This window comes from Anomaloglossus baeobatrachus, chromosome 3 (assembly GCF_048569485.1).
Source record: "Anomaloglossus baeobatrachus isolate aAnoBae1 chromosome 3, aAnoBae1.hap1, whole genome shotgun sequence".
In the NCBI taxonomy this organism is placed as follows: Eukaryota; Metazoa; Chordata; class Amphibia; order Anura; family Aromobatidae; genus Anomaloglossus; species Anomaloglossus baeobatrachus.
Genome location: NC_134355.1, coordinates 190,588,905 through 190,733,083, shown reverse-complemented (window position 1 = coordinate 190,733,083; position 144,179 = coordinate 190,588,905). Strand labels below are relative to the sequence as shown.

The 144,179-nt window shown below is 45.3% G+C and overlaps 1 protein-coding gene across 2 annotated transcripts; it reads right to left on the bottom strand.

Annotated features, from left to right (window-relative positions):
* Positions 1-68,375: 68,375 nt before the first annotated feature.
* Positions 68,376-113,510, bottom strand: TMEM242 (transmembrane protein 242). 2 transcript variants are annotated; one of them, XM_075338190.1, is made up of 5 exons: positions 113,320-113,510; positions 105,934-106,034; positions 105,730-105,852; positions 87,822-87,959; positions 68,376-68,813 (listed from the first exon to the last, which is right to left on the bottom strand). In XM_075338190.1, exons 1-5 carry the CDS (start codon positions 113,405-113,407, stop codon positions 68,703-68,705), a joined length of 561 nt encoding a protein of 186 aa, XP_075194305.1. In that variant the 5' UTR covers positions 113,408-113,510; the 3' UTR covers positions 68,376-68,702. The 2 variants fall into 2 exon arrangements, with proteins under 2 accessions (XP_075194305.1, XP_075194306.1); XM_075338191.1 differs by lacking the exon at positions 105,730-105,852 and having other exon boundaries at positions 113,320-113,502.
* Positions 113,511-144,179: the final 30,669 nt, after the last annotated feature.

Here is a 144,179-nt window from a genome sequence, read left to right as displayed (position 1 = left end):
GCACCAAGCTTTGCCGTGTCCAGATGAGTCAGAGGATTGTTATCGGTGTACACAGTGAACTTTGCAGCTGCCAGGTAACGTTTGAATCTTTCAGTCACCGCCCACACCAATGCCAGTAACTCCGGCTTAAAGGAGCTGGCAATCACTCTTTCCTTGCCATTCTGCACTTGGAACAGTACATCTCTCAATCCCACATTACTGGCATTTGTGTACAGCACAAAGGGAAGGTGATAGTCGGGATACGCCAGAATCTCATCTCCTGTCAGGACCAACTTCATCTGTCTGAAGGAACTTTCTTCTCCTTCACCCCATGTGAATGGAGGACCAGAAGTTTTGCCCTTCTTGGTCTGGCCTACCAGGAGTTCTTGCAAGGGTGCAGTCATCTTCATGTAGCCCTTCACGAACCTCCGGTAGTATCCTACCAGGCCCAGGAACTGACATACCTCCTTGATGGTAGTTGGCCTAGGCCAGTTCTTGATAGCTGTTATCGTTTCCCGGTTGGGGGCCACTCCCTCGGCGCTGACCACATGCCCTAGATCAGGGTTCCCCAACTCCAGTCCTCAAGGGCCGCCAACAGTGCATGTTTTCAGGATATCCTTAGCATTGCATGGGTGTTGGAATCATCAACTGTGCAGGTGATAAATTATCACATGTGCAATACTAAGGAAATCCTGAAAACATGCGCTGTTGGCGGCCCTTGAGGACTGGAATTGGGGACCCATGCCCTAGATACTGGACCTTGGGATTCAGCAGATGACACTTGGATGGCTTCAGCTTCATCCCATACTTCGATAAGGCTTTGAATACCTTTGCTAGGTGTTCTAGATGTTCTTCGTAGGTTTTTGAGTATACGATCACATCATCCAGGTATAGCAGTACGGTCTCGAAGTTGCGGTAGCCCAGGCAGCATTCGATTAGCCTCTTGAAAGTTCCTGGTGCGTTGCACAGTCCAAACGGCATACTGTTGAATTCACACAGACCCATGGGGGTGGCAAAGGCAGTTTTCTTCCGATCCTCTTCGGCAACTGAGACCTGCCAGTAGCCACAGGGAAGATCTAGGATAGAGAAGAAGTTTGCGGCCTTCAATGCAGCCAGTGACTCTTCAATTCGGGGTAATGGGTAGGCGTCCTTGTGAGAGATCTTGTGATCTGCCTATAGTCCATGCACATCCTCATGGTCCCGTCTTTCTTCTTAACCAGAACCAGTGGAGCTGCCCAGGGGCTGCAACTATCTCAGATGACCCCTGCCTCCTTCATGTTCCTCAACATCTCTTTGGCACATTTATAGTGTATGGGTGGTATAGGCCTATATCTCTTCTTAATGGGTGGATGATTACCGGTGGTTATGTGATGTTGTACTCCTTTCACCCTCCCAAAATCTAATGGATGTTTGCTGAAGACCTTGTACTACCCGATAGACCCCATGTTTCTGGTGTGGAGATGTGGAATCAGTACTTACATGCAATTCTTGACACCAACCCTCTAATTGATCTTGGGAACTGTCACATCCTGCCTGCCCTGGTAAGGGGTTAGGGATTCCACTGCCTGGATAGACCCTTCAGTGACAGTGAATAGTTTGGCAATGGTGGCATACTTGGGCAATTTGGTCTCCTCCTCTCCGTAATTTAACACTTGCACGGGCACTCTTCCCTTGCGGACATCAACTACCCCTCTGGCTGTCAAAACTGTGGGCCAGTGCTCAGAATGTAGGGGTTCTACAACTGCCTGGCAGTCCTGTCCGTTAAGGCCTATGGCCGCCCGGCACCATATCATCATTTCACTTTGCAGGGGTACCACAATAGGACAAGCATCTATTACCCGTACACTGCCAATTTCTCCACCAGACAAGTTTACCTGTTGTCTCTGCAGGAGGGCTCGGATTTCCCATTGCAGGACCCTCTGTTGCCCAGTACCTGCAGTTTCAGCAATCTGTTGAAGTAAAAACAACACTTTTACCAAGCGGTTTTCAATGCCATTTGTCCCCAGAATCATTTTAGGGTTCTTATCACTAGCATCATTCTCTAACACAATCAGTCCTTAGTTCTCTAACTCGACCCGCCACACCTTTATGGTTACCTCTTTAAACCCAATCTAAGTCACTGGTAAACCGTTGCAGCATAGATGGTAAGGCCTGTATGCGGCCAGGTGAGTTCAGCATCTGACCAGAACCTTTTATACAGTACATACGGGATGGTTGTAACCTGTTAGCCAGTGTCCAACAAAGCAGATGTAGGGATTCCAACCAGAGTGATGGATATTATGGGTCACCCTCCTACATACTGGTCACGCCAATCAGCTGGGCCTTTTGTTTTATTCCTGGGGATTGGCTCCTGGCCCCAGGGTTTGCCAGTTTAAAGGACACCTTCTGACAAGATGGCCGGCTTTCTGGCACCTACGAGTTGTAGCGGTCTGTCCATACGAGTTGTAGCGGTCGCTGCTCTTCCCTCTAAGTGATGGGGTCCTTCCTCCTCGCATCCAGGGAACATCCTCAGGGCAATCAGCTAGCTGGATCTTCTCCACCGGCTTGATCTCTGGCTGGAGTTGCATCACCTTTAGGATCCTGGCCACGTCTTTGCTCAGCTGCTGCACCTGGAAACACAGATCGCTTGGAGCCCCAGGGGGCGCCACCTGAGCTCTAGTCTCTTCCACAGTTAAAGAAGGAGGTGCTGGCTTGCCAGGACTGGTAGGTAGTGTCAGTAGCCTCAGGGGGTTGCAAGGCTTTGACGGCCCGATCTTTAAGGACAACAAAGTTCACGTTTGGGTGTTCCAGGGCCCACTACCGCAGCTGATTGCGGTCCTCCACTGATTGTAAACCCTGCAGGAACTGCTCAATTTTGTTCCCCTCCTGGTCATTGATTGTGTCTACAAGCTTGAAGGTCCGTAGCGCTGCCTGCAACCTCAAGATGTAATCTCTGATACTATTCTGGGACCGCGGCTTACAGTTATAAAACCCCATTCTGAGCTATGCCTCGGTACTGGTTTCAAAGGTAACGTTGAGTTTTTCAAATATGGTGTTCACTGAGGCCCGATCTTAATCTGACCAGGTCTCCACTTCCAGCTCCGCTGCACTCATTAACTGTCCCAGTACCACAGACGCTCTTTGTCTGCCGGTCATCGCGTACATGTCCAACACAGTGCAAATTTTCATTTTAAATTAGAGCAAGGCGTCTGGTTTGCCATCATACTAGGGCAGCCAGGCTGCACCTGGGACATACAGTAAGGTGATCGCCATTATTGGAACGCTACGGCTGCTGCTGCTTGTGCCACCTGGGCAGGTCCCACTGCGTTCCCATCACCCTGCACTGCCAGGGGAAGCCCCACTACACTCCCATCGTCCAGTGCCTGCATCTTTCCGTTCCCCCTTGGTTATTTTCACTAGAACTGAGGCACTTCGGGAGCTTCCGGGTCAGGTTACTGCCTGCTTCCGTCCACGCTTGCAGGACTAGTGGACGGGATTCCAGTTTGCGTGCTATTGCCACAGTAATAGCGCAACCCAGCTCTATGCACGTCTTCCCACTTCCCTCTCTACTACTTGACTCAAACTGCTTGTCCCCTCCCACCAGGCTGTCTAGTCCCCTGGACTGGCTCCACCCTCTAGGTGGCCATTCCCTTTATCTGACTACCCAATTACCCTTTGTGTGGACTGGGAACTGGGATTTTGGTATGTGCAGGTGAAACGCCCGCGCCGGGGCTTGCAGGGCTCGCACGGTCACCAGGCTGGTGGTATTCTGGGTCAGACTGTGAGTGGCCTGACTCGGCTTCCGTGACCCCGGTGGGTTTCAATAAAAGGAAAGTCCCAAAGTCAGTCAGGTGTTACAAGGTGGAGATGGAAGGAGGGTGACGGGGTTCCTGGGTAGCACACCATCAGTCACAGCGGCCACTGCGGTCTCAGCGGTCTCAGCCTCCTCTGCCACCGCTCTCCCCCAGGAAATGGTACGGGACGGGGACGGGGATGCAAGCAGCGCCACTCGTGGTATGCGGCCAGGTGTTCAGCCGCCGCTGCACAGTCTCTCTCCGGGGCAGATGTTATAAGCAGCCAGATGGAATCGCGACCCACGGGTGGAGCGGGGGAGCCCCGGGAGGTTAATGAGACCCAGGGCAACAGTCCTCAGGGACACCGGGGACACAGGGCGGCGGCATTACTCACACCAGTCACGGAGTGCGGTTCCAGTTTTTCTTTATTTAAAGTCCATTCCACATCGCACCCGGGTGCTGGTCCTCGCCACTTGTAACCTCTGTTCAGTCCCTGGCAGGTAGGAGGAAGGGTCCGGTAGAGTGATCTGGGGTCCCTCTCTTTCGGTGCGTTAATGCCGTCCCCGTGGCATGAAGCATCTTGGGAACTCGCCGCCTTTCTGTCTCTCTCTTGCCCGGTAGCGTAACACCAACCGCCACGGGTACAACACTCTCCAAAGATCCCCAGTGGCATCTCCTCAGCAGGGAGCTGTTCTGTGGAGATCTGAACTCTCCTGCAGCCTCTGACGTTCTGCCAAACTTTCTGTGTGTTCTGCACTAAACTCACTCCTATTCAGGCCCCCCTCCCCTTGGGTTGTCATGGAAACCTGCCTGTGTGCAGCCACCTGCTCATTAAGGAGTCATGAGGCTAAAAACTACATGCTGCAAAAGCTATTAACTCCTTCCTGACAGTGTGATGTGAGTGTGTGTGTGGAATTCACTCCTCCTGCCTTGGAAAAAATGGGGTAACATTTAATACCCTGTAACAACCGAGTTGCAGGGGCGTTACAGAGGTGTTACTGGCACTGGTGTTCCAGGTCCCTGGGGGTAGGCCCTGCATCCTGGTGAGGATGCAATACCTAGTACTGCCCTGAGTGGCTCAGGGGCGCTACACATGTGACAATCATATTGACACTGAAGCTAAATAGGTTTTTATCTCAGTAGCATCCACTGTTGTCAAAAAAATGCAATGACCTTTATATCTGCGTTGTTATAGAGTTTTGAATTACTTCATTAAAGTCAATGGGTGAAAAAAACGCTGCAAAAACGCTGACAAAATTGACATGCTGCAGATTATTTTCTGCAGTTCTGCACCAAATCTGCAAGTCACAAATAGGTAACATGTGCATGACACATCAGGATTTTCACTGATTTTGCTGGCATCAGGTTCCCTTCAAGATTTGTGACAAATCTGCCATAAAAAAGATATTACAAAATGTGATAAAAATTGAACGTGCGCACACAGCCTTATAACTAACAGCTGCTCACTTTCAAACAATATTAGTATCAGGTCTTCAAGACACTGTTCTGCCATATGAGTACTGCAACAAACCAAATACTGCTAATGTGCCGCATTTCTCAAACTTCCTTTGGGCAATCCCGGGGGAATATGAAAAAAGAGTGAGTATTGCAGAATATTAGCAGACACTGATAGTCTACAGTGTTTATGTAGCATAATATTACATACCTCCCAACCGTCCCGGATACAGCGGGACTATCACGCTTTGCATTGTTTGTATTGTTTCTCCCGTTGCCACAGGCGGGACGGCCGTCTCCCGGGCTCCGCCCACCCACTCTCTCCCCGCCTCCCTGCTTTTCCCTCCTACCATCCTAACACGTGACGTGGCATAACAGAGAGGAGTGCGCTGCCCGAAACTACTCTGTGCTGCTGCTAAGGTATGTAAACATAATCTCCCCAGCGCTGATTCCCCTCCCCCCCCCCCCCCCCGGCCGCCGCCTCTCTGTGCGGTCGGCCGGCCGCCTCTCTCTGCGGGCGGACAGCCGCCTGTCTCTGCGGGCGGACGGCCGCCTCTCTGTGCGGGCGGCCCGCCGCCTCTCTGTGCGTCGGCCGGCCGCCTCTCTGTGCGGTCAGCCGGCCACCTCTCTCTGCGGGCGCCCCCCGCCGCCTGTCTGTGCGGGCGCCCCCCACCACCTGTCTGTGCGGGCGCCCCCCGCCGCCTGTCTGTGCGGGCGCCCCCCGCCACCTGTCTGTGCGGGCGCCCCCGCCGTCTGTCTGTGCGGGCACCCCCTACCGCCTGTCTGTGCGAGCGCCCCCGCCGCCTGTCTGTGCGGGCGCCCCACGCCGCCTGTCTGTGCGGGCGCACGGCCGCCTGTCTGTGAAGGCGGGCGGCCGGCCTCCTGTCTGTGAAGGCGACCGGCCGCCTCACTGTGCGGGCGACCAGCCGCCTCACTGTGGCTGCCTGCGTCTCCGTGCTGGAGGCCCGCCGGCTGCCTGCGTCTCCGTGCTTGGGGCCTGCCGGCTGCCTGCCGGCTGCCTGCCTCTCCGTGCTGGAGGCCCGCCGGCTGCCTGCGTGTCCATGCTGGAGGCCCGCCGGCTGCCTGCGTGTCCATGCTGGAAGCCCGCCGGCTGCCTGCGTGTCCATGCTGGAGGCCCGCCGGCTGCCTGCGTGTCCATGCTGGAGGCCCGCCGGCTGCCTGCGTGTCCATGCTGGAGGCCCGCCGGCTGCCTGCGTGTCCATGCTGGAGGCCCGCCGGCTGCCTGCGTGTCCATGCTGGAGGCCCGCCGGCTGCCTGCGTGTCCATGCTGGAGGCCCGCCGGCTGCCTGAGTGTCCATGCTGGAGGCCCGCCGGCTGCCTGCGTGTCCATGCTGGAGGCCCGTCGGCTGCCTGCGTGTCCATGCTGGAGGCCCGCCGGCTGCCTGCGTGTCCATGCTGGAGGCCCGCCGGCTGCCTGCGTGTTTATGCTGGAGGCCCGCCGGCTGCCTGCGTGTCCATGCTGAATGGGTGTGGATGGGGAGTAGATATGGGCGTGACTGTGAAATGGGTGTGGTTAGGGGGCGTGGCCTAAAAATTTGCCCGCAAACTTTGTCCCTCCCTTCTTTAAAAGTTGGGAGGTATGTAATAATGTCAAGAGACTCAGCACTCACATCGCTGTAATGTCATTTCAGGAGGAGTTTAGTAGCTGTTATTTTTATTTTATACTATGGTTATAGTATTTAAGAGATAGTTAGGGATGAGGGAATGTATTCGCCACTATTCAGTAGCTGGCAGATAATGGGGTATTTGAGGTATTCGGTATCCAACAACTTATATGGTATTCGCTGCGATACTTTTATTTTCATTTCTGACTGCCTGGCGCCTTTTTCCAGCCAATGAACACATCTGACGTTGCTTACCCTCACAGTAACGCCAGCCATCTTTATTATGGTGTTACTGTGATTGGCTTGGGCGCACAGAGTCATAGGGGCTATATTAGGCCCCTTTCACACGTCAGTGATTCTGGTACGTTTGTGCTTTTTTTTAAACGTACCAGAATCACTGACATACGCAGACCCATTATAATGAATGGGTCTGCTCACACGTCAGTGATTTGTCACTGCACGTGTCTCCGTGCAGCGTACCCGCGTGTGCGTGATTGCTGCACGGAGACATGTCCATTTTTTTCTGGCATCACTGATGTTCCACGGACCACGCAGTGGTGTGGTCCGTGAAACACGTGCCAGAAAAAAACGTGCTTTTAAAATAATAAACATTTTAACTCACCCGGCGTCCAGCGATGCCCTCTGCAGCCCGTTCTCCCTGCTCCTTCTGAGCCGGCTGATTACTGTCGCGCATATTCATTATGCGCGACACAGCCGACCCGGAAGCAGCTCCTGCAGGGGTCACCGCCGGCCGGATGCTGCGTCGCGGGAGGATTCAGCACCACGGACAGCGGGAGCGGGCGCAGGTGAGTGAATCTCTAAGTGCAATCACAAGCCACGGAGAACGGAGCCCGGATTGCACTTAGACAACCTACGTGTGCCGTGATTTTCGGCACACGCAGGGACATGTGCGTGTTTTACACGCCAGTGAAAAACGTCTGTGTTTTTCACTGACGTGTGAAACGGGCCTAAGGCTGTCGCCATTTTGTGAACCTGCATTACTTCCTTAGCTGCCGGTGTAGCTAGACTGTACTGGTGGGAGACAGCATTGATGCAGCTTATAAAGAAAACTAACAATAGTCCTTGTAAGGGCTGAACACAGTGTCCACCAGCTGCTAGCAGCTGTGTAAATCATAGAACCAAGTTATAGGGACAGTGCAGTGCGTTCTATGAGATAGCGTTCCTGTTGCACAATCCAAAATAGTCCTTGTAAGGGCTGAAGATAGAGTCCACTAGCTGCTACCAGCTGTGTAAATCGTAGAACCAGGTATAGGGACAGTGTTAGTGCATTGCTTAGTTAGGTGAGAGCTGTTCCTGTTTTAAATTGGCAAAAAAAAAAAATCCTCTCTTAGGCCTAAAACACACTTCCGCATAAAAAACGTCCATGTGACATGGTCTGTTTTTCGGGTCCGTGTTCCGTTTTTTTGTGAAGGGAATAGCGCGATCAGCTGTATTCAGCATTGGCCGCGAGTAACCTCAGTGACAGCTCAGCTGATCGCGCTATTCCCTTCATTAGCTGCGTGGAGCTGACAGGAGCGGCGGTGTCTTCTGCAGCTCTGGTCACCTTCATGCAGCACAGCTGGATGCGACGCTCGACCATCCTGGATTACCTTGGATATGGAGGGCTTTTTCGGGCTTATAAAATTGGTGAACAAGGCAATTTGTTAGTGTTTTTTTTTCCAATAAAGGATTGTTCGGGTGTGTGTGTTCATTTACTGTAATTTACAGATTAATCATGGAAGGTATCTCGGGGGGACATGATTAATCTAGGACTTATTGGCAGCTATGGGCTGCCAAAAACTCCTTATTACCCCGAATGCCAATGCACCAGGGCAAATCGGGAAGAGCCGGGTACATTCCCAGAACTGTCGCATATAATGTATGCGGCAATTCTGGGCGGCTGCTGACTGATATTGTTAGGCTGGGGGGCTCCCCATAACGTGGGGCTCCCCATCCTGAGAATACCAGCCTTCAGCCGTATGGCTTTATCTGGCTGGTATTAAAATTGGGGGGGACCGCACGCCGTTTTTTTAAATTATTTATTTATTTATTTTACTGCACAGTATAGACACGCCCACCGGCTCCTGTGATTGGGTGCCGTGAGACACCTGTCACTCAGCGTGTGGCGCGTGTCTGACTGCAACCAATCACAGGCGTCTGTGGGTGGGGAAAGCAGGGAATACGAGATTGATTAATGAGCGGCCGGCATATTCAAAGTAATTGTTGCCGCGTATTCTCTGCACAGCTGTTCCTCGCCGCGCTGGTGATCGGGGAGCAGTATGAGCCGGGGGAAGAAAAAAACCGAGCACCAATGTAAGTATGACTGAGAACAGCAGAAAAAAAGGTAAGTATACTGAATTTAATTTAAAAAAAAATAAAAATAAGATCGCTAGTGTAAAAACGCACACGCACGAAACGTGCTGAACACGGACATACTCCGTGTGCGGTCCGTGCAGGCACGGACCCATAGACTTTAGCGCGTCCGTGCCTGCGTGCTGCCGGCCAAAAACGGACATGTCGTCCGTGCAGAAAAGCGCACACACGTACTTATCACACGGACACACGTTCCGTGTGATTTTACGTGTGTGTGCCATCTACCATTGAATAACATGGGTCTCCGTGTGTACGTGTCTCCGGTACGTGCAAATACGTACCTCACACGTACAAAAAAAACGGATGTGTGTTGCGGGTCTAAGTTGTGCATACGGTCTGTTACTGCAGTGTGTGATATAGGGAGAGCTTATTTACAGGCAAGGAGAGATTTAAAGCTGTCCTGACATCTGCTACTAATAATCAAAAATCTCAGCACTGCTAAATCCCTTGTGTCTGTTATACTTGGAATAGCTATTACAACTTGCAAAAAAGGTTCCAAAAATTGTCAAAACAACGGGTTCAGGTGTACTGTAGTGCCTGTCAGCCACCATCTCAATTCATACCAGCTCAGTTGCGTCCTTGTGTTGGCTTCATAGTGTACATAAACTCCATAGTACCCTACTGCTAAAAAAAAAAATAGTGTAAGTTTAAAAAAAAAAATAAAATTGCTATCACAGCCTGCAGTTCTGCCTGAAGCTAAATACCATAATATATAGCACCTGGTGGTGGCTTCATATCCTACACAACTTAAATAGTGGCCTTCTGCAACTAATACACAGTCTTAAGGGCACTTTACATGCAGCCACATCGCTATTGATATCGCTAGCGAGCGTACCCGCCCAGTCGGTTGTGCGTCACGGACAAATTGCTACCCGTGGTGCACAACATCGCTTACACCCGTCACACATACTTACCTGCCTAGCGACGTCGCTGTGGCCGGTGAACTGCCTCCTTTCTAAGGGGTCGGTTTGTGCGGGGTCACAGCGGCGTCACTAGTAGAAGCGGAGGGGCGGAAATGAGCGGGACGAACATCCCGCCCACCTCCTTCCTTCCTCATTGCCGGCAGCCACAGGTAAGGTGATGTTCCTCGTTCCTGCGGTGTCACACGTAGCAATGTGTGCTGCCGCAGGAATGATGAACAACCTGCGTCCCGCAACAGCAACGATAATCTGGAAAGGAACGACGCGTCAACGATCAACTATTAGATAAGTAATTTTGATCGCTAACGGTCGTTCGTGCTTTTCACACGCAATGATGTCGCTAACGAGGCCGGATATGCGTCACGAATTCCGTGACCCCAACGACATGTCGTTAGCGACGTAGTTGCGTATAAAGCGCCCTTACGTGTTACCCAATTTTTATTAATACTGTGTCATTGTCACTATTTCTGCCTGAAGGCCAGTACCTTCTTATCAGACTTTCCAGACTCAAAACTCTGCCACTTCCCCTGGGCTGCCTGCTTCCCAAACTGGTGTGCAAGAAGGTGGCGGTGATGCCTCCTTCTCCCAACCTGATGTTGGCCATACTAAATCATCAACGACCACATCTGCTTCGGTGACCCAGCGTTCTGTTCAGTTGTCCATATCACAGACCTTAGAATAGAAGCGAAAACACCCTGTTACATACCCAAGGGCAGAAACCATAACTGCACACATTGCAAGATTGATAGCCCTTGAGGTGTTTCCGTATTGGCTTGTGGTAACAGGGGCTTTCCGCGACCTTTTGGCGGTGTTAGAACATCGGTACTCTGTGCCTAGCCGCCACTATTTTTCTCGTTGTGCTGTTCCCGCGCTTCACAGTCTGTAAACATCAAACGGGCTCTCACCAATGCCATAACAGGGAAGGTCCACTTAACCACAGACACATGGACAAGCGGAAGTGGACAGGGATGCTACATCTCACTGACAGCACACTGGGTGAACCTGGTGGCGGCTGGTACAGAGTCTGAGCCGGCAACATCCCATATAGTTCCCACACCCAGAATAGCGGGGCCCACTTCAATCACAGTTTCAGTAGCCGCTTACACAGCAACAACTCCCTCCTCCTCCTACTCTTCATCTGGCTCCTGTGCATCCTCCTCAACATCCGCCGGTGTCCAACCGTTGACATCATTCCCCAGCTGGGATCTCTGCAGTACTGCCTCGGCTAAGCGGCAACACGCTCTACTGAAGTTCATCTGTATCATGACAAATCGCACACGGCACCTGAGCTTTTGAAAGCAATAACTGAGCAGACAGATGAGTGGCTTGAGCCGTTGGACCTCTGTCCAGGGATGGTAGTGTGCGATAATGGTCGTAATCTGGTGGTAGCTTTAAAGCTTGGAAAGCTTGTACACGTTCCTTGTATGGCCCACGTTGTAAATTTAGTAGTTCAGCACTTTCTGAAGAAATACCCTGGGATACCAGACCTACTTACCAAGGTACGACGTATTAGCGCCCATTTCCGCAAGTCCTCTCCCTGTTTTGCTGGCCTGGAAGTGCTGTAGCAGTGCTTACACTTGCCTCATCACAGACTAATATGTGACCTCCCTACGAGATGGAATTTAACCAATCATATGTTGGCCAGGATCCATGAGCAGCAGAGGGTAGTATCCCAATTCCAGCTGGAACATACCCGTCAGACGCAGCTGCCGAGTGGGTGTGGATAGCAGACATTTGTCAGGTCTTGGAGAATTTTGATTACTGTACCAACATTGTGAGCAGTGAGGATGCTCTTATCAGCATTACCATTCCACTGATTTGTTTATTGAAACGCTCTCTGGATGGTTTGACTGACCAAAGTGTTCATGCACCCGAGTTGTCTGTGGATCCAGACTTCACAATGGTTGCTAGTAATCCACACAACCTCGGCCAACAAGCTCAGGCCACCTTTGCTCAGCATCATGAAGATGAGGATGAGGAAGATGATGAAGAACAGGAATGCTTTGAAGTTGGTAACCAAGGGATTGACAACCCAAGCTTCAGGGCTGTCCAGCATGGATGGCCTGAGGAGGAGCAGGAGGAGGAGAGAGAGAAACTGAGGAGGAGGAGAGGAGGTTTAGGGAGACAGAATGTATGCTTAGCAGTGACACACAAAGGTTTCCAGTTCGAAGTCTGGGACACATGGCACAGTTCATGTCACACTGCCTTTCTCATGACTGTCGGCTAGTTCACATTTTGGCAGACAACAAATACTGGTTATGTACTTTCCTTGACCCACGCTACAAAGACAAATTCGCTTCGCTACTTGTCGAGGCAAATAAGGATTTTACTACGGAAACATTCAAGAGGGCTGTAGTGGAGCAGTTGATGAAACGATTACCGTGTTATCTCACGCAACAGGATTACAAGAGGGCTACGCATAGTAGGAGCAACACAGGCGGGGGACTAATGTGCCAAAACTGGTCCATTTTCCACAAACCGTCAACTGCGAATCAGATAACGGTTGGGGGAACTATGACAAGGAGGGAACAGTTACGTAAGATGGTGAGGGACTATGTAGGTGACCGTATCAGTGTGCTTTCAGAGTCTACTGTTCCCTTTAACTATTGAGTTTCCAAGCTCAACACTTGGCCAAACCTCGCCTTATATGCTTTGGAAGTGCTAGCTTGCCCTGCTGCAAGTGTTTTGTCTGAACGTGTTTTCAGCTCAGTGGGGTCAATAATAACAGATAGTCGAACACGACTATCCACGGAAAGTGCAGGCAGTTTGATGATTATCAAAATGAACCTATCAAACCTGTCAACCTATTGAACCTATCAAAATTACTGAATTTATTAAACTCCTTGGCATGTTATGCCCTATTGCTTATCCTACCAATTTTTTTTAAAAAAGCTGTTGGCAGTACCTTGTGATGCTGTGCTACATGGTGTTTGAACCGTTCTCCCCTGGGGAAACTGATTTTTCTTAAATCCTTGGTGTTAGCTAGTGGAATAAAGCCTGAGTTCCAGAGTGAAACAACTGCTACTTCCACGGTGCTGCATGCTTCACAGACTGCGGTCTAGGAAGCAGGCGATGATGCCTCCTGCTCCCAACCTGCTTTTGGTCAGATGCAATCATCATCATCAACGACATTAGCTTCGATGTCCCAGCGTGGCATTCATTTGTCCATAAAACATACATTTCTGAATCCTTTGAATAGAATTTGAATATAGGGCCACTGGATCCGGTGGTGTTGGTGGAGGAAGAGGAAGAGGAGGAGGGCAAGGCCAACATCCAAATGACCACATTGGCAATAGCACTGTAAAGTGCTACGAAGTACGTATTCCAACTTTCACACAAATGGTATAGGGGACACAGAAAATTACAAATGACTGCCATCCCTCCCCAATGTATGTTACAGGGCCCACCTGAGAGCCCTAAGAAGTCTGAGATTTGAGAACAGCCAGTGGCCCTTCCTATATTTGAGTAGCGTGCCACGGTAGCCGGTGGTGCTGGTGGAGGAGGGCAAGGTCAACATCCCAACAGGCACATTGTAGCTGACCTTTTAAAGTGCTGTCAAATATGTCCCAAAAAAGGAAGTGTGAGACAGATACCAATATAATGTATACGTTACAGCCCTTTCTAATCGAAAAAGAAGGAAAAATGTAAAAACGAAACGTGTGAACATATGATAAAGTGTTTTTTTTTGGAGGTCGGGGCTTGATATGACGATATGACTAGAAACTGTTTCTTAGCAATTTCTCCTCTTTTACTTTGGTTTGAGAGCTGTTCTGCGACTACGTAAATGCCGCGTGCTGCTGTGACCACGTTATTCAAAGACACCAGAAATGCAGTGAGGCACCTTCTACAGGCTGTGCCTATACTGTTTCAGCCTTTTCCCATCCATTTCAGCCTTTTCCTCACTCACCACAGGTCACAGACAGGTCCGACGTAAAATTATTCTGGTTTCCCATAGACTTACATTGGTGGACGAATATTCGCGAATACTTGAATAGCGGCGAGGTATTCGCCGGATATTTGTCGAATCGAATAATAGGTAACTATTAGGGATGATCGAATACCCTAAGTAGTGGACAACCCATTTCATTAATTAAAACAGCAAAAATAAGAATGTAAATAATAATGACAATTACAAAATTCACATACAATGGAGTCCTGCATTCAAAAGTGTGGTTTTCACCAACAACATAATGTGAGACTTCTCTTAGGGTGCAGCACTCCATTTTTGCTCATAAAGAAGGTACACAATAGACCCTTCCTATACAACATCTATATGTGTAATTATCATTACTAACACATAAAATACCCTGCTGCTCCAGTAGACAACACTGGTACCGGAAGTGAACACATCTATTTATGCGCCATTCATGCATATGTCATCACTGAGACCAGTGGTTGGCTGAGACCACCGGAGGAGCGATGCTGGAGCAACAAGACATTTACATAATAACTGATGTTTTGTGCAAATTTTAAATATCCCAGAAAACCCCTTTAATTTTAATAATATATGAAGACAAGAATAATGGGAATTGACGAATAATATTCTAGGACAGAAATATATAAGCTTCAAAAAGTGAGTTTTAGTATTTAGGCTGAAGGAAATTTAGTAACATTTAATAAGATATTCATCAATGATTCAAATGCTTAAATGCAAAATGTGGCAATTAGACAAGGAAAATGAATTAATTCTCACACATGGTGTAACATCTAATCTGATATATAAAGTCTTAATGAAAAAATTGTATTATTTTAAATATATTTCAAACAAACTTTTTTCCTTACTCAATTAACATGTGAGTATCTCAAACAGCAGCTGCCACATCATCGCTGCCAATATTGGAATACAATCCCCGTGAAGCAAGGTTTGTACGTAAATGATACACCCTCTATCTCAATCAATTTAATTTGAGTAAGAAACTTATAAAATCCAATATTAACTATATTTACTATATTTATCAATCTAATATATAAAGCTGAGTGTATGTATGTATGTATGTATGTATGTGTGTGTGTCCGCTAAAGGAATCCGCACCGTCGCATTTACAATCACGAAATTTTGCACAGACACCTCATGTGACTCAGGGAACGTCATAGACTATGTTTTGACAAGAAAATGTAACCCCGCGCTTTACAGTTATGCTCCAAAAAACATGTCTCCATTAAAGTGAATGGAGCTGCGAGCTACAGGCTATTAATAGGAGCTATGATTGGTTGCTATAGGAACAAAGGACATTCATAATATAAGAAGCTTATGTGGGAGGTAATATGATGTTGGTGGAGAGACAGACACAGGCAGACACAGACTGAGGACACTATGGGGAGATAAGGTATGCACACGAGTGACTATGTAAGGGGAATACATGAAATAGCAGAAACTGCTGTGTGAATACAGACTTGAAAAATCCAATAGCTATATGTAAGACTGAGGACAGACAGACAGGCACAGACAGAGAAAGAGGCACACAGGGAAAGAGACAGAGACAAACAGAGACACACACAGAGACAGATAGAAAAAAAAAGCCAGACAGAGACAGAAAGAGACAGACAGAAATACACATGGGGAAAGAGACAGAGAGGCAGACAGGGAAAGAGACAGAGAGACAGACAAAGACAGACGAGGAAAGAGACAGACGAGGAAAGAGACAGACCTGGAAAGAGAAAGACCTGGAAAGAGACAGACAGCAAAAGAGATAGACAGCAAAAGAGACAGACAGAGAGACAGACAAAGACAGAAAGGAGAAAAAAATGGGGAAAGAGACAGACGTGGAAAGAGACAGATGGGGAAAGAGTCAGACGGGGAAAGAGTCAGACGGGGAAAGAGTCAGACCTGGAAAGAGACACACCTGGAAAGAGAAACACAGGGAAAGAGACAGACCTGGAAAGAGACAGACCTGGAAAGAGAGACACAGGGAAAGAGACAGACAGAGAGACAGACAAAGACAGACAGAGAAAGAATGGGAAAGAGTCAGACGGGGAAAGAGACAGACGGGGATAGAGAGAGATAGAGAGACAGACAGAGAGGGAGAAAGACAGACACATAGAGATAGATAAGAGACAGACACAGAGATAGAGACAGATAGACACAGAGACACAAAGATAGAAAGAGACAGAGAGACTGATACAGAGACAAACAGAGAGATAGACATAGACAGACACACAGAGACAGACAAGGAAAGAGACAGACAGACAGAGACTGAGAGAGAGACAGAGAAACAGTTACTATCCTGGGCAACGCTCGGTACTACAGCTAGTATAAAATATATTAAAGGGATTGTCCAGTCAAAGAAACAAATTCTACATTACTTCTATGAGACAGCAGACTCCCAAAATGTGATACTGTATAGTGTGTACAAAACACTGTCATGATTTCCTTTTATACCTTGTCCTGGACTCCAGGTGCCCAGGTCTTGGACTCGAACATGGACTTTTAAAAAAAGTATCTGTCAGAGTTTAGAGTTCGGGTACTATTTGTATATTGATAAAGTTTGTTCAAATGCTGCAAAGCAGCTAATCAACAAGATTTATTGCATATGGCAGTTGCCTGTATGCTGCTATGAACAATAAAGAAAAAAAAAAGGACATGAGCTCCCACCTATTTTTGATAACCAGCGCAGGTAAAGCAAAAAGCCAAGGGCTGCTACCCTCAGCTGTCAGCTTTAACTTGGCTGGTTATTAAAAATAGAAGGGATCCCATGCTGTTTTTAAAGTGATTTAAATAAATATTTTTTTTTTTTTTAAAACAATGTGGGGTCCCCCCTATTTTTGGTAACAAGCCAAGGTAAAGCAGACTGCTGAGGGCTGGAATTATCAGGCTGGGAAGTCCCATCATTATTTGGCCCTTACCACCCTAAAAATTGTAGCCCACAGCTGCCCTAGATTGGCACATCCATTAGACGAGCATGATTGGGGAATTGGTGAATGAAGGTGTGTGGGGGAGTGCTTATTCAAATAAACTTCTTTTTCTGTGTGTGTATTTTTAACTCTATACTTACCAGGTTAGTAGTGGGGGTGTCTGATAGACAACTCTCCATTACAAACCTCTAGGCTTGATGACAGATGTCAATTCACAGCTGACATCAACCCCAAAACTATTACCCCAATTACTGCTGCCCCATGTCAATCAGAAAGAGTTGGGAAAAGCACCTGAATTGGCACAACTAATGGGTGCACCTATTTAGAGGTGGGTGCGGGCTGCTATTTTTAAGCTTGGAAGGACTAAATAAGCTTGGACCCTCCCAGCCTGATAATAAGAGCTCCAAGCTGTCTGCTTTACCTTGACTGGTTATCAAAAATAGGGGGTTCCCACACCATTTTTTTAAAATTATTTATTTAAATAATTTAAAAAAATAGCCTGGGATCCCCTCTATATTTTCCAATTGCTCTGCACCAGGGCAATTGGAAGGGCCGAGTAAAGCACTAATGGATAAGACAATCCTGAGTGGCTGTTATTTTTAGACTGGGGTGGCCCAATATGCATGGGCCTCTCCAGCCTGAGAATACTAGCCCCCAGCTGTTGGGGCTTTATCATGGTTGGGTATCAAAATTAGGGGGGGACTGCACGCCATTTTTTAAAATGATTTATTTAAATATTTTGAAAAAAAAGTCACACGGGGTTCTTCCTATTTTAATACACAGCCAAGATAAGCGCATGGCTGGGACTGCAGCCTGTAGCCGCATGCTTTCTCTGTGTTAGGTTTCATAATACGGGGGAACTCTACACCAAATATTGTATAAGGCACCAATTTTTAGAACAAAAAATTCTAAGAAAAACCGATTTGGTCAAAGATAACAATTTTTATTAATGGTTTAAAAATGAATGAATGCCAACTGGCAGAATGACTAGGGATCTGGAGCAGTTTGCCAAAGAAGAATGGTCTAAAATTCCAGCAGAGCATTGTAAGAAACTCATTGATGGTTACCGGAAGCGGTTGTTTGCAGTTATTTTGGCTAAAGGTTGTGCAACTAAGTATTAGGCTAAGGGTGCCAATACTTTTGTCTGGCCCATTTTTGGAGTTTTGTGTGAAATGATCAATGATTTGATTTTTGTTTCATTCTCTTTTGTATTTTTTCATTGCAAGCAAAATAAATGAAGATAATAATACCAAAGAATTTTGTGATTGCAATAATTTTCAAGAAGAAACTGAGTATCATCTGACAGAATTGCAGGGGTGCCAATACTTTTGGCCAGCACTGTATAGTGTTGTAGAGATATGAAGCTGGCTATTAATGTTATTGGGGGCCGAAACTATGTATGTTGCTAATAATGCTTAAATAAGTATATATAACGATTGTAGCTGTAGTATATAGTATAAATATGCTGATGAATGTAACTATGAAAAGATAGTATAGTTATAGCATAGGGTCTCTCAGATACAGCATATTATTCACTAATTTCCAGAGTATGTAGGGGAGCCACCCAAATATAGACATGATAGATAAGAAGTATTACCTGTGCAGGAGAAGACCTGTATACATGTATGACGCCAGCCCCGACCCGCACGTTTCAGGGGTCTGCAACCAATCACAGATGCCAGAACAGCCGGTGGGTGGGGAAAGCAGTGCATATGAATGAGCAATAATGAGTGGCCCAGGAAGTGAAGGAGAGGCCATGGGAGCAGTGTATAGCGGCGCTGGATCCTCCGTAAGTATGAAGAGTTTGGTTCATTCTTATTTTCTTTATTTTTCCTTCATTTTTTTTTAATTTCCCCAGTGGTGGGTCTGGATCAATACCCAAAATCCCGAGCCCGGGTCCGGCTCCCAGGTCCCTTTGAAACTGCGCGGATTTAGACTTTTACTGCATTCTGAGAGCTATAGCTTTTTTATTTTTTCGTTAAAGGAGCTGTATGGTGGCATGTTTTTTGCTAGTCGAGATGATGTTTTCAGCGGTACCATATTTATTTATATATGACTTTTGATTGCGATTTATTCCACTTTTTTGGTCAGCTGTATGATGAAAAGACAGTTTTTGCTATGTTTTTGTATATACAGTATACAGTTAAAACCAGAAGTTTACATACACTACTTAAAAAGACACATATACATGTTTTTCTCACTATCTGACATGAAATCAGAATAAACCTTTCTTGTTTTAGGTAAATTAGGATTACTAAAATTATTTATATTTGCCAAATGCCAGAATAATGAGAGAATGTTTTAAGGCATTTTTATTACTTTCTGCAAAGTCAAAGGTTTACATACATATCCTTAGTATTTGGTACAAATTGCCCTTAAACTGGAAAACGTTTTAAATATCCGTATACAAGCTTCTCACAATGGTTGGTAGGAATTTGGACCCATTTCTCCTGAAAGAACTGGTGTAACTGAGCCATGTTTTTTAGGTCGCTTTGCGCGCACGCGCCTTTTCAGCTTTGACCATAAATTTTCAATAGGATCAGGGATCCTATTATATATATAGATCAGGGCTTTGTGATGGGCTCTCAACAACACTGACTTGTAAGCAGTTTGGCAGTATGGTTTGGGTCATAGTCCATTTGGAAGACCCATTTCCGCCAAAGCTTTAAGTTCATGGCTGATGTCTTGAGATGTTGCTTCAGTATTGCCACATAATCATCTTTCAAAATGATAGCTATTTTGTGAAGTGCACACCAGTCCCTCCTGCAGCAAAACAACCCCACAACATGATGCTGCCACCCACGTGTTTCACAGTTGGGATGGTGTTCTTAGGCTTCAAAGCTTCTCCCTTTTTCCTCCAAACATAATGATGGTTATTATGGCCAAACACTTAAATTTTAGTTTCAGCAGACTACAGGACATATCTCCAAGAATTAAGGTCTGTGTTCCTGTGTGGATTGGCAAACATTAATCTGGCTTTTTTTATGTTTCTTTTGGAGTAATGGCTTTTTCCTGGCAGAGTGGCCTTTCAGCCCATGTTGACACAGTACTCATTTCACTGTGGATAATGGCACAATCTTACCAGCTTCCATCAGCATCTTCACAAGGTCTGTTGCTTTTGTTCTTTGGTTGATATGCACATGTCTGACCAAAGCACATTCATCATGGTACACATAACCCGTCTCCTTCCTGAGCAGTATGATAGCTGTACATTCCCATCATGTGTGTACTTGCATATAATTGTTTGGACAGATGAATGAGGCACCTTCAGGTATCTGGAAATTGCACCCAAGGATGAACCAGACTTGTGCAAGTTCACAATTCTCTTCCTCAGATATTGGCTAACTTTTTTATCTTTCCCATGATGCTATACAAAGAAACAGTGTGCTTCAAGTGTGCATTAAAATACATCCACATTTGTGTCTCTAATTAACTCACATGTTGTAAATAAACCTATCAGAAGCTTCCAAAGACATTACATCATCATATGGGCTGTCCCATATTGTATAAAGACTTAGTACTCATAGTATATGTAAACGTTTGACTTTGCAGAGAGAGTAATAAAAAAATGCCTTAAAAACATTCTCTCTCTGGAATTTGGCAAATATAAATAACTAGCTGTAGTACCCGGGATAGAAACTGTTTCTCTGTCTGTCTCTTTATCTCTCTATCTGTCTTGGTCTGTTTCTTGTCCTGTCAATCTGTGTGTGTCTGTCTCTTTCCCTGTCTACTTCTGTCTGTCTCTCTGTCTGTCTCTATCCCTGTCTGTCTCTGTATCTCTGTCTGCTTCTGTCTATCTAGGTCTATTTGTCTGTCTGTCTCTCTCTGTCTGTCTATTTCCCTGTCTGTCTCTCTGTCTGTCTCTGTATCTTTGTCTGTCTGTCTCTCTCTGTTTATCTGTCTCTCTGTCCTGTCTATTTGTCTGTCTGTCTCTTTCTTGTCTGTCTATCTCTGTATCAGTCTCTGTCTCTATGTGTCTGTCTTTGTGTGTCTGTCTCTGTGTGTCTGTCTGTGTGTGTCTGCAGAAAACAAGAATGACAGCGTCCACTTGAGTGAAAAATCTTCCTTTATTTTTATTCCATCAGAGTGTAAAAACCAGTGCAACGTTTCGACATAGAATGTCTTTGTCGAAACGTTGCACTGGTTTTTGCACTCTGATGGAATAAAAAGAAGGAAGATTTTTCACTCAAGTGGACGCTGTCATTCTTGTTTTCTGCATGGTATGTGAAACCAAGTGATCCCTTGGTACTGGACGAGCATCCTAATACCGCCAGTTTGTGTGTTTACCCAGGCGGTCAGTGACTTTAGGTGCTGCAGTTGTTTGGTATTTTATGTCTGTGTGTGTCTGTCTGTCTTTGCCTGTCTGTCTCTGTCTCTTTCACTTTCTGTCTGTCTCTTTCCATGTCTGTCTCTTTACCTGTCTGCCTCTGTCTGCCTCTTTCCATGTCTGTCTGTCTTTGTCTGTCTCTTTCCATGTCAGTCTGTCTGTCTCTTTCCCTTCTGTCTCTTTCCCTGGCTGCCTGTCTGTCTGTCTCTTTCCTTTTCTGAATGTCTCTTTTCCTGTCTGCCTCTGTTTGTCTTTCCTTTTCTGTTGGCCTTTTTTCCCTGTCTTTTTGTCTCTGTTTCTTTTCCTGTCTCTTTCTCTGTCTGCCTGTGTCTGTTTGTCTCTTTCCCTGTCTGTCTCTGTCTGTGTTTCTTTCCTTGTCTGCCTCAGTCTGTCTCTTTCCCCGTGTGTCTGTCTGTCTCTTTCTAGGGGTCTTTTCTTTCCCTGTCTGCCCGTTTCCCTGTCTGCCTCTTTCTCTGTCTGTGTCTGTCTCTCAGTCTGTCTCTGTCTGTGTCTCCACCAATATCATATCACCTCACACATAAGCTTCTTATACTAACAATTTCCTTTGTTCCTATAGCAACCAATCACAGTTTCTATTAATAACCTGTAGCTCCCAGCTCCATTCCCTTTAATGGAGGCAGGTTTTGTGGAGAGTAACTGTAAAGTGTTGGTCTAAAGTCTATAGGGTGCTTTACATGCTGCGACATCGCTACCAATATATCGTCACGGTCACGTCGTTAGTGACGCACATCCGGCGCCGGTAGCGACATCGCAGCGAGCGACACCAAGGAGCGACGATCAATGATCGCAAAATCGTTCAAAAACGGTGATTGTTGACACGTCGCTCCTTTCCTTAATATCGCTGCTGCCACAGGCACGATGTTGTTCATCATTCCTGCAACATCACACATCGCTATGTGTGACACCGCAGGAACGACGAACATCTCCTTACCTGCGTCCACCGGCAATGCGGAAGGAAGGAGGTGGGCGGGATTTAACATCCCGATCATCTCCGCCCCTCCGCTTCTATTGGACGGCCGCTTAGTGACGTCGCGGTGACGTCGCTGTGACGCCAAACGCACCTCCCTCTTGAAGGAGGGATTGTTCGGTGGTAACAGCGACGACGCTGACAAGGTATGTGCGTGTGATGCTGCCGTAGTGATAATGTTCACTACGGCAGTGATCACCAAATGTCGCACATACGATGGGGGCGGGTGCTATTGCGCTCGACATCGCTAGCAATTGCTAGCGATGTCGCAGCGTTTAAAGTGCCCTTAAGATGTTCCCTGAGTCAAATAAGGTGTCTGTGCAAAATTTTGTGATTGTACATGCGACGGTGCGGATTCCTTTACCAGACATACATACATACACACATACATACATACACTCAGCTTTATATATTAGATTTTGGTAATTCTAATTGACCTAAAATGGGAAATAATTTTAATGGGACTTAAAGAGTTAAAGGGGTTTTCCACTACTTACCCCCCCTGCCTTATGTTCTTCTAAACATTACCTTTTGTAATATACAGTGATACCTCGGTTTTCGCTGATAATCCGTCTGTTTACAATCAATGAAAACTGAAACCGACTAAAACCGAAGCAATTATTTCTATAGGAATCAATGTAAATCCAATTAATTTGTTGTAGACACTCTAAAATACATACAAAAAACACATTTTATAGGAAAGATAGTGTTTAATTACTAAAAACAATAATAAATGAATTTAAAATGAATATAAAAGGAATATTAAATTAATTTAAAACACTAATGTAAAGAATTAATACATTTTATCTTACAATTCTTACATATATTTTGCAACTGACAAGCGGGGTGACACTCACATAATGCCACACATAGCCGGAGAATGCATGGATCACCCTTTGTTGCTGCAAAAATAACAGCATAGTCACAAGGGCATGACAAAAAAAAACAAAAAACGAAAACAGAGGCAAATTTTTGTGGACAAAATATCAACGAAAACTGAAACCAACGATAACCAAGATCAACAAAAACCGAGGTACCACTATACTTATATTCATAGAATCTATACATCCAATATATCGCAGCAGAGATCACATAGTACTGGATTATTATGCAAATTCTTCTTCCTCTCCTGTTATGTCTGATACTTCCTTTTCAGGTACAGAAATCAGACAAAAAGAATGAACGTTGTCACTGGGCTCCTGATGGTGGGTATGGACGTTTTAGAGTGAATCACAATTAGTGTGCCTCTGTCACGGGTGTGTCACGGGTGAGACACAGAAATGTGGTTTCTGGCAATAGAAGGTCACAGCGTTTGGCTGCGCAAAATGCTCATTGACTTTCTATTGTTCCTGCTGTTAGTATTCATTGTAATAGGTAGCTTTCCTGTTGGATTATCATCTCCTCCTCCTTTGAACCCAGCAGGAGCTCTCCTTCCACCCAGCTGCTGATCATCAGTATTTATTCTCTTGGTGCTTAAATACTCCCTTCTTCCCTGGACAGGTGCTGGTGATATTATTCAGTTCATGTTTTTTTCCCATCTGTCCTCCTTGTGTCTTCGGCTACTTTCACACATCAGTTTTTTTGGCATCAGGCAAAATCCGGTGTGTGCCTGATGCAACGGATCCGCTGTAGAATATGTGCAAAAACGGATGCGCCAGATCTTTTTTTTAACCCCTTCACGACCTTGGACGGATCTATCCGTCCAGGATCGTGTCCCCTTAAGCCCCGCCCCCTGCCGCGGGCAGGCGGCGTGGATCGGCACACATATCAGCTGTTTTCAACAGCTGACATGTGTGCCTCCTAGCCGCGGGTGGAATCGCTTCCACCCGCGGCCATTAACCCCTTAAATCTTGCTGCCAAAGTCTGGCAGCAAGATTTAAATGCGCGCGGCCATGTTTGTTACTTACCGCCGCCCCCACCGGAAGTCACGTGTGTTATCACGTGACTATCGGTGATTGCCATCGTAGCACAGGGTCATGTGATGATGCCTGCTGCTATGATGTTTCACTTTCGTTTTCCCTCGGCCGAGAGCAGAGGGAAAACCAAAGTGATTGAATCTGCTGTTTACAGCTGTATTGCTGTGATCAGCAGATAGCGATCAGCGATCGGATTGCTGATTGCTGTAGCCCCCTAGGGGAACTAGTAAAATAAAAAAAAAAAAGTAAAAAAAAAAGTTTTAGAAAATAAAAAAAAAACAAAAAACCTAAAAGTTCAAATCACCCCCCTTTCCCCCCATTGAAAATTAAAGGGTTAAAAAATAAATAAATATACACATATTTGGTATCGCCGCGTTCAGAAATGCCCGATCTATCAAAATATAAAATCAATTAATCTGATTGGTAAACGGCGTAGTGGCAAAAAAATTCCAAACGCCAAAATTACGCTTTTTGGTCGCCGCAAGTTTTACGCAAAATGCAATAACAGGCGATCAAAACGTAGCATCTGCGCAAAAATGGTACCATTATAAACGTCAGCTCGAGACGCAAAAAATAAGCTATCACTGAGCCATAGATCCCAAAAAATAAGAACGCTACGTGTTTCGGAAAATGGCGCAAAACGTGCGCCACTTTTATTGGACAAACTTGTGAATTTTTTTTAACCCCTTATATACAAGTAAACCTATACATGTTTGGTGTCTACAAACTCGCACCGACCTGAGGCATCACATAGATACCTCAGTTTTATCATATAGTGAACACGGTGAATAAAATATCCCAAAAACTATTGTACGATCCCACTTTTTTTGCAATTTTTCCGCACTTGGAATTTTTTTGCCGTTTTCCAGTACACTATATGGTAAAACTTATGATTTCATTTAAAAGTACAACTCGTCCCGCAAAAAACAAGCCCTCATATGGCAAGATTGACGGAATAATAAAAAAGTTACGGCTCTCGGAAGAAAAGGAGCAAAAAACAAAAACGCAAAAACGGAAAGTGCCCGGGGGCTGAAGGGGTTAACGGATCCGGTATACCTGATCCGTCAAAAAACGGAGCCAGCGCATCCGTTTTTGCATCCATTTCATCCGTTCTTTTTGCTGGATCCATTTTTTACAATAAATTGGAGCATGCTCAGTTTAAAAAAACGGATTCAGCGGCCGCATGCATTTTTTGCCGCATTACGTCAGATCCGACGTCCATAGGCTTCCATTGTAAGTTACAAGAGACGTTCCATCCGGCCGCCGAATTAGCCAATTACGACGGACACGGCAAAAGCCGGATGCAACGCAAGGCCATCAGGCAAAATCCGGCGCTAATACAAATCAATGGGGATAAAACGGATACGGCGCCAGATCCGTTTTATCCGTTTTTTTCTGGATTGTGCCTGATGGAAAAAAACTGATGTGTGAAAGTAGCCTTCCTTTAGCATTTAGTGAGGTTGACAAACAGCACCTCCCACCTGTTCCCTATATAGAGTCTAGCACTAGGGATACCTAAAGTCAGGTATCCAACTCAGTGCATAGGTGCGAAACCTTTCTAGGGTGGTTTTACAGTATATAGCCAAATTATGGCTATATACTGTAAAAACATTTATAAAAAAACAAAACATTTTTAATGTGCAAACATCAAGAAACTCTATAAAACCTAGAATGTAGTTCTGTATTTGTATTAAACGGCAAATTAAGGCTTTAAATATTCTTTGCACTTTTATCACATGGTAAAAAAATTAAAACAATTTTTAAACTGCTGTTTATTTGTTCATTATGACTACTAAAAATCAGTTTAAGATCCAGTTCATAGTTATCCTGTGCTCTACGATGATCACTTATGTTTCTGTCTAAATCCATGAAAAAGTGTGACAGAACCCTTGCTGCAATCATTTACTATGAAAAGGCAGATGGAGAAACTTTGGAATCCTTCTTGCCTTTTTGTCTGGTGGTGTCCAGTATTTTATTTGAAAGGTTGTACTTTATTTTATGGAATTTTATGCATGCCTAAAAAGAAAGGACACAGCAAGAATAGAGGTCACACGTAGAGATGAGCAAACTCGAGGTTCAGTGTTAGGTGTTCATACCAAACACAGACTTTACAAAAAAAAATAAATAGAGGTTGGGTTTGGAGTTCGGGTGCTTTATGTATGCTGACCACTTGTGCGAGCATCGGTATGCTAGCGTATACTCAGTGCTTAGCCCACTGTGAGCCATTTGCAGTGTTTGATCGGCTCACACTGGAGGTAACAACAGCATGATCGGATGTAGTGTGCACCAAACAAAAAATAAATTGAAAATCCCCGCTCTCCCTCTCCCAGAAGTGTTCTGCTTATAGCTAGCTGCATGTGGATGGAAACCCGAACTGCCCAGTGATGGGTTCAGGTCAAGTCGGGGTCCCAAACCAAACATTATCTAATGACCGGCTGCACCCGCCGCAACGAACTTCCACAGGTCTGCTCATCTCTAGTCACAAGAAGTCAAAAAAGACTGTATGGCTCATTATAGAGAATAGTTCTATCAATGGTTGTGTCTGAATCAGGATTTTCATGGATGCTAACAGAAACAAACACTTAAGTGCTCAACAGAAAGAATATATGGGAACTTAGCCTCAAAAGAGATAAAAAAAAAAAAGTATGTACTCACAAATGTTACCAATACAAACTTCAACTCATCCCAAAAAAACAATGCTCCATTCAGGCTTGTCATTGTTCAATGCAAAAATAGTGTTTCTAAGCAGCTGACAGCTCAAAAGCCCTAGAAAAATGACGTAGCTCACAAAATGATGAAAAAAAAAAACATGTTGCCCAGATGATGGTGTTTCTGATATTCGCTCTTCATTTTCCATGCTGTGTGTGCCTCAGCATCTCTGAGCACTTTAGTTATACAGGTTGAAATAAAGGCATAGGTCCATCAAGTTCAACTTTTCTTGATCAAATTTATTTTAACTATTGCTAGATTATTTAAAACCCACAATGATATTTATTGTGAGAAAAGCATCCAGCACTTATTCTAATTGCTGTTATTGTATTTGCGAGAAAAATGGTTCGAGTGGAGTGCGATAAAACATCGCATTCCACGCGGACCAATATTAGCATGTGTGTCAGCACCCATGAGAGATTTTCTCAGCCCTAATCGGACCGAGAAAACAATCGCAGCATGCTGCGACTGTAATGTGAGACTCTCTCGCACACATTCAAGTGAATGGGGCGAGAAAAAAAAAAAATTGCACTGCACTCGCGGTACACCGGTGTACCGCGAGAGCAGAGAGAGAATTGCAATAGCTGGCTACGGAGGAGAGAGGGAGATAAAGCCCTCCCTCTCCTCCTCAGTGCCGGCCCGCCCCCCGCAGCTGAGGTCCGCTCACACAGTCGGACCGCAGTTGCAGAGACACTCGCATGACACTCGGCTCCTGCTGTGCTGCCAGCATGAGCCGAATGTCATGCGAGGATCGCACTAGTGCCCCGTGTGGCCCCGGCCTTACTCTTGTGGTAGAGTATTCCACAGTCTGACGTCTCTAACTGAAGAGAACCCTTTCTTATTTAGATGACAGACTCATTCCTTCCAAGGACCTTACAAATGACCAGCGGACATTCATTTATATACAGTCAGGGCCAGAAATATTTGGACAGTGACACAAGTTTTGTTATTTTAGCTGTTTACAAAAACATGTTCAGAAATACAATTATATATATAATATGGTCTGAAAGTGCACACTCCCAGCTGCAATATGAGAGTTTTCACATCCAAATCAGAGAAAGGGTTTAGGAATCATAGCTCTGTAATGCATAGCCTCCTCTTTTTCAAGGGACCAAAAGTAATTGGACAAGGGACTCTAAGGGCTGCAATTAACTCTGAAGGCGTCTCCCTCGTTAACCTGTAATCAATGAAGTAGTTAAAAGGTCTGGGGTTGATTACAGGTGTGTGGTTTTGCATTTGGAAGCTGTTGCTGTGACCAGACAACATGCGGTCTAAGGAACTCTCAATTGAGGTGAAGCAGAACATCCTGAGGCTGAAAAAAAAGAAAAAATCCATCAGAGAGATAGCAGACATGCTTGGAATAGCAAAATCAACAGTCGGGTACATTCTGAGAAAAAAGGAATTGACTGGTGAGCTTGGGAACTCAAAAAGGCCTCGGCGTCCACGGATGACAACAGTGGTGGATGATCGCCGCATACTTTCTTTGGTGAAGAAGAACCCGTTCACAACATCAACTGAAGTCCAGAACACTCTCAGTGAAGTAGGTGTATCTGTCTCTAAGTCAACAGTAAAGAGAAGACTCCATGAAAGTAAATACAAAGGGTTCACATCTAGATGCAAACCATTCATCAATTCCAAAAATAGACAGGCCAGAGTTAAATTTGCTGAAAAACACCTCATGAAGCCAGCTCAGTTCTGGAAAAGTATTCTATGGACAGATGAGACAAAGATCAACCTGTACCAGAATGATGGGAAGAAAAAAGTTTGGAGAAGAAAGGGAACGGCACATGATCCAAGGCACACCACATCCTCTGTAAAACATGGTGGAGGCAACGTGATGGCATGGGCATGCATGGCTTTCAATGGCACTGGGTCACTTGTGTTTATTGATGACATAACAGCAGACAAGAGTAGCCGGATGAATTCTGAAGTGTACCGGGATATACTTTCAGCCCAGATTCAGCCAAATGCTGCAAAGTTGATCGAACGGCGCTTCATAGTACAGATGGACAATGACCCCAAGCATACAGCCAAAGCTACCCAGGAGTTCATGAGTGCAAAAAAGTGGAACATTCTGCAATGGCCAAGTCAATCACCAGATCTTAACCCAATTGAGCATGCATTTCACTTGCTCAAATCCAGACTTAAGACGGAAAGACCCACAAACAAGCAAGACCTGAAGGCTGCGGCTGTAAAGGCCTGGCAAAGCATTAAGAAGGAGGAAACCCAGCGTTTGGTGATGTCCATGGGTTCCAGACTTAAGGCAGTGATTGCCTCCAAAGGATTCGCAACAAAATATTGAAAATAAAAATATTTTGTTTGGGTTTGGTTTATTTGTCCAATTACTTTTGACCTCCTAAAATGTGGAGTGTTTGTAAAGAAATGTGTACAATTCCTACAATTTCTATCAGATATTTTTGTTCAAACCTTCAAATTAAACGTTACAATATGCACTTAAATTCTGTTGTAGAGGTTTCATTTCAAATCCAATGTGGTGGCATGCAGAGCCCAACTCGCGAAAATTGTGTCACTGTCCAAATATTTCTGGACCTAACTGTATGAAGGAAAAATAAGTTAAATACAAGCAGGGCTGGACAAGGTATTTTAGCGCTCTAGGCAAATAATGTAAATGGCACCTCCCCTTCCACTTCCAACAACCAAAGCAGACAAACCAATTGTAAAATGGGCTTACATTAGGACTATTTATTATTTCTTTATTTTAATATAATAAATTATTATATCACCCCAAGCTTTCACCAAGTTGACTCCTCTCAAACAAGTTCAGGTATCCTATCTGCCTTGGACTCCCATTTTACATCTTCCTCAAGTATAAATGACAATTCTGACAGCTCACAATAAATCTACCCACTCTTCCCCATTCGTGCTTATGGGAGTGTTAAAGACCAGCTAGAAACAGTGCTAGTTTATCTTTAGCAATCCTATTAGAATGAACGGCGCAACAGGATAAAGAACCGCAGTTCTTAGGATTGGTGGGGGGCCATGTGTAAGACCCTAAGTGATCTGAAAGTTCCAAGCTTCAAAATGTGACACTCTCATATATAAAGCTGAGTGTATGTATGTGTGTGTATGTATGTATATGTGTGTGTGTGTGCGTGTATATATGTGTGTGTATGTCCGCTAAAAGAATCTGCACTGTCACATTTACAATCACGAACGTTTGCACAGACACTTCATGTGACTGAGGGAACGTCATAGACTATGTTTTTGGGGAAATTTAACCCCGTGCTTTACAGTTATTCGCCAAAAATCCTGCTTACATTAAAGTAAATGGAGCTGGGAGCTACAGGTCATTAACTGGAGCTCTGATTGGTTGCTATAGGCAACAATGGATATTCTTAGAATACTAAGATTGTGTGAAGAATGTGAGGTAATATGATATCGGTAGAGACACAGAGACAGAGACACACAGGCACACACAGACAGACACACACAGAGTCAGAGACACACACAGACAGAAACACAGACAAAGACACAGACAGCGACACACACAGAGACAGACACACAGAGACAGAGATACACAAAGACAGAGACACATAGAGACACAGACAGAGAGAGACACAGAGAGACAGACAGAGAGAGACACAGAGAGAGAGACACACAGACAGAGACACACACAAACAGAGACACACACAGAGACACAGACAGACACACAGAAACAGAGATACACAGAGACACAGAGAGAGAGAGATAGAGGCAGGCAGACAGAGAAGGAGATATAGAGGGAGACAGACAGACAGAAACAGAAAGGGAGACAGACAGAGAGGGAGAGACAGAGAGACACTTAGTTACTATCCCGGGCAATGCTGGGTACTACAGGTAGTACCACTATAAAGAAGAGGGGGGCAGGAATAGCTGAAAAAAAGTAGCTAACATAGCAGTAGATTTGGACAATATTACAAACATGCCTCTGACAAGGTGCTGTGATTGCTTTGTACAGCCATTTTCTGCTGAAATCTTTGTTGTATCCTTTAAATAATAGAAGCATACAACAATAAATTATTAGCTCATAAGGTCCTGAGGTGTTGTAAGTCTATTCTGCAGTTCCAGTGCTGAAGGGGCAAGTCATTGTCATAGACGTGTGAGCTGACCATCTAGTACCGTAACAGTCATTCAGGGTCCTATTTCCATGGCTCACCTCAATCTGAGGGCTTTACATTTTCTGACACCGCTACCATCTCTCACAGGACCTCTAGGCGCTCCAAAAAGTAATATCAATTCCTTCATCTCTTATGTTTTGCCCCTTAACCAGTGTCACTGCAGAGAGCCAACACACTTTTTACGTCAAAATCCTACACTAGACCAAGGAAATCATAAGTGAGTGTCTCCACTCATAAATGACAAACACCTACAAGACACATGAATGTATAAGCCATTTGACTAAAAATATATTTTTATTCAAACAAATCATTTAAAAAACAAACAGATAAAACACGGGGTCACTAGCAGGTAGCCTCAGGTTGTCAGTAAAGGTTTAGTTGAATTAAATACAAAAATACAATAAGATGGTGTCTGTCAATATACTCCAAGTGGTAAGGTGCCTGAGAACAGGGGCTGAAAAGAATCCTCATAGGTAGAGGGATATATTTTAAATATAGACGAGATAATAATAGATGCTCAGAAATTACATATATATTGTATAGGCAAAAAGTTGTCCATATATAAACAAAAAAAAGGGGGGAAGTGAGCATACAAATATCCCTCAAGGGTGGGAATAAGAATTTCCTAAAGCAAAGTTTTAGCTACGGTAGATTTCCAGTGGCAAGAATGGAAAGAAACCAAAGCTATGAATGGAACAAGACAGATAAACTGCACCAAAAGGGGCTAGTGTAATAAAGGACCCATTCTAAAGCAAATACTAAATGTCAGTAGGCCACAAATCTCTGCAACAATGTAGAGGTGAAATATGCCAACAAGCAGGGCACCCAGCAGAGGATTCAAATGTAAACAAGAATCCCCATTAAGTCCACATATTGGTAAAGGTCACAAAAACGGGAAAAGATTAAATCCACAAAGATTATATCCACAGAAGACAGACCTCCCAAAACTAGATTGATTCAGAGGAGCCATGAAGAAAAGCTCGGGCACACAAGGGAATGAAAGGCATACAACCAAATTGAAAGACAACCTGAAGGTTATACACTCATATGTCTTGTAGGTTTTAAACTTTTTACGTCAGCAGTAGACTCCCTACAGACCCCTGCAAACAAAATGGGTGACAGAAGCCACTTTACAGCACACAAAGGAGGTAACTGACTAATGTATGTCTGTATGTATCCTAGGATATAGATTAAAGAGAACCTGTCACCAGATTTTTCCCTATAAGCTGCGGCCACCACCAGTATGCCCTTATATACAGCATTCTGGTATACTGTATATAAGTTCCCAGGCAAGTCTGTATAATGTAAAAAACAGCTTTTATTATACTCACCTTGTGGGCGGGTCCGATGAGCATCACTGGTCTTGGTCCAGCACCACCTATCTTCTTGCGATCACTGGCTTCCTTCCTGCTTCATGTGGAGGACATTTCCTGCGCACACGCACTTCTCTCTGCCCTGCTACAGGCAGAGCAAATTACTTTAATATGGTTCGGGGAAAGGTCAAACACCACCCGTGCATGCAAACTTCAATATTTTGATCTGCCCTCAGCAGGGCAAAGAGAAATATGCATGTGCAGGAGCGCAATGGAGAACGGCAATTGCAAGAAGAGAGGCGGCATCCAACCAAGACCAGCAATGCCCGTAGGACTGAACCACAGGTGAGTATAGTAAAAGTTTTTTATGCTATACAGATCAGCCTGAGTACTTATATACAGTATTTTAGAATGCTGTATATAAGAGCTGTTGGTGGTCGCAGCTAATAAGAAAAATCCTGGTGACAGGTTCCCTTTACAAAAAGCCACTGAGCCAAAGCACTCATTCTAAGAGACATGTTCTTGGTTAGTGAGCGTAGCAGACACCGAACAGATAAAATAATGACCAATATAGTGTGCACTATTTTTCCTCGAGGATCACAGCATGCATTAGTCTGGTTGAGTAAAAGGACCAGAGTAGGGTATGTCAATAACGGGCAGCTCCAGCACCCGTCCAACATGTAGATAAGAATATTGAGCCAGTCATGTCTGCAATTTGAGCACTTGACTAGACAAGTTTTAGTACAGACTAGGTTGTTCTCCTACTTTTTACAATTATAGACAAACTAGAAGGTGGCCCGATTCTACGCATCGGGTATTCTAGAATTTACGTATTGTGTAGTTAATGTATGATTTTTGTTTTTTATATATATATATATATATATATATATATATATATATATATATATATATATATATATATATATATATAGATGTTGTTGTGTGTAGTTGCCAAGTGTTTGTGTAGGGCACTGTACATGTTCTGGGTGTTGTCTGGGTGTGGCGGGGGGTGAGAGCGGTGTTGTTTGTGTGTTGCGTTGTGTGTTGCGTTGTTTGTGGAGCGCTGTGTGTCTGCAGTGTTGTCTGTGTGTGGTTCTGTGTGTGTTGCGCGCTTTGTGTGGGTGTGGGGTGTGTGTGTGTGTTTTGGGGGCAGGTATGTTTTGTGCAATGTGTGTGTGTTGCGCGGTATGTGCGTATATTTGTGTATGCTGCGGTGTTTGTGTGTTGGGTGTTGCGTGTGTGCGGCGTTGTCTGTGTGTGTGGGTGTCTGTGTAGGGCGGTGTTTGTGGTTCCCAGTGTGTGTGTGTGTGGTGTGATGTGCGGTCCGCGTGTGGCGGTGTGTGTGTGTTTTGGGGGAGGTGTGCACTCCCATCGTCCTCCATCCCCCATGCTGCGCACTCCCCATCGTGCTCCATCCCCCATGCTACGCACTCCCCATCGTGCTCCATCCCCCATGCTGCGCACTCCCCATCGTGCTCCATCCCCCATGCTGCGCACCCCCCATCATGCTCCATCCCCCATCGTGCTCCATCCCCCATGCTGCGCACCCCCCATCGTGCTCCATCCCCCATGCTGCGCACTCCCCATCGTGCTCCACAGTCACACATCAGACAGTATACACGCACACATCTGATCGCATACACTCACACCCCACTTCTCCCTGTGCCCTCCGGTGGGTGGTCCCAGCAGCCGTGCTGCACGCCGTGCTCCTCTGCCTTCTGCCGACACGCACACATCCGATCGCATACACGCACACATCCGATCGCATACACGCACACATCCGATCGCATACACGCACACATCCGATCACATACACGCACACACACACTGACGATATCACACATATGCACTCACACACTCACAACATCCGGAGATACGACATGCTTCCGGCCATGTGATCCTCCGGCAGATCCTGGAAGGTCACTGCACGCACAGTATCGCCGCCGAGAAGTAAGCGATATCACTGGATGTTGTGAGTGTGTGGATGCGATCTGATTTGTGTGTGAGGTGTGTGTGAGAGTGAGTGAGTGTGATCTGATGTGTGTGTGTTCTTATGTATGTGCGTGTGTGTGTGTTCCGCCGCTGCAGGACCTTGATGCGCTCACCTGCTCCCGGTCGGCGTCTGGTGAGTATGACTGTGGGGTCTTCTTTCTTCTGTCTTCTCTCTTCTGGGGGTTCCCGCTGCCTATAATGAAGTGTCTTGCAGTGTCTTTAACTCTTTCACCGCTGCATGACACTTCATTATTGACCGGACCGGTGTACGCTGGTAACCATGATACGAAGCGCTTCCTATAGTTACCCGATGTTTATCATGGTTACCAGCGTACACTGGCTCCGTCACGATCCCAGCATCGAAAGGTTATGTCTGGGCTGAGGGAGTCGGGGCTTCGTTTGAATTCGGTGGAAGGGGTGTGGCCGAGCGGTCGATGCGTGCGGAGGGTCGGGGCGAGCGGCCAATCCATGCGGGGGGCAAGGCCAGGCCGAGGCGAGCGGCCAAACCGTGGGGGTGGGCGGGGTCAGGCCGAGCCCGGCGGCCAATCCGAAAGTTGTCACTGTAACGACACAATTTTGGAGCAAGACAGACAGACAGACAGACAGAATAAGGCAATTATATATATAGATTTATGCATTCAACCACACACAGCTCTAAACATAAATGTACAGTATACACACATACAAAAAATATAATTGCAACACTCTTGGTTTTGTTCCCATTTTTCATGAGCTGAACTCAAAGATCTAAGACTTTTTCTATGTACATAAAAGGTCTTTTTCTATCAAATATTGTTCACAAATTTGATTGAATCTGTGTTATTGAGCCCTTATCCTTAGACCTGAGAGATAGATGGATTATCTCAGCAGTCAGGGACACCGACTCACTCTCTGCCATGGCTGGACTGTATCCTCCCCTGTACTCCCACAGTCATCCATGTGCTTCTCTGCCTCCTCCTTCTGGGAGCTGTGCTTGGGCCATGCGCGCGCATGCATGCCCTGTACTTAAAGAGCTGGTGTGCCATTTCCAGGCACTAGGGAGGTGCCTGCGCAATGCCTTTAGTTAGTTAGTCTTCAAGTCTCTTGGTTAGTCGTCAGGTCCCGTGCTTCTGTCCCATTATCTATTCCTGTGCCCACCTTCCCATACCTGTCTGCCTATATCGTGCCCACTGTACCTGTCTGCTCCAGTCGTCTTGTCTGCATCAGCTTTCCCGGCTGCATCTGCTAATATTAAAGACTGTACTCGCTTGCACCTGTGTCTGTCCCTACGTTCCCTGCCCTGGGGGTCAGCTGCCATAGTCACGGACAATGCCCTAGGAGTGGTACTTGGTGTTCACCTTCGTGGTCGCTTTGTTAAGCTCCTCCCACTTCAGGTTAAGCCTGGGTTCCCCACTATGGTTTGGTGGGTGCACTCCTACTACTACTCACCTCAACACCAGCAAACATTACAGTGAGGTGGGCATTTGGATTTGAGCAGATTTCACTTGATTTTATTTTGAGAGTCTGTGAGCCATGTTTATTTTCCAGAGTCTTTGTTCTACCAGTAACAAGGAAAACCCATATATTTCTATTGACAGATAATGGACCCAAGTGGGGACTTGTGGAATAAGTGGAAGTTTTTATTGATAGTATTTTGGGTTTCATAACATGTTTTAATCACTTTCAGCATATGGCTAGGATCATATATTGTGCCCTATGTAAGCAGTTAAGTGGGGGTTTTGGTGTAAATCCCACCCAAAATTTTGAAACCTCCATAGGAACTATTCACTATAATGAGGCACATGGAGTCACATTGCACTTTGTTTGGCATCTGTTCTAGTGGCTTCTGTCTCTTTAGGTGTACAGACAAACTGTGGTCGATTACAATTTTGTGTACTAAAAAGAAGCCTAAAATGACGGGACAACGCCAGAATAGACACCAGGTGAAGACCAAAATGATCCATCTCCCTCATTAGGCTAGTGTCACAGGACTGTAGATTAATAATAATATTTATTCACTTATATAGCACCGTTAATTCCACAGCACTTTACATATATTTGCAACACTGTTCCTATTGGGGTTCACAATCTAAGGTCCCTATCTGTATGTCTTTGGAGTGTGGGAGGAAACCCATGCGAACATGGGGAGAACATACAAACTCCTTGCAGATGGTGTCCTGGGAGGTTTTCTATGTTTACATTTACACACTACTAAAAAAAGTTTTAATCATCATTTTCTGAGAGTATAACTTTTTTTATCACTTTTTATTTAGGTTTTTCATATGCAGAATAAACAAAAACCAGCAATTAAATTTATATTTTATTTTTTACTCAGTTCACTTCACATTAAAAGTGATGAGACCAATTTATTCTTTGTCTTATGATTATAGCAATACTAGATGTACATTGGTTTTTCATACTTTGCTACTTTGCACAGTAAAAAATATATTTGACAGAAATGTATTTTTGAAGGCATCACCATATTTTGAGGTGCAACTTCTCTTTTCACTGAAAGAAGCATATTTAAACAATTTCACCTCTTCGGGGGCATTATCCACTTATTCCTTAGTGAAGTGAAAAAGCAGTGGTGAGGAATACGGCACCTTAATTACCGCTGTGAAAAGGTGTATTGGCGGTTCTTAAGAAGTTAAAAATAAGGACTTTTTTATTTTATTGTTGATATATAGCAATAGTAGGGTTTGTGTTTAGTGAAATGAGTAGTAGTTTAGCATGTCACTATGCAATTTACTATATATTATGCTGAAAAATGGTAAAATTCTTTGTGAGGTGAAATGGAGAAAAAGCACAATTAAGCTTTTGTTGCTTAAATTTAATTTTTACAGCATTCCTGTAAAATGACCTTGTAACTTTATTCTCCACATTGCTACTATTATGCTAATATTTTTTTTTTGTTTGTTTTACTGCTTTTAGAAAATGAAAAAAAAATCCAAACATTATGGGTCTCAGTATCTATCAATGTGTGAGTGAGGGTTTGACTTTTTGATTGCTCTTTCTGCCAGTTTTGGGGGGGAAGCAAGATGACAAAAAAAATTAAGTAATTAATGAAGTAATTCTCATTTAAATTTGAGTTCAATGAACTCTTAAAATAAAGTTATTTAAACCACAAAGCTTTATGAATGTAATTATACTGTGACGCCCCTGGCCTATCAGATCGTCACAGAGTATTGCACAATCTACCCTCCCGTGCAGTATTCCGCCTCCCTCTTGGTTATGGGTCCCTAACCAAATGGTGTTGCCTACAACAGCAAATCAAATCCTAGATACACACTGCACCACACCCACCAGACACACCAGTGGACGGCTTGAGTGGAATAGAGTTGCCCACCTGGGGGGTCAGGGAGGAGAGGTGAGGAGTGTAGTCAGTCAGTTAGTGTATAGCAGGAGTGAAGTAGTGAGTGGTGGTGAGAGAGTAGCCCTTGAGCTGTGAGGAGCTCTGAGGAGGTCGGGACCGGTGACTCCCATAAGGAAATTGTCTAGGTTGCAGACGGTGGTCTGGGCCTAGAGGAGTCAGACCCCCGATCGCAGGGGATCATGGCAAGGGGCTCGGATCTGTCGAGCAGGACAGCTGGCGGCCTTGCACCATCACCGGTCCGGGATCGAGGCACGACGGGGTACGTGGACCCTAGGTCGCGGAGTAGCTGCATGCAACCCGATAATTTACCCGTGGAGAATGGAGCCTTCAAGATTCGTTCCTAACCGCTCCAAAATTGGGGCACTAGCGCAACGAGGGGGATTGGACTTTCCACCCAAAACGGTCCAGAAAATCCAAAGCATGAGCCCTGAGAGCAAGCTCCCACACTTGGTCACAGTGGGGAGCGGGACCCGGCAAGTTTCACACTACCGGGACCACCAGGGAAGTAAACTTAGTACCAGGAGGCAGGTCACAGATCGCCAGGCAGCACCATTGGGGACGGGACCCAAACTAGCTCCCCTCAGCGGCGGCGTTGTCCCGAGATTTGGTTTACCTGGTTGTCGGTGTCTGCTTAATGGACTGAGTGAGTACAGGAGTGATCCCTGTATCCCACGGCCTTATCCTCTCACCGAGTCCCGGGGCATTCCCCCTACCCATGGAGGGTCACAACACCTGGCTGCTCCCCGTCATCATCCCGGTACACCCCAACGGCAGCTGCGGTATTCACCCCAGTTGTTACCGCGCACCACGGGTGGCGTCACAAACTCTATAATCCCTTGCAAATACCCCCTTCATTTGAGCAGCCGCACGACCCCCGGGTCCGGAGACCCTCGAGCCACTGAGAACCCGGATCCGAGCAGCTCGGCTGCTTCCACGGGGGTGGCACAATACCCATTATCTTCTTTTTAGATAAAAAAAAAAGCAAAGACCAGAAAATGTAAAAATTAAAATCACCCCCTTTTTCCAACTTGTTAATTATTTTTTTTTTTTTTTTTTTTTAAAGTCTTACATTGTTTAGGCTCCTCTCATCCCCTTAAGGTACGTAAACCTACAGATAATTTGATTGTTGTTACAACACACTGCAATACTTCTGTGAACTGTCCTTATAACCATCAGAGCTTCATTGGGGTACAAAGAGGGCAGACATGAGAGCTTTTAAAAGTCTATGGCTGCCATGATAACCCATTCACATCCTGTTGTGGGATGCCTTGCCATTTCAATGTCAATAACATCTAAAAGACACTTGTCTCCTTGTTATGAAATTCTTTCTAGAAAAAAGTCGGAATTTATAGAGATGAGTGGAGAATTGAGTTCTACACGAATTTCTTGAGGTTTCATGCAGATTCGAGCATTTTTAGATTCACTTTGCGGTTCACAAAAAAACCCCAAAACTTGCCCAGCAAATTCCTCTCACTGCTAAAGCATCAGAGAGCAGACAAACGCCATTTGTATTATCGTTTGGCCTCCCCATCATGCCTTGCAGGTATGACATCTAGTAGATTATCATACGTACCTTGTACAGAGGTGGTCAGTAAATAGGCCACCACAGATCAGCGGGTCCCAACGGAGCACAGTTTGTGCGGCAGAGTCATTTTCCATCTCCAGAGTCGCTAGGTAACACTCTCTGTTGCTTGTAAAGTTTATACTCGTATGATCAGCGGGGTCCTCTCTTTCCTGTACAGTGTAAGCGCTCATGGACAGTGGGAACTCTGTCTCTTGCCTGTAAAGTATAATCTGTTATGGCCAGCGGTGTCCTCTCTCACCTGTGCATTGTAAGCTCGTATGGTCATCGGGGTACTTTGAAATATCCATGCAGGGGAGAAATTATAATCAATCACTAGCTTTCCATTATCGAAATTCAAGCTAATTAATCTAAGGGGAATATTTGGCGAACTTGAATTTCAAAAGATTTGCTTATATCTACTAATTTATTCCTGAAATAAATCATATAATTTACATAGGGTGCAGTTATTTTATATTTAAGTGTTGTTACCCTTGGATTCGCATAACTCCCAAGAGAATGGAAAAAAAAAGTAATTATATATATATATATATATATATATATATATATACACATATATACACACACACACACACTCACTCTGAATCGACTCCCCTCATGGTTTTGCACGTATATACTCATACATGAATTATCATTTTAATATAATTAGGTCATGTACGTAGTTGCACCTTGTTAATTGCTGATTAAGGAAAGTATAGAGCGACTTGTCAAATCTTCACTATGTTACATAGTTATACAGTGGTAATGTTTTACACCCTACCTAAGTGTTCCATCCTGTATATCTTGAATGTTGGAATATGTGCAAACAGAAATCCAGTAACAAAAATAGAAAAAAATAAATAAATAAATTTTTTTCCAATAAACAGTTCAATGGTGCCCTCTGCTGGCTTATGGTAATATTGCAGTGTCTTATTTTATATCAGCGAAAATAATAGAGCATGATTGGTTCCCTAAAGGTGTGCCCTGGCACCTAAAATGATGTTCATTTAATATCTAGCTTTCCACCCTAACCACTTTTGTAATTAGTTTTATTTTACAATACCCTACACTTCTCGCTATCTAACTAATCCCTAAATGTGTTTTTTTTTTTTACTGCTCATCCTGTGACATTTCTTTTGAGAGGTTTCTCAAACGTAACGTCAGATTGCTGGAGCTGTGATGCAGTTACTTACTACAGCTTCTTCCATCGCCATCTGTCCTGGACCCAAGATGATAGACCCTGTGTGCAGAGTTGTATGACAGATGTATGAATGTGAAATTATATAAAAAAAATCCCTCAAACAATTTATGGGTATAAGGGTATGTGCGCACGTGTGCGCTCTGCACCGCACCTAAAAGGTGCGCTTCAGAGCGCAGCTGAAAAGCTCCGTTCTGAAGCGCATGGTGCCGGCAGAGAACGTGCGCTCTGCATGCTGCCTCTCCCTATAGACAGCATGCAAACCGCACGAAAGAAGTGACATGTCACTTCTTAGAACGCAGCGATTCGGGCAGCAGCCGAATCGCTGCGTTCTAATACGCCACGTGCGCACGGCCCCTGCACAATCTCCATAGACTGTGCAGGGGACGCAGGATGCATGAAGTTACGCTGCGGTGCAGAACGCAGCGTAACTGCATGCAATACGCACATACCCTAAGCAAGTTGATTCACAAAATCACTAACATGTTGCTTTAGCTTCATTTTTCGATTGCACAAGGGATAGCAGGAGAAAATGGGTTTCACAATTTGTAAAGCAATTTGCCACGGATGCAGCAATACTCTATATGTGGTAAAAAATAGTGTTGGGCCACGTGGCAGAAGTGACAGGAGAAGAAATGCTGTTAGGCTTTTGGGAAGCAAATTTGTCTAGAATAGTTTATGGGCGCCATGCAAAGCCCCTAAGGTGCCAGAACAATGGTAACCCCACAAAAGTGACACCATTTTGGAAATTACACCACTTCTAGGAAATTCATCTTGGAGTGCAAAATGCATGTGAAAATAAAAAAAATAAATTTGTTACAATAGTATGTAGATTTAGGTAAAAAAAATAATCATTTTTACCATGGCTAATAACTACAGTTGGTCGAACTCGCAAAAAACTGGGACCGGTGGGTACCTGCTAAATTTAAAAAAAAAAAAAATGGATCTGCTCCAGAATCCAGTTCCCATATTTTACAAGTTTATGGAGACCAGAATTTGGAAATTTATTATGTTGGTGGAAGGGTGGTAGGAGCGCGAGAGGTGTACTCACTGAGGCTGTGTCATGGTGGCAAACTCCTTCCGGGTCATGCTTTCCCTTCTGGAGCTGACAATTGAATACTCACTGCTTTGCCCGCCCACCGGTGCGTGTAATTGGTTGCAGTTAGATGCATCCCCAACTTGAGTAGCAGCGTGTCAGCTGACTGCAACCAATCACAGGCACCAGGACGGCTGGTGGGCGGGGAAAGCAGTGCAAGTGTCTGCAGGTCAGTATGGTGGTATAAAAATAAATCAGATAATTGGCGCGTGGTCCCCCATATTCTGATGCCAGCACAGATAATTCCCGCAGCTGCAGCCCCCAGCTGTCAGGCTTTATCTGTGCATCAAAATAAGTCCAGAGTCACATGTGCAAGGGACTCACATGACATCACCCGATACGGCCTGCTGCTCTCCAAACATGAGCGTGCAGGTACATAGAAACACCTGCGGCCGACCCAATCCTGTTAGAAGAGTTTGCGGCTGTGCTGGGTGATGTGATGCGAGATTCATGCGAGTCTGGCATGATATCACCCGGCACAGCCTACCGCTCTCCGGACATGAGCGTGCAGGTACATAGAACACAACAGCTGACCTCCTCCTGTTAGAAGAGTGTGCAGCTGTGCCAGGTGATGTGACACGAGACTCACGCGAGTCCCTTGCAAGTGTGACTCCGGCCTAAGAGAAACCGTGGAGTTTTTTTTTAATTTAAATAAATAATTAAAACAAAAACAAAAAAACCCCGACGTGCGGTCCCCCCAATTTTGATTCCCAGCCAAGATAAAGCCAGCTGGGGGTTGGTATTCTCAATCTTAGCCCGCAGCTGTCCGGTATTGCCGCATCCATTAGATGTGACAATCCTGGTGCTTTACTGACTCTTCCCATTACCTTGGTGCGGTGGCAATCAGGGTAATAGCAGGGGTTAATAACAGTGCACAGCTGCTACTAAACCCTACGTTAGTGATGGCAGGTGTCTATGAGATACCTGCATCAAAATCTGTAAATAAAACTAAATAAGTACAAACACAGAGAAAAAATCCTTTATTTGGAATAAAATACAAAAAAACACCGTCTTTCACCTCTTTCTTAACCCCAAACACTCCTCCAGTTCCGGCATAATCCACACGAGATCCCACGGCGATTCAGCTCTGCTACATCTCAGTTACAGTGAGCAGCCATAGAACAAGACCGCTGGCTGTGAGTGGAGAGTGACTGAGCCTCTATGAGCGATGACTGCAGGCAGACACTGTCACAGGCTGGGGTTGCGTCTGACTGCAACCAATCACAGACAACAAGATGGCAGTGGGTGGGGAAAGCATAGAAAGCTATGTGTATGTGATGAGCCTAATGTGCAGTACAGGAAGTGAATGTGCAACCCGGAAGCAGTTTGCCGCCATGACACTGAGTCTCCGTAAGTATGAAACGCTCGTTTCATTCTTTTTTTCTTTATTTTTCCTTTAATTTCCCAAGTGCCAAATCTGGGTTGTACACACAGAATCCTGGGCCTGGGCACTTTTGAAACCACGTGAATCCGGACTATCCGGTTTCAGAAGGGAAGGAGTGCCATTTGACTTTTCGGGTGCAGAGTCTATAGGTGCCATTTGCAGAGTCCCTAAGATGCCAGGATAGAGGAATTCCCCAAAAAGGGACTCCATTTTGCAAATTAAACTCAGGGAATTTGTCTTGTTTGTTGTAAATATTTTGCGCCCACTAGCGTTTTCCAGAATTTTATTATATCAGCATTTGTGACTTTGTTTGTACACACTGAATTTAATGAAGAAAAAAATAGTGGAAATATGTTAAATTGATTTTTTATATATATATATATATATATATATATATATATATATATATATGCATGAGAAGCTCAAACTTTGCCGTGCAGAAAATCCTAAATTTACACTCATATAACAAAACATATATTTACTGTAATGGTAAAATTGGTTGCCAGTTTTCCTGAAATTTTCTTTCATATTATGATCAATGCATATTGAACCTGAGACGCAGCAATTTTTATTTTTTTAGACTTTGTTTTCATTTTTTTTTCTTGCCTTTTAAGGTCAACTTTTTTTAGTTTTCCATTGATATAACTGGTTTGGGACTTGGCTTTTGTGACAGAATTTGAACATTAAATATCACCATTGATTTTCATGTTTAATGTGCTGAAAAACTAGACAAAAATTGCCTGTGAGGTGGAGTATCAAAAAAAAAAAGATTTTTTTTTTTAAATTTGTTTTGACCTTGTTAATTTTGCTGTAAAAATTATAGTATCTTCCTTTTACGTGAGTACAGTTATGGATGATAATACCAAATGTATCTATTATTTTTATTAAAAAAAAAGAACTGAAATAAAAGATGAAAACAAAAATTTGACTTTAGTGGAGATAATTTAAAAACAAACTGCTCATGGTTCTCAAAGGAACATGTCAGGTGAATACTTTCGCAAGGCACTGATAGGGTGGATACAACTTACAGATACCCTCATTACTAACCCAATAAGTTACTAAAAAACAAACCAAAATATATTATTTTAAAAAACTCTCCTTGACTCTTGCATTGGTTCAGAACAAGGCTACATAGGTTGTACTACAGAATTGGTGGACGTCGTTAGAACGCCATGGACTAAGTTGGAGCTGTGTTTTGTTTTTTTTTTAAATAATTAAATAGTGAAGAAGGGACAGACTCTTGTTTTAATTTGTTTACCTCTCTCTTTTTATGTCTTTCAGGTTCCCATTTGTGGACTACATGAGATTAAGTGGACTACTTTGGAGCGGAATGGCTTTTTTTTAATAAATTGGTTAATTAGGGTAAGATTTGGGTTTTGTTTTTTCTTTTAAAATAAAATGTGTATGTGTTTTTTTCTTTTAACCCCTTTGTGATGGAGCCAATTTAGAACCTTAAGCCCCAGGCCAAATTTTACAATTCTGAACAGTGTCATTTTATGAGGTTATAACTCTGAAACGCTTCAACAGATCCTGGTGATTCAGAGACTGTTTTTTAGTAACATATTGCACTTCGTGATAGTGGTAAATTTAGTATGATATCTATTGTGTTCATATGTGAAAAAATTGGAAATTTGGCAAACATTTTAAAAATGTTGCAATTTTTAAACTTTACATTTTTATGCTCTTAAACTAAAGTATGTCATAAAATAGCTAATAAGTAACATTTCCCACATATATGCTTTACACCAGCACAAATTTTCAAACTTTTTTTTTTTCTTATAGGAAGTTACAAGGGTTCAATTTCTCATTTTTCCAGCAAAATTTACAAAAAAAATTTTTTTAGGGAAAACATCACATTTCAAGTGACGTTGAAAAGACTAGGTTCACAAGAATGAATGGAAAGTGGCATAAAGAAATAATAGACTTACATTTTACCTAAAAATGTTGGTTTAACCTTAATTTATTCACTTTTAGAAGCGATAGTGAACCAGCAACCCCTGGGTCCACAGTGAGTAGAGACTGTTAAAGACAACCTGGTGTGGTCTCCATTATTGCCCCACTACATCTCCCAGGCACAGCCCTACCTGCGGAGGGCCTACCATCACAGCTGCCACTACCACCAGCCCTGGGAGTACCCACCTAGAGCAGTGGTGGTTCTCCATCCTTAACCACAACCCGCAGGTGGCGTCAAATGACAAAAACTCTTATCTCCCCTGTAAATACCCCCCATTAACAAAAGGGGCCCAGAGCACGGGACCGGGCAACGGCCACCAGAGAGACATTCCCATTTGTTACCGCCCAGGACCGAGTACCCCCTTCTCTGGGCGCTACAGTTCTCCTTTTTCTGGTGTCACGAACAGGATACGGACAAGGCCCGTTAACATGGGTGACATATGCCTTAAGAACTGTATTTAATGGACTGTTTGTGTAAAGACTGTTGCCATCTTGAATGCTGAAAAATTTGCTGCGCCATCACTGTAGCCAAAAGAGCGCTAAAAGCCAACCCTGCCCCTGGGAGTGGTAACATGTAAAATGACACTGGCTGCAAGAGGTCGGAAGGGGGCCAGCAGAATTCACCCTGGTATGCAGAAGCGACACCAGTCCTGCAACACTGAATCTGCAGACTAGTACGAGACAAGATGTCCTCCAGCCCGCGGAACCCTGCCCTGGCTTGAAGCGGAGTTGGATCTGCTGTGTCTCCGGTTGCGGCTGCAAATGATCCAGCAGATCGAGGACTGGCACATGAGGGGGATAGTGGCAGCGATGCAGACCCAAGCAGAACAGGCACTGCATGAGGAGTGGCACCAGGAGCCAGTAAGCGAGGCATCATCCTCAGCTCCAATAGCCCCCATGGTCGCAGAACCAGCAACACCCGTGCATGCTGACCCACAACATAACGTAACATCAGATCCTCCCACCGCGGCCAGCCCAGGCCGGGCTGCGGCACCTCCGTCCATGGCCAGACCAGACCAGGCCGGACCTAGTTAGGCTGCGAGATGCAGCCTTGGGAGACCCGACAACCACAAGAGAAGGTGCCGGTGACCAGCCTGACCTGGAGTACGCTAACGGTGATCCGGATGTGGGTTATCCGGGTTCCAGGAGCATCAGGTTCAAGAGGGAGTCCGGTATGGCTGCTGTGGCACAGAGGGTTGCTGTGAATGCGGAGGCCTGCCAAACCATCATCCGGCAGCTGAACCAGGAGCGACAGGCTCGGGCTGCCAAGAAAAGGCCAGTGATCGCCCTCGCCTTACAGGGGAAACAGGGCCTGCGCCGAGACACCTGGAGTGCCCGTGAGGTCCGGTACCAGGGCACCGCAACAGATTCGACCAGCACAAACAGTGGAGATTCATCAAGGAAGCCCAGGATGCATGCTGGCGTGTTTGTGTCCCGCATGGATGTGCTGGACCACCTGGCACAAGGACATCCGGATCTTGACCTGCACCTGGGTGCAGGTATAGTGTAGTGCCTGTCAGCCACCATCTCAATTCATACCAGCACAGTTGCGTCCTTGTGTTGGCTTCATAGCGTACATAAACTCTATAGTACCCTACTGCTAAAAAAAAATAGTGTAAGTTTAAAAAAAAAAAATTGCTGTCACAGCCTGTAGTTCTGCCTGAAGCCAAATACCATAATATATAGCACCTGGTGGTGGCTTAATATCTTACAGAACTTAGATAATGAGAAACCAAGGAAAAAAAAAATGGTGAAAACATACCCTGCTGTAACTAAATAAAAGCATAGTGCATATAAACATAGGGTACTTAGTAAACACTGTTTTTTGATCAAAAAAAGCATAAAGCTATCCCACCAACGCCAAGGTGTACCCAGTTGGGATAGTACCTACACTCTCTAATATTAAAACCTTACCATGGGTCTAAAATAGGCCTCAATATGGCTAAGGGCTGAGAGTGACCGGGTCCCAACAGGACACACAGTCAGGGGATGCACAGAATGAAATGCCCAGCTCACTGAGAAGGGGGCCACACCCTATTTGTACTGCATACAAAAAAACTACATAAAAACAAAAAAGTGAGCTGGAGTATGAGATGATACACATGGAGCTTGTGAGCTCATGTTCACACTGGCCATAAGACAAAGAGAAACCAAGGGGAAAAAAAATGGTGAAAACACCATTAGATAATGGCCTGCTGCAACTAACTCAGTGTCAGTGTTACAAAATTTTAATTAATACTCGGTGTCAGTGGCACTACTTCTGCCTCAAGGCCAGTACCTTCCTAGCAGCAACCTAGCATACTTTTGGGGGGTTTCATATATTACAGAACTTAGATAGTGGCTTGCTCTTATTAAAACACAGTCTCAATGTTACCAAATTTTAATTAATACTCAGTGTCAGTGGCACTCCTTCTGCCTGAAGCAAAATACTGCTATAGCACCAAGCTAGCATTCTGGTGGTGGTGTCTTCAGATCTTACAGAAGCTACATAGTGCCCTGTTCTTACTAAAACACAATCTGAATGCCAAAAAACAATACTAAAATAAAAGTGGTGTCAAACCCTGTTTTCTTTTGGAGCTGAAAGACATTCACAACATCTTTGTTGACTCCTCCAAGCGGTACTTTGTCCAATAAAGGTGCCTTGCAGTTTTTAGACTTTCAGAAACAGCTATCGTTGGAAACTATTAACACAAGTTTAACAATCCGGCATCAGTGTCGTTCCACTGCCTGTACAAAAGGTCACATTACAGTATTCACCTTCAAATAATCAAACAAAAAAAATGGGAAAAAGAGGCGGTAAGGGCCAAGGACGAGGTGGTAGTGACAGTGGTGGTCGCCCAAGCAGCGCAACTGAGCCAAAGATAAAGGTTCCTGCTTTATCTACCTCTGCCTTCCTATCCCAATTTTCTTGTCCCCGTGGGAACGCACTCTTGCGCCCTGAACAGTGCGAACAGGTAACAAGAAGGGATGATCGAATACCTCAAATATTCGGCTTCGCAAATATTTTCAGAATAGGTCGCCGCTATGTGAATATTCGATGTAAGTCTATGGGAAGTCCGAATAGTTCCGAATAGTTGTTACTCGGGTTTCCCATAGACTTACATTGCGCATCGAATATTCGGGAATAGTCGAATAGCGGCGATTTATTCGGCAAATATTCGCAAAGTCGAATATTTGAGGTATTCGATCATCACTAATAATGAGTTGGCTAGCAGAAAATGCCTCCAGTTACTTGTCGAGTAGCAAATCCCAAGGGTCCACACAGACAGACTTGAATAGCCCAGAGGCTGGCCTATCAAATCCTCAGCCTGGTCCTCCTTTCTCACCACATCAGTATTCTAAGGAAACATATGACAATAAAGCAGGTTACTCTGAGGAACTGTTTACGGGACCCTTTGACTTTTCTTGGCTCTCACTGCGCAACACCACCAACGCAGGTCAGGCCGTGGTGTGCAGTGATGCACAGATCTTTTAGCACCCAAGGCCAGAAGAAAACCATGTTGTTGACCATGACATGCTGGGCAATCAGGCGGAAGTGTTGGAGGATGATGAGACACAGTTGCCCTCAGGTCAGCCTGAAACCTGCATTACCGAAGATGTTGACCTTCAGGAATTTGAAGATGACCTGGTCGATGCTGAAGTGACTGATCCAACATGGACGGATGTCATGGATTGTGAGCAGCAGTGTAGAGGAGCACGTGCCTATAGTCTGCAAAAAGGCTGTAAGAGATAGGATTTCGACCACTGCCAGAGGTCAATCAACTGTGCATAGGGTCCGTGGTGCGATTGTGTGGGAGTTTTTTTTCGGTTGCTATTTGTCAAATCTCTCAGGCGGGCTTTGCACACTACGACATCGCAGGTGCGATGTCGGTGGGGTCATGTCGAAAGTGACGCACTTCCTGCGTCGCTCTCGACATCGTAGTGTGTAAATACTAGATGATACGATTAAGGAGCACAAAAGTGTCGTAATCGTATCATCGGTATAGCGTCGGCGAATTCCAGAATTACGCTGACGCGACGGTCCGATGTTGTTCCTCGCTCCTGCGGCAGCACACATTGCTGTGTATGAAGTAGCAGAACATTAAGGAGGCGGTTCGCCGGTCAGAGCGACGTCGCACGACAGGTGAGTGCATGTGAAGCTGCCGTAGCAATGTTATTCACTATGGCAACTATCACAATGATATCGCAGCTGCGACGGAGGCGGGGACTATCACGCTCGGCATCGCAGCATCGGCTTGCGATGTCGCAGTGTGCAAAGTACCCCTCAGGCCAAGCTTAGCAGAGGCAGAAATACTTCCAGCTTGGGCACCTCCATCATGAGAAACCATATATTAGCCAAGCACACTACTACGTGGTTGACAGCTCTAGGTGAAAAACACGATTTTCAGACTCAAAACTCTGCCACTTCCCCTGGGCTGCCTGCTTCCCAAACTGGTGTGCAAAAAGGTGGCGCTGATGCCTCCTCCCAACCTGATGTTGGCCAAACTCAATCATCAATGACCACATCCGGTTCGGTGTCCCAGCATTTCGTTTAGTTGTCCATACCACAGACCTTCGAAAAGAAGCGAAAATACCCCATTACGCACCCAAGGGCAGAAACCATAACTGCACACATTGCACGATTGATAGTCCTTGAGATGTTGCCGTATCGGCTTGTGGGAACAGAGGGTTTCTGCGACCTTTTGGCAGTGTTAGAACATCAAGCGGAAGTGGACAGGGACGCTACATCTCACTGACGGCACACTCGGTGAACCTGGTGGCGGCTGGTATAGAGTCTGAGCCGGCAACATCCCATATAATTTCCACACCCAGAATGGCGGGCCCCACTTCAATCATAGTTTCAGTAGCCTCCTACACAGCAATGACTCCCTCCTACTCTTCATCTGGCTCCTGTGCATCAACCTCAACATCCACCGGTGTCCAACCATCATCATTCCCCAGCTGGGATCTCTGCAGCACTGCCTCAGCTAAGCGGCAACACGCTCTACTGAAGCTCATCTGTAGCGGTGACAAATGAGCTTTTCAAAGCAATAACTGAGCAGACAGATGAATTGGCTTGTGCCGTTGGACCTCCGTCCAGGGATAGTAGTGTGCGATAATGGTCGTAATCTGGTGGCGGCTTTAATGCTTAGAAAGCTTGTACACGTTCCTTGTATGGCCCATGTTGTAAATTTAGTAGTTCAGCACTTTCTGAAGAAATACCCTGGGATACCAGACCTACTTACCAAGGTACGACGTATTAGCACTCATTTCCGCAAGTCATCTCCCTCTTTTGCTGGCTTGGCAGTGCTGCATCTGCGCTTACACTTACCTCGTCACAGACTAATATGTGACGTCCCTACGAGATGGAATTCAACCTATCATATGTTGGCCAGGATCCATGAGCAGCAGAGGGCAGTATTCCAATTCCAGCTGGAACATACCCATCAGACGCAGCTGCCAGACATAAGTACTGCCAAGTGGGTGTGGATTGCAGACATTTGTCAGGTCCTAGAGAATTTTGATTACTGTACCAACATTGTGAGCAGTGATGATGCTCTTATCAGCATTACCATTCCACTATTCCACTGATTTGTTTATTGAAATGGTCTCTGGATGGTCTGACTGACCAAAGTGTTCATGCACCCGAGTTGTCTGTGGATCCACACTTCAGAATGGTTGCTAGTAATCCACACAACCTCGGCCAACAGGCTCAGGCCACCTTTGGTCAGCATCATGAGGATGAGGAGGATGATAAAGAACAGGAATGCTTTGAAGTTGGTAACCAAGGGATTGACAACCCAAGCTTCAGGGCTGTCCAACATGGATGGCCTGAGGAGGAGCAGAAGGAGAGAGAGACTGAGGAGGAGAGGAGGTTTGGGAGACAGAATGTATTCTTAGCAGTGACACACAAAGGTTTCCAGTTCAGAGTCTGGGACACATGGCACAGTTCATGTCACACTGCCTTTCTCATGACTGTCGGCTAGTCCACATTTTGGCAGACAACAAAAACTGGTTATGTACCTTCCTTGACCTACGCTACAAAGACAAATTCGTTTCGCTACTTGTCGAGGCAAATAAGGATTGTATTACGGAAACATTCAAGAGGACTGTAGTGGAGCAGTTGATGAAACGATTACCCTCAGATCATGCTAGCGTCAGAGAGCAACAAAATTACAAGAGAGGGCTACGCATAGTAGGAGCAACACAGGCGGGGCACTAATGTGCCAAAACTGGTCCATTTTCCACAAACCGTCAACTGCGAATCAGATAACGGTTGGGGGAACTATGACAAGGAGGGAACACTTAAGTAAGATGGTGAGGGACTATGTAGGTGACCGTATCAGCGTGCTTTCAGAGTCTACTGTTCCCTTTAAGTATTGGGTTTCCAAGCTCAACACTTGGCCAGACCTCGCCTTATATGCTTTAGAAGTACTAGCTTGCCCTGCTGCAAGTGTATTGTGTTATGATCCGGAACCATGGAAGACCACCACAAATCATTGGCAAAAAGGTGACAAGAGCATTGGCAACTAATCTGGCCGCCATCCTCTTACTAACCAACACAACTAGAAGTAGCCGAGGGGTGAACTAACATCCTGTGTACCGCGAACTCAGCCGGAGAACTAACTATCCTAAAGGTAGGAAAGATGAATAACTCTCTGCCTCAGAAAATAGACAAGAATAGCAAGCCCCCCACATTCAAAGACTGCGGTGATATAGGAAAAACACAATACACAGGTAGATGACAGGATTAGCAAAAGGTGAGGCCCCCGCTGACTAAAATAGGAAAGGACAGGAAAGGGACTGATGGTTGCCAGAGAAAAACCCTGCAAAATACCAACTTCCTGATAGTACAAAAAGGCCCTCAGATCGCTCGATCTGAACTCCGTCCTATACCAGGTGCCCTTGTCATACCAATGAACAGAAAACAAGACTCATAACAAAGTCAACAAGCCACAAACACATGGACCCAAAGGAGCTATACTCCACACAGAACTGCAGGGAGTTCCTCAACAATCCACTAAGGGGGAAAATCCCTGCAAGCAAATAAACTGAAAATAACCACAGCAAAATGACAAACCCAGATAAACAAAAGAACCAGACAATAAATAAAGAGCAAGCACTTATCTGGGGAAGATGTGGTGTAAAGCAGGATTAAGCAGGCTAGAGATACAAAGAACAACTGACATCCGGCAACAGCCTGCAATCAGACCAGGACTTAAATAAGCAGAGAGTTAGCAAAGGAAACACCCACTGCACAACACACCTGGTCTCTGTCCAAACCTTTCCTGGCCACCAGAGGGAGTCTCCCAGCAGCCAAGACATAACTAACATTCACAACAGTATTGTCTGAGCGTGTTTTCAGCTCAGCGGGGTCAATAATAACAGATAGTCGCACACAAATATCCATGGAAAGTGCAGACAGTTTGACGATGATCAAAATGAACCATAGATGGATTGCCCCAGAGTATCTCAGGCCGCCTGTTAACAAAACCCAATAATAAGTGTAGCCCCAAAATTTGTATTTGTTAAGTTCAAATAAGTTCCATTGTTTCTCATTCAAGACTATTTTGTCTTCTATCATCTAATGACACTGCATGACTAATCTAACTTGTTATGCTGCTGCGATGTAATTGTTTGGCCCAATCACCCAGGGCAATATTTTTCAACCCTTTGTATATTATGCACTGGCACAACCACTGACGAGGCTACACTGTCTAGAACAATTGGTCAGGCAGTCTCTATTTGTGTTCTTTATTGATGCTGTGCTCCATGGTGTGCTACACATGGCCCCCTGCGGAATCAGAATTTTTTTTAGCTCCTTGGCATCTTATGCTCTGTTGCTTATCCTACCAATTTTTAAAAAAAAAAAAAAAAAGCTGTTGAGAGCTATTGGGAGTACCTTCTGATGCTGTGCTACATGGTGTTTGAACCATTTTACCCTGGGGAAACTGAATTTTTTAAAATCCTCAATGTTAGCTAGTGGAATAAAGCCTGAGTTCCAGAGTGAAACAACTGCCACTTCCACGGTGCTGCATGCTTCACAAACTGCGGTCTAGGAAGCAGGCGATGATGCCTCCTGCTCCCAACCTGCTTTTGGTCAGATGCAATCATCATCAACGACATCAGCTTCGATGTCCTAGTGTGGCATTCATTTGTCCATAAAACATACATTAATGAATAATTTGAATAGAATTTGAATAGAGGGACACTTTAGCCGGTGGTGTTGGTGGAGGAGGAGAAGGAGGAGGGCAAGACCAACACCCAAACGGCCACATTGGCAATAGCACTGGAAAGTGTTATGGAGTGCGTATTCCAACTTTCACACTAATGATATAGGGGACGCAGAAGATTACAAATGACTGCCATCCCTCTCCAATGTATGTTACAGGGCCCACCTGAGTGCCCTAAGAAGTCTGAGATTTGAGAACAGCCAGTGGCCACTAGATCCGATGGTGCTGGTGGAGGAGGAGGAGGGCAAGGTGAACATCCCAATGGGCACATTGTAGCTGACCTTTTAAAGTGCTGTCAAATATGTCCCAATAAAGGAGGTGCGAGACAGACACCAATATAATGTATAAGTTACAGCCCTTTCTAATTGAAAAAAAAAGGAAAAATGTAAAAAATTAAACGTGTAGGTCGGGGCTTGACTTGACGTTTTATTACAGTTATTAGGCACTAGAAACTGTTTCTTCTCAATTTCCCCTCTTTTACTTTGGTTTGAGAGCTGTTCTGGTGGCCACGTAAACGCTACGTGCTGCTCTGACCACGTTATTCAAAGACACCAGAAATGCAGTCAGGCACCTTCTACAGGCTGTGCCCATACTGTTTCAGCCTTTTCCTCAGTCACCACAGGTCACCGTTAGGTCCGACGTGAAATTATTCTGGTTTCCCATAGACTTACATTGGGGATCGAATATTTGCGAATACTCGAATAGCGGCAAGTTGTAGCGTATTCAATCATCCCTAATTGTTACCCAAATTTTTATGAGCATAGGGATACCACACATGTGGTCAGAAACCTTTGTTTGGACAAATGGGAGGTCTCGGAAGGAGCAATATTTGAATTTTGTAAAGCAAATTTGGCTGAAATACTGTAAATTGCGAGCACCATGTCGCATTTGCAGAGCCTTTAAAGCACCTGAACAGCAGAAAACCCCCACAAGTGACCCATTTTGGAAACTAGACCAGTCAAGGATTTTATCCAGGCATATAGTGAGCATTTTGAACCCACGGGTACTTCACAGAATTTTATAACATTAGGTTGTCACATTGAAAATTTTCTTTATTTCACAAAAAATGTTGTTTTAACACTAAATTTCTCCCTTTTACAAGATATAACACCAAAAAAGTGGACGCCGCAGTTTGTTGCACAATTTCGTATGAGAGCGACGATACCCCACTTTTAGTCAAAAACTTCTGTTTGGATAAACGGTAGGGCTTAGAATGGAAGGAGCAATATTTGAATTTTGGAAAAGCGGAAATAATTCCCGGAACCATGTCGCATTTTCAGGGTCCTAAGGTACAGATACATAAGATAAGGTAAGATACAGCAGAAACCCCTCACAAGTGAACCTAATTTGGAAACTAGACCTCTCAAGGATTTTATTCAGGGGAATAGTAAGCATTTTGAATCACAGGTAGTTGACAGAGTTGATAACATTAGGTTTTTATTTTGAAAATTTTCTTTTTTTTTCACAAAACTGTTGCTGTAGCACCAAATTTCTGACTTATGGGCTATGTGACCATGATGCGGTGACACTGGGTCTAGGATTCAGTGTCAGCCCTCCTGCGGAGATACAAGTGTTGTCCACAGGAGAACGCAGCTCCCATGCCCACGATCTGAATTTGGGCCACTGCAGACTTTAGCTCAATTCTCTCTGCAGAGAAAACGCGCGACTTTGCAGCTTAAATTGACATGCTGCGACTTAGGAAGCTGTGCCGCATGTCAGTTTACTGTCATGTGCTGTCTAGGTCCGCACATGCGGATTACTACTTCGGCGTCGGACTCTGTTCACATTGCAGAGTCCGACAGGCAACCTGGTCTCTCTTATGTGCTCAGCTTTGCTGGGCGTCAACTAAGTTGTTTCACTGCTCCCAGCCGTGTTAATCCTTTTTGGAGCAGTGTGCAACTCTTTGAGAGCCAGGCTACTAGTTACCATCCACAGCTGGTCTCTTCCTATTTAAGGCTCCTTTCACACGTCAGTGATTCTGGGACGTTTGTGCTTTTTTTAAAACGCACCAGAATCACTGACATACGCAGACCCATTATAATGAATGGGTCTGCTCACACGTCAGTGATTTTTCACTGCACGTGTCTCCGTGCGGCGTACCCGCGTGTGCGTGATTGCCGCACGGAGACATGTCCATTTTTTTCTGGCACCACTGATGTTCCACGGACCACGCAGTGGTGTGGTCCGTGAAACACGTGCCAGAAAAAAACGTGCTTTTAAATAAAAATCATTTTTACTCACCCGGCATCCAGCGATGTCCTCTGCAGCCCATTCTCCCTGCTGCTTCTGATCCGGCTCATTATTGTCACGCATATTCATTATGCGCGACACAGCCGACCTGGAAGCAGCTGCTGCGGGGGTCACCGCCGGCCGGATGCTGCACCGCGGGAGCGATCAGCACCATGGACAGCGGGAGCGCGCACAGGTGAGTTGTTCTCTAAGTGCAATCACGGACCACGGAGAACGGAGCCCGGAGCCCGGATTGCACTTAGACAACCCACGTGTGCCATGAATCACGGCACACGCAGGGACATGTGCGTGTTTTACACGCCAGTGAAAAACGTCACTGTTTTTCACTGACGTATGAAACGGGCCTAAGGCTGTAGAGTGTAGTAGGAGATTGCCAAAGATAACTTCATCATAGCTCCAGTGATGTTGGTCTCAGTGGTTAATATTACATCGTGGCAGGAAACTGGGAAATATATGGTTGATCGGAGTATGTGATGTGTGAAAAAAAAATTCCAGCTGTTATTCAATCAAGACGATTTATAATTATTTGGACTAATTGTTTATTCGTTCGGTATGCTTTCTCTGTTTATATATATATATATATATATATATGTATATATATATATATATATATATATATCTATATATATAATTGCCTTATTCTGTCTGTCTGTCTGTCTTGCTCCAAAATTGTGTCCTTACAGTGACAACCAGCGGATTGGCTGCTAGGCTCGGCCTGGCCCCGCCCCCCCCCACGGAGTGGCCGCTCGCCTTGGCCTGTCCCCGCCCCCCGCATGGATTGGCCGCTCGCCACGGCCCTCCGCACGCATCGCTTGCTCCCGCTCGCGTCGGCCTGGCCCCGCCCCCCGCATGGATTGGCCGCTCGCAACGGCCCTCCGCACGCATTGCCCGCTCCAGCGTACACCGGCTCCCGGTACACATGTGCAGGGAGCCGGCCCCACCCCCGGCATACGCTGATGCCTCGCCCGCTCGGCCCCACCCCCGGCGGACATAACTTTGCGATGCTGGGATCGTGACGTAGCCGGTGTATGCTGGTAACCATGACACACATTGCGTAACTATAGGAAGCGCTTCCCTTAGTTACCCGATGTGTAGCATGGTTACCAGCGTACACCGGCTCACGGTACACATGTGCAGGGAGCCGGCATACGCTGACGTCTCGCGCGCTTGGCCCCGACCCCGGCACACGTTGGCACGCTCAGCCCCGCCCCCGGCGGCCCCAGTATGGAGGATGGAGCACAATGGGGGGTATGGAGGATGGAGCACGATGGGGGGGGTGCAGCATCGGGGATGGAGCACGATGGGGGTTGTGCAGCATGGAGCACGATGGGGGGTGTGCAGCATGGAGCACAATGGGGGGTGTGCGGCATGGAGTACGATGGGGGGTGTGCAGCGTGGAGCACGATGGGGGGTGTGCAGCATGGACGATGGAGCAGGATGGGGGGTGCGCAGCATGAGGGATGGAGCATGATGGGGGGTGTGCAGCATGGAGTATGGAGCACGATGGGGGGTGTGCAGCATGGAGGATAGAGCACGATGGGGGGTGTGCAGCATAGAGCACGATGGGGGGTGTGCAGCATAGAGGATGGAGCATGATGGGGGGTGCACAGCATGAGGGATGGAGCACGATGGGGGGTGCGCAGCATGGAGGATGGAGCACGATGGGGGTGTGCAGAATGGAGGATGGAGCACGATGGGGGTGTGCAGCATGGGGGATGGAGCGCGATGGGGGGTGTGCAGCATGGAGGATGGAGCACGATGGGAGGTGTGCAGCATGGAGGATGGAGCATGATGGGGGGTGTGCAGCATGGAGTATGGAGCACGATGGGGGGTGTGCAGCACGGAAGATGGAGCACGATAGGGGGTGTGCAGCATGGAGGATGGAGCATGATAGGGGGTGCGCAGCATGGAGGATGGAGCACGATGGGGGGTGTGCAGCATGGAGTATGGAGCACGATGGGGGGTGCGCAGCATGGGGGATGGAGCACGATGGGGATGCGCAGCATGGGGAAAAGAGCACGATGGGGGGTGCGCAGCATGGGGGATGGAGCACGATAGGGGTGCACACCTCCTCCAAAAACATACACACCGCCACACGCGCACCGCACAACACACCACACAAACACACACACACACACTGGGAACCACAAACACTGTCCTACACAGACACCCACACACACAGACAACGCTGCACACACAACACCCAACACACAAACACCGCGGCATACACAAATATTTGCACATACCGTGCAACACACACACATTGCACAAAACATACCTCCCCCAAAACACACACACGCACCCCACAGCCACACCCACACCCACACAAAACGCGCAACACACACAGCACAACACACACAACACTGCAGACACACAGCGCTCCACAAACGCAACACACACAACGCAACACACAAACAACACCGCTCTCACACACCCCCACACCCAGACAACACCCGGAACATTTACAGCGCCCTACACAAACACTTGGCAACTACACACAACATCTATATATATATATATATATATATATATATATATATATACTAGAAGGTCGCCCGATTCTACGCATCGGGTATTCTAGAATTAACGTATTGTGTAGTTCATGTATGATTTTTGTTACATATATAGATGTTGTTGTGTGTACTTACCAAGTGTTTGTGTAGGGCACTGTACATGTTCTGGGTGTTGTCTGGGTGTGGCGGGGGATGAGAGCGGTGTTGTATGTGTGTTGCGTGTGTTGCGTTGTTTGTGGAGCGCTGTGTGTCTGTAGCGTTGTGTGTGTGTGTGTGTTGCGCGGTTTGTGTGTGTGTGGTGTGTTTTGGGGGGAGGTATGTTTTGTGCAATGTGTGTGTTGTGCGGTATGTGCGTATATTTATGTATGCCGCGGTGTTTGTGTGTTGGGTGTTGTGTGTGTGCAGCGTTGTCTGTGTGTGTGGGTGTCTGTGTAGGGCGGTGTTTGTGGTTCCCAGTGTGTGTGTGTGTGTTGTGCAGTGCGCGTGTGTGTGTGTGTGTTGGGGGGAGGTATGCACCTCCCATCGTGCTCCATCCCCCCATGCTGCGCACCCCCCATCGTGCTCCATCCGCCATGCTGCACACTCCCCATCGTGCTCCATCCGCCATGCTGCGCACTCCCAAACATGCTCCATCCGCCATGCTGCGCACTCCCAAACGTGGTCCATCCGCCATGCTGCGCACTCCCAAACGTGCTCCATCCGCCATACTGCGCACTCCCCATCGTGCTGCATCCCCCATGCTGCGCACTCCCAAACGTGCTTCATCCGCCATGCTGCGCACTCCCAAACGTGCTCCATCCGCCATGCTGCGCACTCCCAAACGTGCTCCATCCGCCATGCTGCGCACTCCCAAACGTGCTCCATCCGCCATGCTGCGCACTCCCAAACGTGGTCCATCCGCCATGCTGCGCACTCCCAAACGTGCTCCATCCGCCATGCTGCGCACTCCCCAACGTGCTCCATCCGCCATACTGCGCACTCCCAAACGTGCTCCATCCGCCATACTGCGCACTCCCCATCGTGCACCATCCGCCATGCTGCGCACTCCCAAACGTGCTCCATCCGCCATGCTGCGCACTCCCAAACGTGCTCCATCCGCCATGCTGCGCACTCCCAAAAGTGCTCCATCCGCCATGCTGCGCACTCCCAAACGTGCTCCATCCGCCATGCTGCGCACTCCCAAACGTGCTCCATCCGCCATGCTGCGCACTCCCAAATGTGGTCCATCCGCCATGCTGCGCACTCCCAAACGTGGTCCATCCGCTATGCTGCGCACTCCCAAACGTGGTCCATCCGCCATGCTGCGCACTCCCAAATGTGCTCCATCCGCCATGCTGCACACTCCCAAACGTGCTCCATCCGCCATGCTGCGCACTCCCAAACGTGCTCCATCCGCCATGCTGCGCACTCCCAAACGTGGTCCATCCGCCATGCTGCGCACTCCCAAACGTGCTCCATCCCCCATGCTGCGCACTCCCAAACGTGGTCCATCCGCCATGCTACGCACTCCCAAACGTGCTCCATCCCCCATGCTGCGCACTCCCCATCGTGCTCCATCCCCCATGCTGCGCACCCCCCATCGTGCTCCATCCCCCATGCTGCACCAGCATCAGCCTCTCTGCCCGCAGCATCAGCCTCTCTGCCCGCAGCATCAGCCTCTCTCCTCCCAGCATCAGCCTCTCTCCTCCCAGCATCAGCCTTTTCTGTCCCTAGCATCAGCCTCTCTCCTCCCAGCCTACCCCAGCCTCAGCCTCCCCCAGCATCAGCCTCTCTTCTCTCAGCCTCCCCATCCCAGCCTGCCCCAGGATCAGCCTCTCTCCTCCCAGCATCAGCCTCTCTCCTCCCAGCATCAGCCTCTCTCCTCCCAGCATCAGCCTCTCTCCTCCCAGCATCAGCCTCTGTCCTCCCAGCATCAGCCTTTTCTGTCCCCAGCATCATCCTCTCTCCTCCCAGCCTACCCCAGCCTCAGCCTCCCCCAGCATCAGCCTCTCTTCTCTCAGCCTCCCCCTCCCAGCCTTCCCCAGGATCAGCCTCTCTCCTCCCAGCCTCCTCCAGCACGCCATGCTCCTCTGCCGACACAGATCCGATCGCATACACACACACACCCGATCGCATACACTCACACACACCCGATCGCATACACTCACACACACCCGATCGAATACACTCACACACACCCGATCGAATACACTCACACACACCCGATCGAATACACTCACACACACCCGATCGCATACACTCACACACACCCGATCGCATACACTCACGCACACACACATTGACGATATTGCACATACGCGCTTACACTCACAACATCCGGAGATACCTCATGCTTCTGGCCATGTGATCCTCCGGCAGGTCCTGGAAGGTCACACCACAGTATCGCCGCCGAGAAGCAAGCGATATCCCAGGATGAGTGTGTGGATGCGATGTGATGTGTGTGTGAGGTGTGTGTGAGAGTGAGTGTGATCTGATGTGTGTGTGTGTGCGTACGTGTGTGTATGTTCCGCCGCTGCAGGACCTTGATGCGCTGGTAACTATGCTACCATGGTTACCAGCGTATCCCGTCCCCCGCTCGCACGGGAGCCCACACCAGCATACGTCGGCAACCCCAGCAATGCGAGGGTATGTGTCGGCTGGGTTGGCGGCGTACGCTGATGTGGGCTCCCGGGGGTACAGTACTCACCTGGGAGTCGTGGCTCCGTGTCGGTCGGTTCGGGGAATGCGTGCGGGGGGCGGGGCCAGAGCGAGCGTGCATTGCGTGAGGGGGGCGGGGTGTGGGCGAGCCCAGCGGCCAATCAGCTTTGTGTCACCGTAAGGACACAATTTTGGAGCAAGACAGACAGACAGACAGAATAAGGCAATTATATATATATATATATATATATATATATATATATATATAAATATAACAAAAATCATACATTACCTACACAATACGTAAACTCTAGACTACCCGATGCGTTAGAATCGGGCCACCTTCTAGTATATATATATATATATATATATATATATATATATATATATATATATATATACATGTGCACATCCTGGGTTTTGATTATGAATAAATCCAGCTGAGGCTGGTTTCAGACGTCCGTGTTTAATCAGGTACCAGACACACGCATGGTTATGGTCATATGTGTGTCACACGTGTGACATCCGTGTTTGCATACATGTGACAGGTACAGGAGAAAACACAGGTCTGTGAAATAAAAAGATTTTTCATATTTACCTGCTTTCTCCAGCTCTGCTGCCTCCCACTCCTGACTGCCGCTCATTATATTCATCGATTATTCACTGCACTCAAGACCTGGAAGCCGGAGCATTGCGGGGACAGCGAGGGATACAGCACCGCCAAGGACAGGCAAGTATTCTTCAGTACAGTGACATCCAGGAGGTCATCAGAGTTCCCAATGAACTCTGACATCCTGATGACCCCCGCGCTACAGCTTCATAGGTTCATCAGAGTTCACTGGGAACTGTGATGAGTCCCTGATGCTGTCCCCACAATGTTCCGGCTTCTAGGTTCTCACCACATACACACAGACACACACACACTGAGCACATATGCACACATATGTATACACACACAGCAGACACACATGGATACTACGAGCGCATACACACATAGCGCACATGCATGTGTATACACACACACACACTCTGCTGTATACTCACCCAGCGATGCGGTCCCCGGCACTAAAGTCCCCAGCGCTGCTCCACAGGGCACTGAATATTCAGTGATTATAATGAGCGGCAATAAGGAGCGGGAGGCAGCAGAGACGGAGACAGCATCGCTGGAGAGAAGTAAATATAGAAAATATTTTTATTAAAAAGACCCATATTTTCTTTGGTATGTTTTACACTGATTTCACAAGGATCAGTGTGCGATCCGTGTGACATCCGTGCTGCCGGAGATGCTTCCGTGTGTGCGTGCGGGGTCATGAAAGGTCCCACGGTCCGTATGCAAACACTGACGTGTGAGGCACATCAGAGAATAACATGGGTACGTGTGACATCCGTGTTAAAAACGGATGTCACACGTACCTAAAATACGGACGTCTGAAACCAGCCTAATAGTGAACATATGCTGATACGAATGAAGTATGTATTATATTCATTTATTTTCCTAGCTCCAATATGTTGGATATTTTTTGGCATGTGTATTCACGCAATTGTGTATATCTGTGTATATATATATATATATGTGAAGGTGTATAGGAGTGTGTATATGCGTTATGATTTGCACGTCTATGTATATATATATGTATACCTTTACCCCTTCTGGGCTGTTTTGTATCATTCTTGTACGTCTTTAACATGTTATTCCATACTTGAATTGCTCATTATCTGATCAGTACATTGCGTAATCTATGAAATGGTCTTTTCCCTTCCTGCTGCCAATAACAATGATGTCTGCCGCATGGGCGCACATGCGCGGTGTAATTTTTATCCATGCCCAGAGCCGACAGCTTCCATACGGAGTGACATGGGTCCTGTGTGACGACACAGGATATGTTTCCTTTTAACCCATGTCATATTCAGGAGTGCCCGAGGTTACTGGATACAGGTTGAGATCCCACCCCCCCATGCGGCCGATTCACGTGACAGCAATTTCCTTTGGTCTGTATAAAAAATGGCACATTACACAGTTATTGCGGCCCCCCGAGGAAGCGACTGCAAAACGCGCGTCGGGGCGTGTTATCACCACCCAGGTGACCCATCATGGGTAAGTTTTCCCCTCCGTCATGAATTTAATTTGTACAATTAGCCTGGGTTGTTTATTGTGACTCATTGGAATATATTATCACTGTGCCTGAATAACCGCTTGTCTCTAGCTCCACTTTGTGGTGTTTAGAGGTAATGACAAGCTATTAGGTCTATAATGATTGAAACTTAATTTTTCTCAAACCTGGCTTTCTGCAATTAACAGTGTTTAGAGGGATACATCTCATGAGTTTATGCTGGTTTGGTAGTTTCTCTAGATTCTGTTCTGTGCACCTGTCCTGTATCTGTTTTTAAGTAAAGTTTTGTAAATGGATTATATAATCCTTTTGTAATGACACTGACTTAATAAAGAATTTAGCATTTTTGAAAAGGATTTAATTTTAAGTAATTATTTATGGGCCTTTGTATGCTCCCTTTCTCCTCTTAATGAATTCTATTATTTGGGAGTGGCTCTGTGTAGTCACCTATTCATTAACATGGTCTATGTGTATATTGGTTTTCATATTTCAATAACTATCGACAGTTCCTTCAATTTCTCAATCCATTAGCCAATTTTCCCTTGTTTTTTCCACACCCATTTGTACCCATCAAAGCTTAGTCTATTGACTTTCGTGTTATAGCTCCAAATAACCCATTTCCAATTTTCTGCTGTCCACGTTTCATTCTTTTTTGCAAACTCGAACCGACCCTTTTTATGATCATATTGAAGTCGAAGCTTCTTCACCTTTTTTCGGGCCACCATTTCAAGCTTGTGTAACGTAGGTCGCATGAGGCTTGCATGGATGGCTGTGATCTCACTAATACAAAACACACGAGTCACCCACACTGCTTTGTTTGTTGTGCCAGAACTGATGAAATGACCTAACTTGTTGACGCCAATATTTTGCCTGGACTCTTGTGAGTGGATTTTGTCCACTCTTGGCTTTTGAATGAATGAACAGACTTCATGTCGCATTCTTCCAACTGTCATTGCACTCACATTATGGAGTTTGGAAATTTTCTTGGCCGAGAGACCGCTATCGATTAGCTGGATGATGTGGTTTCTCTTTTCTAGGGAAATCTTCCATGCTCTTTGATTCAAACCAGTGACCTTTTGCTTAGGAATCAACCTAATAAAACACTGAACTATTAGGGAATGTGAGAACAAGTTGAAATCTGTAGTATACCATAAGAAAAAAACATTAAAAATGCAGTAATGACAAAAATCTGCATAACTAATCATATGCTAAATAGTTGTAAGTCAAATTTATGTATAAGATAGCCGAGATGGTTGTCTATAAAATTAAGGTAGTCTCATAATCAAAGATGTAGTGGATTGTGAGATATGAAACCTGAAAGTTAAAAACACGGTTAGGCTTTGTTCACACAAGAAAAATGATTTTTCTTAAGAAATTTCTTGAGTGAAGGATTAGCGCACCTGCGTTTTTGGTGCGGTTTTTTTTCAGGTTGGTCCCTGCGTTTTTTAATGCCTTTACAGCAATAAAGCACGTTGACAATAAAAAAAAAGATAGATATTTAGGGGAATAGATAATATAGAAAGATAGATAATAGATAGAGATGGATGGATAATAGAGGGATAGATATTTAGGGGAATAGATAGATAATAGATAGAGATGGATGGATGGATGTATAATAGAGGGATAGATATTCCAGCTTTATTTATGATGTTTCCCCCCACACACACTGCACTTCTCGCGGCCGGTAGTGTGTTCACATTACCTGTCGTGAGAAATGTCCTGTACTTACCCGCAGCCTCGCTCAGGAGCCACATTCAGCACTCGCTCCCTGACCGAGGCTGCGTGGAGAACGGCCACACGCGGCTGGAAGCGCCACGGGACATCACTGTGGATTACGTCGGAGCTGTGTGTTCTGGGGGTTTAATAAACTGGAGAAAGAGGGGCTTTTTGTCTTTTATTCAAAATAAAGGATTTTTCGGTGTGTGAGAGTGTTTCTTTACTTTCACTTTCAGATTAGTGACGGCGTGTCATAGACACTGCCATTACTAATCTTGGACTTAGCGGCAGCTATTGGTTGCCGTTAACTCCTTATTACCTGGATAGCCACCGCATCATGGCATCTGGAAGAGCCGGGACACTCCGGGACTGCCGCATAATGGATGCGACTATCCCGGGGCAGCTGCAGCTGATATTCTGGGCTGCGGGAGAGGGGGGGCATTAAACCTGGCCCTCGCCCTCCCCAGCCTGAGAATACCGGGCCGCCGCTGTGTGTTTACCCGGCTGGAAGGTAAAAAATACAGCGGAGCCCACGTGTTTTTTTTTCTCTTCTTCTTCCTCTTCCTGTCCTAGTGACATCACTTCCCTGCAAAACGCAGGGCAGGGATGTACACTATGTCCCGAAAACGCGAAATAACGCGGGAATAACGCAGGTATAACGCAGGAATAATGCACATCACTTGCTACCTGCGTTATTCCTGCGCTATTGATTCCTGCTCATGATTACATTACAGTCAATGGAGTGAAATAACGCAGTTAGCTGCAGAAAAGAAGTGACATGCTCATTCTTTTTCTTAAGAAAATCTACTGAAAGAATTTTCTTAAGAAAAAAACGCAGTGTGTGCACAGCTAATTTTTTTTGCCATAGGTTTTGCTGGGAAATGTCTGCAGAAAGGTTACAAGAATTTCTCAAGAAATTTCTTCAGCAAAAACGGGCCAAAAACGCAGGTAAAAAACGCAGTGTGTGAACATAGCCTTAAGGGTGCTTTACACGCTGCGACATCGCTAGCGATCTCATTAGCAATGTGACATGCCAGATCGCAGATGCGATCTGCCGAGATCGCACATGTGACCGGCGTTATACAAACGACCTACGTGCGGTCTCGGCAGATCGCATCTGCGATCTGGTGTGTCACATCACTAATGAGATCGCCAGCGATGTCGCAGCGTGTAAAGCACCCTTTACTCTTTTGCTTTTCACTGAATATTCACCATCATGGGTCTATCCAGGTATATATCCTTGCCAGCCTGCAGCTTTTGTTAACACAAAGTGAACAATTGAACTCACCTTCCCTCTGCTTCCCTGGTGCGTGGCGTCCTATTCTGATGCGGTCAACTGACTTTAGCATGTAAGTAATGGGCAGTGCATGACGACACGGTCATGCACCCCCAGTCACAGGCGCGAGCGTCAGTTGCTGGCCAAGCAGATGTTAATCCAAAATGAATATTCACTGCTCCGCATGCCTATGATCATGGCCACCTCTTGGCGCCAGCTTCAGTGATGGTAAAAATCTTCACAGTCATTTACTATCACTGACCTTGTTGCCGAGAGGCGGGTGGGATTGTGGGCGTGGGGAGCAGTAAATACTTATTCTCTTTAACTATGGACACCTGTGATCGCTCCACTCCTGCCATGGCCAGCTTTCTGCAGTGACGACCCTGCCCCTTCCTCCTCTTACCTCGCTCCGCCACCACTTCCCAGCCGAGCCAGGTACATTCGGACTATAACACGCACCCCTATTTTGCTCATAAAATTTAGGATAAAGAAAAGTGCATCTTAGTCCAAAAATATGATAAATTATGAGAGATGGACAGTGGCATTTAAATAGTTAAAAAGCAAGCTCCTAAGCTTGCCCCATACAACATAGTATGTACAGTATATATTACAAAAGTGAATACACTCCTCAAATTTTTGTAAAAATGTTTTTTTTATATCTTTTCATCAGACAACACTGAAGATATAACACTTTGATACAATGTAAAGTAGTCAGTGTCCAGCTTTTATAACAGTGTAAATTTGATGTACCCTCTAAATAACTCAACACACAGACATTAATGTTTAAACCATTGGCAACAAATGTGAGTACTCCCCCAAGTGAAAATGGCCAAAGTGTCAATATTTTGTGAGGTCACTATTATTTTCAAGATAAAAAAGATTTATGTATTTGGAAAATGCCTCACCGTGCTATTTTAGATGTGAGGACTTGCTGTTAAGTGGGCAAAGAGGTCCAAAACTGTTTGACCCGATCAATTAGCGCAAAAAAAAAAGTATCAACATTTTAAAACTGTGTGTTCATTTTTATTGCTGACAAAAATATCCATTATGGACGGACATCGTTTTTAGCAAGGCAGTGATCGTCTTGGAGGAGTGTTTGGGGTCATTATCATGTTAGAATACGAAGGGAGGGAATCATGCTATGCTTCAGTATGTTACAGTAAATTTTGGCATTCATGGTTCCCTCAATGAACTGTAGCTCCCCACAGCCGACAGCACTCATGAAGCCCCAAGCATGAAGAGATACTTGTTTTTGCCCTTCTCTCCTGGTTTCTGCCACACACACTTGACACCATCTGAACAAAATAAATTTATCTTGGTCTGATCAGACCACAGGACATGGTTCCAGAAATCCATATCCTTAGTCTGCTTGTCTACAGCAATCTGTTTGCAGGCTTTCTTGTGCATAATCCTTCGGAGAGGCTTCCTTCTGGGACAACATCCATGTAGACCATAGTGCTCAGACCATATGCCACACACTGCATCAATGACAGGTTGACCTCTCACCCCTTTAACTTCTGCAGCAATCCTGGCAGCATTTGTACATCTATTCTGAAGAGACAACCTCTGGATATGACGCTGAGCACGTCCACTCAACATCTTTGGTTGACCATGGCGAGGCCTGTTCTGAGTGGAACCTGTCTTTTTAAACTGCTGTATGGTTTTGACCACCATGCTGGAGCTCAGTTTCAGGGTGTTGGCAATCTTTTTATAACCTAACCCATCTGTATGTAGAGGAACAATTCTTTTTTTCAGATCCTCAGAGAATTCTTTGCCATGTTGAACGTCCAGTGACCAGTATCACAAAGATAACATTAAATTTAACACATGTGCTCCCCAATCACATCTAAGATCTTGTAACACTAATGAGTCACGTGCCACCGGGAAGGGGAAATGGCTAATTGGACACAAGTTGGCCATTTTCACTTAGGGGTGGACTCACTTTTGTGGTTTAGACATTATTGGCTGTGTGTGGAGTTATTAACAGTGTTATACAAGCTGTACACTTACTACTTTACATTGTGTCAAAGTGTTATATCTTCAGTGTTGCACTAAAAAAAGATATAATAAAATATTTACAAAAATCTTAGGGGTGTACTCACCTTTGTGATATACTGTCAGTATGTACTAAGCTGGAAAGATTCAAAGGAATCTATTTAAAAAAAATGTGACAACCAATTGTTACCAGTTTAGGTCGTTGACACTATGCAATCAGTATCGCCGTTGTCAGACTGGGTTGGGTCAAATGATACCATGTTACAAATTTACTCATAGATGTCTAGCATGAATAATAGGGGCACAGCGCAGAGTAGAGATCTAATAAAATGTTGCTCTAAAATGAACGTGGAATACAATTATTTGTTAAAATGTAAATCGGTGCAGCACAGAGGATTTCCTTAAAGGGAGCCTGCAGCTATAGGGTTAATCCGCAGGTAAATAGCCTTATGAACTCTGAACCACACTACCATCGGGAAATGATCTTTAATCCTCCCGGCAATGTTCTGGTTGCAGTAATTGGTTGCTGGAGCGGGTTCAGTCACCGCTACGTGGCTGCAACCGTGCCCATCTCACTGAATGCATTAAAGGAAGTTGTCAGAGTGGCTGTCTGACAATGTGGGGGGTGTAGTTAGACACCACCGTCCATACAGCAGTGACTGAACCCATGCCGGCTCATTGTCAGTGACTGAAACTGCAATGCTGCAGGGAGATTAAAGTTAATTTTCACCAGGCAGACGTTGTGCCACTACTTCTTGGTTAAGGAGTGGAAAGAAAGACAATAGTCTCTAACTTTTATATAATTACAAAATAATGTTTTACATTTGATCTAAATAATATACAGTATTTATACAATCTGTGTACAATATGTGAACATAATCCAAAAAATGATAGCAATACAGTTTTTTTAATCTAGTGTAACAGAATGTACTAGCAAGACACCAGAAAATCACTTGCAAAGTCCGCTAGATGTATAATTTGAAGACTCTTTAGGATATATATCCAATGATAACATTCAGTTTTCAAATGTTCTGTACAGCCTCCTGAGCAGAAGTTCATTCAGAGAACCGTAAAACTATGATCCTGTTACAGATGTTTGATGCTCCATTACTTTGACTTCAGAAGATCTTCCCATTTAAATGCTTCGCCATCAGATTGCGGTTTGCTTTTAGGCACAACTGGAAATATTGACTGCATTTTTTCTCTAAACTCTTTGAGCTAAAGAAACAAAATAAAGAAATATACATAGGTTAAAAAAATAAACAATGTCTAAAATGAGTAAATAAATGCAATATGCAGATTTTACAGTGGATTTCATCTTTAAAAGAAGTAAATTCTGCAGCAAAATCCAGAACAAGTCTTCTAAAATATAGCAACTATACTATGCAGTAAAGATGATTTAATAATCCTGTAAATGATTGTTGACAAGTAGGTTTTTCTCTTAAATGCTCCAGTTTTTCAAAGAGAACATTGTTTGATGAGCTGGACGGGGACTAAAAGAAGAGAGTAGTCCATTGATGCTCCAGCTTCTCTCCAGACCACTATAGCTAATTGACAGGTCTCTCCCATGGGTGTACATAGGGAAAAACCTGTCAATCACCTTGAGCAGTTTGAGGAAAGGATGGTCAGTGGCCTATAAGGTCTATTCTTATAGTTCCTGACTGGCTTTTCAAACTATGTTTTCTCGGAAATGCTGGAGCTTTTCATAGAATGACATACCTGGCTACAATCATTCAGCCAGGCTCTGACTCATGCAGCCCGAGGGTTATGCAGCACAAATCGCTTGACAGTTTCCCTTTAAAATGCTCCAAATTTATCCCAGTGACTAACGCTGAGTGGTACATCTGGTGAAATACTTAGTTTATATTGTCTAGTTTAACTTTGCACCACCTATTAATGACTTTTAGATTACTTTCCAAATACAAAAAAAGTAACATACCTTTAGTAAATTTATCACATTTTGCAAACACACTTACCCACATACTTTTAGAAAGAGTATAGAAAAAGGTATCTAGTCAGGTACAAAAAGTGTCTAGTCTCCTTAATAACTGGAACACGTGACTTGTACCTTAATTTTAGATAGAATTCTGGTACATAGAATTGACACTTATCTCCCCACTATATACCAATGCGGTTTTCTAAACAGCTTTTACATGTCTGAGCACTATGCCCCTAATTCATCATTTGTATTTTTTTTTAAGTAAATTTTATTGTAGTTTAATTATTTCTTGCACCAAATTCTTCAAAATGGTGCACGCACTTCATGAAGGTCAATCAAAGTGGTCTTTGGCCCATTTTACAACTTTAGATTTTCAAAAAGTTTTCTACTTCAAGAAGTTATCTCCTACCCTAACTCATTTCATTTTTTATTAATCAATCATGATATTATGTGCTACTAAATGTATCCATACTCTTATTATAGTAATATAAACCTTTTATCATGCAGATAGCATCACTTAGAGTCTGCCAGCAGCAGCTCTGTTGTTTAGATCGATCTCTTCCCATCCCCAGCTGTGTGCTAATTCTACAAGTTCCATAATGCATTCCTGCAGCCTGTGTGCCAAGGAGGTGCTGCTGAAGATATTGGGAGATACAAAGTGTCAAAAAGGTGTATGTGTGTCTATGTGCATGTAATTTTCATGTATCAGAGCTGTGTGTTTATATGCATATGTAGTTTGCATGTAGCAGAGCGGTGTGCGTATGATAAACACCACAAAAAGACACTAACAAAAGATTGATTACCTCCCTATGTTTCCCTAGTACATTAAAATTAGTGCTAATGACCCCTCTACCTTTTCACGACCAGGGCAGTTTTAATTAATAGGAAACATGTTTTTCCTATTTTCTGCTGTCTAAACCTAGGGTGCATCTTATAGTGCAAAAAATATGTGGTAATTCAATTTTTCTACATTTTCACAGAACAATATACAGCTCTGGCAAAAGTTAAGTTATTTTGTGGAATAACCATAATTTTTAATAACAGCTTTCATGCGTCTTGGCATGCTTTCCTCCAGTCTTTCACACTGCTTTTGGGTGACCTTATGCAACTCCTGGTGCAAAAATGTAAGCAGTTCTTTGTTTGATGGCTTGTGACTATCCATCTTCCTCTTGATTACATTCCAGAGGTTTTCAATAGGGTTCAGGCCTGGATATTGGGCTGGACTTTGAACTTTGAGAAGGGCGTATGAATCAAGCTGCATACAAGGTTATCCTGGGAAAACAGTTGCTTCCTTCTGCTCAGGCAATGTTCCCTAATGTTCCCTAACTCTAAGGACTAGATTTTCCAGCAGGACAATGAGCCATGCCACACAGCTAGGTCAATGTGTGGATTAAGGACCACCACATCAAAACCCTGTCATGGCCAGGCCAATCTCCAGACCTGAACCCCATTGAAAACCTCTGGAATGTAATCAGAGGAAGACGGATAGTCACAAGCCATCAAACAAAGAAGAACTGCTTACATTTTTGCACCAGGAGTGGCATAAGATCACCCAAAAGCAGTGTGAAAGACTGGTGGAAAGCATGCCAAGATGCCTGAAGGTTGTAATGAAATATCATAGTTATTGCACAAAATATTACATATAATTCATGAAAATACATTAACATTACAATTATTATATATACTTTTCGGGGAAGAGTCTTGAACCTCTGTATTGCTATCACCTACTTTTCTATCATTACACTTTTTCCTACTATATGCCAGCGCACATTGCTCTCACTGGTCCAGATTCATTAAGAGTAGCGTTTTGCTGGAGAATTTCTGAGAAAAAGATATTTGGTTGCAATCATGCAGCTAGGCTCGGATTCATGCTGTCCATGGTTTGGGCAGCATGAATCAGATGTCAGGTTACTTTAAAGCATCAACTTTTATAGAGCAAAAAAAAAAGTCAGTATCCAGACCCAAATTCCATTAGCTTTCTATTTTGGTCTTGTAACTGGTGGAAATGCTTTCACGCAGCTCATGTGGGAACTAGTGATTATGCCTTTGAAGTAAAACACTGAGTGGCAACAGCGTCATGGGGACCAATTGAGACTCGTCTCTATCTTGGCCCTGTCTTTCATGTAAGACTGCAGGGAATAGGATGCTGACTCGCTGGTAATGAATTACACGGATTAGCTGTGGAACGAGGCGATCAGAAACAGGCATGTTCCTGGTTTTTTTTCTGTCTCTTAAGGATCACTGGGACAGAAATAGCTTTGGAAAAAAATACACACCGTTTCCTTTGGCTTGTTTTGAAAGCGATTATCTAAATGTTACTCATCAAGTAAACTTGATACAAGCCTGGCTCCTGAAGGCACTAAAGAAGACTTTTCCCAAGATACATTAACAAATGCAAGGCTAATAGGTTTTGATGCTTATATAGCATTTAATAAAATTATGGTATGTTTCTAAAGAAAAAGAAGTTTCCTTGCCTTAAGAATAAGGTATCATATGTATACTACTGTAGAATACAGAGTAAGAAAAACAGGATCATATATGTATTTATTTCCTTGCTTACCACAAAGCAAACATATTCTTTATACTGCATGAATTTTTTCGTTACTCCCTTAGAATCTACGACCTAAGGCACATGAATAAGGGCCATTTTCATGAGAAGCCTATGAAAGTGAATGTGACAACTGATACACAGTTTTATAGTCGCTGAGGACTGAGCCGCACAGAGCTTAAGGTGGTGTCACACACAGCGACGACGACGACGTCGCTGCTACGTCACCATTTTCTGTGACGTTGCAGCGACGTCCCGTCGCTGTCGCTGTGTGTGGCATCCAGCAACGAGCTGGCCCTTGCTGTGAGGTCGTTGCTCGTTGCTGAATGTCCTGCTTCATTTTTTCATCGTCGCTCTCCCGCTGTGAAGCACACATCGCTGTGTGTGACAGCGAGAGAGCGACGAAATGAAGCGAGCAGGGAGCAGGAGCCGGCGTCTGGCAGCTGCGGAAAGCTGTAACCACTGTAAACATCGGGTAACCAAGGGAAGACCTTTCCTTGGTTACCCGATATTTACCTTCGTTACCAGCCTCCGCCGCTCTTGCTGCTAGTGCCGGCTCCTGCTCTGTGCACATGTAGCTGCAGTAAGCATCGGGTAATTAACCCTATGTGTACTGTAGCTAGGAGAGCAAGGAGCCAGCGCTCAGCAGTGTGCGCGGCTCCCTGCTCTCTGCACTGTGACATGTAGCTGCAGTACACATCGGGTTAATTAACCCGATGTGTACTGTAGCTAGGAGAGCAAGGAGCCAGCGCTCAGCAGTGTGCGCGGCTCCCTGCTCTCTGCACATGTAGCGACGTTATGATCGCTGCTGCGTCGCTGTGTTTGACAGCTAAGCAGCGATCATAACAGCGACTTACAAGGTCGCTGTTACGTCACAGAAAATGGTGACGTAACAGCGATGTCGCTGTCGCTATGTGTGAACTCAGCTTTAGTCTGATAGGTGTCAGTTTTTCACTTTTGTTTTTTGGGGGGGGAGGGGGGGGAGGGCAAGAAATGCAATAAAAAGTGATCATGATGTCATACATAGCCCAAAATAGTTTTAATGAAAATGATGGAATATGTTCCTAGATGGGTTCAAGAGAAAAAATATGTAAAAGTTAGAAAATGCCACAAACCACATTACTTATGTATTTTTTTTTTTTTACAGATTTACAATTAAACCAAAATATACAAGTTTGCTGTCAACTATGAAGATGGGGTGAAATACTAAACAAAAACCATAAGAGGAAGAATGATAACTTCACGGTTATAAAGGGGTTAAGGGACTAAACTAAAATTTTCGCCACAGTATGCTGCAGCAAGAAAGGAATGCAGTATGTACTGTGAATCTATCCAGTTAGTTTGTGTAATATTCTTAGCATAGAACAACTGATGTCTCAGTTTTATTTTTAAGCCAAGGGTAAATAACTAACAAATAAAGTGTAATTTATTCTCCTTCTGTTCCTAGAAGTAACCATGACATCAAGATAAACACTTCTGCCTGGGATCTTTGATAAACACAGTTCTCTTGGGACATTTGTTTTCATGCCTCAAGTACTCTGTAATGAGATATTTTCAGCTGCAATATCATACACCCAAAGCTAAGTAGGACACAGGGAGGGAACAGCATTAATGTTATTCTAACCAGTGGAAAACCTCTCTGCTGCAGCATAATAAAATGTTCCCTGGCCTCCAGATGGAGCTTGCATAAAGATTTTACTTCAAGGGCTTTTAACATGTTTAATAGATGACTTATGCTGTGAAAGGTTGAAATACTCACCTTGTGATGGTAAAAAAATTGTTTAAAAGAACAGAGAGTCCTCAGTGGTTGATACCTTTTAATGGCTAACTGAAAAGATGGTAATAATTGCAAGCTTTCGAGACTACTCAGGTCTCTTCATCAGGTGATGATGGTGAAACACCATTCCCCAGTCTGGAGTCTTTCTGTACAATATCTCCTTGTGGAGAGCTCCAAGTTGGCATAGAGAAACTTATGCAAGGGCTACATAACTTTCACTGCTACAGCCGTCGTGTGACCAAAGTTCGCTCAGTGCTCCGTATAAGCAAGGTATAACCAAATATTGTCATGCGCCCTGTCACCGTAGTGCATGTGTCACAATGCAACCCCATTCACTTGTAAAGTACTCTGATGTCAAAGTCGCAGTGTAGCCCTAGCCTAACAGGCCATGCAATGATCGGCTGGGAATTTAAAATATGCATAAAGCCTATTCAGAAAGGAAGAGGAAAGGAAGCTTACTGCCAACTTTTGGGTATAAATCTATAAAGGATGGAGTTCAAAAGCACTTAAATGGGAAAATACATTTTTTTTTAGTTCAAAAGCATGATTAAAATGAAAAATATGGGATAAAAACAGAACCATAATGGGCAAAGAGTCGACGGTAATGAGATGTTAAATGCCGACGATAATGTACAATAAGTGATATGCAGTGCAAATAGTTCATGGAATGGGACATAAGTGCACCATGATGCTATTCCAAATACGCAATATAAGTACATAGGTGTTCAGAATATTCCAAGTGGTATACTAGGTGAACAAATGACAGTGCAACATGTATCATACATTACTTGTATAGAGACATGTGGATCAGGGTATAAGACACAAAGTGCAGAGAAATGATCCATCATGATGAAAACTGATCAGAAGATAAGGTGCCTAGTGTCATATAACATGAAGCATTATTATATAATGTACAAAATGAACCCATAAAAGAATGTGACTGTAGAACTGCAATGGCATCAGGCCTTAAGCACGTTTCTTCGCTGCCTTCTTCAGAATTGTAATCATTTCTTTATCTAATAAATATGTATTTTCTAAATTAAGTGCTTTTGAACACTTATAAAAAAAAGAAGTTTACATTATTGTTCGGAGTTTGTTTAGATTCCATTTTCATTATTTCCTTACACTGTGTGCAGAATTATTAGGCAAATGAGTATTTTGATCACATGATATTTTTTATACAATTTGTCCTACTCCAAGCTGTATAGGCTTGAGAGCCAACTACCAATTAAGTAAGTCAGGTGATGTGCATCTCTGTAATGAGGAGGGGTGTGGTGTAATGACATCAACACCCTATATAAGGTGTGCTTCATTATTAGGCAACTTCCTTTCCTTTGGCAAAATGGGTCAGAAGAGAAATTTGACGGGCTCTGAAAAGTCCAAAATTGTGAGATGTCTTGCAGAGGGATGCAGCAGTCTTGAAATTGCTAAACTTTTGAAGTGTGATCATCGAACAATCAAGCGTTTCATGGCAAATAGCTAGCAGGGTCGCAAAAAGCGTGTTGGGCAAAAAAGGCGCAAAATAACTGCCCATGAATTGAGGAAAATCAAGCGTGAAGCTTTCAAGATGCCATTTTCCACCAGTTTGGCCATATTTCAGAGCTGCAACGTTACTGGAGTATCAAAAAGCACAAGGTGTGCCATACTCAGGGACATGGCCAAGGTAAGGAAGGCTGAAAACGACCACCTTTGAACAAGAAACATAAGATAAAATGGCAAGACTGGGCCAAGAAATATCTTAAGACTGATTTTTAAAAGGTTTTATGGACTGATGAAATGAGAGTGACTCTTGATGGGCCAGGTGTATGGGTCAGAGGCTGGATCAGTAAAGGGCAGAGAGCTCCACTCCGACTCAGACGCCAGCAAGGTGGAGGTGGGGTACTGGTATGGGCTGGTATCTTCAAAGATGACCTTTTCGGGTTGAGGATAGAGTGAAGCTCAACTCCCAGTTTCTGGAAGACAACTTCTTCAAGCAGTGGTACAAGAAGAAGTCGGTATCGTTCAAGAAAACAGATATCCTCCTAAGATAGCCAAATCTATATAAAAAAAAAAACACTCCAACTTCCAAAAATATTAAGCTTTGATATTTATGAGTCTTTTGGGTTGATTGAGAACATAGTTGTTGATCAATAATAAAAAAATCCTCCAAAATACAACTTGCCTAATAATTCTGCACACTGTGTATACACTTGTATGATATAATATAGCTATTATTGTTACTTTTTGATTAATGTTGCCTAATATTTGTGTAGAAATCCTAAATCAATATTGACCTTTTATCAAGTCTTGCCATATGATTTAGGATAAGAAGCCAAACCAGAAACCCCATTTGCACATACATCATCAGTGCATAGTACTAGGAAAACTGGTTTGGCTGACTGAGAGGCCTCTGACAGGCGGTTTAAATAGAACCAACCACCAGGTTTTTGCCTTATTAACTAGAGGCAGTGCCTAAGTGATGCTAGGATGCCGATTAAAATGATACCTTTAGATAAGAAATCCGATGCTTGATTGCAGAATAATCCTTGTTCAAACCTCAGAAATGATGTCATTGGTGCAGTGGCTTGATTATCGGGTGGGACTTTGTTGGTCAGGTCCTCTGTAAGGCTGTGTTCACATATCGTGTAATCATCACATGTTGGAACGGATCCTGCAGACATCCGTTGGCAAAATGATGTCTGCCTGATCCATTGTTTTAACATGGAAGTCTATGGAGAACGGACCTGTTAACGGATTGCTATTTATATTCTATTTGAAATGGATCCTGTAAGAAAAAAAAACAGACTCCCATGTTAAAAAACTGATCCAGCAGACATCAGTTATTTAACAACGGACACAAACGTTGTTTGCAGAATTTTACCAATTGTCCTCTGCAGAATCCGTTTTAAGAGATGATTATAGGATATTTGAACTCAGCCTAATTATTCCTCCTCTTGCCTTGCCTCCTTTACTTCATTTAAATTTTGAGCAGCTGCTGCCATTACCGCTGCTGGCAGCGCGTACTGAGATCTCCAAGGCCATTTTACTGAGGACACTATGGAGATGATTAAAAGTGGCGGCGGCGCATGCGCTGATGAAAACAAAATTAAATCTGAGTATGCACCCCCGCCACTCAGATTCATCTCCAGTGTCTTGAATAAAATGGAGCCGGAGATCACCGTATGCGATCATTCCTGCACTATTTTATTGGAGACATGACCATAGCAATGCGCACACACCACCAACAGCAGTAATGGCAGTGGCATGAAATTTCAATAAAAAAAAGGAGGCAAGGCAGGAGAAGAAATGATTACAGAGGACCCGACACACAAAGTCCAACACCGATGATCAAGCCACTGCACCAATGATGTCATTTCTGAAGGTTTGAACAAGGATTATTCTCTAGTCAAGCCTCAGATTTCTTATCTAAAGGTATTATTTTAATCAGCATTCTAGCAACATTATGGCAATGGCTCTAGTTTATAGGGCAAAAACCTGGTGGTCAGTTCCCATTAAAGGGAATCTGTCACTAGGTTTTTGCTACCTCATCTGAGAGCAGCATAGTGTAGACACAGAGACCCCGATTCCAACCACATATCACTTAGTTTACTGGGTGGAGCAGTTCAGACACAATAGTAGCTGTCAAATGTAGCATGAAGCAGAGTTCAGAAAGCTAACCACACCCTCACCTCAGCTCTCTGTGTACATAGTCTATTGACAGTGAGCTGTTTATCAGAGGAGGAGGTGTGGTTGGACAACTTGGTAGGAGGCGGCACACAACAACTACATAAGAAGCTGCCAGTAGATCATGAAGGTTTACACCCCCAGGGGTATTTAGTATGGAAGAATATTCCACAGTCATCCATTAATAACGTCACTGATAGCATTCCAATTATTATTGCATGTGGTGCTCATACTGAATAAATGAAGATGTTTTTAAAAATTACTGTTCATTATTTTGACATTTAAATATCAGTAACATGTCTATACATCCTGTGATTTTTTTTTGTAATTCCATTAGGCGTTTTTTTAATAAATAGATCTTGGAATAATAATAATTTCCACAATTAGATGTGTTTAAAAAAAATAAAAAAATATTGCTGTGCGGATATAACCTTATATATGTGCCCCTGCTGTGTACCGTGTAATGGCCATGTCTGATCGTACAGGAACATGGTCTGATCATACCACAGCATGTGAGGACGCAAAAATGAGTGTATAAACATTACAGCAGGGGAGCATAGATTAATCTTTTTGTTAGGCAAAACATTTCCCTGCCTGCTTTTAACATTGTTTTTACCTCAAAGAAAGAATTATTTTCAATCCCATACTGTAATGTTTCTATACTTTTATACTTCCTCCCCTGCTCAGGACATGTGGTATGATCAGATCATATCCATATACTGTTCGACACAGCCATTACACAATACATGGCAGGAGCACATTTATAAGATCTCAGCACAGGAACATTTTTTTTTTTAAACACATCTAATTGTGGAAATTATTATTATTCCAAGATCTATTGATTGTTCATGGGAAAACTCCTTTGATAGGGAATACTTTTCCTTCATATGACTGGTTGTACAATAGGGTCCTACTGAAGAACAACTAACATACCAACTATTGCTAACAAATATTTTCTATTCATTCCCCTGAATACCCTCTGTTCCTAAAAGAACGCTTAGGATACATACTATATACATATGTGTCCCTGCTATGCAGGGCCGGCTCCAGGTTTTTGTGGGCCCTGGGCGAAAGAGTCTCAGTGGGCCCCATCCACACATAGACATGCACAGATACATACACATACAGGCATACGTACACATACTTATTTAACCCCTTCAGCCCCGGGGCACGTTCCGTTTTTGCGTTTTTGTTTTTTGCTCCCCTTCTTCCGAGAGCCGTAACTTTTTTAGTTTTCCGTCAATCTTGCCATATGAGGGCTTGTTTTTTGCGGGACAAGTTGTACTTTTAAATGAAACCATAAGTTTTACATATGGTGTACTGGAAAACAGCAAACAAATTCCAAATGCGGAAAAATTGCAAAAAAAGTGTGATGGCACAATAGTTTTTGGGATGTTTTATTCACAGTGTTCACTATATGGTAAAACTGATGTATGGGTATGATGCCTGAGGTCGGTGCGAGTTTGTAGACACCAAACATGTATAGGTTTACTTGTATCTAAGGGGTTAAAAAAAATTCACAAGTTTGTCCAATAAAAGTGGCGCACGTTTTGCGCCATTTTCCGAAACACGTAGCGTTCTTATTTTTTGGGATCTATGGCTCAGTGATGGCTTATTTTTTGCGTCTTGAGCTGACGTTTCTAATGGTACCATTTTTGCGCAGATGCTACGTTTTGATCGCCTGCTATTGTTATTGCATTTTGCATAAAACTTGCGGCGACCAAAAAACGTAATTTTGGCGTTTGGAATTTTTTTTGCCACTACGCCGTTTACCAATCAGATTAATTGATTTTATATTTTGATAGATCGGGCATTTCTGAACGCGGCGATACCAAATATGTGTATATTTATTTATTTTTTAACCCTTTAATTTTCAATGGGGGAAAAGGGGGTGATTTGAACTTTTAGGTTTTTTTGTTTTTTTTTATTTCTTAAAACTTTTTTTTTTACTTTTTTTTTATTTTACTAGTCCCCCTAGGGGGCTAGAGCGATCAGCAATCAAATCGCTGTTATCTATCTGCTGATCACAGCAATACAGCTGTAAACAGCAGATACAGTCACTTTCTGTTTCCCTCTGCTCCGTGCCGAGGGAAAACGAAAGTGAAACATCATAGCTGCAGGCGTCATCACATGACCCTGTGCTACGATGGCAACCACCGATAGTCACGTGATCGCTCACGTGACTTCCGGTGGGGGCGGCGGTAAGTAAAAAACATGGCCGCGTGCATATAGATCTTGCTGCCAGACTTTGGCAGCAAGATTTAAGGGGTTAATGGCCGCGGGTGGAAGCGATTCCACCCGCGGCTAGCAGGCACACATGTCAGCTGTTGAAAACAGCTGATATGTGTGCCGACAGCCGCCGCCTGCCCGCGGCAGGGGGTGGGGCTTAACGGGACACGCTCCATGACGAATATATCGTCCATGGTCATGAAGGGGTTAAAGAGAAATTCACAAAACTACATATAGACATAAATCTATACACAGTCATATACACTGACATACACAGATACACATCATAGATGCACACAGACATTATTTTTATATATTTATACTGTATATTTATTTCTAATATTGGAAAGCCGGCAACAGCCTCATTCACCTCCCTGCTTGTCTAACAGACATGGCTGCACATAGAGCACACTAACACTGCTATATATACATCACAAGAGAGGCTGGGGAATTACACATTACTGGGGGGAATACATATTACTGAGGCAATGGGGGGGCAATCATCTCTAGAGGAGGGCAGTGACTCTGAGCTGGGGGGACAAACAGCTCTTAGGTAGGGGGTGACATGCAGCTCTGGGGGTATACAGCTCTGGGGTGGGGAGGAACATACAGCTCTGGGGGTATACAGCTCTGGGGTGGGGGGGCATACAGCTCTGGGGGGTATAGAGCACTGGGGTGGGGGGACATACAACTCTGGGGGTATAGTAGTATGCAGCCCCCATATTCCTGCATATAGTGTTATGAAGCCGCCATATGCACTATGCAGCCCCCATATGGCACTATGCAGCCCCCATATAACATTAAGCAGCCCCCATATAGCACAATGCAGACCCATATAGCATTAGGCAACTTCATGTAGTATACAGCCCGAATATAGCACAGTGCAGACCCAGATAGTATTAGGTATCCTCATGTAGTACACAGCCCTATATAGTACAGTGCAGACCCAGATAGCACAGTGCAGAGCCAGATAGCATTAGGCACCGTCGTGTAGTATACAGCCTGTATATAGGACAGCCTGTATGTAGCACAGTTCAGAGCCAGATAGCAGTAGGCACTTTCATGTAGTATACAGCCTGTAAATAGGACAGCCTGTATATAGGACAGCCTGTATACAGCACAGTGCAGAGCCAGATAGAAGTAGGCACCCTCATGTAGCATACAGTAAGTAGTACTCAATTCTCCTTGTTCCCCCGCTGCTCCGGTCTCCTCGGCGCGTTCACTGCTGTCGCTCTGACCTCACTGCAGGCGCGCAGTGATGATGTCACCGCGCTCCGCTGCAGTCATGTCAGAGCGCCGACAGTCACAGCGGGGAGAATAGTGAGAGAGGGAGTGCGCTGCTCACTCTCTCATCATTGCTCTCAATTGTATCGGCAATTGCGGTGCCGATAGAATTGAAAGCGCAATCCCACCGGGGCCCTCTGAGTAGCGATGCGCCACTCCTGCCACCGCGAGTGCCCCCCCCCGGCAGTTCAGGGCCCCGGCATTTGACCGGGTTTGCCGAGTGCTGACGCCGGCCCTGCTGCTATGTACAGTGTAATGGCTGTGTCTGACCGTACAGGGACATACTCTGATCATATCACATCTCTTGGGCGGCTGGGGAGAAAGTAAAACAGACTTTACAGCACGGGATCACATAAAATTTCTTTCTTTGAGGTAAATCCTTTTTTAAAAACAGAGAGGGAAATGTTTTACCTCACAAAAGAATCAGCTATGGGCCTGTGACGACATGGACTTTGTCAGTGTTTAGCAGGGGTTACATTTCTTAGATTTCAGCCAGACATGAAGATAGTTAGTTTGTTTATAGACGGGGGATAAGCCCTCATTATTTTTACAAGACTCTTGTTGACTTGTTTACTCTTGTAATTACCTTGGCTAATGAAGGCCAGACACACAGATAAATTAAATTATGCGAACTTCCCATTGTATTACTAAGTGAATTGCTAGATGTGATGTAACTTACCTGTCTCACCCTTGTCTCTGGATATTTGAATATGGCTTGCAATCTCGCCAATAAGAGCCCAGTCTTTTCCACCAATCGTGAAGACCCCAATGGTCTGAATGGAGAGCTCAGAGGTATAAGAAGAAGGACTGTCCATTGCCCAGAGAGACTCTTGCTACATGCTACCAATCCAGGACCTGCGGATCCGATTGGCAAGCCATAACCAAACCTGGATTATAACACTATATGGACTTCAGCATCGAATGCAAGGATTCGGCTTTGATATCAAGGACTACCTAAGGAAGGAATCCAGCTTGGGACAATCCAGTCATCTGACTACAGACTTTGCGGACCTCAGCCAGCTTCCTAAATCTGGCGTTATTCCATTCTCGGTGGGTGCCCACCAAAAGCGGGGTGCTGCTGGATTGGAGTAAGTAGCCCTGGAAGCTCTGAGGCACGGACATTCTAAATCCCTGGTGAGCCAGCGGAAGGGTAAGACTCTGTTGCCTGTTACATTTGTGTGTTTTGCTGGTTATGTGCTATGTGCAGTTAATTGTTTGGGGATCCAATAAAGTCTTAATATTGTGATTCCCTCACCCTGTGTTGTCTGAGTAGTGTTACGCCCACGGTTAAAGGGGTGGTTCACCCATTTTTTTTATTTTCTGTATGAGCTCTACTTACCTTTCTAGGCGTCTTCTCCATTGGCTTCTGTTTCCAGTTCTGGCACTGAGCGGCGCTATCCTGCACGCTCAGTGCCGGTCACATGACCCCCCTGGAGCTGTGGCCGCCGGCATCCTCTGACGTCCCGGCATTTCCGGGCTCTCAAACAAGACGGGTACGTCACAGGATGCCGGCGCCACTCAGATTGAGTGACAGGGCTGTGGGCGTTGACTACCGCACGTCACAGCTAAGCATCGAGGGGAGGATCCGGAGGACGTCACTGTGGAGCCGGCGTCGGGCGTCCTGCAGATGGTGAGGCTGAGGCACGGGGCGCCAGTGTACAGTACAGGGGGGGGTCTTCAGCTGAATCCCCCCCTGCACGTAAGTATGTGCTCACACTGTCCACCCGCCCGCTCTGCTGCGATGTCAGGAGAGCGGCCGGTGTCGGGCAGTGTGATCGTGTGCTCCTCCCAGCAGCAAGACAGTGACAGGCATGTCACCGCTGTGCTCTGCCATCTGTCCTGCTGCATGGGACCAACTGTCTGCACTCTGTCACCTGCACCACAAGTCACAGAGTGGAGACAGTTGGTGACAGAGCACCTCTGCCCCCCCCCCCGTTCTTTCCCCACTCTCTTCTCTCCCCCCACTCTTCTCCCCCTCCCCTCTTCCCCCTCTTCTCTGCCCCCCTCTTATCCCTCTCTCCTCTCCCCTCTCTTTTCCCTCGCTCTCTTCCCCCCTCGCTCTCTTTTCCTCCCCCCCTCGCTTTCTTTTCCTCCCCCCTCGCTCTCTTTTTCCTCCCCCCTGCGCTCTCTTTTCCTCCCCCCTGCGCTCTCTTTTCCTCCCCCCTGCGCTCTCTTTTCCTCCCCCCTGCGCTCTCTTTTCCTCCCCCCCGCTCGCTCTCTTTTCCTCTCCCCCGCTCGCTCTCTTTTCCTCCCCCCTCGCTCTCTTTTCCTCCCCCCCTCGCTTTCTTCTCCTCCCCCCTCGCTCTCTTTTCCTCCCCCCTCGCTCTCTTCTCCCCCCCCCTCGCTCTCTTCTCCCCCCCCTCGCTCTGTTTTCCCCCCCCGCTCGCTCTTTCCCCCCCCCCCTCGCTCTCTTTTCCTCCCCCCTCGCTCTCTTTTCCTCCCCCCCCTCGCTCTCTTTTCCTCCCCCCTGCGCTCTCTTTTCCTCCCCCCTGCGCTCTCTTTTCCTCCCCCCTGCGCTCTCTTTTCCTCCCCCTGCGCTCTCTTTTCCTCCCCCCTGCGCTCTCTTTTCCTCCCCCCGCTCGCTCTCTTTTCCCCCCCGCTCGCTCTCTTTTCCTCCCCCCTCGCTTTCTTCTCCTCCCCCCTGCGCTCTCTTTTCCTCCCCCCTGCGCTCTCTTTTCCTCCCCCCTGCGCTCTCTTTTCCTCCCCCCGCTCGCTCTCTTTTCCCCCCCCGCTCGCTCTCTTTTCCTCCCCCCTCGCTCTCTTTTCCTCCCCCCCTCGCTTTCTTCTCCTCCCCCCTCGCTCTCTTCTCCCCCCCTCGCTCTCTTCCCCCCCCTCGCTCTCTTCCCCCCCCTCGCTCTTTCCCCCCCCCTCGCTCTCTTTTCCTCCCCCCTCGCCCTCTTTTCCTCCCCCCTCGCTCTCTTTTCCTCCCCCCTGCGCTCTTTTCCTCCCCCCTGCGCTCTCTTTTCCTCCCCCCTGTGCTCTCTTTTCCTCCCCCCCGCTCGCTCTCTTTTCCCCCCCCCGCTCGCTCTCTTTTCCTCCCCCCTCGCTCTCTTTTCCTCCCCCCTCGCTCTCTTTTCCTCCCCCCTCGCTCTCTTTTCCTCCCCCTCGCTCTCTTTCCCCCCTCACTCTCTTCTCCCCCCCTTGCTCTGTTTTCCCCCCCGCTCGCTCTTTCCCCCCCCCGCTCGCTCTCTTTTCCTCCCCCCCCTCGCTCTTTCTCTTTTCCCTCGCTCTCTCCTGGCATGGTCAGTACAGAAATCTCTCCATCGTGGAGGGGTGAGAGGGAGTAATAAACATGGAGTCCCTACCGTGTCTGTGTATTTATTTCTAATAAAGTATTTTTCTCTGTGTGGTCTTTTTTTTTTTAAACCCTTTATTGGAGATTCTTAATGGCCAGGTCAACCTTGGCCTGACATTAAGAATCTCGGGCTTTATACCAGCGGGTAAAACATAGCTGGTATTAACCCCTTATTACCCAGCGTGCCACCTGCCACCAGGGCCACTGGAAGAGTTGGATACAGCGCCAGAAGATGGCGCTTCTATGAAAGCGCCATTTTCTGGGGCGGCTGTGGACTGCAATTCGCAGCGGGGGGCCCAGAAAGTTTGGGCACCCTTCACTGCGGATTCCAATCCCCAGCTGCCTAGTTGTACCTGGCTGGACTCAAAAATTCGGCGAAGCCCATGTCATTTTTTTTTTTAATTATTTCATGAAATTCATGAAATAAAAAAAAAAAAAAGGGCTTCTCTATATTTTTGGTTCCCAGCCGGGTACAACTAGGCAGCTGGGGGTTGGGGGGCAGCCCGTAGCTGCCTGCTGTACCTGGCTAGCATACAAAAATATGGCGAACCCCACGGCATTTTCTTAAAAACGTTTTCAGGGAAAAAAACTTTATAAAAAAAAAATGCTTCCCTGCATTTCTATTGCCAGTGAAAGTAACACCAAGCAGCGGGGGCTAGCAGCCAGTAGCTGCTTTGGTTACCCTTAGCAACAGAAAATGCAGCGGGAGCCCACAAACAATGTGATTTTTTTGGTTTTTTATTTTTAATGAATTTTTTTTAAAAAAAATCGGCATGGGCTTCGCCCATCGAGCACCAGAGCATTTTACTGCTCAATTCATCCCAAGTAATCAGATGACTCCAGTGTCGGCCGATTACTTGTTCTGTGTCCCCCTGCATCCATCGCAGCGTGTACGGGCTGTGAGGTCAGCGGAGTGGAGACAGTGACATGCTCTGCTCTGACACATAGTGTGCTGCATGTCACTATCTTTCTCCACTCTGGCACTTGTTGTGCAGGTGACCGGATGCTACATGTCACTGTCTCCACTATGGGACTTGTTGTGCAGGTGACCGGATGATACATGTCACTAACTGTCTCCACTATGGGACTTGTTGTGCAGGTGAGAGTGTATACAGTTGGTACTATGCAGCAGAAATCACAGAGTGGGGCAGTTAGTGACATGTAGCATCCGGTCACCTGCACAACAAGTCCCAGAGTGGATACAGTGACATGCAGCACACTATGTGTCAGAGCAGAGCATGTCACCAACTTGCTCTGCTCTGTCACCTGCGGTGCTGCATGTCACGTTTTTGCCGCGATTTGGTGCCTTTTTTGCTCACTGCGTTTTTAATCAGTGCACAATGCCATTAAAGATTGTTGATGAAAAAAATAAAAAAGGTCTGATGTCATTTCCTTATTCAAAATGTTCATTGTATGCAGGAGAGCAGACAGCAGCTGCAGAACTACAAGGCTCAGCATCATCCATCCAGGACTGTATGCAGTTTTTTACCCAAAAAGAAAAAAAAAATGACGTGGGCTTCGCCATATTTTTGTATGCTAGCCGGGTACAGCAGGCAGGTACGGGCTGCCCCCAACCCCCAGCTGCCTAGTTGTACCCGGCTGGGAACCAAAAATATAGAGAAGCCCTTTTTTTTTTTTTTAATTATTTCATGAATTTCATGAAATAATTTAAAAAAAAAATGACGTGAGCTTCGCCTAATTTTGGTGTCCAGCCGGGTACAACTAGGCAGCTGGGGATTGGAATCCACAGTGAAGGGTGCCCAAGCTTTCTGGGCACCCCCACTGCGAATTGCAGTCCGCAGCCACCCCAGAAAATGGCGCTTTCATAGAAGCGCCATCTTCTGGCGCTGTATCCAACTCTTCCAGCTGCCCTGATGCCGGGTGGCTAGCCGGGTAATAATGGAGTTAGGGCTAGCTGTATATTATCAGCTAGCCCTAAGCCCGAAATTCATGGTGTCACGCCAATATTAGACATGGCCACCATGAATTTCTAGTAATGATAAAGATAAAAAAAAAACACAACACAGAAAAATATTTTTATTAGAAATAAAACACAACACAATTAGTGACTCCATCTTTATTGAAATAAAGAACCCCCCTCCGCAGTAATCCTGGGTTAGGGTCCCGCGCCGTCCAATCCGGATCCAATATCATCTGATCGGTTTGCTGGAAGGCAAAGCGATCAGATGATGTGTCAGGATCAAGTGCCTGAATCACATCACACATCAGCTGATTGTATAAAAGCTGATTATACAATCAGCTGATGCATCAGTAGAAAAAAAAAATAATACTCACTTATGTGCTGTGCTGATTACCGGCAGCTCCAGGAGCGATCGATTGGACAGGAGTCTGATCCCGTCCGATCGCTGCAGCAGCTGCCGGTAATCAGCTGATGAAGTCCCCTGACAACAGGATCAGCTGATAGCCGGCCGGGCGCGAAAAAGCCGGCGAGACTACGATCAGCTGATGCGTCAGGTGACTGCATCAGGTGATCCACGGCCAGGTCCTGCAAGCTTCGTGCATGCACCGGGGAGACTGCACACAGCAGAAGCGGCGGGACCGAGACAGGGGCTGGAAGCAGGCATGGCACCCGGACCCTGCAGACAGGTGAGTATGACATACACACACACACTGTATATATATATACACACACACTGTATATACGCGCACACACTGTATATACACACACACACTGTATATACGCGCACACATACACTGTATATACGCGCACACACACTTTCTTCCCCCGGCTGTGTAGAGCTGCTGCTGTCTCTGTGTGATTTCTCTCACATCCACTGGGAAGAGGCAGGGAGGAGGGTTTGGGTGGGAGCAGAGTGGGTGTATTAGACACAATGGGTGTGTTAGATAAGCCAGACACCGCCCTAGAGCCACAAAGAATTCTGGGACTTGTAGGAACGGAACACAGGAAGTCAGAGGAGAGATTAACCCCATCAGAGCTGGAGCCAGCAATGAGCATGTGCTGCTAGTGCACAATGAAAGGTAATTTTGCTGAAAAAACATAATAGATGTGTTGAGGGGCACATATTAGCAAGATTTATCAGAAAAAAAAAAAATCAGTTTTGGTAACTGGACAACTTCTTTAAGGAGGTCGGGCGTTCAGTTGGGATAGGCGCTGGGCCATACTGTCTTTCTAAAGGCGGCGGGGCCAGCGGACGAGAGCACCCACTGACCCCCGTGTCTCCACAATCCCATGCTGTAATGTCTTTATACTCATTTGCTTCTTCCCCGCTGGCCCAGGAGCTATGATATGAGCACACCATGTCCCTGTACGGTCAGACACATCGATTACACAGTACATAGCAGAACACACTTATAAGATTAACTAAGCATAGGAACATTTTTTTAAACATCCAATTGTGAAACTTATTACAAGATCTATTGACTAAAAATTAACATTAAAATCAACTTTGTTCATGGAAAACTCCTTTAAGTTCAATTGTTACCGTCCAACTTCCAAGTTACATACTCACACTATGTACGCCAAGTGCTTTCCAAACAGCAAAACTCAGTAGTCCAACTCCACACCAAGCATAAAGAGAGCCCCATCCTAAAGCCTTTATTGCAAGAGATGAACCACTTTCTGGCAAGGCAGCTGTTGCAGTGGATCCCTAAAGAAAATGAAACTGGTAGGTGAACATTTTACATATAATAACATACAAAACCAAGGGTTAAATTAAAAAATAAAAGATACCAAAATGTGGAGTATTATAGTCTCCACTCATCATGCTCGTATTACTGTTTTATATTTTGGGCATGAGACCATGCTTTATTCTGCTAGATGTGAACATAGCCACATTGCTGCAATACACATCTCTTTCATGTCTTGGCAATTTCTATTTTCTGACTGCATCTGTGGACATGACAAATGATGTTTTCTACATGTTAAATATGCGACAAGTGGTTTTTTTTGGGGGGTTTTTTAGCCTTATTTATATATTCCAGAAAACCCTTTAACATTCATTAAATCTCACAGAACGTACAGTACATTGGGGAGAATTTACAACACAAACCACACTGCATGGTGGAATAAGATGTGCCAAACACATAAAAAGGTACCCCCATAAATACATTTGGCTCTTTGTGTGTGCCACAAACCGAAACCTCCGCCAGCTACAAGTTTCTTGTGTAAATCATAGTAAATCTGTCAGGCGGTTTTTGGCCTCTTGGGTATTTCCTGCATATTTTTATTTTAGAAAAAGATAAAAGCATCGGGCATGCAATTTCTTTTCTGCCAAATCTGTTTGCAAATAGGTTTGACAAATTCTCGCCAAAAGCTTTGACTTTAAAGGCTAATGAAAAACTAAAAAAGGTGAAAGCAGACCTATGTACAAACTACGCTGCCCTATAAAAAAGGTAGTATATTCTAGGAACAGGTCAGCTGTCTTATTAGCCCAAATAGCATAAACACTGTGGCCTTTCAAGACAAATTCAAATATCAGTGTTTCAAATGAAAAACACACATGCAATACGGATAGCATTTGTGTGTTGTCCATTCCGGTCATAGCCCATTCATTGAATTTTGTGTGTTAGATCTACAATTTGGACTGATCTCAATTTTCCTGGTTGACATTGTTTGAAAACTCTTTAGGCTAAGTTCACATTTCCGTTGTTTTGCATCAGTCACATGCGTTGCTTGACGCATGTGACTGATGGGTTGTACAACAGATGACAAAGAAAAGAATTTAATTGTCGGACTCCGTTGTGTGCGGGGGGGGGCGGAGTTCGGGGGGCGGAGCTGAGGACGTCAGTGCCGCGGTCTGCATGGCTGGGGACAGGTGAGTGTGTGTGTGTGTCTACATGCGTGTGTACATGCGGAGTGCGGGAGGGGGCGGAGCGTGAGGGGGCGGAGCCGAGCGGGGCCGTGGAGCTGAGGACGTCAGTGCCACGCGGGGACTGCAGGGCTGGGGACAAGTGAGTGTGTGTGTGTGTGTGTGTGTACACATGCGGAGTGCGGGAGGGGGCGGAGCCGAGTGGTGAAGTGTCGGCCTCCCTGCACCCGTAACCACTGTAAATATCGAGTAACTAATCAAAGCGCATTGCTTGGTTACCCGATGTTTATCCTGGTTACGGGGGCAGGGAGCCAGAGAGAGCATGCGCGGCAAAATCCTACAGATCGCGCTGCTTAAAAAACGTTACAGGCTGCGTTGCTCCCACCCGGCGGTCAGTTAAAAAATGACTGACCGCGACGCAGCGGATGCAACGCAGCATCATCAGACGCAATCCGTCAGTAATAGAAGTCTAAGGGGAAAAACAGGATTCCTGCAAAATATTTTGCAGGATACCGTAATTCCTCTAGGCGACGGATTGTGACTGATGCAAAACAACGGAAGTGTGAACTTAGCCTTAAAGGGAACCAATCATCAGGATTTTCATATATAAACTAAAGCCAGTGCTATACTGGCACTATCAGGCTGCTTATCTACATACCTTTAGTGGTCAGCTCAGATGTATAGGTTTTGAAATCCAAGAAAATGAAGTTTGTAAAATGAGCAGCTTCTTGAGTGACAGTTGCACTGGAGCAGATCATATATTCATAGTTATCCCCTCCCCCTGTTAGAATTAGCATAAGTATTATACAAGCTATTCACTTTGTTTACCAGGAGGGCCTGTGTGAGGTGACCTGGTATCCAGCTTTGGTTGCTGAGGCCCCGCACCTTCTGGTCACATGGGTATGACTTCACCACAGGTCCTGCTAGCCAAAGTGAGTCATTTGTATAATACTTATGCTAATTCTAACAGGGGGAGGGGATAACTATGAATATATTATCTGGTCACTCAAGAAGCTACTCATTTTACAAACTTCACTTTCTTGGATTTCAAAACCTAAACATCTGAGCTGACCACTACAGGTATGTAGAGAATCAGCCCGATAGTGCCAGTTCTCCAAATTTTTTCTCAAGTCTAATCGGATCATGCGCACCCATACAAGTCTATAGGTGTGTGAAAAACATCGGACTGCACTCGTATTACACCTAAGTGCAGTAAAATATACTCAGATACAGGGAATGGAGAAAGTGGAGAAATTATGTTCTCCATCTTCTCCTCACCTGTAATCTGATTTTCTCATGTGATAGAATTGGAGCACAGTGAAATGACAGTCGACTCACGCTCACAGCAGAGTTTGAACAGAGCGTCATTAGTAGAGCTGAGCAGACTCGTGGAAGTTCGGGTTCTGTGGTTTCAGAAGTATTTTAGATAAAGTTCTGTTCTGCACCCAGACTTTACCACAACTTCATTAGAAGTCAGTGATTGGGTCTCCCCCCACATGTAGCCAATACTTCCGGGGAGGGAGGGCAAAGGTATTTTTGTGCGCACTACATCCAATAACACTGATTTTACCTATACTACGAGCCATTCAAACACTGCAAGCAGCTTGCAATGGGCCGAACATGCATAAATAGCAATGAATACTCTTGAACAGCTGCGCGTTGTGTTATGTGCACACACAGCCAATGCAACTGGATAAACACAAGAATAACCTTATACTATACGTTAAAAAAATATTAAACTGCAGTTTAACCTGGTAGATACTACAATCAAGAAGGAAGGAGGCGTACTATAAGGCCGGCGTCACACTTGCATTTCAAAAATCGTTCCGATTCTCATGCCTGAGAGTAGGATGAGCTCTGTCCGAGTGTTGATCCGTGTGCAATGCAATTGCAATACGAGTCTATGATTTTTCTCATGATAGTAGTCCGTGAGTAATCCGTATTCAATCCATATGTGATCCGTTTTTTCCTCAGCAGCTATTAGTCATTACAGTCATGTGCAGGTGCATTTACAGTGTTCTCTGCTACAAGATAGAATTGTATTTAGAAAATCGGATGTCACTAGGATGGTGTATGTGCCGTCCGTGTGACATTCGTTTTTTTCTCGCACTCATAGACTTGCATTGGAGAGACTCGCATGAGAAACTCTAGAAATCACAGCATGCTGCGATTTTTTTCTCAGTCCGATTTAGACTGAAAAAAAAAAAAAGCAGATCGGAGCTTATTCACTGATTAACATTGTTCCGAGTGCAATGCGAGTGTGATGCCGGCCTAAGGGTTAAAATGGCAGCAAAGGGACTTAACAGCCCTCAAGCCCGCTGTGGCTTTGGGCACTGACAAGCAAGCATTATAAAAGCAATCTGCAAATTTCTAATTGAATCAAATTTTGAGCAAACATCAATAGTCAAAGAAAAGAAGGACGCTCCCACAGTAGCTTAGAATATTTTTCTCAGCATGTGAGCCGTAATAATACAGCTCTGATCTCCTGGTCTAACCTCCTGTATGAGTCAGAGTGGACGGAGGGTCAGTGCAGCTGAGTTTAGTATCACATTCCAAACAAGAAAATATTTAAGAATGATTTCCCGACAAACTGAAAGACAGATGCTTGCGCAAGGTGAATGAAATCTTTATTATTCAATCTCAGAAACATGTTGGTGTTTCTGAGATCACCTAATAAAGAATTCATTCAGCTTGCGGAAGGGTAACACTTCTCCTTGTGGAGAGTGTCAAGTTGATGTAAGGATATTATAGGCCATGCAATACTCCACAAGGAGAAACAGTCCTCCTTAAACTCTGAGAAGGGGCAACAAACCAAAAATGTGTCTGCAAATGTGCACATTAAGTTTCTTGTTTAGCTTTGCATCCTAAACCACGTGGCAAAACTTGATATTGGCTTTTAGGATTGCTACATGAAATAGGTGTCGCCAGAAATTAAGTCTTCTTTCTGAAGAGGGTATTTGCAACTTCCGTTTAACCCCTTAATGACTGCGGGCAGTAAAACTACGCACTAAGTGATCATGATGTAATCCCCGCCGGCTGCTGCCGCCCGCGATCCGCGCACGTCAGCTGATTTGTACAGCTGACATGTGTACCTCGCAGGCACGAGTGGATCCATGTTCCACCCGTGCCTGTTAACCCCTTAACTGGCGCTGTCAAAATGTTTCAGAGCCATTTAAATCCCCATCGCGGTAAATCTTCACTTACCCAGCTCCATTGGAAGCGCAGTGACGTGATCACTGTGAGCCAATGGTTGTCATGGTAGCACAGGGTCATATGATGACTCCTGTAGTTCCCACGACTCACTTCCTGTTTCACTCGGCTGGCTGCTGCCAGAGGTGAGTATTTCTGGTGATCACAGCTGTGATCAACAGAAATAAATGAGCGATCAGACTGCTGATCCTTATAGTCCCCTAGGGGGGGACTAGTAAAATAAAAAGAAAAGTTTAAAAAAAAATTGAAAAAAAAAAAACCCTAAAATTTCAAATCACCACCATTGAATATTAAAGTGTTAAAAAAAAAAAAAAAAAATATACACATATTTGGTTTGCCGTATTCAGAAATGCCTGATCAAAATAAGAAACCAATTAATCTGATCGGTAAACGGTGGAGCGGCAAAAAAAAAATCCAAATGCCAAAATTACATTTTTTGGTCGCCACAAATTTTCCACAAAATGCAATAACAGGCGATCAAAATGTAGCATCTGCGCAAACATGGTACCAGTAAAAATGTCAGCTCAAGACGCAAAAAATAAGCTGTCACTAAGCCATAGATCCCGAAAAATGAAAATGCTACGAGTCGCGGAAATGGTGCAAAAAATGTGCCACTTTTTTTGGACAAACTTCAGATTTTTTTAACCCCTTAGATTGAAGTAAAAATATACATAATTGGTGTCTACGAACTCGTACCGACCTGAGGCATCACACTGACATCTGTTTTACAATAAAATTAACACGGTGAATAAAATATCTAAAAAACAATCATGCAATCGTACTTTTTTTTGCAAATTTTCCGCACTTGGAATTTATTTTGCTGTTTTCCAGTACACTATATGGTAAAATTTATGGTTTCATTTAAAAGTACAACTCGTCCCACAAAAAACAAGCCCTTATACAGTATGTCAAGATTGACGAAAAAATAAAAAAGTTACGGCTCTTGGAAGAAGGGGAGCAAAAAAAAATAAATAAATATACGGAAAATCGTCCAGGGGTGAAGAGGTTAAGGAACAATAACTCTGATAACTCAGAAAATTCCTAATCTTTCTATATTTATTTCCAGACCCCAAAGATCCTGATAGAATGACAATTTTGGACTAAGGAATTATGTTAGACTAGTAGCACAAAGAGATACATGATACGAAAAAACTAGTTTTATAGATATAGAACTATAACTGGACTTAATCTATGCACTATTGCTTTTTGAGGTCTATACAGTCATATGAAAAAGTTTGGGCACCCCTATTAATGTTAATCTTTTTTCTTAATAACAATTTTGGTTTTTGCAACAGCTATTTCAGTTTCATATATCTAATAACTGATGGACTGAGTAATATTTCTGGATTGAAATGAGGTTTATTGTACTAACAGAAAATGTACAAACTGCATTTAAACAAAATTTGACTGGTGCAAAAGTATGGGCACCCTTATCAATTTCTTGATTTGAACACTCCTAACTACTTTTTACTGACTTACTAAAGCATTAAATTGGTTTCGTAACCTCATTGGGTTTTGAACTTCATAGGCAGGTGTATCCAATCATGAGAAAAGGTATTTAAGGTGGCCACTTGCAAGTTGTTCTCCTATTTGAATCTCCTATGAAGAGTGGCATCACGGGCTCCTCAAAACAACTCTCAAATGATCTGAAAACGAAGATTATTCAACATAGTTGTACAGGGGAAGGATACAAAAAGTTGTCTCAGAGATTTAAACTGTCAGTTTCCACTGTGAGGAACATAGTAAGGAAATGGAAGAACACAGGTACAGTTCTTGTTAAGCCCAGAAGTGGCAGGCCAAGAAAAATATCAGAAAGGCAGAGAAGAAGAATGGTGAGAACAGTCAAGGACAATCCACAGACCACCTCCAAAGACCTGCAGCATCATCTTGCTGTAGATGGTGTCAATGTGCATCGGTCAACAATACAGCGCACGCTGCACATGGAGAAGCTGTATCGGAGAGTGATGCGTAAGAAGCAGTTTCTGCAAGCACGCCACAAACAGAGTCGCCTAAGGTATGCAAAAGCACATTTGGAAAAGCCAGTTACATTTTGGACGAAGGTCCTGTGGACTGATGAAACAAAGATTGAGTTGTTTGGTCATACAAAAAGGCGTTATGCATGGAGGCAAAAAAACACGGCATTCCAAGAAAAGCACTTGCTACCCACAGTAAAAAGGACATTTTTGTGTACTCACCGTAAAATGTCTTTCTTGGAGCCTTTCATTGGGGGACACAGACAGTGGGTTATATGGTGTCTCCAGGGGAGGCGTGACACTAGGTTTGAAAAAAGTGTTAGCTCCTCCTCCCACAGCATATAACCCCAGCTAGGCAGGAAACTAGCTCAGTTTGGTGTAAAAGCAGTAGGAGAAGGACAACCAAAACGACAAGGGTGGGAGCTGTGTCACCCAATGAAAGGCTCCAAGAAAGACATTTTACGGTGATTACACAAAAATGTCCTTTTCTTTCTCGCCTTTTCATTGGGGGACACAGACAGTGGGACGTCCCAAAGCAGTCCCTGGGTGGGAACTGAACTATTAACAGTGTAGAACATCAGCCTAAAAGCTGACTAACAACTGCAGGGAACACATAACAAACACTGTAAAAAAACCGAGCAGTGGCCACTTATAAATGGGCCACTGCCACCTGAAGGACTTGTCTTCCAAGAGCAGCATCCGCGGAAGCATGCGTATGCACTCTGTAGAATTTTGTAAACGTGTGCACACTGGAGCAGGTAGCGGCCTTGCAAAGTTGGGCCGCCGAAGCCTGATGGCAGATAGCCCAGGAGGCACCCACTGCTCGTGTAGAGTGGGCCTGCACAGATTGAGGAGGAACAACACCTCATGTTTTGTAAGATTCACACATGGCAGTCCTGATCCATCGAGAATTCGTGGATTTGGAAGCCCGGTCGCCCTTTTTGTGTCCTTCTGAGAGGACGAAAAGGGCATCGGACTTGCGCAACGGCACTGTTCTGGAGATGTAGATCCGCAGAGCCCTGACAAGATCGAGAGTGTGAAGGGCTTTCTCAAAGGAGTGGAACGGGGCGGGGCAGAATGACGGCAACACAATGTCCTCGTTCAGGTGGAAAGAGGATACGATCTTCGGAAGAAAGGCGGGGGAAGGCCGAAGGACCACCTTATCATGATGGAATATCAGGTAAGGTGAGCGACAGGACAGAGCTCCCAGTTCGGACACTCGCCTGATAGAGGTAATAGCGACTAAAAAGGCAACTTTCCAAGACAGCCGTTGAAGAGAGATTTCTCTCAAGGGTTTGAAAGGAGGAAGCTGAAGTGCTCCGAGAACCAAATTCAGATCCCAGGGATCTAAGGGGTGGCGATAAGGAGGGACCAAATGCGCCACCCCTTGAAGAAAGGTACGGACCTGAGGGCGAGAAGCCAGCTGCTTCTGGAAAAAAATTGACAAGGCAGAAACTTGTCTTTTAAGGGTATTGAAAGCAAGACCCGAGTCCATACAGTCTTGCAAAAAGGCAAGAACATTAGGGATTGAAAAGGTCAGGGGCGACCGATTATGACGGTCACACCAGGACAGATAGGTCTTCCAAGTCCTGTGATAAATGCTGGCGGAGGAAGGCTTGCAAGCATTAAGCATGGTATGAACTACCCTGGAAGAAAGATGAGACTTGGCTAGAAATCAAGGAAAAAAAGCGCCACACCGTCAAATGCAGCTGTGCTGTATTCTGGTGGAATATTGGACCTTGCGACAGAAGATCCGGGCGGTCGGGAAGATGCCAGGGAGTGTCGCCGAGAAGGTGGAGGAGCTCTGGAAACCAGGCTCTTCTGGGCCAGTCCGGGGCCACGAGGATCACCGGGATTCCCTCCGCTTTGATTTTCTTGATTACTCTCGGAATGAGAGGGAACAGAAGGAAAACGTATGGCAGGCGAAACTGCGACCACGGGAGGACTAGAGCGTCGGAGCCGAGCGCTAGCGGGTCTCTTGACCGGGATACGAAGGGATGTACTTTGGCGTTTAACCGAGACGCCATGAGGACCACATCTGGGAGCCCCCAACGAAGAGTGATCTGATGGAACACCTCGTAGTGGAGGGACCATTCCCCTGCCGCTAGACCTTGCCTGCTGAGAAAGTCTGCGGCCCAGTTGTCTATCCCCGGAATATGGACAGCTGAAATAATGGGAATGTGCATCTCCGCCCAAAGAAGAATCCTGGAGACTTCTTTCATCGCTGCCATGCTGCGAGTACTTCCATGACGGTTGACGTAAGTCACAGCCGTGGCATTGTCTGAATGCATCCGAACCGGGAGGCCCAGAAGCAAGGGTTGAAAGGTCCGAAGGGCCAGAAATATGGCCCTGATCTCCAGAACGTTGATATGAAGGGATCGCTCGGGGTGAGAGCAGTGTGGTGGAGAAACACCGCCCCCCAGCCTAACAGGCTGGCATCTGTCATGACTACGTGTCAGTGGACAGGGCGGAAGGACTTCCCCTGAGATAGGGATGAGATCTGAGTCCACCAGACGAGGGAGCTGAGGGCAGTCCGAGATAAGCGGACTGACCGGTCTAGAGAGGCTGGATTCTTGTCCCAAGAGGACAGAAGATCCAATTGCAGAGGGCGCAGATGGAATTGGGCAAACGACACGGCTTCCATGACTGCTACCATCTTGCCTAACACTCTCATCCCACTCCGGAGGGATGGGTAACGGCGGGAGCGGAGGGATTGGGTGGCCCGGATCAGGGAAGACCTCTTGTCTTCTGGAAGAAAAACCCCGGGCCTGAACCGTGTCTATCAGCATACCTAAAAAGGTGATGCGCTGATGAGAAATGAGGGATGACTTGTTGAGTTGAGAAGCCACCCTAGCCTTGAGAGCGTGTCTGGGCAAATTTGCACGCTTTCTGAGCAAACTTGAGGAGAGCTCCCCTTGACAAGTAGGTCGTCCAAATAGGGAACGACCAGAACGCCTCTGGGGTGCAAAATGGACATGACGGCCGCCATGACCTTTGTGAAGACCCAAGGCGCAGTAGCCAGTCCAAAGGGAAGGGCCCTGAATTGGAAATGACGGTGTCCTACGGCAAAACGAAGGAACCGTTGATGCGATACACATATGGGAATGTGTAAATAAGCATCTTGAATGTCTATGGAAGCTAGGAATTCTCCCGGTTCCATAGCAGCTAGTACGGCTCGCAATGATTCCATTCGGAAGGTCCGAATCCGTACGGACCTGTTTAGCCTTTTGAGGTCCAGGATAGGACGGACAGAGCCATCTTTTTTGGGGATGACAAAGAGGTTGCATAGAAACCTTTGCCGCGCTGTTCCAGGGGCACTAGAATGATAACGTTTGCTTTCTGTAAAGAGGCTATGGCCTGAAATAAGGCCTGGCTTTGCGTTGTGGACTTTGGAAGCCGAGAACGCAGAAACCTGTTGGCCGGTAGGGAATGGAAATCGATCTTGTAACCTGAGGTGACGATTTCTCGAACCCAAGCATCGTGAGTATGGTCTAGCCAGATATCCCGAAAAAGCAGAAGCCGCCCTCCAACAGGAGTCGGCTCTGAGGGGTACCCGGCGTCATGCTGAAGGGGCCTTCGCGGGGTCCCTTGGGTTTAGATTGCCTGTAGTGGGAACGCCAGGAAGAGTCCCTTGAGGGACCGGATCCCCGATCTGAGCGTTGCGACGATCCCTGTGATGGTTTTTAGGGGGCGGGCCGAAAGGACTGCCTGCGCCAAGAAGACTTTAAAATTTTTGGATACAGGCCGCTTTTGTGGTAGAATGGTACTTTTACCACCCGTCGTCTCAGATATAAGCTTGTCCAGGGATTCTCCAAACAGACGTAGACCCTGGAAGGGGAGTGTGGACAGGGACTTCTTGGAGGCACTGTCCACGTTACATATCTTTAGCCACAGGACTCTGCAGGCAAAAAACAGCGTTGGCTGCCGTTAGGGCTGACAAACTAGCTGCATCTAAGGAGCCGTGAAGCAAGTAATTAGAGGCTAGAGAGAACAAATCAAGGATCTCAAGAGCCTCTGAAGGAATATTGCAAGAGCGAAGCAACTTGCGCAAGTTCCTACTCCACACACTCATACACTCATAGCTCTCGCCACCCATGTCAAGGCAAACAGGGGGCGCAGAGAGGAGCTGGAAGCCTGGAAAATAGATTTGACCACAGCATCAATTGCGCGGTCAGACGAGTCCTTGAGAGACGCGGTGTCGGAGACAGACATAACCGTGTGTTTAACCAGCCTGGATACTGGCGGATCCACAACGGGGGATACTAACCAGAGCTTAACCAGTTCCGATGGAAAGGGATAAGCGAATGAAGAGGAGGATTTTTTATTAAATCTCCTATCAGGGTGATCCCACCGTTTTAGATATGATTTGATGAAAAATCGGATCCTGGGCAAAGGACTTAGGAGGCTTCTTGGCCTGCTTGATTGCCGACTGAGAAGTCGGGTCCGAAGTCTGATCAGAAATCGACAGAGTGATTGACAGCCGAAATTAATGTGTCATCCATATGTCTAGACTCAGAAGAGACATCTGAATCAGTCAGAGTCTTGGGAATCGTGACTACTAAAGGTCACGGAGCCTGAGTCAGACTGATCATCGTCCGAGTCGGACGAGACGTAACGGTCGCAATGGCGCCTTTTGGAGACAGCCTTTTTACGTACTGAGAACGAGACACCAGACGAAGGCGGGCTCCCCTGGGGGAGCTGAGCCGGGGGGAGGCTGTGAGAGCCTGTGGAAGGCTGGGATATCTGAGCGGCCAGGTCATCTAACCTCTTAGACATTAGAAGAGCCCAGGCAGGAATAACGTCATCAGACTGGGGTACTGCCTGGATAGTGGCCGCAGCCAAATCCACAGACTGCACGACCTCCTGGTCCGGCAGCGGAGGCTGTTGTGACACGGTAGTAGGGGCATCACAGCCCCGGCATAGTGGATAGCTTCGGCAATTACAAAACCGAGCGTCCACAGGTGGTACAAGCATAGTACAGGTCCATAGAGGATGCCTGGGAAGCTTTATCACCCTTGCGGTTACGCATGTCACCAACAGTTCCACAATAAGTACAGTGAGCCTCCAGCAGTATTCTAAAGGGACTGCTGTGGGTGAGGAGCTGCTAGCAGTATTATAAATGACTGCTATGCAGAGCCGGTATATACCGAGTAAAGTAGCACACCCTGTCAAACAGTCGGTATATACCTACAGGCACAGTTAGTATATACTGCCAAAAGCTGATATACACCGCCAGCCAGCAGACACACACCGCTAGAAAGACAGCGATATACCACTGAGCAGAGCGGTATATAGTGCTGCAGAATCGCAGAGCCAAGGAGGAGATCTCACCCGTGTCTGCTCCCCACATGTAATGGCGTCCAGTGTTCTCTGGCAGCATGAAGGGGAGAGACGGCCCACTAGAGGGAGCGGCTTCTGGAGCAGTGGAGGGGGCGATGCTAGAATGCAGGCCGACGCCGGGAGCTAAATTAATGATGCTTTCCCGGGATCACGGCCTGCATCGCCCCACCGGCACCTTTCCAGGCGGCGGTTTGGATGCAGGGGACTGACTCGTCGTCTCCCTACCTGCTCCTGGCTCCGTCTGAAGACGCGTCGGTCCTGGGATGCGGGGATCTCGGGGACGCATCTTCGGCTCAAGGCTGAAGCAGGTTCTCGGCTCTGCTAGCCCTCTGGAGCTACCTTTGTGAGGTGCTTCCAGGGAGCCTGGAGGGGTACGCAGACCCGACCACTTGGGCGCGAGGGAAGACTGACGGCTTGTGCACGCCAGGTTTCCTCTGCCCGTACACGGGGGGAACGGGGGTGGCAGGGCACCCTGGTATTGCCCCTATCAAAAATAGAATGAATAAGAAAAACAAAATAAAAAGTAAAAATAAGCTGGCCTGAGGCACCTCTGGTGGAGCTCAGTCCAGACATGTCAGCCTCCCTGCTGACACTAGGAAAAAACTGATCTAGTTTCCTGCCTAGCTGGGGTTATATGCTGTGGGAGGAGGAGCTAACACTTTTGTCAAACCTAGTGTCACGCCTCCCCTGGAGACACCATATAACCCACTGTCTGTGTCCCCCAATGAAAAGGCGAGAAAGGAATTTGGTGGAGGTTCCATCATGCTTTGGGGCTGTGTGGCCAATGCCGGCACCGGGAATCTTGTGAAAGTTGAGGGTCGCATGGATTCAACTCAGTATCAGCAGATTCTTGACAATAATGTACAAGAATCAGTGACGAAGTTGAAGTTACGCAGGGGATGGATATTTCAGCAAGACAATGATCCAAAATACCGCTCCAAATCCTCTGCATGAATGCCTGAGTAGAACAATTACAATGTTCTGGAATGGCCATCCCAGTCCCCAGACCTGAATATCATTGAACATTTGTGGGATGATTTGAAGCGTGCTGTCCATGCTCGGCGACCATCAAACTTAACTGAACTGGAATTGTTTTGTAAACAGGAATGGTCAAATATACCTTCATCCAGGAACTCATTAAAAGCTACAGGAAGCGACTAGAGGCTGTTATTTTTGCAAAAGGAGGATATACAAAATATTAATGTCACTTTTATGTTGAGGTGCCCATACTTTTGCACCGGTCAAATTTTGTTTAAATGCGGATTGCACATTTTCTGTTAGTACAATAAACCTCATTTCAATCCAGAAATATTACTCAGTCCATCAGTTATTAGATATATGAAACTGAAATAGCTGTTGCAAAAAACAATTTGTTATTAAGAAAAAAGGTTAACATTATTAGGGGTGCCCAAACTTTTTCATATGACTGTATGTGTCAAAGTAGCCTAGGAACCAATAGATAACTTTATTTTCCTATCAATATAGCTGTACATGGTATTACATATTGATTAGTTGTTATGATTGCAAATATATCATGAATGGGTTTTTTTCTCTTTTCAACGACGACCTTTCATTGGATTTTATCATTTAAACTGAGAACCTTCACTAATTCTGGAACAGTTTTTAATTTTTTTCTCTGACCCTCCATTCCAAAGTTACGTTTTGTGGTATTTTACCAGTGAATATATGTACTAGGTGCGGCCTTGTTTTGTTCGCTCAGTATCAGATGAGAAAAAGAAAATGCCCACACAAAAGTTCAGTAGTATATACCCAAATTATTGAAGGGAAAATGTTTGCCATTATTACTGGGGGGCATAACATGGAACCGAGTGGCACAGAAGAAAAAGAAAATCTGTTCAAAAATGAGTGGAGCAGTGGAAAACAGAGGAGGCACTCTGTTTAAAAGGTTATTACCATTTCCAATATCCTGTTCCAATATGTACCGTATTTTTCACTTTATAAGACGCACCTGATTATAAGACGCACCCCCAAATTTGGTGAAGGAATAGAGAATTTTTTAATAAATGGGGTCCGTCTTATAATGCCAGTGTCCGTCTAACAAATAATATAGGGTATATGTCCCTCATAGCCCCCTCATCCTAAAATTAGCCCCCTTAATCTGGATATGGCCACCTTATATTGAACACGTCCCCCAGTGATGCCACATTTCCCCTATGGCTGGCACACATCCTCTATGGCTGGCAGACAGGGCCACTGTGGCAGGCAGACAGGGCCACTGTGGCAGGCAGACAGGGCCACTGTGGCAGCCAGACAGGGCCACTGTGGCAGCCAGACAGGGCCACTGTGGCAGGCAGACAGACAGGCCCACTGTGGCAGGCAGACAGACAGGCCCACTGTGGCAGGCAGACAGACAGGCCCACTGTGGCAGGCAGACAGACAGGCCCACTGTGGCAGGCAGACAGGGCCACTGTGGCAGGCAGACAGGGCCTCTGTGGCAGGCAGACAGGGCCACATCACCCTCTGTGGCAGGCAGACAGGGCCACATCACCCTCTGTGGCAGGCAGACAGGGCCACATCACCCTCTGTGGCAGGCAGACAGGGCCACATCACCCTCTGTGGCAGGCAGACAGGGCCACATCACCCTCTGTGGCAGGCAGACAGGGCCACATCACCCTCTGTGGCAGGCAGACAGGGCCACATCACCCTCTGTGGCAGGCAGACAGGGCCACATCACCCTCTGTGGCAGGCAGACAGGGCCGCATCACCCTCTGTGGCAGGCAGACAGGGCCGCATCACCCTCTGTGGCAGGCAGACAGGGCCGCATCAGCCTCTGTGGCAGGCAGACAGGGCCGCATCAGCCTCTGTGGCAGGCAGACAGGGCCACATCAGCCTCTGTGGCAGGCAGACAGGGCCACATCAGCCTCTGTGGCAGGCAGACAGGGCCACATCAGCCTCTGTGGCAGGCAGACAGGGCCACATCAGCCTCTGTGGCAGGCAGACAGGGCCACATCAGCCTCTGTGGCAGGCAGACAGGGCCACATCAGCCTTTGAGGCAGGCAGACAGGGCCACATCAACCTCTGTGGCAGGCAGACAGGGCCACATCAGCCTCTGTGGCAGGCAGACAGGGCCACATCAGCCTTTGAGGCAGGCAGACAGGGCCACATCAACCTCTGTGGCAGGCAGACAGGGCCACATCAGCCTCTGTGGCAGGCAGACAGGGCCACATCAGCCTTTGTGGCGGGCAGACAGGGCCACATCAGCCTTTGTGGCGGGCAGACAGGGCCACATCAGCCTCTGTGGCAGGCAGACAGGGCCACATCAGCCTTTGAGGCAGGCAGACAGGGCCACATCAACCTCTGTGGCAGGCAGACAGGGCCACATCAGCCTCTGTGGCAGGCAGACAGGGCCACATCAGCCTTTGTGGCGGGCAGACAGGGCCACATCAGCCTCTGTGGCATATCGCCCCCATATTGCTGCTTTTAGTAAAATAAACTCTTTCCTTACCTTCTGCAGCACAGTCCTGTCTCGTGTCTCCCTCCTCGGGGTTGAACTCCTCCTGTCTCCTGCACTTCCTACTTCCTAGTTCTAGTGGAGGTCATGTGATCGGCACGGCAGAGTGAAATCTGTGTGTTTAATCACAGCCAGCAGGAGGGAGACCAGGCAGACGCTGGAGGAGGTGAGTAAAGAGTTTATTATTTTACTATGGGCAGCAGCACGGGAGGCCATATCTAACACAGGGGGAGGGGAGATCCTGTGCAATCAAAGGTAAGCACAGGCAGATAATATGCACAGCTCCCCAGCCCATCAGCGCGATGCAGTTTCAGCACCACGCTTCTGATGGACAGCGGCTGTGCATATTATATGAGCGGGAGAGCAGGAGATCAAACGCTGCCGCTCCCAGCCCCAAGCAGTCCCCAGCACCGCTCCAGAGCTGCCTGCACCTCCACTGGACTCTGTGTAATTATATATATACACCCCCCCCGTATATTCGGATTATAAGATTTGGGGGAACAAAAGTGCGTCTTATAAAGCGAAAAATACGGTAATACCTGTAATAATATTAGCAAATACAGTGGAACCTTGGATTACGAGCATAATTGGTTCCAGGAGTGTGCTCTTAAACCAAGTTACTCTTATATCAAAGTGAATTTTCCCATAGGAAATAATTGAAATAGACAATTCATTCCACAACCCAAAAGTATTTACTGCATTTATAGAAACTTATTACAGTAACACAAAATAATGTACTGTATTCATATAATATTACAGTACACTAATACAAAATACTGTACAGTACAGTAAAAAAACATGTAAAACAAATTAAACTGCACTTTAGCTTACAATAGAATTGTTGGTGTGCGAGAGATACAATGCAAGCAACATGCTGCACTGGTTAGCCAAAAGGAAGTACAAGACTGTATCCACAAATGCAAATTGATAGACATGCTATATAGTATATACTGTACTGTGAAATGGTATACTCTATACAGTACATATGTACAGTCAGTTACCTCCAGAGTGTGTCAGTGCGTGGTGAAAGGACAGAACCGGAAGTGCACACGGTAAGTATTTACTCTTCTTGCAAAGCATTGATCTTAAACCAAGTTACAAATTTTTAAAAAGCTTCGCTTGTCTTGCAAAATGCTCTCAAACCAAGTTACTCTTAAACCAAGATTACACTGTACCTCTTAGACATGTAGTATACCGTATTTTTGGACCAAATGTTGGGGGAAAGTGGGGGGTGCTTCTAATGGTCTGAATATAGGGCTGCGAGGAATGAGGGTGCTACGGTGGAGCGGGTCATCGGCAGCACGAGCAGGCTGTGGCAGCGCCTGCTGTGACCACGTGGGCCCGCTCATTACATATGCATGCCCATCATCCCGCCCATCATCTCTCAGCGCAGAAGCCGGCGCTGACAGGTGGGCGGGATGATGTGCGGGGGGGGGGGGGGGGGGTGCGCGCATATTAAACAGCCGGCCGTGATCACCCCTGGCAACTACAGCCTGGAGTGATCATGTGCGACTGTATTCACTGCCCCCCGCGCATCATCATCAGCGCGGGGTGCAGTGAATAAGTACGGTATACTCACCGTTCCCTGCAGCACCGCGATGTCCTCCTGTCTGTGCAGGTCAGCTGATCTGTGTAGAGAGCGGTGAGCACAGCGATGACGTGATCGCTGTGAGCGCCTCCAGTCACGCAGGTCAGCTGACCGGCACAGACGGGAGGACATCGCGATGCTGCAGCTTAGTGACCGGTGACGGCTCCACACTCCAGCGGCGCTGCTGCTGCCGCCACAGACAGGGGGAGAAGCAATGCTGCATGGAGTGAGGAAAGGTGAGTATAAACGTGTTTTTTTTTTTGTTTGTTTGTTTTTTGTGTGTGTGTGTGATACAGAATACATGCCAGGATGGGGTTATTTATCAGGATGGGGGTATATAGCAGGATGGATGGGGCATATAGCAGGATGGGAGTATATATCAGGATGGGGGCATATACCAGGATGGCAGTATAGAGCAGGATGGGAGTATATACCAGGATGGGGTACATATACGAGGCAGGAGGATCATTACCAGGATGGGGTACCTTAGCATAGAATTTGGGGACATTACCTCGATAACAGTGTCAGCAGCAGATCGTCGCCCCATAACAGTTTGTCATGACCAAATTTTTTTGCTTAAAATTTTATTTTCCTCCTCTAAAACCAGGGTGTGTCTTATGGTCCGGTGCATCACATAGTCCTAAAAATACGGTAGTTCTCCTGATATAGCTATGTCTCTTACTTCATGTGCAGGGCATTTTAGCTTAAGTATTCATGGTTACGGCCACTCATATAGCGACACTTAGTCAGTTAGTTGCTCATGGTCATAACTATGGATACCTAAGATAAAATGCCCTGAACATGAGGTAAGAGACATGACTATATGAGAACTACACTACATTCTAATTGGAGGTATTTGATAATATTATTATTATTATACCTACTACATATTGGGATAGAATCTTGGAGATGGGAATAACTCGTTAAGTTAAAAAGGACTCTTTACTGTTTGTTTTTTAAATACAAAATATAAAACTTTTTCTGCTTTATTTGGTTACTGTAAAATAAAGTTAATAAAAAAAATACCTGAGGCCCTGTGCGCACAGTATGGATTTTGCCGCGGATTTGCAGCGGTTTTCGCAGCAGAATAGGTGCGGTTTTTGTACTTAACCTTGCTGCAGTCCTTCCCCAGCAAAACCTATGGGAAAACTGCGGTTTTTTTACCTCTAGGTTTTGCTCCAAAATTTCAGTAGCATGTAGACATTACATTTTCAATTAAGTATCACCCACCTTATTAAACCAACTGGGACTTCTCTTCTTTGCAAGGGACAATGTAGTGCCAAAACCTGCAAGCATTCCTGCTGCTGCAACTGTCCCGAGAAAAATGCCACCTGATAGATACACACAAAAGTTAGGTTAAAATGTTCATTTTAAAATAATAACATTAAAAGAGATAGTTTAAAACAGCATCCTGTAACCTTGGAAAATGTTATTTGGTTAATCTGCAGGTAAATGGCCCTACAATGCTGTTCAACTGCTTTAGGCCTCTGCCACATTCACGTGAAAATCACGCACGTGCCGAGAGACACGTATTTCCCCTGCGTGTTGCGTGCAGGTAAGTACGTGTCTCTGGTACGTGCAGGCCACGTGTGTTCTCCGCATGCTATCCGCGATAGCACACGTAGAACCGGTAATTTACATACTCACCTGGTCCTTCCTGCTGTCCGCGCTGCTGGTACGGGTGCGGGCCGTGTGACACCCGTGCTGCGGGAGAAAACACTGACATGTCAGCGCTTTGAAAAACGCACACACGTACAAACGCACACGGACACACGTTCTGTGTGGTTTTGCGTGTGTGTGCCTGCTACAATAGGGTATCATTGCTGAACATGTCTCCGTGCCGCCGGTATGTGAAAAAAATGACAAACATGTGCCGGCGTCACGGATGTGTGTCGCAGGCCTTACTGAAAGTGCGGCTACCAGGGGAAAATGAACTTATTTCCTACCAGGAGCTACCGTCTTTCATTTATGGGGGTGTGCTCAGAGCGCTCAACATTCTGTCATTAAGAAGTCCTTGAAACATTGTAACAACATTTGCCTGAAGATTAACCCAGTATCTGCAGCCAAATAAAGATTTCCTGAGGTGACAGGCGACCTTTATATTGTAAAGGACTTTGCCAGTGAACTTAGAGAAAAATGCTGGTGTCTAAAGGGGGCTTTACACGCAGCGACATCGCTAATGCGAAGTCGTTGGGGTCACGAAATTTGTGACGCACATCCGCTCTCATTAGCGATGCCGTTACGTGTGAAACCTATGAGCGATTTTGCATCGTCGCAAAAACGTGCAAAATCGCTCATCGGTGACATGGGGGTCCATTCTCAATTATCGTTGGAGCTGCAGGTACGAAGTAGTTCGTCGCTCCTGCGGCAGCACACATCGCTGTGTGTGACGCCGCAGGCCACAATGCGGAAGGAAGGAGGTGGGCGGGATGTTACGTCCTGCTCATCTCCGCCCCTCCGCTTCTATTGGGCGGCCGCTTAGTGACGTCGCTGTGACGCCGCACGGACCGCCCCCTTAGAAAGGAGGCGGTTCGCCGGTCACAGCAAAGTCGCTAGGCAGGTAAGTAGTGTGACGGGTCTGGGCGATGTTGTGCGCCAAGGGCAGCGATTTGCCCGTGTCGCACAACAGATGGGGGCGGGAACTCACGCTAGCGATATCGGTACCGATATCGCAGCGTGTAAAGCGGCCTTAAGGTCGGGGTCAGAGGCATCTGATGTGATAGTGTGATCCGAGTGTCATCATACTGTGATCTGATCTTGCAATCAGATCATAGGTGTGAAGAAAAGTGAGGCATTAATCTTTCCATCTTTTCCGCTGCATGTCTCTGCATATATCACGTAGTGTGATATATGCAGAGACATGCAGTTGAAAAGATGGAGAGAATAATGTCTCACTTTTCTTCACACCTATGATCTGATTGCAAGATCAGATCACAGATGTCATCCGAGTACAGGCTGATGTTAAACACAGACCCATAGTCTTGTCTGGGTGCAAGTGATGTGAGACTCGCTGCCAATTACAGCATGCTGTGATGTTTTCCTCAGTCCTTCTCAGCTCGACAAAAAAAAAAAAAAAAAAGATTGGAACTGCCGCATAAAATAAAATTGGTCCGAGTGGAATGCGGTTTTCATCGCATTACACTCATTCGATTTATATTCTCGCGTACAAGAGCCCTAATGTCTCCTGCCCTGTAGTCTTATGAACAGTAACTGTCATCTCATTACTCAGTGAGTTTCTAGGGCTTAGTGGCAGCTGTGAGCTGTTATTAACCCCTTATTACCCTGATTGCCACTGCACTGGTAAAGTTCCAGGATTGTCAAATCTAATGGATGTGACAATTCTAGTCGGCTGTGGGCTGCTATTTTTCAGCTGGAGGGGCCCAATAACCATGGGCCTCCCCAGCCTGAGAATACCAGCTCCCAGCTGTTGGCTTTATCATGACTGTGTAGAGGGGGCTGCATAACGTTTTTTAGATTTTTTTTTTTTTTTTTAACAGGCACATGTAGTTTCTCTTATTTTGATACACAGCCAAGATAATGAGCACGGCTGAGGGCTGCAGCCTGTAGCCATATGCTTTATCATGACTGGGTATTATAATACATGTATGGGGGACACTACACCAATTTTTTCATTTATTTTTACACCACTCTAGATGCAGACAGCACCTATGATTGAAAGCAGTCAGACACGCTGTCACACAGGGTGGGTGCACTGTCTGCCTGCAACCAGAGACGCGGGGACTGCCGGTGGCATCAGTGAATACACATGATAATGCGCAGCCCTAGAAGTAGAGTAAGTGACCCCAAAAACAGTGTACAGCCGTGCGGAGACCAGTAGGTATGAAATAGTTGCTTTATTCTTATTTTCTTTAATTTTTTTTTTTTAAGTACCAGGGTGGCCGGACCCAGATCATTACCCGGAGTTCCCTAAGGACCCATGCGAATACAGACTTTTACAGTTAGGGTCTGCCCATTACTATACAGCGAGACCATATATTTTGCACTCGATCTGACAATGATATTAAAGGGAACCTGTCACCACTTTTTTTGGCTATAAACTGTGGCCACCACCACCGGGCTCTTATATACAGCCTTCTAACATGCTGTATATAAGAGCCCAGGCCGCTGTGAGAACATAAAAACACTTTATAATACTCACCTAACGGTTGCGCTGCGGTGGAATTGGGTCACAGAGGCGACTCCGTTCTCCGGTGCCGGCGCCGTTTCTTTCGGCCATCTTCGTCCTCTTTCTGAAGCCTGTGTGCATGACGCATCTACGTCATACACACTCGCCGGTCCTGCGCAGGCGCAGTACAATACTTTGATCTGCCCTGCTCAGGACCTGAATGCCGGCGAGTGTGGATGACATCGGACGCGTCATGCACCGCGGCTTCAGAAGAAGGAGGACGAAGATGGCCGAAAGAGGCGGAGACGGCACCGGAGAACGGAGACGCCTCCGTGACCCAATTCCACCGCAGCGCGACCGTTAGGTAAGTATTATAGAATGTTTTTTATGTTCTCACAGCGGCCTGTGCTCTTATATACAGCATGTTAGAATGCTGTATATAAGAGCCCTGTGGTGGTGGCCGCAGCTTACAGCCAAAAAAAGTGGTGATAGGTTCACCCCTCATTTTGCCAAAGTAAGAGGTGGAAGGCTGATTACATGTAATTAAAACCCAGTTTGGTTCTTATTTCTATTGTGGGACCTATATTTCCACAATTCGGGGAGATATTGTGTACCTATGCGTTGCAAGACGCAAATATGTTCCCTGATCATGAATATATCCATGGGTTGTGTCAAACACAGATCATTATGAAGATAACAGCAAAATATTGCTTTTTCTTTTGTCAGATGGAGCCACATGGCCTGATTTATCGTTGTTCAGCCGGTCTTAATGAGAGAGCACTACCAGGCTCGGGTGCTCGGTACTCGTAACGAGCACTTGGATGCTCAGACAGACTTGACTCGTGTACCAAGTATAATAGAACTCAATAGGGAAAACAAGCATTTTTCAGCAAGATCTTCCTGGAAAAATGCTTGATTTCCCTATTGGCTTCCATTATACTCGGCATATGAGTCGTGCCCGTTTGAGCATCTACTGCTAGTTCTGAGCACTAGAGCATGGTAATTCTCACTCAGCACTAGCAACTAGTAAGTCACAAAATGTTAGCCTAGCTTTTCAAAGGTTTTTCTGACAAAATACTGACATAAAAGCTTTGATGAATCGGACCTATAAGTTGTTTTTAACAGTATAATTTTCTAACGATAGCAATTGGTGAGCAAATACCGTATTTTTCGGACTATAAGACGCACTTTTCCCACCCCAAATGTTGGGTGAAAGTGGGGGGTGCGTCTTATAGTCTGAATGTAGGGCTGCAGGGAATGAGGTGCTGCGGTGGAGCGGGTCATCGGGGGCACGAGCAGGCTGCAGCAGCGCTTGCCGTGACCACGTGGGGCCGCTCATTCCATATGCACGCCCATCCTCTTGCCCATCATTTCTCAGCGCTGAAGCCGGCGCTGACAGGTGGGTGGGATGATGGGCGGGGGATGCGCGCTTACTAAACAGCCTGCCCGCATGATTACCCCTGGCAACTACAGCCTGGAGTGATCATGTGCGGCTGTATTCACTGCCCCCCGCGCATCATCATCAGCGAGGGGTGCAGTGATCACTATACTGTACTCACCAGTCACTGTTCCCCTGCAGCACCGCGATCTTCTCCTGTCTGTGCCAGCGAGGCTGTGTGTGGAGACTAGCGGTGCTCACACAGCCGCGCCGGCACAGACTGGAGAAGATTGCGGTGCTGCAGGGATTGTGGCCGGCTCCACACAGCACTGCCGGCACAGACAGGAGGAGCGATTCTGCGTGGAGCGAGGAAAGGTGAGTATAAACGTTTATTTATTTGTGTGCCACAGGATGCAGGACATATAGCAGGATGGGGGTATATGAGCAGCATGATGGCATATAGCAGCATGATGGCATATAGCAGGATGATGGCATATAGCAGGATGATGGCACATAGCAGCATGATGGCACATAGCAGCATGATGGCATATAGCAGCATGATGGCATATAGCAGCATGATGGCATATAGCAGCATGATGGCATATAGCTGCATGATGGCATATAGCTGCATGATGGCATATAGCAGCATGATGGCATATAGCAGGATGATGGCATATAGCAGGATGATGGCACATAGCAGTATGATGGCACATAGCAGCATGATGGCATATAGCAGCATGATGGCATATAGCAGCATGATGGCATATAGCTGCATGATGGCATATAGCAGCATGATGGCATATAGCAGCATGATGGCATATAGCTGCATGATGGCATATAGCAGCATGATGGCATATAGCAGCATGATGGCATATAGCAGCATGATGGCATATAGCAGCATGATGGCATATAGCAGCATGATGGCACATAGCAGCATGATGGCACATAGCAGCATGATGGCACATAGCAGCATGATGGCACATAGCAGCATGATGGCACATAGCAGCATGATGGCATATAGCAGCATGATGGCACATAGCAGCATGATGGCATATAGCAGCATGATGGCACATAGCAGCATGATGGCACATAGCAGCATGATGGCATATAGCAGCATGATGGCATATAGCAGCATGGGGGTAGTATATGAGCAGGATGATGCCACATAGCAGCATGATGGCACATAGCAGCATGATGGCATATAGCAGCATGATGGCATATAGCAGCATGATGGCATATAGCAGCATGATGGCATATAGCTGCATGATGGCATATAGCAGCATGATGGCATATAGCAGCATGATGGCATATAGCAGCATGATGGCATATAGCAGTATGATGGCACATAGCAGCATGATGGCATATAGCAGCATGATGGCACATAGCAGCATGATGGCATATAGCAGTATGATGGCACATAGCAGCATGATGGCACATAGCAGCATGATGGCACATAGCAGCATGATGGCATATAGCAGCATGATGGCATATAGCAGCATGATGGCACATAGCAGCATGATGGCACATAGCAGCATGATGGCACATAGCAGCATGATGGCATATAGCAGCATGATGGCATATAGCAGCATGATGGCATATAGCAGGATGGGGGTAGTATATGAGCAGCATGATGGCATATAGCAGCATGATGGCATATAGCAGCATGATGGCATATAGCAGTATGATGGCACATAGCAGCATGATGGCATAAAGCATGATGGCATATAGCAGCATGATGGCACATAGCAGCATGATGGCACATAGCAGCATGATGGCACATAGCAGCATGATGGCACATAGCAGCATGATGGCATATAGCAGCATGATGGCATATAGCAGCATGATGGCACATAGCAGCATGATGGCATATAGCAGCATGATGGCACATAGCAGCATGATGGCATATAGCAGCATGATGGCACATAGCAGCATGATGGCATATAGCAGCATGATGGCACATAGCAGCATGATGGCATATAGCAGCATGATGGCACATAGCAGCATGATGGCATATAGCAGCATGATGGCATATAGCAGTATGATGGCACATAGCAGCATGATGGCATATAGCAGTATGATGGCACATAGCAGCATGATGGCATATAGCAGTATGATGGCACATAGCAGCATGATGGCACATAGCAGCATGATGGCACATAGCAGCATGATGGCATATAGCAGCATGATGGCATATAGCAGCATGATGGCACATAGCAGCATGATGGCACATAGCAGCATGATGGCACATAGCAGCATGATGGCATATAGCAGCATGATGGCATATAGCAGCATGATGGCATATAGCAGGATGGGGGTAGTATATGAGCAGCATGATGGCATATAGCAGCATGATGGCATATAGCAGCATGATGGCATATAGCAGTATGATGGCACATAGCAGCATGATGGCATAAAGCATGATGGCATATAGCAGCATGATGGCACATAGCAGCATGATGGCACATAGCAGCATGATGGCACATAGCAGCATGATGGCATATAGCAGCATGATGGCATATAGCAGCATGATGGCACATAGCAGCATGATGGCATATAGCAGCATGATGGCACATAGCAGCATGATGGCATATAGCAGCATGATGGCACATAGCAGCATGATGGCATATAGCAGCATGATGGCACATAGCAGCATGATGGCATATAGCAGCATGATGGCATATAGCAGCATGATGGCATATAGCAGCATGGGGGTAGTATATGAGCAGGATGATGGCACATAGCAGCATGATGGCATATAGCAGCATGCGGATCATTGACATTTTTTATTAAAATGTTACCTGCCCTATGCATGAGCAGAAAAACTACTTATTAGCCATGCTTGGGTGACTGGCGCTGAGTGAATCTTCATAATGAAATAAGAGTCTTATGTACTGCATGGTAGAGCCTGGCGGCCATGTTATGTGTGACTGCCACACTGGGAAGAGAACAGGCAGCGTGCTTATTCTGACTATTGCTCCCAGGTTAGTGTGAGACATGTCGGCAGCTCCAGCCCTGACAGTTATGTGGCTGTACCGTCGCCTGTCTCACGCATTACTAGCAGCGGTCAGGTCACAGGTGACATCGCCGCACCAGCCGCCCGTACCGCGCGCACCTCTCAGGAGCTGCAGCTTGTCTTCCCGCCCGTCAGCCCGTTGCTCTGGGCCCGAGTCCTCCGCCACCACAGCTCCCTGTGCCTCCATTGTAGCCTGAGCAGCACATTACATGTTGCACCTCTGTACAAGTCCGCCTCTTCCTGTACTGCACCCGCCTGATAGGATAAGACATTGAAGTGTGAAGCGCAGCACAGAAGGTTGTGGCTAAATCCCAGTGGGTAGAAGGACCTGTGGGCGTGACGGGCTTGGTTAGTGGGCGTGGCCGGCTTTGTGGCTCTGCCACACCGTCACTGCTGTCACAGAAGGTGCCCTCTGCACCGATGAGCCATACTGCCCAATAACCAGGGGAAGGTCTCACATCTACATCATCTGTATCATGCTTTGTATTTGCAAAAAGATGCGTTTCCCAATTAAGTGCCCACATCAGTGTCCGCGGCTGCATTAGTGCGTCTTTTATCTTTTAGGCTATGTGCGTACAATACGTTTTTCGCAACGTTTTTGCACGTTTTTCGGGTGTGTTTTTGTTCCCGAAACTGCATGACTTTGCTTCACTAGCAAAGTCTACGAGTTTTCATTTTTGCTGTCTGCACACAGCGGTTTTTTTTAGCTGCGTTTTTGTGGTGCCCACAAAAACGCAGCATGTCAATTAGGCTAAGTTCACACACTGCGTTTTTTGGATGCTGCGTTTGTGCGTTTTTTGACGCAAAAAACGCACAAAAATGCACCCGCGGCAAAAAAAGCAACCAAAACGCATACCGCATTTTGGTGCGTTTTTTGCCGCGTTTTTGCTCACTGTGTTTTTATGCATTTTTTATCAGTGAACAATGTCATTAAAGATTGTTGAAAAGAAAAGAAAAAGGTCTGATGTCATTTCCTTCTTCAATATGTTGTTCATCCACTAGTGTATTCAGGAGAGCAGACAGCTGCAGAACTACAAGGCTCAGCATGCTCCATCCAGGACTGTATGCTGGAGGGAGAGGAAGGGGGAGCAGAACTACAAGGCTCAGCATACTCCATCCACTAGTGTATGCAGGAGAGCAGACAGCAGCTGCAGAACTACAAGGCTCAGCATGCTCCATCCATGACTGTATGCTGGAGGGAGAGGCAGGGGGAGCAGAACTACAAGGCTCACCATACTCCATCCACTAGTGTATGCAGGAGAGCAGACAGCAGCTGCAGAACTGCCAGGCTCAGCATCTTCCATCCAGGACTGTATGCAGGAGTTTTTTGCCCCCCCCCAAAAAATAACGTGGGCTTCGCCATATTTTTGTATGCTAGCCAGGTACAGCAGGCCGGTATGGGCTGTCCCCAACCCCCAGCTGCCTTTTTCTACCTGGCTGGGAATAAAAAAAAAAAAAAAGGGCTTCCCTATATTTTTTTATTTCATGAATTTCATGAAATAAATTTATAAAAAAAAAATGACGTGGACTTCACCCAATTTTTGTGTCCAGCCAGGTACAACTAGGCAGCTGGGGATTGGAATCCGCAGTGCAGAGTGCCCAAGTCTTCTGGGCAGCCCCGCTGCGAATTGCAGTCCGCAGCCACCCCAGAAAATGGCGCTTTCATAGAAGCGCCATATTCTGGCGCTGTATCCAACTCTTCCAGCTGCCCTGATGCCAGGTGGCTCGCTGGGTAATGATGGGGTTAGGGCTAGATGTATATTATCAGCTGGCCCTAAGCCCGAAAATCATGGTGTCACGCCAATATTAGACATGGCCACCATGAATATCTAGTAAAGATAAAAAAAAACAACACACAGAAAAATATTTTTATTAGAAATAAAACACAACACAATTAGTGACTCCATCTTTATTGAAATAAAGAACCCCCCTCCGCAGTAATCCTGGGTCAGGGTCCCGCGCCATCCAATCCAGATCCAATATCATCTGATCGGTTTGTTGGAAGGCAAAGCGATCAGATGATGTGTCAGGTTCAAGGATGTGAATCACATGACACATCAGCTGATTGTATAAAAGCCGTTTAATCAATCAGCTGATGCATCAGTGCAAAAAAAAAATACACACGTCTGTGCTGACTCCCGTCTTATCGCTGCAGGAGCTGCTGGTAATCAGTGATGCGGTCTCCTGACGGTATCCGCTGATAGTTTAAGCAGGCCGGGCAGTAAACAGCCGGCGTCACCGCGAGACTTACGATCAGCTGATGCGTCAGGTGACCGTATCAGGTAATCACCGCCAGGTCCTGCAGCTATCGGAAGTCTGCACACAGCCGGAGCGGCGGTACCGGGAAGAGGAGCTGGGAGCGTACATGGCACCGGGAGCCTGCAGACAGGTGAGTATGACATTTTTATTTTCTACTGTTCACTTTTGATTTCGCAGCTACTTCCACCACCTGTCTGGACATGGCGACATGGGACCTGGAAGCAGCGGTGGCGGTACTGGGAGGATTCACGCTTCTGTGTTTACCAACAGAAGGAATCCTCTTCCTGTACATGTCACTTTAAAAACGCAGCTATAAATGCAAAGGGTGGGTAGTAGTCATAAAAACGCACTAAAACACAGCTATATTTGCAATTTGCGGTTTTCATTGCGTTTTTGAACATCACATTGAACTCAATGGGTGGAAAAGTTAGTGAAAAACGTAAAAATAAGTGCCCACAAAAATGCAGCTAAAGAAAAACGCTTTGTGCAGACAGCAAAAATGAAAACTCATAGACTTTGCTGGGGAAGCAAAGTCATGCAGTTCTCTGGGCAAAAACGCACCCGAAAAACGTGCAACACCGCACTGTGTGAACTTACCCTTATTCCCGCTTTTTTCACTGCGTTTTCCACCCATTGAGTTCAATGAGATGTTAAAAAAACGCAATGAAAAACGCAAATTGCAAACATAGCTGTGTTTGACTATGTGCGCACGCTGCTGTTTTTGAAGCTGCATTTTTGTGCTTTTTTGCTGCAAAAACGCGTACAAAACCACATGCGTTTTTACCGCATTTTGGTGCGTTTAAATGGCTGTGTTTTGCTGCGCTTTTGTTCACTGCGTTTTTATACATTTTTTTCCAGGGAACAATGCCAATAAAGATTGGTGAAGAAACAAAAAAAAAGAAAAAAAAGATCTGATGTCATTTCCTTCTTCAATATGTTCTTCATTCTCCACTAGTGTATGCAGGAGAACAAACAGCTGCAGAACTACAAGGCTCACCATACTCCATCCACTAGTGTATGCAGGAGAGCAGACAGCAGCTGCAGAACTACAAGGCTCAGCATCCTCCACCCAGGACTGTATGCAGGAGTTTTTTGCCCAAAAAAATATGACGTGGGCTTCGCCATATTTTATTATGCTAGCCAGGTACAGCACGTAAGTACGGGCTGCCCCATCCCCCAGCTGCCTATTTGTACCCGGCTGAGAACCAAAAATATAGGGAAGCCCTTTTTTTTTTAATTATGGTAAACACAGTAGCGTGAATCCTCCCGGTACAGCCACCTCTCGTCCGGCGCCATGTCCGTTCCCGTCCTGCGCCATGTCCAGACAGGAGGTGAAAGCAGCTGCGAAATCAAACGTGAACAGTATAAAAAAAAAAAATCTCATACTCACCTGTCTGCAGACTCCCGGTATATGTCTGCTCCCAGCTCCTCTTCCCGATACCGCCACCCGTGCTCCGGCTGTGGGCAGACTCCCGGGACACGTCCGATCGCTGCAGGACCTGCCGGTGATCAGCTGATGCGGCACCTGACGCATCAGCTGATCGCATAAGTGCAGCGATGAGGCCGGCTTTTTACCGCCCGGCCGGCTTAAACTATCAGCTGATGCGGTCAGGTGACTTCATCAGCTGATTACTGGCAGCGATCGGACAGGAGTCAGCACAGAAGTGTGTAGGTTTTTTTTTTCTACTGATGCATCAGCTGATTGTATAAATGGCTTTTATACAATCAGCTGATGTGTCAGGTTCAAGGATGTGAATCACATGACACATCAGCTGATCGCTATGCCTTCCAGCAAACCGATCAGATGATATTGTATCTGGAATGGACGGCGTGGGACCTTGACCCAGGATTACTGTGGGGGGGGGTTCTTTAGTTCAATAAAGATGGAGTTACTAATTATGTTGTGTTTTATTTCGAATAAAAATATTTTTCTATGTTGTGTTTTTTTTTATCTTTACTAGAAATTCACGGTGGCCATGTCTAATTATGGTGTGACACCGTGAATTTCCGGCTTAGGGCCAGCTGATAATATACAGCTAGGCCTAACCCCATTATTACCCAGCGAGCCACCCAGCATCAGGGCAGCTGGAAGAGTTGGATACAGCATCAGAATATGGCGCTTCTATGAAAGCGCCATTTTCTGGGGTGGCTGCGGAATGCAATTCACAGTGGGGGTGCCCAGAAAGCTTGGGCACCCTGCACTGCGGATTCCAATCCCCAGCTGCCTAGTTGTACCTGGCTGGACTCAAAAATTGGGCGAAGCCCAACTAATTTTTTTTTTTTTTTAACTATTTCATGAAATTCATGAAATAATTTAAAAAAAAAGGGCTTCCCTATATTTTTGGTTACCAGCCAGGTACAAATAGGCAGCTGGGGGTTGAGGGCAGCCCATACCTGCCTGCTGTACCTGGCTAGCAGACAAAAATATGGCGAAGCCCACGTCATTTTTTGGGGTGTAAAAAACTACTGCATACAGTCCTGGATGGAGGATGCTGAGCCTTGAAGTTCCGCAGCTGCTGTCTTCTCTCCTGCATACACTAGTGGATGAAGTATGCTGAGCCTTGTAGTTCTGCTCCCCCTGCCTCTCCCTCCATTATATAGAGTCCTGGATGAAGCATGCTAAGCCTTGTAGTTCTGCAGCTGCTGTCTGCTCTCCTGCATACACTAGTGGATGGACAGTAAAAAAAGGTTTTTTGCCCAGCTCACCTGTGCAATGGAAGCCAGTAATCCTGGGCTGTGCACGGAGAAGAGGTTTGGAGAGCCAGTCCATGTGCATAGGAAGTGATTGAGGGATTTCACCAGCACAAAACTCCAGGCACTTTGTTCTTTAAAATAAAAACTTCTTTATTTTCTTATCATTAAAAAGTCCATGCTATAGTGGTTAAGCCCATGTCAGAGAGGACGCGTTTCGAACATCCAGTTCTTATTCAGTCTCTAAACCATCTAGTCACAGAACTGTTTAAAAAGGGCTGAACCCAAACATGTGATCAAATACAAGGAGAGAGCAAGACAATTACAAAAACATTAACCCTTTAAATTGGATCACTCCATATAGTGCCATAACATTTATATACATACATAGTATTTAAGCAAGATTATTATGCAAACATCAATTCATTTCTTTTATTTAGACCCTTAGGAAATCTTGTGCCCATTAAAAACATCCATTTTATTTCTCTCTGAAAAAGGATATCTTTCAAATTTCCACCTCTTCTAGGTAGTTTGATTTTTTCAATGGCATTGACTTTCATGCCTTTCAAATCACCTGCATGTGCGTCACGAAAATGTTGAGACACTCCTGATAATTTTCTCGTGGTGGCATTATTCACATCATAAATGTGTTCAGATATCCTCTTTCTGAGAGAACGACAAGTGCTGCCTATATATTGTAACTGACAAATAGTACAAGATATTAAATAAACCACATGATCTGAACCGCAGTTTATGAGTGACATTATTTTATAAGTTTTTTTATCAGTGAATGAAGAAAAATCCTTCACATTTAACATATAACCGCATAGTCCACACGATCTGTGGCCACATTTAAAAGAACCTGTACTGGGTAACCAATTGCCGGTATTTTTTTCCATTTAGTGGAACCGCACCTATTCATGTGATCACTAGGTGATAACATGGATCCCAATGTAATGTTCCTTTTTGAAACAAATTTAACTCCATTTTTTAAGATTTGATATAATGTGTCATCTGTAGATAAAATGGGTAAATATTTTTTGATAATTTTAATTACATCATAATAGTTCTTACTGTATGTTGTTGAAAAAACAACTGACAATTCTTTCTGGGGACTATCTTTGATTTTATTCATGTCCAAATATTGTGACCTACTCACTTTAGTTGCCTTGGTTTTGGCTTTTTGGAGATTTTTCATTTTATAACCTCTTGCCAAAAACCTTTTTTCAATAGTGCTGCATTCCACCTCAAAACCATTTTGGGTGTTGCAACACCTCCTAGCACGGACATATTCACCTGTAGGGATGTTATCTATAACATGCTTTGGATGGCAGCTTCCCGCATGTAGTAGCGAGTTGCCTGATATAGGTTTTCTGTAGAGGCTGCAATTAATTTCTCCATTGTCACCCTTCCCATGAAATTGTATATCCAAAAAATTAATTTTTGATACATCATGAAAAAAAGTGAAAAAAAGATTGTGGGCATTATTATTGATGTAAAATATAAAATCCTCAATTTTTTTGTTTGGATTTTGCCATACAATAAGTACATCATCTATAAATCTCAGATATAATGCTATATCCGAGAAAAAAGGATTACATTGATTAAAAATATATTGTTCTTCCCACCAAAACATGAATATGCCTGCTAGAGAGGGGGAAAAACGTGCGCCCATTGAACATCCCTGCAACTGAATATATCCTTTATTTAGAAAGGTAAAATAGTTGTTCTTAAGTAAAAATTCAGTCACATCCACCAAATAATCTTGTAGTTCAAGTGAGTAGTCAGAATATTTTTTGAGCAAATCTTTCAAAGCTAAAATGGCAAGAGAATGTGGGATGGATGTATACAGTGATTGCACATCACAAGTTAACCAACTGTAATTATCCTGCCATTTCATCTGAGAGATAATATTCAACACATGTTTGCTATCTAATACATAGCCAGGAGACATTTTGGGAAGAAATTGGAGGTGGTTGTCCAACCACTCTGCCAGATGTTCAGTGTAAGAATCAATACCTGAAACAATTGGTCTCATTTTTGGGGGAAACTGGTTTTTGTGTGACTTGGGTAAGGCATGCAATAGTGGTGTTAAACAATAATTTCCTAAGGGTCTAAATAAAAGAAATGAATTGATGTTTGCATATTAATCTTGCTTAAATACTATGTATGTATATAAGTGTTATGGCACTATATGGAGTGATCCAATTTAAAGGGTTAATGTTTTTGTAATTGTCTTGCTCTCTCCTTGTATTTGATCACATGTTTGGGTTCAGCCCTTTTTAAACAGTTCTGTGACTAGATGGTTTAGAGACTGAATAAGAACTGGATGTTCGAAACGCGTCCTCTCTGACATGGGCTTAACCACTATAGCATGGACTTTTTAATGATAAGAAAATAAAGAAGTTTTTATTTTAAAGAACAAAGTGCCTGGAGTTTTGTGCTGGAGAAATCCCTTAAACACTTTCAATGCACATGGACTGGCTCTCCAAACCTCTTCTCCGTGCACAGCCCAGGATTACTGGCTTCCATTGCACAGGTGAGCTGGGCAAAAAAACTTTTTTTACTGTTCATCTTGAGCTGCTATACCCGTGCTCCCTGTGATCTACGATCAGGAACCTTTTAGTAAGTCAATCATTATTGCTTTGGATCTTCCCAAAAAGAGACATTGTATATTATATATGATGAAATTGCATGACTTATAGTTCCTTACAAGATTGTGTCATAAAATGGAAGACCAGATGAATGATGCTAATAGCAATCAGAATTGTGAAAGCTTTGTTACTTCAGACAGATTACGTATGGAGAGAGCTGCAAAAATGTTTTCATTAAATAAGCAAGATACCCCTTTGGAAACACACACAGAAATGAACCAAATTATGTGGGAATTAGAAAAAGTAATGTCAGCGAGAATTCGTACCTGGTGGGACAGCAAAACCTTGCAAGCATATCTTGACAAAAGCATGGTTCCCAGGGGACTTCGACTGAACAAAAGACCCACAGTTGAATTTAATCAAGAATTTGTTGCAAAATGGGATACAATCTTATCTGAATGCTCCAAAAAACTTATTCAATTAATTATAGAGCAAGAACGAAATAAAATAGGTGTGTTGGAGAATAAGATTAAAGAAATTGAAGTTTCCCTTGCACAATATTCAGGTCTGGATGCTTATAAGACCATGAAAGATCAGATAAATGTCAAAATTATTGCCCTTGAGGATACAATCACTGCATTTAAAGAAAAAAAGTTTGTTCGAGATTTGCGGGACTATGAGGATAATAAAATCTACAATTGGCACAATTCTAGGAGATTTTTTCAAGCTGGTCCCAAATCCATATTGAAAAATAATAAAAGACGCAACAATTCCACTCGTGTAAATTTTTCTTCCACAGATTTTGAAACGACTGATGTGGACTCTACAGATTACAATACAGACACGTCCGATACTAATTTTGACACTCCATCTACTTCATCAAGTGTGTCAAAAAACTTGAAAAATCAGCCGTTTTTCCAAAAAAATCGAAAAAAACAAGGAGGAGTGGCCGCAAACATAGAAAGTCATGTGTATCAACACAATCATTATACGAGGGGGAAGAGGAAATGAATATTGATAATAATAATTTTTCTGTTATAAATATGTCGGCATGCATTTTAAACAGTAGTGAAATAAGTGTTTTGAAAAGGGGTTTAAATTTTGTTCCCAATAAGAGGTTTGATCTTTTTAAAACAATATTAGATGTTAATAAGTTCATTCGAAAACTAACAGTAAAAAAACACTTCTTTCAAGATGAAAATGGGTCCAATGTTCCTAATGTTTCAAATGCATCAGCCGACACATATTTCTCTCCTATGTCATTCAAAGAACAAATGGCTTTACAAAATTTGCATGATTTATCAAGTGATAGTGGTACCAGATCTAATTCACATTGTGCGGTTTCCCAATTTAATGTTCCTAATCCAAGTTTTTATCCCATCCCCTCGAGGTGTGATCAGATGACTGATTTCCAGAACATAGTAGAAAAGGAGTTAACTGCTCTTTCTCATTTACAAGAACCTATGGTTCAAAATTTGTCTAAGACTGAGAAAGATGCGGTTATTTCCCTGCAAAAAAACTTGAACATCATAATAAAAAATTCTGACAAGGGGGGGGCAGTCGTAGTTTTAGACACAGGACTTTATGAAAGGGAGGTATTGACTATGTTACAGGATTGCGACACCTACAGGAGAGTCGATTATGACCCCTCTGCAGGTATAAAAAAATCCTTGGAGAAAATTTTAGAGGAAGGCTTACATTTGGGTTTAATGGATGAAAAATTGAGAGATTATCTTAATCCCTCTTATTGTTTAACACCACTATTGCATACCTTACCCAAGTCACACAAAAACCAGTTTCCCCCAAAAATGAGACCGATTGTTTCAGGTATTGATTCTTACACTGAACATCTGGCAGAGTGGTTGGACAACCACCTCCAATTTCTTCCCAAAATGTCTCCTGGCTATGTATTAGATAGCAAACATGTGTTGAATATTATCTCTCAGATGAAATGGCAGGATAATTACAGTTGGTTAACTTGTGATGTGCAATCACTGTATACATCCATCCCACATTCTCTTGCCATTTTAGCTTTGAAAGATTTGCTCAAAAAATATTCTGACTACTCACTTGAACTACAAGATTATTTGGTGGATGTGACTGAATTTTTACTTAAGAACAACTATTTTACCTTTCTAAATAAAGGATATGTTCAGTTGCAGGGATGTTCAATGGGCGCACGATTTTCCCCCTCATTAGCGGGCGTATTCATGTTTTGGTGGGAAGAACAATATACTTTTAATCAATGTAATCCTTTTTTCTCGGATATAGCATTATATCTGAGATTTATAGATGATGTACTTATTGTATGGCAAAATCCAAACAAAAAAATTGAGGATTTTATATTTTACATCAATAATAATGCCCACAATCTTTTTTTCACTTTTTTTCATGATGTATCAAAAATTAATTTTTTGGATATACAATTTCATGGGAAGGGTGACAATGGAGAAATTAATTGCAGCCTCTACAGAAAACCTATATCAGGCAACTCGCTACTACATGCGGGAAGCTGCCATCCAAAGCATGTTATAGATAACATCCCTACAGGTGAATACGTCCGTGCTAGGAGGTGTTGCAACACCCAAAATGGTTTTGAGGTGGAATGCAGCACTATTGAAAAAAGGTTTTTGGCAAGAGGTTATAAAATGAAAAATCTCCAAAAAGCCAAAACCAAGGCAACTAAAGTGAGTAGGTCACAATATTTGGACATGAATAAAATCAAAGATAGTCCCCAGAAAGAATTGTCAGTTGTTTTTTCAAGAACATACAGTAAGAACTATTATGATGTAATTAAAATTATCAAAAAATATTTACCCATTTTATCTACAGATGACACATTATATCAAATCTTAAAAAATGGAGTTAAATTTGTTTCAAAAAGGAACATTACATTGGGATCCATGTTATCACCTAGTGATCACATGAATAGGTGCGGTTCCACTAAATGGGAAAAAAATACCGGCAATTGGTTACCCAGTACAGGTTCTTTTAAATGTGGCCACAGATCGTGTGGACTATGCGGTTATATGTTAAATGTGAAGGATTTTTCTTCATTCACTGATAAAAAAACTTATAAAATAATGTCACTCATAAACTGCGGTTCAGACCATGTGGTTTATTTAATATCTTGTACTATTTGTCAGTTACAATATATAGGCAGCACTTGTCGTTCTCTCAGAAAGAGGATATCTGAACACATTTATGATGTGAATAATGCCACCACGAGAAAATTATCAGGAGTGTCTCAACATTTTCGTGACGCACATGCAGGTGATTTGAAAGGCATGAAAGTCAATGCCATTGAAAAAATCAAACTACCTAGAAGAGGTGGAAATTTGAAAGATATCCTTTTTCAGAGAGAAATAAAATGGATGTTTTTAATGGGCACAAGATTTCCTAAGGGTCTAAATAAAAGAAATGAATTGATGTTTGCATAATAATCTTGCTTAAATACTATGTATGTATATAAATGTTATGGCACTATATGGAGTGATCCAATTTAAAGGGTTAATGTTTTTGTAATTGTCTTGCTCTCTCCTTGTATTTGATCACATGTTTGGGTTCAGCCCTTTTTAAACAGTTCTGTGACTAGATGGTTTAGAGACTGAATAAGAACTGGATGTTCGAAACGCGTCCTCTCTGACATGGGCTTAACCACTATAGCATGGACTTTTTAATGATAAGAAAATAAAGAAGTTTTTATTTTAAAGAACAAAGTGCCTGGAGTTTTGTGCTGGTGAAATCCCTCAATCACTTACTAGTGGATGGAGTATGCTGAGCCTTGTAGTTCTACTCCCCCTTCCTCTCCCTCCAGCATACAGTCCTGGATGGAGCATGCTGAGCCTTGTAGTTCTACAACTGCTGTTTGCTCTCCTGCATATACTAGTGGATGAAGTATGCTGAGCCATGTAGTTCTGCTCCCCCTGCCTCTCCCTCCAGTATAGAGTCCTGGATGGAGCATGCTGAACCTTGTAGTTCTGCAGCTTCTGTCTGCTCTTCTGCATACACTAGTGGATGGAGTATGCAGAGCCTTGTAGTTCTGCTCCCCCTTCCTCTCCCTCCAGGATATAGCCCTGGATGGAGCATGCTGAGCCTTGTAGTTCTGCAGCTGTCTGCTCTCCTGCATACACTAGTGGAGAATAAAGAACATATTGAAGAAAGAAATTACATCAGACCTTTTTTTTTCAACAATCTTTAATGGCATTGTTCAGTGATAAAAAAAACGCATAAAAATGCAGTGAGCAAAAATGCAGCAAAAAACGCACAAAAACGCAGCGTCAAAAAACCCCCACTTTTTTCGCGGTCTTTTTGAGCATTTTTCGGGTGCATTTTTGCTTAGAAAACTGCATTACGTTGCTTCCCCAGCAAAGTCTATGAGTTTTCATTTTTGCTGTCTGCACACAGTATTTTTTTTAGCTGAGTTTTTTTGTGCTTTTAGTGGCCAAAAACGCAGCGTTTTTGATGCCACAAAAAACGTTGGTTGCGCACATACCCTTAATGCATCTTTTTTTCTGTGGTCACAGAAACACAGTTTGTGGCCCAAAAAATGCATGAAAGAGCACATGCGTTTTGACGCTTTTTTGTTAATGCATTTTTTAAAGGAGAAACAAAACATGATAGAATAATTGATAGCTAGATTAGGTAGATAGAAAGAAAAAATAGATAGAACATATGGATAGTAAGAAAGAAGAGATAGAATAGAGTAAAATAACAGAATAGCTTGATAAAGGGATAGCTTGGCCAGATTTTTTTAAAATTATATTTTGTTAAAAAAAAAAAGTGTGGGATCCTTGCCATTTTTGATATCCAGCACTGAAACAGCTGCAAGCTGCAAGCCTCAGCTGTCTGCTGTACCTTGGCTGGTTATGAAACATAGAGGTTATCCCACGCTTTTTTTTTAAACTATTTGATTTATTTAAATAAAAAAAAAATGACGTGGGGAGCCCCCATTTTTCTAAAAGTAGCCAAGATGCAGCAGACAACTGGGGGCTGATATTAGAGTGGGAAATGCCATGGTTATTTGCCCCTTTCCAGCCTAACAATAGCAGCCCGCAGCCGCCCCAGAAGTGTCGCATGCATTAGATGCTCCAATTCTGGCGCTGGACCCAGCTCTTCCCGTTGCCCTAGTGCTGTGACAATCGGGGTAATAAGGAGTTAATGGCAGCCCACAGCTGCCACTAAGCCTTAGATTAGTAATGGGAGGGGTATATGAGACCCCCCCCATTACTAGTGTCTAAGTGAAAGTTAATAAACACAAACACCCAAAAAAATCTTTATTTGAAATAAAAGACAAAAAACACCCTGTTTCACCACTTTATTAATGCCTCAAAATACCCCGACATGTCCGACGTAATCCACACGAGGTCCCTTGACACTCAAAGCACTGCTATATCTGAATTCACACCGTGCGGTCATAGAACATGACTGCCTGCTGTAAGGTTCATGCAGTGACTGAAGTGAGCCGCACGATCAGCGGTGACGTTACTCAGGTGATTTGCGGTCACAGGTGGAGTTTCTGCCTGAACCTCACAGCGAGCAGTCATGTTCTGTGGCGCTCGATGTGAGTTTCAGATGTAGCAGTGCTGGAAGCGTCATGGGACCTAGTGTGGATTACGTCGGACCTGCAGAGGTGTTTTTGGGCTTAATAAAGTGGTGAAAGAGGGTGCTTTTTTGTCTTTTATTTAAAATAAAGGATTTTTTGGTTGTGTTTATTTACTTTCCCTTACAGATTAATAATGGGGGTCTCATAGACGCCTCCCATTACTAACCTAGGGCTTAGTGGCAGCTGTGGGCTGCCATTAACCCATATTACCCCGATTGCCACCGCACCAGACCAATTGGGAAGAGGCAGGTAAAGTGCCGGGACTGTTGAGACTGCAGGCTTATATGTTTAGGCTGGGGGGCAATAACCATGGGTACCCCAGCCTGAGAATACTAGCCCCCAATTTTCAGGTTTTATCTGTGCTGGGTATCAAAATTGTTGGGACCGCACTCTGTTTATTTAAATAAATAATTTTAAAAAATGCGGTTCCTGCTATTTTGATACCCAGCCAAGATAACCGCATGGCTGGGGGCTACAGTCTGTAGCCGTGGCTTTATCTGCGCTGGGTATCATAATATGGGGGACCCTACGCTAATTATTTAAATTTATTTATTTTACTGTACGATATAGACCCGCCCACCAGCATCTGTGATTGTAAGTGGGCGCATCTGACTGCAACCAATCACAGACACCAGTGGGCGGAGGAACCAGTGCATATTCAATGAAGGTAATCATCATCCTGGGAAGTGAATGAGCAGCAGCGGGAGCAGTGTGACCATAGACTTTAAATGTGGATTGGAATCTGGCTAGATACCATGGATCAATCTACCGCCAACCCCAAGTCAGTGGGGGATTGATCTGACAGTCCTCTGAGATGCAGGGATAAAACACAAAAAGAATTGACATGCTGCATCTTGGCTGCATCTTCAAAAACGCAGCCAAAAAAAGATGCACTGTGCGGACAACAAAATAGAAGACTCATAGACTTTGCTAGGGGAAGGAAATGCATGCATTTGGGCGCATCACAAAACCAACAAAACCGCAGTAGATGCAGCGTGCGGACATAGCCAAACAGCAGCGTTTTTGGACACAGTGTGTCCTGATCTTGTGCACCCACCCTAATTGACATCCTTCAGCTCGGGCAGTTGCACTACGTCAGTTTATGCATCAGGAAAAAGGGATTTCCATAAATCCCATCCACTGTGCTTGTATTGTAGAATGCAGCATCTTGGACGCAGTGAAAACACGTTGCACCCAAAAAGCTACGAACACTGATCGCAAGTACATATCCTTAGGCTATGTTCACACAGGTCGTTTTTGCAGCATTTTTTTCCTGACCAAAACCTGACCTTGAGGCAGGATGTCTCTTGGGAGTCATCTGTGGTTTTGGTGCAGTTTTGGTGCGTTATTTGTGGCATTTTTTGTGGCATTTTTACAGCATTTTTTCTGTGATGTCAAGACCTGCAAGGGTTGAAGAGTACCTGAGTGCTTGGCCGGGCCGAGATTGACCTGATCCGATACTGGGTTTAAAAAAAAAAAGGTAGAAAGGAAAAAAAAAAAGTAAAGCAAGCGTGCTATACTTACCAGTCTCCAGTAGATGCTAGAGTGTATGGGCTCCTTCCAGGTATGACAACATTCAACAGGCCCCTATCACATGGGGGCAGGAGGGTGAAGCATGATTGTAGTGAAAGGGAGAAAACATCGCCAAACTCACTAACCCAGCTGGTCACGCACACTAACCTGGAAGGAGCCCATAAATTCTAGGATCATCCGTACCTGCTCCTGCGGGCCCTCCTACTACTGATGCCGCTCATTAGCCTCATGCATATACACTGCTCCCCCCCCACAGCCTGTGGGTCTATCACACAGTAAATAATAAATAAATAAATAAAAAAATGACGTAGGGTCCACCATATTTTGATATCCAGCACAGATAAAGCATACACCTACAGGCTGCAGCCCCCAGCTGTGCTTATCTTGGCTGGGTATCAAAATACGAGGGACCCCATGCTATTTTTTTAATTATTTAATTAAATAATTAAAAAAAAAACAAAAAAAAAACCCAGCGCGGTCCCCTTCAATTTTATACCCAGTCAACATAAAGCCCACAGCTGGGGCCCGGTATTCTCAGGCTGGAGAGACTCAGCCTAAAAATATCAGCCTGCAGCTGCCCAGGATTGTCGTATCCATTAGATGTCCGCCAATGTATGTAAAGCGCTGTGGAATTAATAGCGCTATATAAATGAATAAAATTATTATTATTAATCTCAGCACTTTACCTGGCTCTTCCAGAATTGCCCTGGTGTGGTTGCAATTGAGGTAATAAGGGGTTAATCGCAGCTCATAGCTGCGACTAAGGCCTAGATTGGTAATGGTAGGCGTCTATGAAATACTCCCCCATCACCAATCTGCAATAAGTGACAAGAAATAAACACAAACACCGAAACAATCCTTTATTTGAAATAAAATACAAAAAGCCCCCTCTTTCATCACTTTATTAACCCCATAATCACCCTTGCAGGTCCGACGTAATCCACACGAGGTCCCACGGCGATTCAGCTCTGCTACATCTGAAGATCACAGTGAGCGGCCATAGAACTGGACTGCCTGCTGTGAGCTCCAGAGAATGATTGAGCTATCAGTAGTCACTTCACTGATACCTGTGACCATAAATAACCTGAGTGAGGTCACCACTGAACCCACGGCTCACTAATTCTCTGTATAGACCCGCAGACCAGGTCTGTGATTGGTTGCAGTCAGACGCTGGGGGCGCCTCTGACTGCAACCAATCACAGGTGAAAGCAGTGAATATGTAATGAGTGGGGAAGTGGAGGAGCTGTGGGATTTTTCGTGCTGGATCAAGTAGTAATTGTCTTGAGTAGAGTTGAGCGCGGTTCGAGGTTCTAGGTTCTCCAGTTCTAGGCTCGAGTGATTTTGGGGCCTGTTCTAGATCGAACTAGAACTCGAGCTTTTTGCAAAAGCTCGATAGTTCTAGAAACGTTCGAGAACGGTTCTAGCAGCAAAAAAACAGCTAATTCCTAGCTGGCTTTCCGCTGTAATAGTGTAAGTCACTCTGTGACTCACACTATTATGAAATTTCAGTCTATAGTGTGCGTGAACAGCGCCTTCAGATCACTCCTGTTTGTATAATGGCGATCGCCATTTTTTTTTTTTCCTTGTCTTCCTTCCCTAAGCGCGCGCGTGTAGTGGGGAGGGCCATTATGTCAGCCAATCCCAGACACACACACAGCTAAGTGGACTTTTAGCCAGAGAAGCAACGGCATGTGTGATAGAATGTCCATGTCACATGTCCCTGCATTATAAAAACGAGTATCTGGCCGTCCGGACGCCATTATCTCTTCTGCGTCCTTGGTGTCAGACATCACTGGCGCAGCTCCGTCCTTTGTCCTATCGCCGATACTGCTGTATGCGCTCCATACACAGCGCTGGACAGCATAGGGATAGCACTTTCCATCAGTCCTTTTAAGGGCTCGTACCGGCAGGGTCAGAGCCATAGGTGACAGGTCCTGAAAACAGAGACAGCGTCTGTGTAGCTAAGGTCAGGGATTTCGTCGCTGCATTTCCCCATTAGGAGGGAATAGAAAGGCAGGCTTCCATTCCTCTACCCACAGCCCCACAATCCTGGCACTGTACCCTCCTGTCCTCTGCACACTCCAACTCATTATAACTAAGCCATTATACTAGCAAACACTCAGTGTACCTAGTGGCATCCTAAACGTGGCTATTGGACTTTGCTATAGTCCCACTAGTGCAAAGATATTTGCAGCACCTCTGCCTGCATTGCACACTCCAACTCATTATAACTAAGCCATTATACTAGCAAACACTCAGTGTACCTAGTGGCATCCTAAACGTGGCTATTGGACTTTGCTATAGTCCCACTAGTGCAAAGATATTTGCAGCACCTCTGCCTGCATTGCACACTCCAAATCATTATAACTAAGCCATTATACTAGCAAACACTCAGTGTACCTAGTGGCATCCTAAACGTGGCTATTGGACTTTTGTCTAGTCCCACTAGTGCAAAGATATTTGCAGCACCTCTGCCTGCATTGCACACTCCAACTCATTATAACTAAGCCATTATACTAGCAAACAGTCAGTGTACCTAGTGGCATCCTAAACGTGGCTATTGGACTTTTGTATAGTCCCACTAGTGCAAAGATATTTGCAGCACCTCTGCCTGCATTGCACACTCCAACTCATTATAACTAAGCCATTATACTAGCAAACACTCAGTGTACCTAGTGGCATCCTAAACGTGGCTATTGGACTTTTGTCTAGTCCCACTAGTGCAAAGATATTTGCAGCACCTCTGCCTGCATTGCACACTCCAACTCATTATAACTAAGCCATTATACTAGCAAACACTCAGTGTACCTAGTGGCATCCTAAACGTGGCTATTGGACTTTTGTCTAGTCCCACTAGTGCAAAGATATTTGCAGCACCTCTGCCTGCATTGCACACTCCAACTCATTATAACTAAGCCATTATACTAGCAAACACTCAGTGTACCTAGTGGCATCCTAAACGTGGCTATTGGACTTTTGTCTAGTCCCACTAGTGCAAAGATATTTGCAGCACGTCTGCCTGCATTGCAAACTCAAACTCATTGTTACTAAGCCATTATACTAGCAAACACTCAGTGTACCTAGTGGCATTCTAAACGTGGCTATTGGACTTTTGTCTAGTCCCACTAGTGCAAAGATATTTGCAGCACCTCTGCCTGCATTGCACACTCTAACTCATTATACCTAACCCATTATACTAGCAAACACTCAGTGTACCTAGTGGCATCCTAAACATGGCTATTGGACTTTTGTCTAGTCCCACTAGTGCAAAGATATTTGCAGCACCTCTGCCTGCATTGCACACTCCAACTCATTATAACTAAGCCATTATACTAGCAAACACTCAGTGTACCTAGTGGCATCCTAAACGTGGCTATTGGACGTTTGTCTAGTCCCACTAGTGCAAAGATATTTGCAGCACCTCTGCCTGCATTGCACACTCCAACTCATTATAACTAAGCCATTATACTAGCAAACACTCAGTGTACCTAGTGGCATCCTAAACGTGGCTATTGGACTTTGCTATAGTCCCACTAGTGCAAAGATATTTGCAGCACCTCTGCCTGCATTGCACACTCCAACTCATTATAACTAAGCCATTATACTAGCAAACACTCAGTGTACCTAGTGGCATCCTAAACGTGGCTATTGGACTTTTGTCTAGTCCCACTAGTGCAAAGATATTTGCAGCACCTATGCCTGCATTGCACACTCCAACTCATTATAACTAAGCCATTATACTAGCAAACACTCAGTGAACCTAGTGGCATCCTAAACGTGGCTATTGGACTTATGTCTAGTCCCACTAGTGCAAAGATATTTGCAGCACCTCTGCCTGCATTGCACACTCCAACTCATTATAACTAAGCCATTATACTAGCAAACACTCAGTGTACCTAGTGGCATCCTAAACGTGGCTATTGGACTTTTGTCTAGTCCCACTAGTGCAAAGATATTTGCAGCACCTCTGCCTGCATTGCACACTCCAACTCATTATAACTAAGCCATTATACTAGCAAACACTCAGTGTACCTAGTGGCATCCTAAACGTGGCTATTGGACTTTTGTCTAGTCCCACTAGTGCAAAGATATTTGCAGCACGTCTGCCTGCATTGCACACTCAAACTCATTGTTACTAAGCCATTATACTAGCAAACACTCAGTGTACCTAGTGGCATTCTAAACGTGGCTATTGGACTTTTGTCTAGTCTCACTAGTGCAAAGATATTTGCAGCACCTCTGCCTGCATTGCACACTCTAACTCATTATAACTAAGCCATTATACTAGCAAACACTCAGTGTACCTAGTGGCATCCTAAACATGGCTATTGGACTTTTGTCTAGTCCCACTAGTGCAAAGATATTTGCAGCACCTCTGCCTGCATTGCACACTCCAACTCATTATAACTAAGCCATTATACTAGCAAACACTCAGTGAACCTAGTGGCATCCTAAACGTGGCTATTGGACGTTTGTCTAGTCCCACTAGTGCAAAGATATTTGCAGCACCTCTGCCTGCATTGCACACTCCAACTCATTATAACTAAGCCATTATACTAGCAAACACTCAGTGTACCTAGTGGCATCCTAAACGTGGCTATTGGACTTTTGTCTAGTCCCACTAGTGCAAAGATATTTGCAGCACGTCTGCCTGCATTGCACACTCAAACTCATTGTTACTAAGCCATTATACTAGCAAACACTCAGTGTACCTAGTGGCATTCTAAACGTGGCTATTGGACTTTTGTCTAGTCCCACTAGTGCAAAGATATTTGCAGCACCTCTGCCTGCATTGCACACTCTAACTCATTATAACTAAGCCATTATACTAGCAAACACTCAGTGTACCTAGTGGCATCCTAAACATGGCTATTGGACTTTTGTCTAGTCCCACTAGTGCAAAGATATTTGCAGCACCTCTGCCTGCATTGCACACTCCAACTCATTATAACTAAGCCATTATACTAGCAAACACTCAGTGTACCTAGTGGCATCCTAAACGTGGCTATTGGACTTTGCTATAGTCCCACTAGTGCAAAGATATTTGCAGCACCTCTGCCTGCATTGCACACTCCAACTCATTATAACTAAGCCATTATACTAGCAAACACTCAGTGTATCTAGTGGCATTCTAAACGTGGCTATTGGACTTTTGTCTAGTCCCACTAGTGCAAAGATATTTGCAGCACCTCTGCCTGCATTGCACACTCCAACTCATTATAACTAAGCCATTATACTAGCAAACACTCAGTGTACCTAGTGGCATCCTAAACGTGGCTATTGGACTTTTGTCTAGTCCCACTAGTGCAAAGATTATTGCAGCACCTCTGCCTGCATTGCACACTCCAACTCATTATAACTAAGCCATTATACTAGCAATTGATGCTGCCAGTTTAGGGCCATAGTTGCATTGTCAGGGATATTTATTCTTTATTATTCTGCTGTTAATAAAGCTAGACCACCGCTGCAATCTACACCACCTCTCAATTTTTACTACCACATTATCAGTGCACAATCTTGTCGCAATCAACATGAGTGGCAAAATGACAGATGCTGGTGGAAAGGGGAAGAGGCGTGATGGAAAAGGAAAAAAAGGGTTTGCCCGTGGGGAAGGTGGCAAAGCTCCATTATCATCTGCTGAAGAGAGACCATCTACCAGCAAAAGTAAGATGTCTACTACTTACCGTGGACAATCCGATGTGCTCCCTTTTTTACGGACACGAACAACAGGAACAAAGGTAGATGATGGGCAAAAAAGGAAAATGCTTGAATGGATCTCAAGTGGTCCAACAAGTGCCCTCTCAGCCACTTCAAGTACCGCATCCAAAAAACACCAGTCCTCTGAGTTGTCATCCCAATAAAACTTGCTTTCTCCCAGCTCTGAAGTCTCCATCAGCCCTGCACAGTATGGTGGAACTGAGATGGCTGAGTCTGCAGAGCTGTTCAGTCACACTATAGCCTGGGAATCAGAGGTCTGCTCCCAAGCTACAGTGAGTACAGAACAGGAAATGGTCTGCAGTGATGCCCAGAACCTTTGTGACTCTGATTCAGGCCGTGAGGACCAAGTTTCTGAGCATAATGTTGACCCTTTGTCACAAACTGTAACACCTGTGGTTATAGACAATGAGGAACATACTGATGAAGATGAGACGCAGATACCCGATTGGGATGACAACTTAAATATTCGGTCAGGGCAAGAAGAGGCTCAGTCTGAGGGGGAGGGGAGTGCAAACACAACAATTGATGATGAAGTTCTAGATCCCACCTACTGTCAACCCACAGTCAGGCACTCGAGGAGGTCAACAGAGGTGGTGGAGGAGGATGCAACTGATGACGAAGTTACCTTGCGCCTTCCTGGACAGAGTCGGAGTACTGGTAGCACGTCTACAACTGCATCCTCAGCCACCACTCTGCCTCTGAGCATTATTCGGGGTGGATCAACAGGTCGCATGGCCTCTAAGCCTTGCCTAGCCTGGTCCTTTTTTGACATAGAAAAAGATCGCCCAAATTATGTGATCTGTAAAATTTGTCATGGTTCTCTTAGTAGAGGTCAAAACCTCAGCAGTTTGACAACTTCTTCCATGAATCGTCACATGAATAAATATCATATGTCCCGGTGGGAAGCTCACCGTGCTGCAATGCGGCCTAGCGGAGCAAACCATCCACCGCCTGCCCCTTCCAGTGCATCCGCGCGCTCTTCATCTTCTAGGACTGTGGGGACAGCTGTCACACCTGTTTTTCCACCCACAACTTCCACCACTGAAACCGCAACAGGCAGTTTGCTTGGTAGGTCGTCAGTTGGTTTGGAAGGGGAAACAAGTGAGTGTGTACAGCTCTCTCAGACATCGATAGCACAAACGTTGGATGAAGGCAACATCATGTCTCCGCCTGCACTTTCCTCACAAACCTGCATTTTTCCAGGGACACCCTACTCAACACCGTCTACACACAGCAGCCAGATCTCTGTCCCTCAGATGTGGTCAAATAAAAGGCCACTTCCTGCGACCCATGACAAAGCTAAGAGGTTGACTCTATCCCTCTGTAAGCTGTTGGCTACCGAAATGCTGCCTTTCCGCCTAGTGGACACACAGGATTTTAGAGACCTTATGTCTGTCGCTGTGCCCCAGTACCAGATGCCTAGTCGCCACTACTTCTCTAAGAAAGGTGTGCCCGCGCTACACCAGCATGTCGCACACAACATCACCGCTTCCTTGAGAAACTCTGTGTGTGAACGGGTGCATTTCACCACCGATACTTGGACCAGTAAGCATGGACAGGGACGTTACATGTTGCTGACTGGGCACTGGGTAACTATGGTGATAGATGGTGAAGGGTCTGCTGCACAAGTCTTGCCATCCCCACGACTTGTGTGTCAATCCTCTGTCTGTCCAAGTTCCGCCACTGCTTCTGCATCCTCCACCTCATCTGGGTCCTCCACCTCCGCCCCAAGCCTGCCTGGTCAGGCCACCAGTGTTCTCACTGCGCAGAAGGAATCACGCACCCCTCATTACTATGCTGGCAGCAGAGCGCAACGGCATCAGGCGGTCTTTAGCTTGACATGTCTTGGGAATAAGAGTCACACAGCTGAGGAGTTGTGGTCAGCTCTGCGGTCCGAGTTTAATAAATGGTTGTCTCCACTCAACCTGCAGCCTGGTAAGGCCGTGTGCGACAATGCTGCAAACCTGGGTGCGGCCCTTCGCCTGGGCAAGGTGACACACGTACCTTGTATGGCTCACGTGTTGAACCTTGTCGTCCAGCAATTTTTAACACACTATCCCGGCCTAGATGGCCTTCTGAACAGGGCACGAAAACTGTCTGCTCACTTCCGCCGTTCAAGCGCCACAGCTGAGCGACTTGCATCGCTCCAGAAGTCTTTCGGCCTGCCGGTTCATCGCCTGAAATGCGATGTGGCGACACGTTGGAATTCAACTCTCCACATGTTACAGCGACTGTGGCAGCACCGCCGAGCCCTCGTGCAATACGTCATGACGTATAGCCTGGGCCAACGAGATGCAGAGGTGGGTCAGATCACCCTGATGGAGTGGTCTCAGATCAAGGACCTATGCACCCTTCTGCACAGTTTCAACATGGCCACGAATATGTTTAGCGCTGACAATGCCATTATCAGCATGACGATTCCAGTCATTTACATGCTGGAGCACACGCTAAACACTATTCGGAGTCATGGGGTGGGACAACAGGAAGGGGATGAACTACAGGAGGATTCATATGCGCAAGACACAACAACATCACCAAGGTCCAGACGTTCATCATCACCAAGGCGCCAGGCATGGGACCATGGGGGACAGGGATCAACAAGGGCGCATGGTAGCAGGCGAGATGTTGAGGAAGGTGCAGGAGAACATGAAGAAATGGAGGACGAACTGTCCATGGACATGGAAGACTCAGCAGATGAGGGAGACCTTGGTCAAATTTCAGTTGAAAGAGGTTGGGGGGAGATGTCAGAGGAAGAAAGAACGGTTAGCACCTCTATGCCACAAACACAGCGTGGACTTGGTCCGCATGGCTGCGCAAGACACATGAGTGCCTTCTTGTTGCACTACCTCCAACATGACCCTCGTATTGTCAAAATTAGAAGTGATGATGACTACTGGCTTGCCACACTATTAGATCCCCGGTACAAGTCCAAATTTTGTGACATAATTCCAGCCATAGAAAGGGACGCACGTATGCAGGAGTATCAGCAGAAGCTGTTACTCGATCTTAGCTCGGCTTTTCCACCAAACAACCGTGCAGGTGCAGGGAGTGAATCTCCTAGTTGTAACTTGACAAACATGGGACGGTCTCGTCATCTTCAACAGTCTACCCGTACCAGTAGGACCGTATCTGGTGCTGGTAACAGCAATTTTATGGAATCTTTTCATAATTTTTTTAGACCCTCTTTTGCAAGGCCACCAGAGACAACAAGTCTGACACATAGTCAACGGCTGGAGAGGATGATACAGGAGTATCTCCAAATGAACATCGATGCCATGACTTTGCAAATGGAGCCTTGCTCCTTTTGGGCTTCAAATCTAGAAAAATGGCCAGAGCTCTCCAGTTACGCCTTGGAGATTTTGTCGTGTCCAGCTGCCAGCGTTGTCTCTGAACGTGTCTTTAGTGCTGCTAGGTGTGTGCTGACAGATAAGCGCACGCGTCTGTCCAGTGACAATGTGGACAGACTGACGTTCATCAAAATGAACAAGTCATGGATCCAGAAGCAATTTACTACCCCTGTGTCATCCTGGGGAGAGTAAATGTTTGTGGATTTGGAATGTGCTTGATGCAAATCAAAACATCCTGTTTGCAACTAGGGCACAACTGCTGCCACTGAAGGGGTGGGTGTGTGTGGGGCCCAATTTTTTGAAAAAAGGGAGACTCCGCTTGGAGTAACCCTTGCTTACATTGTTTTTAAAAGAAGCCAAGATGAACAAGTCATGGTTCAGCAAAGACTTTGCTACCTACCCCGGTGTCATCCTGGGGACGGTTAAGAATAGCGTATTTTTGAATGTGCTTGATGCAAATCTAGCTGTGAAGTGTACAACTAAGGCACAAGTGCTGCCACTGAATGGGTGGGTGTGTGTGGGGCCCAATTTTTGGAAAAAAGGGAGGCTCCGCTTGAAGTAACCCTTGCTTACATTTTTTTAAAAGAAGCCAAGATGAACAAGTCATGGTTCAGCAAAGACTTTGCTACCTACCCCGGTGTCATCCTGGGGACGGTTAAGAATAGCATAATTTTGAATGTGCTTGATGCAAATCAAAACATCCTGTTTGCAAGTAGGGCACAAGTGCTGCCACTGATAAGGTGTCTGTGTGGGGCCCAATTTTTGGAAAAAAGCGGGGCTCCGCTTGGAGTAACCCTTGCTTACATTGTTTTTAAAAGAAGCCAAGATGAACAGAGCTGGGATCAGGAAAGACTTTGCTACCTACCCCGGTGTCATCCTGGGGACGGTTAAGAATAGCGTATTTTTGAATGTGCTTGATGCAAATCTAGCTGTGAACTGTACAACTGGGGCACAACTGCTGCCACTGAAGGGGTGGGTGTGTGTGGGGCCCAATTTTTGGAAAAAAGGAAGACTCCGCTTGGAGTGCTTACATTGTTTTTAAAAGAAGCCAAGATGAACAAGTCATGGTTCAGCAAAGACTTTGCTACCTACCCCGGTGTCATCCTGGGGACGGTTAAGAATAGCGTATTTTTTAATGTGCTTGATGCAAATCTAGCTGTGAAGTGTACAACTAGGGCACAAGTGCTGCCACTGAATGGGTGGGTGTGTGTGGGGCACAATTTTTGGAAAAAAGGGAGGCTCCGCTTGGAGTAACCCTTGCTTACATTGTTTTTAAAAGAAGCCAAGATGAACAGAGCTGGGATCAGGAAAGGCTTTGCTACCTACCCTGGTGTCATCCTGGGGACGGTTAATTATGGCGTATTTTTGAATGTGCTTGATGCGAATCTAGAAGTGAAGTGTACAACTGGGGCACAACTGCTGCCACTGAAGGGGTGGGTGTGTGTGGGGCCCAATTTTTGGAAAAAAGGAAGACTCCGCTTGGAGTGCTTACATTGTTTTTAAAAGAAGCCAAGATGAACAGAGCTGGGATCAGGAAAGACTTTGCTACCTACCCCGGTGTCATCCTGGGGACAGTTAAGAATAGCGTATTTTTGAATGTGCTTGATGCAAATCTAGCTGTGAAGTGTACAACTAGGGCACAAGTGCTGCCACTGAATGGGTGGGTGTGTGTGGGGCCCAGTTTTTGGAAAAAAGGGAGGCTCCGCTTGGAGTAACCCTTGCTTACATTGTTTTTCAAAGAAGCCAAGATGAACAAGTCATGGTTCAGCAAAGACTTTGCTACCTACCCCGGTGTCATCCTGGGGACGGTTAAGAATAGCGTATTTTTGAATGTGCTTGATGCAAATCAAAACATCCTGTTTGCAACTAAGGCACAACTGCTGCCACTGAAGGGGTGGGTGTGTGTGGGGCCCAATTTTTTGAAAAAAGGGAGACTCCGCTTGGAGTAACCCTTGCTTACATTGTTTTTAAAAGAAGCCAAGATGAACAGAGCTGGGATCAGGAAAGACTTTGCTACCTACCCTGGTGTCATCCTGGGGACGGTTAATTATGGCGTATTTTTGAATGTGCTTGATGCAAATCTAGCTGTGAAGTGTACAACTGGGGCACAACTGCTGCCACTGAAGGGGTGGGTGTGTGTGGGGCCCAATTTTTGGAAAATAGGAAGACTCTGCTTGGAGTAACCCTTGCTTACATTGTTTTTAAAAGAAGCCAAGATGAACAGAGCTGGGATCAGGAAAGACTTTGCTACCTACCCCGGTGTCATCCTGGGGACGGTTAAGAATAGCGTATTTTTGAATGTGCTTGATGCAAATCAAAACATCCTGTTTGCAACTAGGGCACAAGTGCTGCCACTGATAAGTTGTCTGTGTGGGGCCCAATTTTTGGAAAAAAGGGAGGCTCCGCTTGAAGTAACCCTTGCTTACATTGTTTTTAAAAGAAGCCAAGATGAACAAGTCATGGTTCAGCAAAGACTTTGCTACCTACCCCGGTGTCATCCTGGGGACGGTTAAGAATAGCATATTTTTGAATGTGCTTGATGCAAATCAAAACATCCTGTTTGCAAGTAGGGCACAAGTGCTGCCACTGATAAGGTCTCTGTGTGGGGCCCAATTTTTGGAAAAAAGGGAGGCTCCGCTTGGAGTAACCCTTGCTTACATTGTTTTTAAAAGAAGCCAAGATGAACAGAGCTGGGATCAGGAAAGACTTTGCTACCTACCCCGGTGTCATCCTGGGGACGGTTAAGAATAGCGTATTTTTGAATGTGCTTGATGCAAATCTAGCTGTGAACTGTACAACTGGGGCACAACTGCTGCCACTGAAGGGGTGGGTGTGTGGGGGGCCCAATTTTTGGAAAAAAGGAAGACTCCGCTTGGAGTGCTTACATTGTTTTTAAAAGAAGCCAAGATGAACAGAGCTAGGATCAGGAAAGACTTTGCTACCTACCCCGGTGTCATCCTAGGGACGGTTAAGAATAGCGTATTTTTGAATGTGCTTGATGCAAATCTAGCTGTGAAGTGTACAACTAGGGCACAAGTGCTGCCACTGAATGGGTGGGTGTTTGTGGGGCACAATTTTTGGAAAAAAGGGAGGCTCCGCTTGGAGTAACCCTTGCTTACATTGTTTTTAAAAGAAGCCAAGATGAACAAGTCATGGTTCAGCAAAGACTTTGCTACCTACCCCGGTGTCATCCTGGGGACGGTTAAGAATAGCGTATTTTTGAATGTGCTTGATGCAAATCTAGCTGTGAAGTGTACAACTAAGGCACAAGTGCTGCCACTGAATGGGTGGGTGTGTGTGGGGCCCAATTTTTTGAAAAAAGGGAGACTCCGCTTGGAGTAACTTTTGCTTACATTGTTTTTAAAAGAAGCCAAGATGAACAGAGCTGGGATCAGGAAAGACTTTGCTACCTACCCTGGTGTCATCCTGGGGACGGTTAATTATGGCGTATTTTTGAATGTGCTTGATGCAAATCTAGCTGTGAAGTGTACAACTGGGGCACAACTGCTGCCACTGAAGGGGTGGGTGTGTGTGGGGCCCAATTTTTGGAAAAAATGAAGACTCCGCTTGGAGTAACCCTTGCTTACATTGTTTTTAAAAGAAGCCAAGATGAACAGAGCTGGGATCAGGAAAGACTTTGCTACCTACCCCGGTGTCATCCTGGGGACGGTTAAGAATAGCGTATTTTTGAATGTGCTTGATGCAAATCTAGCTGTGAACTGTACAACTGGGGCACAACTGCTGCCACTGAAGGGGTGGGTGTGTGTGGGGCCCAATTTTTGGAAAAAAGGAAGACTCCGCTTGGAGTGCTTACATTGTTTTTAAAAGAAGCCAAGATGAACAGAGCTGGGATCAGGAAAGACTTTGCTACCTACCCTGGTGTCATCCTGGGGATGGTTAATTATGGCGTATTTTTGAATGTGCTTGATGCAAATCTAGCTGTGAAGTGTACAACTGGGGCACAACTGCTGCCACTGAAGGGGTGGGTGTGTGTGGGGCCCAATTTTTTGAAAAAAGGAAGACTCCACTTGGAGTAACCCTTGCTTACATTGTTTTTAAAAGAAGCCAAGATGAACAAGTCATGGTTCAGCAAAGACTTTGCTACCTACCCCGGTGTCATCCTGGGGACGGTTAAGAATAGCGTATTTTTTAATGTGCTTGATGCAAATCTAGCTGTGAACTGTACAACTGGGGCACAACTGCTGTCACTGAAGGGGTGGGTGTGTGTGGGGCCCAATTTTTGAAAAAAGGAAGACTCCGCTTGGAGTGCTTACATTGTTTTTAAAAGAAGCCAAGATGAACAAGTCATGGTTCAGCAAAGACTTTGCTACCTACCCCGGTGTCATCCTGGGGACGGTTAAGAATAGCGTATTTTTTAATGTGCTTGATGCAAATCTAGCTGTGAAGTGTACAACTAGGGCACAAGTGCTGCCACTGAATGGGTGGGTGTGTGTGGGGCACAATTTTTGGAAAAAAGGGAGGCTCCGCTTGGAGTAACCCTTGCTTACATTGTTTTTAAAAGAAGCCAAGATGAACAGAGCTGGGATCAGGAAAGGCTTTGCTACCTACCCTGGTGTCATCCTGGGGACGGTTAATTATGGCGTATTTTTGAATGTGCTTGATGCGAATCTAGAAGTGAAGTGTACAACTGGGGCACAACTGCTGCCACTGAAGGGGTGGGTGTGTGTGGGGCCCAATTTTTGGAAAAAAGGGAGACTCTGCTTGGAGTAACCCTTGCTTACATTGTTTTTAAAAGAAGCCAAGATGAACAGAGCTGGGATCAGGAAAGACTTTGCTACCTACCCTGGTGTCATCCGGGGGACGGTTAAGAATAGCGTATTTTTGAATGTGATTGATGCAAATCAAAACATCCTGTTTGCAACTAGGGCACAAGTGCTGCCACTGATAAGTTGTCTGTGTGGGGCCCAATTTTTGGAAAAAAGGGAGGCTCCGCTTGGAGTAACCCTTGCTTACATTGTTTTTAAAAGAAGCCAAGATGAACAGAGCTGGGATCAGGAAAGACTTTGCTACCTACCCCGGTGTCATCCTGGGGACGGTTAAGAATAGCGTATTTTTGAATGTGCTTGATGCAAATCTAGCTGTGAACTGTACAACTGGGGCACAACTGCTGCCACTGAAGGGGTGGGTGTGTGTGGGGCCCAATTTTTGGAAAAAAGGAAGACTCCGCTTGGAGTGCTTACATTGTTTTTAAAAGAAGCCAAGATGAACAGAGCTGGGATCAGGAAAGACTTTGCTACCTACCCCGGTGTCATCCTGGGGACGGTTAAGAATAGCGTATTTTTGAATGTGCTTGATGCAAATCTAGCTGTGAAGTGTACAACTAGGGCACAAGTGCTGCCACTGAATGGGTGGGTGTGTGTGGGGCCCAATTTTTGGAAAAAAGGGAGGCTCCGCTTGGAGTAACCCTTGCTTACATTGTTTTTCAAAGAAGCCAAGATGAACAAGTCATGGTTCAGCAAAGACTTTGCTACCTACCCCGGTGTCATCCTGGGGACGGTTAAGAATAGCGTATTTTTGAATGTGCTTGATGCAAATCAAAACATCCTGTTTGCAACTAGGGCACAACTGCTGCCACTGAAGGGGTGGGTGTGTGTGGGGCCCAATTTTTTGAAAAAAGGGAGACTCCGCTTGGAGTAACCCTTGCTTACATTGTTTTTAAAAGAAGCCAAGATGAACAGAGCTTGGATCAGGAAAGACTTTGCTACCTACCCTGGTGTCATCCTGGGGACGGTTAATTATGGCGTATTTTTGAATGTGCTTGATGCAAATCTAGCTGTGAAGTGTACAACTGGGGCACAACTGCTGCCACTGAAGGGGTGGGTGTGTGTGGGGCCCAATTTTTGGAAAATAGGAAGACTCTGCTTGGAGTAACCCTTGCTTACATTGTTTTTAAAAGAAGCCAAGATGAACAGAGCTGGGATCAGGAAAGACTTTGCTACCTACCCCGGTGTCATCCTGGGGACGGTTAAGAATAGCGTATTTTTGAATGTGCTTGATGCAAATCAAAACATCCTGTTTGCAACTAGGGCACAACTGCTGCCACTGAAGGGGTGGGTGTGTGTGGGGCCCAATTTTTTGAAAAAAGGGAGACTCCGCTTGGAGTAACCCTTGCTTACATTGTTTTTAAAAGAAGCCAAGATGAACAGAGCTGGGATCAGGAAAGACTTTGCTACCTACCCTGGTGTCATCCTGGGGACGGTTAATTATGGCGTATTTTTGAATGTGCTTAATGCAAATCTAGCTGTGAAGTGTACAACTAGGGCACAACTGCTGCCACTGAAGGGGTGGGTGTGTGTGGGGCCCAATTTTTGGAAAATAGGAAGACTCTGCTTGGAGTAACCCTTGCTTACATTGTTTTTAAAAGAAGCCAAGATGAACAGAGCTGGGATCAGGAAAGACTTTGCTACCTACCCCGGTGTCATCCTGGGGACGGTTAAGAATAGCGTATTTTTGAATGTGATTGATGCAAATCAAAACATCCTGTTTGCAACTAGGGCACAAGTGCTGCCACTGATAAGTTGTCTGTGTGGGGCCCAATTTTTGGAAAAAAGGGAGGCTCCGCTTGGAGTAACCCTTGCTTACATTGTTTTTAAAAGAAGCCAAGATGAACAGAGCTGGGATCAGGAAAGACTTTGCTACCTACCCCGGTGTCATCCTGGGGACGGTTAAGAATAGCGTATTTTTGAATGTGCTTGATGCAAATCTAGCTGTGAACTGTACAACTGGGGAACAACTGCTGCCACTGAAGGGGTGGGTGTGTGTGGGGCCCAATTTTTGGAAAAAAGGAAGACTCCGCTTGGAGTGCTTACATTGTTTTTAAAAGAAGCCAAGATGAACAGAGCTGGGATCAGGAAAGACTTTGCTACCTACCCCGGTGTCATCCTGGGGACGGTTAAGAATAGCGTATTTTTGAATGTGCTTGATGCAAATCTAGCTGTGAAGTGTACAACTAGGGCACAAGTGCTGCCACTGAATGGGTGGGTGTGTGTGGGGCCCAATTTTTGGAAAAAAGGGAGGCTCCGCTTGGAGTAACCCTTGCTTACATTGTTTTTCAAAGAAGCCAAGATGAACAAGTCATGGTTCAGCAAAGACTTTGCTACCTACCCCGGTGTCATCCTGGGGACGGTTAAGAATAGCGTATTTTTGAATGTGCTTGATGCAAATCAAAACATCCTGTTTGCAACTAGGGCA

What these genes read in the sequence shown, in the direction of transcription:
- TMEM242 (XM_075338190.1), bottom strand. Translation starts at nt 113,407, where the DNA reads ATGGAGGCACAGGGAGCTGTGGTGGCGGAGGACTCGGGCCCAGAGCAA. An exon ending in GTCCCAGTTGGTTTAATAAG is followed by an intron (nt 105,853 to 105,933) that starts GTGGGTGATACT and finishes AAAAAACCGCAG; the next exon opens with TTTTCCCATAGGTTTTGCTG. An exon ending in CTGTGCGCACAGGGCCTCAG is followed by an intron (nt 87,960 to 105,729) that starts GTATTTTTTTTA and finishes CATTTTCTTTAG; the next exon opens with GGATCCACTGCAACAGCTGC.